The 144,179-nt window shown below is 43.6% G+C and overlaps 1 protein-coding gene, 1 non-coding gene and 1 pseudogene across 2 annotated transcripts; all 3 read right to left on the bottom strand.

Annotated features, from left to right (window-relative positions):
• Window positions 1–6,726: 6,726 nt before the first annotated feature.
• Window positions 6,727–6,893, bottom strand: LOC132237872 (U2 spliceosomal RNA; annotated as a pseudogene).
• Window positions 6,894–24,662: 17,769 nt separating this feature from the next.
• Window positions 24,663–106,071, bottom strand: ELOVL5 (ELOVL fatty acid elongase 5). Its single transcript, XM_059701404.1, has 8 exons — window positions 105,916–106,071; window positions 53,263–53,328; window positions 49,678–49,865; window positions 33,336–33,413; window positions 32,117–32,288; window positions 30,265–30,389; window positions 27,388–27,522; window positions 24,663–26,529 (listed from the first exon to the last, which is right to left on the bottom strand). Exons 2-8 carry the CDS (start codon window positions 53,318–53,320, stop codon window positions 26,386–26,388), a joined length of 900 nt encoding a protein of 299 aa, XP_059557387.1. The 5' UTR covers window positions 53,321–53,328; window positions 105,916–106,071; the 3' UTR covers window positions 24,663–26,385.
• Window positions 106,072–141,843: 35,772 nt separating this feature from the next.
• On the bottom strand, window positions 141,844–141,974 carry LOC132237797 (small nucleolar RNA SNORA5). Its single transcript, XR_009453628.1, has one exon. It is a non-coding gene; the product is annotated as a small nucleolar RNA SNORA5 (small nucleolar RNA).
• Window positions 141,975–144,179: the final 2,205 nt, after the last annotated feature.

Genomic DNA, 144,179 nt, shown 5'->3' with positions numbered 1-144,179 from the left:
CTCCTCAGAACTTTCCAGACGATCTCTTTGCTCAAATCAGGATTGGTCCCTCCCCGGTGCATTTCCACCCTGCTGTCCATGGCACCATCATGGCATTACACCGAATTAAAACCCTCTGTCTTTTTCTATTTACTATTTCTTTTATCATAGCTCATAACATGGTCCACAAAAGTGTCCAATGTACATTTGATTAATAAATCATTTAATCAGGATTTGTTTCTAATCTTGTTTCAGCCCACATTAACTTGTTCACTGTGTGCCTACTGGGTCAGGACAAACAAATCTTAGTTTGCTTAACTAAGAATGTTTTCCCAAGAGTGGTTTGGCAGCTTGAAAATTAGTGAAGGATGGAACAATGGTTACTGAACAGGCTGCCTTAGATTATGTTCTGTGAATCATTTATGTAACCTAGGAATGCTTTCAATTACTTTTGGGGGGGGGGAATAACAATAATGGCTAAAAATAATAAAGAACACATTTATTATGGATAGCTGTTAAAACACTTCTTTTTTGTTCCAACTGCTATAATTGTAACTCCAAAATTCATCTTCATCCACCCTGTCCCCCCAACTCTCTCTCCCTCTACCCCCCTCTTTCTCCTAGAGCCACCTTAGCAGGTTTTATCTTTACTCCATTCCCTTAAGACCAATGTCACCCCATTTCCAAAGTCATAACGGGTCTTGTAAAGGAAAGCTATGGCCAGTGATGCTAAGGAGACTCACTCAGCTGCTATGTGAGTCTCCCCTTTGACTTCGTTCAAACTAAGAAACCAAGTGCAAAAGTCATCTAAGAAGCAACATTTGGAATGTTCTCCCAACACCATTAAGCCCATCGTGCCCAGAGTGATAGGCATCTGTGTCAAGCACAAAGGCAGTTCTGCAAGTCGGCTGGCCGAGAGAAGAGTTCTATTAGAAAGATCATCGCAGGGAGCTCGTTCATACTCTCTCTGAAATAATGAGTCCAGTGAACTCCCGAACAGGAGACTTCAAGTGCCTAATTTTTGCTGTCACTTGGAAAAGAATTACTCTTGATAATTTTCCATGTAATTTATTGAACAGCAACAAAATGATTTGCTGTACTTTTGGCCTGTTTGGGTAAACACCAGATAAACTGTCTTAAGGGTAGAGCCTGAAAGTCTAATTAGTCACATTAAAAACGCGTGTCTCGATATCAAGCGTAGTTTGCACTTTCAAATGGTCATGGAACCCAGCAATTTTGTTAGGACATTTCCCCAGCAATTTTGTGTTTCAAAAATAAGGTTATAGATCTGGCGTGAAATCTTCTTCCACAGGCGTCATGGAAAAGAGCATTGAAGCAAGAGACAAGATTCAGTTTCAGTTTCAATTTTGCCTCTGTGACCCCGGCCAAGTCACTTCAACATGAACTTGGCATCCCATAGCTACCAAATAAAGGAGTTGAACTTTTTGTTGTTGTTATTAAACCTCACCCGAGGATATTTTTCCATTGACTTTGAGAGAGAGTGGAAGGGAGGGGGAGATTCAGAGAGAGAGAGAAACATCAACGTGAGAGAAACACATCGATTGGTTGCCTCCAACACATGCCCTGACCAGGACCAGGGACCTAGCCTGCAACTGAGGTATGTGCCCTTGACTGGAATGAAACCCAGGACCCTTCAGTCTGCAGGCTGGCGCTCTATCCACTGAGCCAAACTGGCCAGGGCAGGAGTTAAACTTTCGGTCCCCTCACATCTCTGATTATCTGGGTTGGATTATTCCATACCCAGATAAAGGAGGCCAAATGTTCTTGGTGACACCAATTACCATTTAAGCAAATCGCCCTTTCTTGTCTTAATGGCGGAGGAGGTTATACACACGTCCTGCTTCCTTCCATCCCAGAGAATACAGATGAATTCCAATCAGCTGTCACCAGCCAACCCACATGTCCACAGTCTGCTCTAGGCCCACAGGCCAAGAGGCTTTTGGAGGCAGTTGGGTTATGCCACCCCGACCCAAACTGGCAAAGTGGGAGAACGGTCAGATGTGCCAATACTTACGTATCCTATCCTGGGGCAGGAGAGTGCCGGAAGGGCACAAGGGTTCTAGGGGAAGCTTCTCTCAGGTGGGCCTGGACCCCCCTGCCCCTGCCTCTTTCTTCTGCTTTTCCCCACCCGCCTCGGGGTCTTGTGTTCCCTTCTCACTAGTGCAGCTGGCTTCTTGCTGGCTCCTGTAGAGGTTAATGTACCTAAGTTATTCAGAGCCACCCCAACCCTTCTCCTGCACAGTCCTTGTTGCCAGGACCTTGATTTTGTTGAAGAGCGCCCCCAACCTCAAGGGGAAACCCTGCCTGGTGTGAGCCAGTCACCGGCTCTCATTCTCCCACCGCTCTCTCCAGTGATTGGTTTAGAAATGGGCATGTGCTGCAGTTCTGGCTAATGGCAGGAAGTCAACGGAAAGACTTCTGGGAACACACACATTGTCATGTGTGCGTGCGGTGCCTCAAATGCCACAGCTGTCTGATAAACCTGGAATTGAAGTCTCTAGCTCTTGGAATCTTACGACGCGAGATAACACATTTTTTCCTACCGTTTGAGTCAGAAGTCCAAAGCACCTGAATACGACGCCCGCGGGCATGCGGGAGAGGCGATGGAAACCCCTGGACCTTAGGGTTCCAGGGACCTGGTTTAAATCGCAGGCCTCCACCCGTGAGTTGGTGCTGAGGAACAACTTTACTTACTAGTAAGCACAGCAAACACGACCATGTCGCATCTCTCAGTTTCCGCGGCTGCAAATGTGGGACGGCTCGGACGGGCGGTGGGGCTTTGATTCTCTCCCCGCGCGAGACGGTGCACAGGTGTGGGCGGGGCTGCGGTCACGGGAAGGCTTAGCGGCGCGGGTGGGTCGGCCTCGCGGATGGCTCCTTCCCGCTCCTCTCCACCTGGGCCTCTCCCCAGGCTGCTGCGCGTCCCCTGTTCTAAATAAAGGTTTTGTTATTATTTAGGTAAGACAAGGCCAGCGAATCAGGAGAGGACCGCCAATGAAGACAGTTGGTTATACTCCCAGATCCCAAGGGCACGCTCCGCCCTGGAGGCCACACGGGGAAGCATGGAGGTGGTCAGGGGCAGAGGGAGTGGGGGACAAGGCGGGTAAGAGCCTCTACTGTTTCTTCCTCAAGAAGGGGCAGGGGGGAGGGGGCAGGGTGAGCAGGCGTAGGGCTGGGTAGTTTGAATAATGTCCGTGGGCTCTGCAGCCCAGGGCCTGGCCCTGGTTGCCTGGTTCCTGGCCATGGGCTGCTCCGGGCAAGGTGGCTAGTGGGGTTCTGAAAGGGAGAGTGGACGGCAGCCAGCTCTGTCTCAGCATTCACGTGCTGGACTGGGAGGATCCCAGGCGGAGTGTTCAGGTGCTAAACCAACCAGGCCACAGGTGCAGGGCCCAGTAAGGACATGGGAAGACCATCGCAATAGCATTTCTGTTGCCTGCTGATGGGTGTCGCACACAAAGGGCGAGCTCTGGGCAAGGACTCATGCCCTTCTGCAGGGCTTCTGAGGAGGTTATCATGCGTAGGTGCGCAATGACGTTCCCGGGCAGGGGCAGTCATGCTGCCTACCAAGCTTATTTCACTGCGGAGCTTTCAAAAACTTTCCTGGAGTATCTCCCCAGACTCAGTTCCATGGGACTTCTTTCCTCCCCACAAATGAACAATGATGTTTTATTTTGAATCATCAATGTCATTTTATTTATTCCAATTTTTTTATTTTTCAATTAGTTTACATTCAATATTATTCTGTACTAGAGGCCCAGTGCACGAAATTCATGCACTCAGGGGGAGGGTGAGCCCTCAGCCCGGCCTGTGCCCTCTCACAGTCCAGGACCCCTTGGGGGGATGTCTGAGAGGAGGCAGAGAGGCTCCCACCACCACCGCTGTGCTTGCTAGCCCTTAGCCCAGCTTCTGGCTAACCAGAGCTCCCCCTATTGGAGTGCACTGACTACCAGGGGCAGCTCATGCATTGAGCATCTGCCCCCTTGTGGTCATTGCGTGTCATAGCAACCAGTCATTCCACCATTTGACCCATTGCATATTAGCCTTTTATTATATAGGACTAGAGGCCTGGTGCACAATAATTTGTGCACTCGGGGGGGAGGGAGGGTCCCTCAGCCCGGCCTGTGCCCTCTCGCAGTCTGGGACCCCTCGGGAGATAACAACCTGCTGGCTTAGGCCTGCTCCCGGGTGGCAGAGGGCAGGCCCAATCCCTAGGTGCAGCCCCTGGTCGGGCTCAGAGCAGGGCCGATTGGGGAGTTGGGGCGCTGCCCCCGTCATGCACAGAGCAGGGCGGATCGGGAGGTTGCGATGCCACCCTCAGTCACGCTCAGGGTAGGGCTGATTGGGGGGTTGGGGCACCGCCCCCTGTCACACTCAAGGCAGGGTCGATGGGCAGGTTGTGGCGCCACCCCCTGTCATGCACAGAGCAGGGCCAATCAGGGGGTTGGAGCGCTGCCCCCTGTCACTCACAGAGTAGGGCCCATCAGGGGGGTTGGGGCTCCGTACCCTGTCGCGCACAGAGCAGCGTCGATCAGGGGGTTGGGGAGCTCCCCCCTGTCACGCACAGAGCAGGGCCGATCAGGGGGTTGGGGAGCTCCCCCCTGTCACTCACAGAGTAGGGCCAATAGGGGAGTTGGGGCACCGCCCCCTGTCACACACAGAGCTGGCAGATCAGGGGGTTGGGGTGCCGCACCCAGTCACACTCAGGGCAGGGCCAATGGGGAGGTTATGGCTCTACCCCGTCACACACAGAGCAGGGCCTGTGGCGGGGGGTGTTGGGGCACCGCAGCCTGTCACACACAGAACCGCAGGGCCATCAGGGGGTTTGGGCGCTGCCCCCTGTCACACTGATCCCGATGCCGGGAGGCCTCTCGGCTCCGCTGATCCCGGTGCTGGGAGGCATATTACCCTTTTACTATATAGGATGGAGGCCTGGGGCACAGGTGGGGGCTGGCTGGTTTGCCCTGAAGGGTGTCCTGGATCAGGATGGGGGTCCCCACTGGGGTGCCTGGCCAGCCTGGGTGAGGGGATGATGGCTGTTTGCAGCTGGTCACACACCCTTCAGGGTGGGGGTCCCCACTGGGGTGCCTGGCTAGTCTGGGTGAGGGGCTGAGGGCTGTTTTCAGGCCGACCGAAGCTCCCAAGTGCTTCTTTTTTTTTCTTTTTTTTCTTTTTTTAAATATATTTTATTGATTTTTTACAGAGAGGAAGGGAGAGAGATAGAGAGTTAGAAACATCGATGAGAGAGAAACATCGATCAGCCGCCTCCTGCACACCTCCTACTGGGGATGTGCCAGCAACCCAGGTACATGCCCTTGGTCGGAATCGAACCCGGGACCCCCCAGTCCGCAGGCCGACGCTCTATCCACTGAGCCAAACCGGTTTCGGCCCAAGTGCTTCTTTTTTTCTTTTTTATTCTGGGCCAGCTTTAGCTCTGAGGCTCGGCTCCAGCTCTGAGGCCTCTGCTGCTGAAAGCAGGTATCTGGTTTGTTTGGGTTCTATAATCGAAACACTGTATCAACTCCAGCTCTGAGATCCCTGCGGGCCGAAAGCAGGTTTCTGGGGTTTTGTTTAGCTTCTATATTTGTAACAATGTTTCAAACTGCAGGCTCAGAGGCTGGCAAGGCAGGCGGGGAACGTTGGTTTCCTCCATCACTGAAGCAAGCAAGCCTCATGTTAGCCTCAAGCCACCTGGCTGCCGGCCACCATCTTGGCTGGCAGTTAATTTGCATATCTCGCTGATTAGCCAATGGGAAGGGTAGCGGATGTACGCTAACTACCATGTTTCTCTTTTATTAGATAGGAGGATTAGTAGCTCCCTGGGACTTTTGCCAGGAAACCATGGTCTGTACAGTATCAACGATCAGTATGTTTTCTGAGCCCCATACGTGGAAAATGCAAGCACACTCTTTGCGAGTCAATGGGCTGGTCCTGTTATTTTTTAAGAGGAAGGAAGTGAGTATAGGAGCAGCTGGTGAGTCAGGACATGGGGTGTGGTGCCGGCCTGCTGTTGGGTAACAGCGTGAACTTGACAAGCCCTTGCCCTCTCTGGAGTTTCCCATTCTTGTTTGCAAAATGAGACCTGTAGATCACCAGGCTGCATCCCAACAGACTGAAAGTCTGCAACTTCTCAGCTCCTAGAAACATCAAGAAGGGATGTCTGGATAAATCTTTGCTAATGGAAAACAAAACAAAGGAAATAAAGAAGGATGTTTAAGATTTTTTTTAAAAAAAGAGCTTTAGAAGTCAAGAATAGTCTTAAGGGGAAAGATATCTTAATGAGTATGGAGGATGGGAAATATGGGATTGTATTAGTTTCTTCTGGCTGCCTTAACAAAATACCACAAACATGGTGGCTTAAAAAAAAAAAAAAAAGCTGGAGGTCAGAGGTCCAACATGGGTCTCATCGGGCTCAACCAAGGCATAGGCAGCCGAATTCACTCTGAGGCTCCAGGGCAGAATTCACTTTCTTGCCTTTTCCAATTTCTTTTCTTCAAAAAGAATTTTTATTGTTTGATTTTAGCAAGAAAGGGAAAGAGTGAGTGTGTGAGAGAGGAAATTCAGTTTGTTGTTCTACTTATTCATGCATTCATTGGCTGCTTCTTGTATGTGCCCTGACCAGGGATTGAACCCAGAACCTTAGTGTATCAGGACAAAGCTCTAACCAACTGAGCTACCCAACCAAGAATGCCTTTTCCAATTTCTAATGGCTCCACACATTCCTTGGCTCACGGTTCCCTTCCTCCACTTTAAAAACCAGTAACATTGCATCTCACTGACCTTTCTTCCCCGTCATGTCTACCTCTCTGACCACAGCTGGGAAAGGTCCTCCCCGCCTTTTAAACTGATAAGAACAGATACTACACTTGATCTTAGCCAAAAGGCCGAGAAGCAATCTCCCCCTTTTAAAAAAAAATTCTCACCAAGGATATTTTTTCCTTTGATTGTTTTAGAGACAGTGGAAGGGAGGGAAGAACAAAGAGAGAGAGAAACATTGATGTGAGAGAGACACATCAATTGGTTGCCTTCTGCAAGAGGCTGGAATCTGCAACCCAGGTACATGCCCTTGACCCAGGAATTGAACCTATGACCCTTCGGTGTGTAGGCCTATGCTCTAACCATTGAGAAACACTGTTATGGCAGTCCTCCCTTCTCAAAAAAATCCTTATTGTTGAAAGCATTACATATGTCCAATTTTTTCACCCATTGACCCCTTCTAGCCCACCCCTGCCTCCTGCCCCAGGCCTTCAGCATCCTATTGTCTGTCCATTTGTGTGCATATATGCATACAAATTCTTTGGTTGATCTCTTCCTACCCACCTACCCTTCCTTGCCTTCCCTCTGAGGTTCCACAGTCTGTTCCATGCTTCTGTCTCTGGATCTATTTTGTTTATCAGTTTATTTTGTTCATTAGATTCTACATATGAGTGAGATCATGTGATACTTGTCTTTCTCTGACTGGCTAATTTCGCTTAGCATAATGCTCTCCAGGTCCATCCATGCTGTTGCAAATGGTGAGAGTTCTTTCTTTTTTACAGCAGCATAGTATTCCATTGTGGAAAGGTACCACAGCTTTTTTATCCACTCACCTGCTGATGGGCACCTGGTCTGTTTCCAAATCTTAGCTATTGTAAATTGCGCTGCTAGGTCCTCCCTTTTAAGGGAAGCATGTGATTAGGTTGGGGCCACCCGAATAATCCAGGATTACTCCCCCCTCTCAAAGGCCTTCATTTAACCACATCTGCAGGGTCCCCCTTTGCCATGTAAAGTAGCATATTTACAAATATGGGGATAACAATGGGAGTGGGGCATCATCCTACCACCATATGATGAGCTCTGTTGTTAAAAGAAGTGCAGGTGTGGAGAAACTAAAGGATGTGATGAAAAATTGAAATTAGCTGTAATGATTCATGAGGTACAAGGAGGTAGAGAGGGTGGATCTGAAAAAAAAATCTAAGAAAGGAGATAAGTTACAACAAAAATAGCACACCACCAGCTAATAGTGCGAGAAGCACATGGATCCTTTGCAAAGAGCAGAGCTTACTAGGGTGTTGTTTTTTTTGGTTGTTTTTCTGTTATATATCAGACCATCTCAAACACGAAACTAAAAATTTAACACACGCCATTTAAAAAGCAAGATTGTGTTGGCATTGACTAAGTTGGTCCTGTAGGGCCTCGCTTGACGTTCCGGGGTGGAAGGTGGTGGTGGGAGCCGGATTCCTTGCAGAGCCCCAGAAAATGTTTGCAGGATTTGGCAGGAACCTGGTGAAGGGCGGGCAGCCTCGCCTTTGTTTGGTGGCTCCTGGTTGAAGAACAAAAGGAACGGGGCATTTGCGTCCTTGCTGAGAGTGGGCTTGGGGCCAGGGGAGGCCGGAGCATCAGTCCCAGGGCCAGTAACACGGGAGAACCTGACCCAGGTACAGGGATCCAAGCGAAGGTACACACGGAGCTGTCGCAGCCTCGGCACGCTCTTGGCATTTTGGACCAGATCATGCTTTGCTGCGGGGAGCTGTCCCACGCATTGTAGACAGGTTAGCAGCATCCCTGCCTCTTCCCTCCTGGTGCCAGTAGCACCCCTTCCCCCTGCTGTGACAAACAGAATGTCCCGAGGCATTGTCAAATGTCCCCTGAGGGGAAAATCGTCCCAGTTGAAAACCGCTGGTATAGACGGAGAACAGGTGAGGGGAAGCCGTGAGCCAGCAGGTGGCGCCCAGGAGCCTGGAGAGAGACTCAGCTGCAAGGGCAGGGCAGGAGGGACCCTTTTATGGGCCTTTTGCTGGAGCTCTGGGCTGGCAGGGAGCCAGCAGGATGGGCAGGCCCCTTTGCATGTTGGTCTCTAACTTGGCTGTGGCAGCCTCCAGGTCAGCAGAGCTCAGGTACAGTTTGTTCAGGGGTTGCACCCTGTCTATTGTCCGTTTGTTATGCAAGGCTTCAGAAGGCAGCTCACCTGGGTAGGTGATATGCTTGTTTGCAGGATAAACAACTTGGGTCCTATATCTTGTTCCACTTCATCTAGGTTAACTGCCAGTGCTGAACACTGCTTTGTAGAGGGGGAAGGAAAAGACTGTGGAGGCAAGCCTCCAAAGGCCGATACAGGCCGGTGTATACAAATTAGACAAAGTGCACTCCTGGCGGATGAATTAGAAAAGGTGTCCCTGCAAGTGGGGTTCGGGGGGTGTGGTCGGGTGCGGGGCTAGGAGAGCAGAGGGCACTCACCTGGAGCCCTGGCCCCGCTCAGCTGGGCGCTCTGAGCAGCTGTCGAGCTCCCTGGGGCGGTCACACTGCATCTTGCACATCTCGGGAGACAGAGGTTTGCACATGCAAACCTTGGGGTCAGAGGTGCCACTGGAGAGCCCTAGCTAGGAGAGGCCCTCAACTTTCTCACCAGCAAAGTTTCCATGTCAATACAACACGTGGGCAGAAACAAAGGCAACAGGTTCTGTAGGAATGAGTAAAAGATGGTTTAGCATAGTCTAAGGGAGGAAGAGGCAAAATGGTGCTGTTTCCAGCACTGATGGCCCCGCTGGGCCTCCAGTTTAGGACAGGCTGCTCCCCGAGGCAAGTCCTGATTTGCTGCGTGCATTCCCGTGGACTCCCTTCGGTGACCCGGGAACACCAGCAATGCTGACCCTCTTCCTAGGTGGCCTGGATGTCATCCTGCCAAGGGACAGAGAATGAGATTCCAAATCAAGAAAACTCATGAGGCTCTGGCCCCAGCTCAGTTGGTTAGAGTGTTGTCCTGATGTGCAAAGGTTTACGGTTCGATCTCCGGTCAGGGCACATACAAGAATCAACCAATGAATGCATAAATAAGTGGAACAACAAGTCAATCTCTCACTCACTCTCTCTCTTTCTCTCGAAAATCAATAAGACAAACAAACACACACTCTCATTAAGTGCAGGTGTTCCCTGTTAAAGATGAGACCTTGAAGCAGCGGGCCCGCCCCTGGCATTTGCAGGCCTGGGCAAGAGTATGAATGGAGGCCCACATATCTGATGTCCAATATCTAAATACAATTTCTTCATCCTTGTACTTGGGTAAATATATCTTCATAGCAAAAAGCTGGGGGGAAAAGTGAAACCTATGGCTTTATATAACTGAAAAGTTGGCAAAAAAATTTAAATAGCTGGATTTCACTATTATTGTGCATTTGTGGGTGTTCTGTTAACTGGCTGACATGTTTAAATGAGCAATGAAATAAATACATATGCAATTCATGTATAATTGTTTACTTATCCATAAAATTAATGTTCCTTGTTTTAATTTCAGCAAAATCACTGCTTATGTTGTTATATTTTCACATAAATTGGGTCCTATTGATGTTAAGGCCAAACAAGATTACCTTTCTCAAGTCTTAGTTTTATTTTTTTAAATTTCAATTTGTAGAAATATTACTCTATAGAGGCAGCCGTAGTTGAAATTATCAATAAAATTCTTAAAGTAAAACGTTAATTTGGGGAAATGAATTTTATATATCAAACATTGTAATTGGATCTCATAGGCTATATTGCCATCACAGACACTGTTACAAATATCTTAATTTTATCCTAACTCACTATCATGTATATCATGATCTTCAAAATCCCTTCAAACTATATATTTTTTAAAAATCTAGATCCACATAGTATTGTAATGAGATGATGTAATGCTTCACGCATATTATGTGTGCACCTACACATACAAACATTTAAGAGAACCATGAGCCCTGGCCAGTGCAGCTCAGTTGGTTGGACATCATCCTGTGCACCGAAAGGTTGCTGGTTCGATTCCTAGTCAGAGCACATCTCTGGGTTTTGGGCTTGATCCCTGGTGGGGTGGGGTCGGGGAGCCTGCAGGAGGCAGCCAATCCATGTTTTGCTCTTACATTGATGTTTCTCTCTCTCTCCCCCTCTCCCTCCCTCTCTCTCAAAAATTCAATTTAAAAATCTGACAAAAGAAAAAAAAGAGTAACATGAACTGTTGTGAATACTGTGTGAATTCATGAGTAATTCCAAGCCATACATTGGAAGTTGGAGAAACCAGAATCTATTGCCTGCAGGCCGTGGGAGAGGAGGTTTTGGAGCGCTAATGCTCTCTCCTCCCTCCCAGGAGCTTCAGCTGCCACAGCCTCCTCCCTCTCCAAGGAGGTGTCTGTACCTCACGTCAGCTCTAGCACACCCTACACACCTTGGTTCACACCTTGTTAGCTTTTGTTGGGAGAACACAGGGCAAAAGGCAGAGGAGTCCTGGGGACCTGAATGATGTTAGTTACTGCGGATGGACAGATACTCGGGGCTGCAAGCTGCATGTGCCCCAGGGCCTTCTACAGTGGGCCCAGGACCCCTGTCCCGTCTGCGGCCAGTTCTGCACTGTTGGTCAAATAAGCATGAAAATAGTACGTAGTTTGTGGGTGAATAGTGCCTCCCAACAGATATGCCCACATCCTAATCCCCAGAACCTGTGAATGTGACCCGGTTTGGGAAAGGGGTCTTTGCAATTGTGTTACATTAGGAATCTTGAGTTAAGGTCATTCTGGATTATTCGGGTGGGCCCAGAATACAATGGCAAGTGTCCTTGTAAGAGATAGAGGAGAGACAAAGCGAGAAGTGGAGAAGGCCGTGGGAACGTGGAGGCAGAGAGTGGAGTTCTGCAGCTGCAAGCAAAGGAATGCCGGCGGCCCCGGAAGCTGGAAGAGGCGAGGAAGGATTCTCCCCTAGAGCAGTGATGGCGAACCTTCTGAGCTCGGCGTGTCAGCGTTTTGAAAAACCCTAACTTAACTCTGGTGCCGTGTCACATATAGAAATTTTTTGATCTTTGCAACCATAGTAAAACAAAGACTTGTATTTTTGATATTTTATATATTTAAATGCCATTTAAAAAACAAAAATCAACCAAAAAAATGAGTTCGCATGTCACCTCTGACACGTGTGTCATAGGTTCGCCATCACTGCCCTAGAGCCTTCAGAGGGAGCATTGCCTGCCAACACCTTGACTTCAGACTTCTGGTCCCCTAACTGTGACAGAATCCATTTCTGTTGCTTTAAGCCACCAAATTTGGGGTAATTTGTTATGGCAGCCTTGGGAAACCAGGACTAATTACAATATTTACTAATAATGTTAAGCACTTTTTGAACTTGACTATGTGCCAGGCACTCTGCTAAGCCCTTTTGATAAGTAGTATCTCATTTAAACCTCACAACAGCCTCATGAGATAGGTGCTGTTCTTATCCCCATTTCACAGATGAGCAAAGTGTGGTTCAAACAAGCCAGGTCGCTTACCCATGGCCATGACTAGGAAGCTGGGATTTGAACCCAGGTCGGCCTGACTCGAAGATCTCCTTTAAGCACCAGAGGCCTCCTGCCCAGTCATACACCCAGCTCCACAGAGACCAACCCCATGTTGGTGGATTCTAGCTGACTGTTACATGTTCTTTGTCCCTTACTTAAAAAGGGGCCCAATTCTTTCAGCAGCCTCTCTCCTGGTCCTTAGAAGTTTCCCACCACCTCTAAAGTGAGATAAGTTACAACCGGCCATTCCTCTGACTGACTCAGTAGGTCCTGGGAACACGTTTCTGTCAGAAGGAACATGTTAGGCACATGCAATCACACATACTTCTTCGCATCTGCTCCACCTCTGGGTCATTCCGTTTTATTTGCAGATGTTGCCAAGATGAGTCAGAAATCTGGAGAAACTGTGTCCTTGGGGAAGGGCAGCAGTCAGGATGGGGTTTTGTTTCTGTGGATTTTGAATTTGTGTGAAGGCTAGCTCACTGTCCTGGGAAAAAGAGTTAGAAGGAAAAGTTTGTTTTCCCAAGACTTGAAATTCGTTTTCTGAGCTCACTATGTTATCAGAACATCAACTGGACGCTGGCGATGGCCTTCTCTCTTGGAGATTAGAAGGGCTTGGTCTATTTATTTATAATCATTTCATTATATATATATTATTGATTTCAGAGAGGAAGGGAGAGGGAGAGATAGAAACATCAATGATAAGAGAGAATCATTGATCAGCTGCCTCTTGCATGCCCCACACTGGGGATTAAGCTTGCAACCCAGACATGTGCCCTGACTGGAACCTCCTGGTTCCAACCACTGAGCCACGCCACCTGGCTTTTTATTTATAACTAGAGGCCCGGTGCATGAAATTCATGCACAGGTAGGGTCCCTAGGCCTGGCTGGTGATCAGGGCCGATCCGGGCCTTCTGGCTGCCAACCGCGGCCTTCCTTCATTCTGGGTCACCCCCTGGTGGTCAGTGCATGTCATAGTGAGTGATTGAACTCCCAGTCTCCTGGTTGGGGACACTTTGCATATTAGCCTTTTACATATAATTTTCCCCCTATAATTTTATATATAGATTCCCCCCTTCCCCCAATTACAGTTGACATTCAATATTATTGTTGCAGGTGTATTGTATAGTGGTTAGACATTATATAACTTAGAAGTGCTCTCCCATAAGTCTAGTGCCCACCTGGCACCAACCATAGTTATTACAATGTTATTGACAATATTCCCCGTGTTGTACTTTACATGCTGTGACTACTCTGTACCTTCTTAATCTAGAAGGGCTTGTTCTTACCTGCTGACAAGCCCAAAAACTCTGTGTGGGGTGGGGGACTAGGTCTGGATGTATTGGCTACTTTTCTTTTTCTAGCCTTTATTTCTTTTCTTTCAAACAAATCTACCCCATTTTACAGGTGGAAACATTGAGCCTTGGTGAATCGGAAGGATTTTCTTTAGGAGAACTCATCGGACAGACTTCATTGCAAGTGCTGTGCCTGCCTCTCAAAGCACCAGTCCATTGAGTGGAAACCAGGGCTGTTACACAATGAGTTTGGAGGCTAATTTTAAAGCAAGTCACATGTCCCTCCTGTTGCTCTGACCCAAATATGACACAGGAATTCGAAGTTGCTCGCAAAGAAGTCCAGAATCGGTCAGGAGGCCCTACAGGGCGATTCGGTTGATGACAGGACTGCACGCCTCGTTTTTCAGCCACCGCGAGGCTGCTTCACTCGGGACTCCTTTGCTGGTCCAGTTGGGGCACTGCCCGCGAGGCCTGGGACTGACCTGGGGGCATTGTTCTCTGTCCCCAGGTTTCCAGAGCAGTAAGGAGATGGGGATCTAACCTTGCTCACAAAGAGGGCTTTGTACTGTGCTGGCCAATGACAGTTAGCAAGGTTTGAAACCAGGACCAAAGCATCCTCTTTTCTCTTCAGGGGCTGATGGTGAAGGTGCAGGACAGCGGGCTGCTGCCAATCCTCAAGGCGGCCCAGGGCTGAGAAGGCTTAGTGCAGGCAGAAGGCGCTGGCCTCGGAAAGTGGAAGTTTGCCCCGATTTCGCTGCTTCCTGTCCAAGGCTCCTGTCCACAGTCCAGGGGCCCTGGGAGCTCCCCCTCTCATTTCTCACCAAAGCCTGCTCCTGGAATCTTTCACTCACTTCAAGGAGAACGGACAAACTTCTCTTCCTGGGAGCCTTCACATCTTGAAGACTTAAAGGAAAAGTAATGGTTCTCTGTGCATGTTCAGATGCCAGCGAAGTTAGGTGAGAGGGGTGGGACCCACTCTGGGGGGCAAGGATGCCAGGGGGTGGGCAGGAAAGTCCAGGGAAAGCAGGCTGGGCATTTCAGAAAGAGGCAGAATCATAGAAAGAGGCCTAGTGGCGGATGAGGGGAGCACTGTGAGTTAAGGAGGCAGCAAGCAGAAAACCCTGAACTGAAAACTCATGTTGGAAGTTATCTGCCTTTTCCCTCAAGTAAAAGATTCAAGAAAAGGAAGTATGTATGCAAAACACATTTATACTTCCAGCCATCCAGCCGCCATCCATCCATCCATTATCCATCCATCCACCCAAATGAAATTTTAATTATCATATTCCTGGTACCAGAGAGAGAGAGAGCCAAGAACAAGACATCTAACGTTTCTCTGTGCATAGAACCATGGAACTTTCTATTTGACTAGTGAGTGAGGCTAACAAAGAAATATATAACGTCATGTGCCTGTTAGTTTTCTGAAAAAAAAAAGAAAGAAAGAAAAAAAAGAAACAGGGTAAGGAGATAAGAGAGTAGAGTGATGAAAGCGAAAGGCCGTTGGGGTGGGGAGAGTGTCTGGATGAGGTCATTAGGAAAGACTTCCCAGGCAGGGCTAACAGATTTAGCAAATAAAAATAGGGGACCCAGGTAAATTTGAGTTTCAGATAAACGGCGAGTACGTTTTCAGTATAAGTGTGTCCCCTGCAATATTTGGGACATACATGTACTAAAAACAATCACCTGACTGAAATGCAAATAGAACTGGGTGTTCTGATCTGATCTTGTGGCTCCTGCGGGGCTCCCCCTCCTCCTGGGAACGAGATGCAGAGTGTTCCAGGAGAGGAAGCAGGAAGTGCAAAGCTTCCCAGGCAGAAACGAGCTTGGCTTGTTCAGGAAGAGCCCCGCGTGGCTGGACGAGAGGGAGGGGGGATGGCATAGATATGGCCCCACAGGGGTGGGTAGTGGCTAGATCACGTGAGGCTCCGGGCCCGGGTTGAGAGTTTGCCTTTTACTCTGCCCTGTGGAACTTTGAGGCACAGCTTCTGCACTACAACCACTCATTTCCATGAAGATTCCAGTTTAGCATGGGTTCCCCAAAGCAGGTACCATTAACATTGCTTTAAGACCAGACTTTGGGATGGACGAGTAGGTGCCCCTGCCCTGGGGGGATGTGACTGTGTTTCCTTTAAAGTCACCTGACCTTCCTTCCCTCCTTCCATCCGATTCACTGTTATCTTCAGTTTTCCTAGCACTAGATAGAACCTTTTTCATTGTACCAAAAGAAATGAGCTTACAATGCTACTGCGAGAGGAGACTGAGGGATTCAAATTCTTACTAGTGTGTAAATGACTACCAGGAAGTATTTTCAAAGTGAGGAAGAAGAGAGCATGTAGGTCAAGGAAAGATGGGACAATAAGAAAGGGAAATTTGGGGTGCTGATGTCAAGTGCTGGCAACTGGAGCAGTTTGCCTAGTTGTGACCCTAAAGCTGAATGTTGGCTAAATAGAAAACCAGTTCTCCCCCTTTTCTGTGTTGAGATGGCCAGGAATCTCTCATGGAAGAGAGATTCAGAACCAGGCTGGCTGCAAACTGATACTGCCAGATGGCAGAGCAGTCAAAATATTTAGCTGCAAAGCCCACGCTGTGTTTGGGAAAAGGCTGAACGTGCATTCCCACCGCAGACCTTAGTGGGCTCCTGTCTGATGATGTTTCCTGGCTCCTCTGCCATTGCCTCAGTGACTCACAGAGTGACTCACAGCTCGTCTCCAGCAGTTTGCTCCTGGCAAGGATGTATCTATCAGAACCAGCCTGCCCCCAGCTTTCTAGTAAAAGATCCCCTACGTTGAAAAGAGTTTTGACTGTATTTCTGAGAGAACGGCCCTACCTTACTTTCCATGCAGTGTGGGGTTCTTTGGACCCAATACTAATCCCGTGAGGTGAACAGAAAAGCAGCTACGCCCTCTGTTATAGGTGGGGGAACTGACTGCGAGGGGGCTGTCTCACCCAGGTTCCGAGGGGCAGAGCATGAACTTGGACCTTTGACTTGTTACTTCATTTCAAAATTATGTGCCCGGCCGGCGTGGCTCAGTGATTGAGTGTCGGCCTATGAGCCAGGAGGTCATGGTTTGATTCCCAGTCAGGGCACATGCCCGCGTTTTGGGCTCGATCTTCAGTGTGGGGCATGCAAGTGGCAGCCAATCAATGATTCTCTCTCATCATTGATGTTTCTATCTCTCTCCCTCTCCCTTTTTTCAGACATATATGAATATATTTTAACAGATTGGGCAAAAATGTGGTATGAATGGATTGATAACTTGCTTTTCCATGTAACGGTGTTTTCATGACCATTTTCTCACATCAGCAAAAGTTTTCACGGCATGTTTGATCCACAGCATACTATCTGTTAACCCCTAGAGTGCCAGGGAGCGCAATTGCACTCCTCCTGCAGTGTCCAGTTCTAAGCCTGCTTTTATTAGTGATGATGATATTGCTAAATATGTCAATTCTTGCTGTGAAGATGATGATTTTGTGGAAGATATTGAATATGTAACTTCATTTACTTGCGATTCATAATTTTTTTCCTAACCTGCTATAAAATCAGCAAAAATGCCTTGGCAATTTTAGCCTAGTTCCTAGGATATTGGTTGGCATTCAAAGGGTTAACCTAACTGTAAGAGGCCAAAGGGAAAGGCCACACACATTTGAGACATTTCAGGAAGCTCTGACGCAAGCAGAGGCCCAAGTCATGTTCCATGAGGAGACGAGGCCAGGGTGCTGATGGGAAAGGGAAGGGGAATAATCACATCAGTAGAAGGCAGGCATTTCTATAGCTGCGGATAAGCCAACACAGTGACGCTGATTCTAAAGAATGTTTTACATTTTCCTGTCCAGTAGTCATCAGTCCAATAGTCAAAATATCTGCGTTCATGTTATCCCCGCAAACCCTGTCCGAAGGTTATTTTGCTGTTTTGAACATTCCAACATTTTCAGGCCTAAGACGTGCAAGGCGGTTCCTCGGGCCGGCGGCTCTGGCTCCGTTACCAAGTGGCTCCGTGTATATTATTGTTCACAGACCCTGAGAATGATGTGCCCAATGCACTTCACCCACTGGGACTTTCTAGTTGTTACCAGTGTTTAAATGGTAAATATCACCACACCGGGCGGGCTTTGTGATGCTTCTGCTAAGTGAGTTGTCTGGGCCTCGGTTTGAGGAAAATTAAAAGTTGGGGAAGAAACAGAGAAAGTGCATGGGCACGAGTCTGACTATTGTCTGTGGAAGGGAGAGAAGGGAGGCTGCGATTTCGAGTGTCTCCTCGGTGAAGGTCGCTTGCTCCCACGGTGCTCTCATTCCGTTCCTCTCCCTGGGCTTCCATACTATTCCTCATCGCCTCGCATCCCCTCCGCAGCTCCAGCTCCTCTCCACCGGGGCTCGCTTTCCCCTGCAACCCTCCCATTCCTGTCCCCGCCTGGGGACCCACCTTTCAGCATGTTTCTGTGTCTCGACTCAGTGTCTGAAAAGTTATTCCTAAGAGCAGCGAACGAAGAATCCTTGTCACCGCTCAGCCTGTGGGTACACTGCACACGCAGCTCTAACTGCCCCGGGAAGTGGAAGTTCAAAGTCATTAATGGTGGTATGACCACTGGGTTTCTTTGGTTTCTTTGCTGGACTAAGCTACTATCCCCCCATTCCCTCCTCATCAGGCATCATCAGTCTCAGTTCTAATAACAACTTAGAAAAAGTTGGGATGATCATTATCCCCAGGCTATAATTCCAGAAACAAATATGAGAGGTCATAAAATCAACTGAGCGCCTTAAAGAAAAACGTCTGATTTGTTGCAGGATTCCAAGAATGGTTCCCGATGCGGTTCTTCACTTTCACAATGATTTCCGTCTTCCGTTCTAAATCCGAATGGCACAGAGCAGCAGAATTTATACATTGTTCATCAGAGAACAGACAGCTCAGCTCGTTAATCCTTAACATGGGTGGGATTTCACTGCTCACCATCATACCCTCCATTCTGAAATATATCTGGGTCCGCTTTTCTGAGATGACTAAGACGTCTTATTGATACACTCAGGGCTATTGAAAAACTGCCCTTCTTGTGTGTGACCACGTTACAGCTTCCCCCTCCAAGAGAGGGTTCGGGGAACATCTACACCCATCTCATGCTCATTCACTCGCAAATTCATGTTCAAAATATTTGAGACTTGCCTATGTGCCAGGCAAGAGAAAAAGCCCTTGTCTTCCAGGAGGGAGACAAATAAATATTTAACAATTCAAATGTTACAAAGAAAAATAAAGTGAAGTAAAATGGAGTGTGTGTGTGTGTGTGTGTGTGTTGGGGCGGGGGAGCGATTTGGGGGTGTTTTCGATCTGGTAGTTAGGTGGGGTGTAAGTGCGGAACACCATCTGGGGAGGAGCAGCAGGACAGAGGCCTCTAGACGGGAAGGGCCCCAGGAGACGTCCAGCAGAGGCGAGGGCGGCTGAATACACTGAGCGAGCGAGGGACAGGGAGGCAGACCTGAGGGTCCCTGGGGCCAGCCGCGGGAGGGCGATGGGTCATGGAAAGATGCAGGACATTATTTGCAGTGAAGCAATTATCTAGAGGTGACTCCAAGGCAGAGGGAAGCTAGTGGCCCCAAGGGGTCCATGCCCTTTCCCACGTACCCCTCATGACAAGCTGGAAGTATTTAGGGCTTCTGGGGCGAGTCTCTGGGTCCTGCAAAATGGTCACACAGCTGCAGGCCCCCCCTGGGCAGTTTTACAATTCGGATGAGCTGTTCTGGCTTCCTAGGTTTACTAGGAGGAGACTTTTAATGGAAGCTGACTTTATTCCTGCTATACACAACCTCACATCACCATCAACTGTGATGTGGGGATCATAATAATTCCTTTTGCGTTCCCCCTGTAGACCATGAGATCTGTATGTATTTTCTCCAATCCCAGAGAACCAGGCTGAGTTTTAGGTGAGGAAACTTGACAAGGTCATATTGTGCTGTAGTCAGATTGGGCTGCAATAATGAGGTACCATAGACTAGTGGCTTATAAAGCATGGACATTTATTTCTCACAATTCTGGCTGAATCTGAGATCAGGTGTCAGCATGCCCGGGTCCTGGTGGGGGTCTCTTCCAGGTTGCAGGCGGCTGATTCCTCATTGAATCCTCACGTGGCACACAGCAGCGATCGCAAGCTCCTGTGACTCTTATAAGGACTCTATTCCCATTCATCAAGAGCTCCACCCTCATGACCTCCTTTAACCCTAATTACCTCCCCCAAGCCCATCTTTTAATATCATCACTCTGGGGGGCAGGGTTTCAACATATAAATTTGAAGGGGACGTGAACATTCAGTACAGGACACATGGTTATTAAGTGATGGTGGGATTTAAATTCAGATCTAACTGGCTGGAAAGCCTGTTTTTCTTACTCTGCACCACATTGCATAATCCTTCCTGAGTACTTCCGTTCATTCATCAAAACATTTATGGATCAGCCGCTGTGTGTTTCACACTGTGCCGGGCACACATTAGGGATGCGACACAAATAAGAGACAGTTCCTGCCCTCAAGTGTCTTAGAACCGAGTGGGCTGCCTGGGGTCCTACTACATCTCCCAGAAGGGAGTGAGGTCATAGTGCAGACACACCCTCCCAACACACACACCGCTTTAGACTTTCTGAAGTGGAGATTTGCCTTATTCTCATGGAAGAACCTTGCCAGCTGCCAGGCAGGGTGTGCCATCGCCCGCATGAACAGCATCCATTGACCTACTTGTCCTCGGGTGACATTGGTGCTACCGTTCACAGTCGAATTTCACTTACATTTGGATCCTTGATTGTCACTTTAAAAAATCATCAGACATAACCCTATGATGACAAGTTAACATGACAAGTTATTAATGCACAAGCCTGCCCGTCATGCGTGGGCAATGCAATCGAGCGCAGCAGCAATGGCCAAGTCCCTGAGTGACCACACAGTCGCCAGAGCCAAGTGCAGGACCCACTCATGCCATGGCGAGGGGCTGTCCCTTGGGTGGAAAACAGTCTCTACATAGCTTCCCGGTGACTTTCTGGAGAAGATGTGACACTTCTAATATCTTACTCAGTTCAAAAAGATGAACTAGCAACTTAAACACATACGTAAAAATTCCACTGTCTTTCCTTATGCCTCAGAATAATCACTACGATTATTTTCAGTGTCAGTATCCTGGTTGTTTCCTTCAGAATAGTTCCTAGAATTTATAATTATTTTGTTTGTCTTTCAGAATGAGGTTATCTTTTCATCATTGTTTCCCCAGCAACAGTTTACCAGGACTCCTAGGGCAGAGGGCCGGAGCGCTATGTGAACGGTACAGTGAGCAGCCAGGAGGGTCAACCCTTGGCCACGTGGCCTTCCACATGACTGGCAACCTTAGCATTTCATGAGGGAGTACGGTTGATGGAATCGGGTCTTGATGGTTTGCTACAAATAGGCACTTGTCGGATCGGAAACATTGTCAAGGGGAAAGCATACAATTTGTCTTGATTAAAACACTGTCAAATTCATCGATCAGGGAAATCCACATCTATGCCCATTTTTTAGGGTGTTTTATGTTTTCCCTTCTTTGTTAAATTTATTGGGGTGACATTGGTTAATATGGTCATACAGGATTCAGGAGTGGGCTTCTATGTTACAAGATCTGTATATTGCACTGTGTGCCCACCACCCAAAGTCAAATCATCTCCTGTCACCATATATTAGGACCTCTTTCACCCCTCTGGCAACCACCACACTGCTGTTTGTGTTCACGAGTTTCATATGAATGAAATCATATGGTTTTTAGCTTTTTCTGACTAACATTTCACTTAGCATAATGCTCTCAAGGTCCATCCATGTTGTTGCAAATGGCAGTATTTCGCCCTTATGGCTGAGTAGTATTCCACTGTGTAGATGCCCATTATGTGAACAAGAATGCCAGTGGTGATATATGTTAACAACAGGGCTCCAAGTTTTCAGACTTCAAATGCCATGTCTGGTGAGGACGGATTTTCAGAAGGGCCGAGACCCCCTTTGCATCTGCCCGTCAGACAGAGGATTCCCATCGATTCATAACTCAGACGTGAGCCCCACGTCTTGGCACAGTCACCTTCCTGCTCCTCCTTAGCAGAGGGCATTTGGGCAGGAGGCGTTGCTAAGGATGAGTCTGTGAGGCATAATTACTACTTCCCCCGAGGACTCTGAGCAACATTCTCCTCGTTTCATCAATGAGAACACCCGAATTTCACCCTCTTCCTCTTCACCTCATTTTAAAAATAAGCAGTTTCCCCATACACTCAATAGTTCAGGGACACGTGCTCGCACTGACTCAGCCTTCAGCACATTGACTCATGCCTGCAATGCTGTTTCCCAAGCAACCTTCTGTCACCAACTACTGAACCCAGACTGGCTTTGCAGGCTCAGATTAAGTCCACGCCTTCACAGAGCTCTTCTCCGTACTTTGCTAGAAGAGTTCTCTCTCCTGGACCCTTATAGTTGGTTTCTGTCCATCGCATGGCACTCGCCACAAACCATCCGGTGCTGAAGGTGCCTGTGGGCATGTTTGATCCCAATGTAGCAAAGGCTCTTGCGGGACTGAAGGCATTTCTCACAGACCCCGGTTTGCTCCCTACACCTGGCTCAGTCCTTGGTGCCAAGAGCTCTCCCAGGGGAGCAGGCACATTCTTCAAAGGTCTGGTCAACTCAAGAACATATATGGGCAACAGAGGGGACAGTAAGCCCCGTTCAAGAGAGTCTGGACGACCTGGGAAAGGGGATAACTGTGTGACTAGACCTCTGCCACCAGAACATCATCAGTGACTGGGTTCCACTCTGCTTGTTCCTGCAGCTTCCAGTTGGGAGCCCAACATGTCTCCCAGGACCTTGGACCACAAGCCCGGTACAGGCATCCCACACAAACTATGGCAAAAATCAGCCCAGGAACCTTCTCCCCTTGGGTGAGTGCCATAAGTAGGTTGGAAGAGAGAGGAGAAGAGCTCTTAAGAATGTCAAGGATGACAAAAATGCATTTTAAATGTTCGGAATGAGAACTAGTGGCTGGTGAGAACAAACAAAGGCAAACACGATCATCGCCCCCATCAGACCCTCTTCTCCAAATAAAGAGTGTAGAGAACAGCCAGGTTAGCATCTGAAGTCTCAGGCTGATGAGGGGACAGTAGGAGACATCTGTTTGAAATGAGTTCAGAGGAAACACATCCAGACATGGAAACAACCTGTGGGTGGCGGCTGTATCACTGTCGGAACTCGGGGAGAAATAACGAAGACAAGACCAGGGACTGAAGACACCACCCTGTTTTCCTAAGGGGAAATGAAGTAGATTCCGGGCACTCCACAATGGTGAGTTAATGGTAAACTCTGGCCAAATCTGGAATATAGATGGCGAGCATTGGGACGCCTAACGATTGCTGGTTTCTTTCCAACTCCTGATTCAACAAAGAAAGTGTCACACCAAGCTAACTTCCTTCCCTTTCTGATAGGATTGCTGGAGCAACCAGCCAAGGAAATACCAGTAAAATGCTAGCTGAGAGTGTAGAGACCAGTGGGGTGGATCGAGCAGAACACAATCGTGAAGGTAACAGATTACACTTCAATCGTTTACTCTGTGCTAGAAGAGGTTCCAAGGGTTTTTGTATCCTTTATCTATTTAATCCTCTATGATGTAGATGCTAACATTATTCTCATTTGGTTGACGAGAACACAGCGGCAAAGTAAAAGCAACGGGTCTCAAGGTCATGCAGGTAGGATTCCCAAACCAGGCAATGTGACCCCCAAGCCCTGCCTCTCACATCAGGCGATCCTGCCTTTCCACATGAATGGCAAGGCTGAGAAGGAGGGGAAATGGGAACACCCCTTTTCCGTACAGGTGAGCGAACGTGCCCTCTCACTTCCACACAGGAGAGGGGAGAGTGTGGGCACACATCTTGCCTTGCTCTGCCCTCTTACCCACTCACTTCTCTGAGGGGAGGAGGGCGACGTTCTGATTGCCAAGACTGGGCGAGGCCACTGAGCACACTCTCTCGGCACAGTAAGGTCATCAGGGCAGAATTTGACTACAAGGGGAGCTTGTAGGTTAAGTGCGTAAATTCCAGGGCTGATAGTCCAAGTATTTTCATTACCAGTTCATCACCAGACCAGCAATGAGAAGAGAGGCAGGCCATGAACCACCGGTGTGGCTGGCCCAGCCCTGGTAAGCTTATGTAAACAGGGCTATGAGCCAGGGTAGTTAGCCCTATTGTGATCTCAGCTTCATCAATCCAGTCGTCTCAGTAAGAGATGAGCTATTTTGATTTCCACTAGTTTGACTTCTATGTCCTGTTTTTTCCATTTGTTCTGGACTTAGGGGAAAGACAGGATATGATTAATCATCACCAGCAAACCTCCAACTGTCCTTCGTACTTTTCAGATAATATCCCAAATACCAAATGCAGTTTCTGACGACATTTTAACCAGTTAACTGCCACGCGTCCAAAACAGAAACCATCCTGCTGGCGTCTATAGACACTTATGGCGTACAAAGGGTTAAAGGTGATATTGACAACTAAGAGGCACTCAGAAGTCTGGGTCAAGCCTACACAGGAGGCTGTGTGGTATGAAGCGGATGGAAGGAAGAGGGGCCCCCCATGTCATCACTCCCATGGTGGACATGGATGGACCCGGAAGTCCACAGTGGGGTGGGCTGGGAGGGGTCAGGATCTGGGACAAGAAATGGTCTTTGGCAAAGAAAGTGATACAGCTTTGGGAGCAGGGGCCTCAGTACTTTAGAGTAGGGGTCAGCAAACCAGGTATACTGTTTGGCTCTCTACACTAAAGACATGCTCTGGTCTCGACTTAGGAAAGTAACTTTAACAGCCTGGAGAGTAGAGAGGGAGTGGGAAGAGAAGGAAGAAAGGAAAAAGGAGTATTCTTAGAGCCAGGACCTTTGTGGGAAAAGGCAGAAGAAGGAATTAGGGAGGAACCACCACCATGCCTTTCTGTGTGGAGATCCCTCCTCCTGTGAGCTGGGCAACGTAACTTTTCACACCAAATTACTGACATCTGTATGCGTGAGTTCTGCGAAGGTGAAGAGAGTGGATTTCCCCCCAGTCTTTCATAATTGGCAGCACAGAAACAATGTAGAACACAAGCACAGGTAATCAAAAATGTTTTAATGATTAATGTTCGGACCTTTTGCAACAGTGTGGGAATATCCAGATGAGCTAAGCACACTTTGACAGCACACTACCGAATGTTATAGTTTCTGTTTGAAATATGTAAAGACTTTCGCAAACTAGTACCTAGGAAGACACACATTTACAAATATACACGTTCTAGATTTGATCAGGTAAATGTAAACAGATGCTGTGACTCCTTCCAAACAGAAAACCCACAAGACTAATAAGAGAACCACCTGGCTCCCTAAAATACGAATGTGCAAAATTAAAGCATGATATTTACATAAATACCAAACCAACAATTCGTTTATACATTGTCAATGACTTTCTAAGATGGTCACGAGTGGTTCAAGGAATATTTTTTCCTCCAATGGAAAAGGTATTCAAAGACTGACTTCCAACACTTTAAAATGACACACACAATAGTCCGTATCTGTTTGACCACTGCCTCCTCACAGGTGTGAGACATGACTTTACAAGGTACTCTATTCTTTTTAAACAAGCAGTTCTGAACAAACCTTTAGATTCTAAGCAGAAAACACGACAGGTGCTGCTAGATTTACATTAAACAAATGATCTCTGTCCAATTTCCCAGCTCTCTTATGCTACAGCTATCTGTTTAATTTTACCTTACATTTTTCTTTTTTTATGGAAGGTCCTCCCCCCCACCCTTTATTAATTTTGGTAAGCGAGGCACATTTTAAAAGGAAGTTTGTGTCAAAACAGATAGCAGTACAGAAATCAATCTTTGTCTGGACCCTGGCAACCATGGCTCATCTGTGGGAGTCTGTCACATGTTACACAATCAGTCCTCCCACTTGAAAAGTTGATCTCCTCTCTCTCACGAGTGGAAAAAGCAAAATGGGCTCTGTTTCCCGTATAAAAACACTTAGCAATTCATAAATGACACATGGCCTACTCATCCTACACACTTCCTAAAATCTTGAAGATAAAGAATATATATTTGTTTCATCAAGACTGCTTTAGAGCTCCCCCCTTTTTACATTATTAATAGTGGCACTCAAAATAAAAAAATAAGATCTGTTAAAAAGTTAAACTGACTGTTCCACTAGATTTGAGTCTGCCTGATTTAAAGCCAGTATTACAAAACCGAAGGTGTCGTTTCTGATTTCATACATACAAGTCACCTGAAAATGTGTCACATGCTAATTTCATAAACCACGGTCTTTGATTTTTCTAATCAGAGCTATTAAAAATGAATCAAAACTTGAAACGTATGCTAATTCAAACTAGTAAGCTTTGGGCCCTGCTTTTTAAATTTTAAGGCATGTGTGTTTCTCTACTGTAACATTGTACAAATTTACAATCACATGCATGATCTACAGTAAAAATAAAAACACAACAGTTTGGATTACAGTGTTTTCAAATTGTGAATCACAATTCAGCACCTATCATGTTATAACTAATAAGGCAACAGCAGTGTCATCTACTACAATAACACTCCCTCCGCAGCATGGCGGGGGTCAGTGAGAGCCCAGAAATGTTAAAAATCTTATGCCTACTTGTCTAAATCTGAATACATTTCCTAGGGGTTTTGAAGTGATGAAAGAGGTCCTACATGAATCACACTATTGTAGGCCGGACTAGTTACAGCAGCTGTTAACGAGCATCGGGCACAACTCATACTGTGCTTACAATCAGACGACCTGGTTGGGAGGTTTGCGACTCTTCGACCTCAATCCTTCCGTTGCTTCCTTGGCTTTACATTGTTTTCCAGGGATGAAAAGTTGTTGGTGTGTCCGTTGGCAGCGGCCAGGGACCCATTCTGGTGGTCCTTCAGGTGCTCTTTCCGCCGGGAGGATCCCTGCTTGTTGTAAGTCTAAAAGACACAGGGCAAATAGCAGCACGCGGCCGTGCTATGCGAGGGTGGCGCCCTAACACTAACCCAGTTTCCCTGCAGGTATGTGTGAATCAAGGTACAGGGGAGCACAGGGAAGAGGAATCGTGGCTGAGCTGCCAGGTGGCTGCGAGACACGACCACGTGCTACCGCCCGAGCATCTGTGGCCTCGGTCCTGGCTTCTGACAGCCTGTGCCTGCCCTGGAACAGATACTGCCTACGGGAGCCTGAACACACGTCATCCAGGGGTGATGGAGGCAGGGGAACCAGCAGTGGCTGCAAAGTGGTCAGACTCCACCGGAGATAATCTGCCCTAAGTGGACCCCTCTGTGAGCAAGAACCTGCATTACATCATGCCCTTGGAAATGAGCTGGGCTCCAAACGAGAAGTGGATGTGCAAGAAAACTGGGACAAAGGGCAGATTTCTATCTATAGCTGATGGACTATAATGGAAATTTCTTTGGACATTTAATTTAGCTGTGAGGTTCAGAGCAGCGGGGCTGTGAGACTTCTGGCTGAAAATCACCTAACACGTGTCTGCCGCAGGTCTTAAGGGAAGCGACACAGGAACTTGCTGAACAGTTTTGCTTTTCCATATAAATCCCAAACCTCCCTTGCCCAAAACCTAGAACTCGGGAGGTCCGGAACAGATTTAGCATCTTTTACATTAGCAGGGACCCTCCTCTCCCAAAGGCGGGGGCTGCCCTGCCACTGTGACTAAGTTAGTGCCCACTGCCCGGCACACAGCAGGGCATCTACCCGCCCCCCTGAGATGGACAGACGATGGCCTCTGTTGATAAAGCCCCACAGCCCAACTGCCACCGAGGAGGGAGACGTACCTGAATGTAGAAGTTTGTGAAGAGAGTAATCAGGGAAATCATGTATCCGATTTGGAAATATAACCAACCAAGAGGGAACGAACATGGCCAGATGACCCCGCAGGTGGTCTGTATGATTGTCAGCACAAACTGAATCTGGGGGAAAGAGAGGACACAGTGAGCCTCGGGCACAGCCGTGGACAAGGAGCCATGCCAGACTGGCTCCCTACCCTGCACCCCCCACTTGTGAATTACACTCATCTACCTTTCTGTAGGGACCACCAACACGAAGCAGACACTAAACTCATCCCAAACTATTTATCTTTCTGTCTTATGTGCACTCTTCCTCCCCTCCAAGCTACTTAAACCACCTTTCCTGAAATTCAGGGAATAGTTAACAATACTGTCTTGTGCATTTGAAAGTTGCTCAGAGTACTTCTTAAAGTTCTCATCACAAGAAAAAACCCCTGTAACTACACGAGGTGAAGGATGTTAACTGAACATACTATGCTGATCATTTCATAAAACACACATATTATCAACTCATTATGCTGTACACCAAGCATGTCAAACTCGTGGCCCGTGGACCACATGTCTCGTTTATTTGGCCTGTGTTAGCCTTTGAGTTTCACATGCTTGCTGTACACCTTTAACTTATACAATATTTTATATCTCAATGAAGCTGGAGACAAAAAGAAAACAATAACCACCACCAAAATACACACTGAAACTTCAGGGCCATAGTAGAGAGAGATGCAAGTTGTTTTTTTTTAGGGAGGAAGGGAGTGGGGCGCATGCGTAAAGGGAACCAGTGATGTCACTGCAGAATGTCCGATCCCGCTGGACACGTTCCCTATTCCTTGTCTCTGTTCCCTTTAAGTTTGGTGAAGGCTGACAAGTAGTGTCCCAGCCCGCGGGACAACAATGGGGGAACGAAGAGACACCCTAGGAGAATGAGACAAACAAGGGACACGAGAGAATGGAGGCAAGACAAGAATCTGATCAAGCCTCAAAATTTTTATTTTACAGCGGCAGAATATATATTGTTCCAGGCACGGGGGTGGGTAGCAAAGCTTATAATAATAGCCTATCAGCAAGTGGCAGCTATTTGCTTGTGGTGTGTGACAAGTGGTGTGTGACGGATTCTTAATTGTTAGCTACAGGACACGCGTGGCTTCCAGCAACTGGGAACTGGAACTTTTAGTTTCTAGCAACTGGGAACTAGAGACTTCTAACGTTTAGTTTCTAGCAACTGGGAACTAGAGACTTCTAGTTTCTAAGATGGAGTTGCTTGTGCCATGGCTCCCAACAAAGTAGATTTAAACTCTTATCAGGATATAATGCGAAGTCCATAGAATGTTTTTGATGAGTAAGTCTTGAAAAGCATGTGGAAGTGCTTGGGAAACCGAGGCAAGGGTGTTAAAATAAAGTGTGGCTGCTGGAGGAAGCATCTTCAGGAAGAATAATACAGAGGGCGGGGCTCTGCCCGCTGGATTTGGGGCCCAGCTACCAGTGTTCCTAAATAAAAAACTGGTTTCTTCTTTTTCTTCTTCTCCTTTTTAAGGTAAGGACTCTAGGTTGAGTCATAACTAGGAGAAGTGCTCAAAATAAACCTGGGCAAACTGGGTGCGACCTTCTGCCCCAAAGGGCAGAGCCTCCTCGGAGGCCAACTTCCTCGGTCGGTTCTTTTAAATTCTGCTTCTGCGGACCTGCAGCTGTGTGGTGCACGCCAATCTCCTCCTCGCTGCTCTTCCAGTGTAACGAGAAAGTGAAGGAACAATTATCCTTCCTGGGGGTGGGTTTGGGGGTGGGGGTGGGGGTGAGGAAAAGCTCACAAGGACTGTAGAGCTGCCAGCAGGAAGTGATAATGAAATGCCACACACATCAGTAGCTCAGCTCTCTGATTTGTTTTCCCAGATTGTTATTTTTAAATTTTGAAAAATCTCTATCAACTTGGAGGGATCTGAACCCGCTTGGTTTCTTTAGAAAACTGTGTTAACAGGCAGGGCCAGGTCCAGGTCCAGGGTTTAACGTCCCCCGTCTCCCCGCCCCCCATTGGCTAGTTTGGGCCTATTGCTTCAGGCCCCTTTCCTGCAAAATGGGGATAACATGAGATCAGGCTACCGGAACAGTTCATGTCAAACTGCGTGCTTATACTTAGCACGAGTGCCCGACATCGTCGATTCCACAAATGTCAGTATCATTAGTAGCGATCGTATTAATCACGCGTTTGTGGAAGAATTCACGAGGGGAGAGGAATAGGGGTCTATAAGATACTGACAACTAGGGAAGCTTAAGGAAAGGATGGTGAGAAATCAGCAGCAGGTGTGGACAGCTGCTGGTGTCCCGGGCACGGCGAACCCTGGGAGGGCTTCAGAGCACAGCGGGTGTCATTCTCACCCCCAGGCGCTCCATCACCCAGGAGCTGAGAGGTCACCGCATCTGCCTTAGCAAATATCCTCGCTGCCTACCAAGCTACAAGCACCCTACACTCATGCCACTCCACGGCTCCTTCTCAGACTCCTGGGAACACAGGCAGATAGCTTTCCCTTTGGACTCTGGATTATAGTTAGAAGACCTAGACAGACACACATATGCACACATGCTTTGTGCACAAACTAAGAACAATGACTGAACTTGAAGTCAGAAAATTAGCTTCTAGTCCTGGTTCTGCAACTCGACGAGCTGTACACCCAAGGGCACCATGGCACCATCGATCAAAATGAAGAAAATTCCCCGCTCTGCCCACTTTTAATTGGAACTAATGAGAAAGGGTGGGAAAGGCATAGTGTGGGTGCTATTAAACAACAATCACGCCAGGAAGGCGGCAAGAGCACCCCCAGGAAGAGCTCTGTGAGCCCCGCAGCGACTGCTGGGGACAGAGGCCGAGTCACTCACCAGCTGCCCCTGAGTGATGTACTTCTTCCACCAGAGGTACGGACGCATGGAAGGGACAGAAGACAGACCGTAGTATGAGTACATGAGGACGTGGATGAAGCTGTTAAGTGTGGCACCAAAATAAGCTGCAGGGACAGAGAGGGTTTGGAGAGGAGGGTGCATCAGTGTTTTATACATAACAAGTAATAAAATAAAACCCAAGATTCTTTTTAAATCTGAAAATCAGAGGATTCTGAACAGGGGCCAGCAAACACTGCAGCAGCACTACTCAGATGTGTGATCGGAATTCAATTTCCACGTGGCCGGGCAGTCATCAGGTGCTCCATGCCCAGGCTCAGCTGTAGCTTCCAGGTGGGCATCTAACACAGCACCTGCCCTGCTCCGACACCTAAAGGCTGTGCCGCCGGAGCCTCACCCATGACTGAGGCAGCTGCTTCTCTCTGCAAGCCCAGGCCCCAGGCTGCTGTGCGGAAGGCTTGGGAAGACAGCGATGGGCGCTGTGTTCAGAGCTGGCTGTCCCTGCACATGTCTGAGCGTTGGAGAGGCCTTTGAAGTCCTTCCTAATTAGTCTCCAGGACTGCAGTACTGAGGCCATATATTTTTATTGCTAATACAGATAAGAGTCCAGTCCTTAGAGATGAAAGGCCCGCCTTTATCACATGATTTTTAATTTCTAGTAGGGTTTACAAGTTTTTTTTTGTTTCGTTTTGTTTTTAAGACTCTCTGTCCTCCGCCTCCTCCACAGCAGGCAACCAAAGCTGTCTGGCTTTTCCCGTGCAGTCGGAGGTGAACAAAGCTGGGTTCGGGGAATGAGTCTGTATCCCTGGCTATGACAGCACCTGGCTGTGTGACACGGGACAAGTCACATCCATTCTCTGTTTCTCATGGGCCAGCTTAAAATCTGTCATCCTATAAGTTCTTGGAAAATGTAAAACACTGTTCAAAGGTAATGAGGTGCTGTTTCTGTGAGAAAGTTAAGTCAGTTAATCCTCAGCCATAAAGTATCAATGGTGAGAAAAGAAACAAGACTAGTGAGGGTCCTGCACCAACCCTCCTACCGGCTCGGTTTTCTCTTCAGCTGAAAGGAGCTGTACGTGGGAAGTCCTGTCTAGTTCTAAAATTCTATGTCTGTGTGAATCTTGGTGGGCTGACTGAATTAAAGGCAGTGCTATCCCAGGAGAAAAAAAAAAAATGAGAATGGGCTTAAAGGTTCCAGTCAAATCTGTCAGTGATGAATGACAGGAATTTTGACCGGGACATTTGTGAGAACTCCCACGCTGAGCCCGAAGGTGACACCATACTCTCTGACGGTAACAGCGGAGTTCCGATCACAAGCTTTCCAAAGCCACCCACATCCTGCTCAAGGTGTTTCATGGAACGTGAGGGTCATGACATTAGAATATGTGCGGATTCCCTGATGCAACGCACAGCAAAAGCTCTATTTCATAATTAGCCTTTTCTCTGGCGCTCCCTTCAGGGTGTGACTGCATCTTCCGGGCCTGCCCGCCAGTCCAACATCTTCCACGTGGCAGAGAAGTATTAGAAATAGCCTGGAACTGCCGCGCTCATGGCAGAGAACACTGTCCCTGTTTCTTAACATGCCCCGGGCTGGGGATTTACTATTTCACTCCTCCTTCCCAAATCAGCACAGACCCTTCACTCAACTAGGAAAAGGTCATGGCTGCATACTGAGCGCACGGGCCACACAGACTCTCATTAGGAGCATCCCGGACACAACACGCCAGTGCTTGACCTACAAATCTACGGAAACGGCTCCTTGCCTACGAGCCCTCATTTCAGTTCGGAGTGTTTGCTCACACCTGTCTCCAAGCCCCCTCCATGTGAGACTCACAGTGGCCACAGGGGACCCAGTTCATCACGAACCACCAGATGTTCAGCATGGAGGCGTGGTGGTAGACGTGCAGGACCGTGATCTGGTGGTTGTTCTTGCGCAGGATGAAGAAGAAGGTGTCCATGAACTCGATGAGTTTGGAGAAGTAGTACCACCAGAGGACACGGATGATCTAGGACAGCGGTCGGCAAACTCATTAGTCAACAGAGCCAAATATCAACAGTACGACGATTGAAATTTCTTTTGAGAGCCAAATGTTTTAAACCTAAACTATATAGGTAGGTACAATGTTATTAACTTAATGAGGGTTCTCCTAAGGCTTAGGAAGAGCCACACTCAAGGGGCCAAAGAGCCGCGTGTGGCTCGGATCCAGGACGAAGGGCGTCCATGTTTCTCTGGGACATCTCCTCTGACACCTTTCCCGACACCCCAGAGCCCCATGCTGCCTCGAAGAAGCCCAAGCCCCCTGCTGGCCCCTGCAGACCGTTGGTTAAAGCCACTTGCTGGTGGCTCAGAAGTGGCTTTATAACCAAAGAGCGTGGTGTGGGGAGGTTTGAAATAACAGCAGGGAAGGTTTTAAAAGGCCCACTGACACCCTTCAAGACTAAAAAACAGGGGGCTTCATAGTTCAAAACACTGGAGTCGGCCTGTTTTCTTCAGAGCCTGTGGAGCCATCGGGACAGAAAAGCCACCTGAAAGGGACTCCTGATTTCAGGGGCTGGCGTGGGGCGGTGACAGGACATGAGGCCAAGAAAAAGGAACTGGAACTTCAGTGTCAGGTCCCCGCCCACCTGAATGTGTCGCGAGGTGCTCTAAGGAGATGGCTGCCCCTGCAGAGCTCGCTTCAGCCTTTTATGTCAGAACAAACGCAGGGAGGGAGTCAGAATCTGACGGCCGCCACGCAGAGGACGCTCAGAGGAACAAACATTACTCTGTGATCCCATTTACATAAATAATGCATAACTATGGGTAAATGCATGCATTTTCCCCCTGGAATCTGTTAATAGGACTTACTTTTGCAGAGAAGGAAACTTTAGTTTTCATTTTATACCTTTACATGTTGTTCAAATTTCATTATTATGTGTACATACTGCTTTTTAAGGTTCTCTTAAAAATGTCAACAGGGATGACCTGGACAGTGAGGTTATAAGCCGTTTTGTCTTTTGTGCAATTTTTTAAATTTAAAAAAACGATTTAAAATAAAAAAGAGGGACAGTACCTTCATATCTGCTTCGCCCGCGCTGCGTGTACCCTGACAGAAGAAGTTGTAATTGCCTTCCCATACTCCTGTCACCAACTACAAAAAAAAAAAAAGAAGAAGAAAAACCAATTACCAACACTATCAGAACATTAGAGCCCTGATCAATGGAAGTTCATTAGTTTCAGAATCACTGAAAATTGACCTTGGGCTGGCTGAGGCAAGTTTGCTCTGAGCAAAACACATAATGACAGGGGAGTGTGAATAAAGCTTAAGTTGAAATGACTTGAGCCTCAGTTTCACAAGGGATGGACCGGGTGATAGAAGGAGGAGTGCACCCGGGAGCACTCCTGGCTGCAGTTTTCCAAGCCGCTTCTTTCCAAGCTGACTTCCTCCAGATTCCTTGATTCCTGAGGCCATCACAGCACCCTGCCAATTCCAAGGCCTCCACAAACCCAACCGCAGGCTCCCAGTCCTGCCCCCAGTGCCTCAGGGTACATCACTACACAGCCTTTTCCTCAGCCACTGCTTCTTAAACCTATGTCCAACCAGCGTCACCTCAAGGGCATATTACCACACAGATCGCTGGCAGGGTTTCTGATCCAGCAGCAGGACACCTGGGGTGGGCTCTAAGAATTCTTATTTCTAACAAATGCTCACACTTCGGGGAACCACTGCTATAAGTCTGGGGTCATTTAGTCCAGCCTCATCATTGTTGAGGCCGTGTCATCTTCTGGATCCATGCATTAGACCTCTACAGACTGAGGAAGCTGTGCCCATTCCTCAGAATTCACCTGCCGCAGTGGGAAAGAACCCCAGAATTGGGGTGCAAGCTCTAGGTTGCAGCTCACTTTGGGGGCCTGTGTCCTCATGTGCCCATAGTAAGGACACCTGGCCTAGAAGAGACCCACAGACGGACTCCAACGTTCCAGAGGAAATGTCTGATTTGACCACCCTGTGCATGTCCACTGTCTACTACAACAAACACTCTCGAGATGCTATTCTTTGTCCAGGTAAACTGTAGGTCCCTGCTTCCCCCTAAAGCCTAGGGCAACCTCGGATGTTCCTGGTGATGGTGTTGCAGGTGGCCAGTTGGCACCAGATGGGGAGAAATTTGAGGTGGCCTGCCTTGTGCCTGATCTCATCCCAGCGTCCAACCCAAGGAATGGCCCTGGTGCTCTAGGTGCGTTCCCCAGTCCGGGTGCTTATACCGCATGGGAACGTCTAAGACACGCAAATTCTTGAGCCCACTCCAGACCTTCAGAACGAAAAGTCTGGGGATGGACCATCAAGGCAGGGCCTCCAAGTCCTGGATCACAGAACCTTTCAGAGTCTAATATTGTGGTTTACAAAGTGTGGTCCCAAAGCAGCAGCAGCAGCAGCAGCAGCAGCAGCAGCGTCACCCAGGAATTTGTTAGAAATCGCAAGCCCCACACCACACTTCTCACTGAGTCAGAAATTTCTGGGTGTGAAGCCCAGTGGTGCGACAACAGGTTGGTTGCTTTCCGAGTGATCAGATGCAGTTAGAGGGTAAGAACCACTAGCCGGAAGCTGTAGTTCCCATTCTAGCTGCATAACTGGATCACCTGGGGAGCTTGTAACAAGTGCTAACTTCTAGCCTCCTCCAGACCATTAAACCAGAGTCTTGAGGAGCCTTTTACAAAGCTCTCAAGGTAATTCTGATGTGTAACTAGGAGTGGTTACCACTGATTTGGAGCTCCTTAACTTCAAATAAGAAATGATTCAGAGGAGAACCAAGATGGCGGCATAGGTTGATGCCGGAGTTTGCTGCTTTGAACAACTACTTCAAAAGTGAAACCAAAAAACGGAAGGGACATCACCCAGAACTACAGGAACGCTGGCTGAGTGGAAGTCCTACAACTAGGAGGAAAGAGAAACGCACACGGACACTCAGAGGAGGCACAGTGCTGAAGTCAAATTCTGAGGTGTGGAGTGCGCAGAGCGGGCTGGCGGCCGAGGGCGCGGTTGTTGTTTTCAATCGGGAGGGAGTCGCAGACTCTGAGTTCCAGATCCGGGCAAGTCTTTAGGGACCCAGACTCAAACGGGAGAAGCGGGACTGTCTGGCTTCGGTCAGAGTGAGTGCAGCTTTCTCTCCGAGCTTTGCAGCGGGTGCTGGGACTCAGAGAGGCAGAGCCCCTGGGGACAGGACTGAGAGCCGCCATAACTGCTCTCTCCGGCCCACCCTGTTGATCCTGTGCGACCCACCCCGCCCAAGCCCTGCACAGAGGCATTTGCCGGATAGCCTCAGGCAAAGGCTAGATTAGCACCTCCCTAGAGGACAGAAGTTCTCTCACTGCTGACACAGCTGATTCTCATAGCCACTTGGCCTGGAGGTCAAACCCTCCCTGGGATTAGCTACAACAATCAAGATTTAACTATAAGACTGCAAACAAAGACCACTAGGGGGTGCACCAAGGAAGCATAACAAAATGCGGAGACAAAGAAACAGGACAAAATTGTCAAAGGAAGATATAGAGTTCAGAACCACACTTTTAAGGTCTCTCAAGAACTGTTTAGAAGCTGCCGATAAACTTAATGAGATCTACACGAAAACTAATAAGACCCTCGATCTTATATTGGGGAACCAACTAGAAATTAAGCATACACGGACTGAAATAACGAATATTATACAGACGCCCGACAGCAGACCAGAGGAGCGCAAGAATCAAGTCAATGATTTGAAATGCGAGGAAGCAAAAAACATCCAACCGGAAAAGCAAAATGAAAAAAGAATCCAAAAATGCGAGGATAGTGTAAGGAGCCTCTGGGACAGCTTCAAGCGTACCAACATCAGAATTATAGGGGTGCCAGAAGATGAGAGAGAGCAAGATATTGAAAACCTATTTGAAGAAATAATGACAGAAAACTTCCCCCACCTGGTGAAAGAAATGGACTTACAGGTCCAAGAAGCGCGGAGAACCCCAAACAAAAGGAATCCAAAGAGGACCACACCAAGACACATCATAATTAAAATGCCAAGAGCAAAAGACAAAGAGAGAATCTTAAAAACAGCAAGAGAAAGAAACTCAGTTACCTACAAGGGAATACCCATACGACTGTCAGCTGATTTCTCAACAGAATCTTTGCAGGCCAGAAGGGAGTGGCAAGAAATATTCAAAGTGATGAATACCAAGAACCTACAACCACGATTACTTTATCCAGCAAAGCTATCATTCAGAATTGAAGGTCAGATAAAGAGCTTCACAGATAAGGAAAAGCTAAAGGAGTTCATCACCACCAAACCAGGATTATATGAAATGCTGAAAGGTATCCTTTAAGAAGAGGAAGAGGAAGAAAAAGGTAAAGATACAAATTATGAACAACAAATATGCATCTATCAACAAGTGAATCTAAGAATCAAGTGAATAAATAATCTGATGAACAGAATGAACTGTTGATTATAATAGAATCAGGGACATAGAAAGGGAATGGACTGACTATTCTTGTGGGGGAAAGGGGTGTGGGAGATGTGGGAAGAGACTGGACAAAAATCGTGCACCTATGGATGAGGACAGTGGGTGGGGAGTGAGGGCGGAGGGTGGGGCGGGAACTGGGAGGAGGGGAGAAAAAAAAGAGGAACAAATGTAATAATCTGAACAATAAAGATTTAATTAAAAAAAAAAAAAAGAAATGATTCACATCCCAGTGCCTTGAGAAAGATAGAACTGAGAACACAGGACTCCAGAGCCTCCCCCATGCCCCTATCTTTGAGCAGAGTTTAACTGGGGGAGCAGCTCCCTCAGGGAACAAAGGATTGCAAGGGTCTAAAGACACATTGCTAAACCTTCCCCAGTCAGAGCTCAGAAGTAATTCTGGCTGTGGGTGTAGCCACTGAACCCCCTGCTTAGAACCTGACTGTTCCATTCACTTCCTTTTCGTTGCTTCCTTCTACTTTGTCATCTTCTACACATAAAAAGCATTAAGAGTTAACACAGTTTTCCATGGACAAAGGTCAACCAGACTTAGAGTGCAGGAGGGGAGGCATCATTCTATGATGGAGGCACGGGGATCATAAGGCAGAAGAACAGTGCCAGGGCCAGGTGGGCAACCTTCTCCATCCAGGAGGCCCAGGACCAGCTAGTCCAGCCGTGGGCAAACTATGGCCCACGGGATCCGTTTGAAATGAATAAAACTAAAAGACCGTACCCTTTTATGTAATGATGTTTACTTTGAATTTATATTAGTTCACACAAACACTCCATCCATGCTTTTGTTCCGGCCCTCCGGTCCAGTTTAAGAACCCATTGTGGGCCTCGAGTCAAAAAGTTTGCCCACCCCTGAGCTAGTCCTTGGTTGTTTTTACTGTAAAAAGACAAGGTTGGACTAAATATCTCTAAAGGTTCCGTTCTCATTTTCTACAATCTCTATGTTAAGATTTCTTCATCTGATCTTTGAAAGACCAGCACCCACAAGGTAATTTATTAGAAGGTATATTATCTTTTTGGTCTTATACAACTCTCAAAAGTTATGGCCAGATAAGCATACTACATGCAGACCTATCAGAAGTCCCAGGAATTAAGATAAAAAGCCGGAGTCCAAAGTGCAGTTGGGAGAAGTCTTACAACTAAGGATAGAAAGGAGAAGCCACATCAAGACTGACAGGAGGGGCAGAGGCATCGAACGGTTGGTCTCACACCCACGTGTGGTGGATAAAAATCAGGAGGGATATCTTGGCTGCAGAGGCCCCCCCAGAGGAGCAAGGGGTCCCAGTCCCACAACAGCTTCCCCCGTGCCCCATCCCAAGGTTGGGGCTGGAAAGAGAAGTCCCCATAACTTTGGGATGTAAAAACCAGGGATTGAGGCTGAGTGAGATGGAAGGCTTCTGGAGTCCCAGGCGGTTCCTCTTAAAGGGCCTGCTCACCGACTTACTCAGACTCACTCCCTCTGAGCTCCAGCTCTGGGGAGCAGCTTGAAAGGAACTGGAGACAGACAGGGAGGAAGTGAATTGTCTGGCTTCAGGGTGAGAAGCAGAGGGGCAGCTTTCTCCCAGACAGAAGTGCAGACAGAGGCCATTGTTCCTTTGCTGAGCTCTTTCCCCATAGAGCTGACAGGCAGGCACCATTTCTGAGTCTCCCACCTGGCTCACACTGTTTGCCCACCCTGGTGATTCCCTGAAACCCCACCCACCCAAGCTGTTTCCAGTGGCTTTTCCATACAAATGGCATATCTTGGCTCATGCTTCAGATTTTCCTAAAATCTCTCAAACAAGCATCTGGCCTTGGCGTGTCCAGTACCACTCGCTAAGTGGCCACAGTCCCAGCACTAGCAGCAGCCAGCCTTGATTTGCAGCTAGGCCTCTCCTGGACACCACCTCCAAGTCCAGCACAAGTAGCAGCCATCTGCAGGACCCATGGCATGCTCTTGCTTGAGCACGCCCATGCCTTGTATCTCTGTTCTTTTTCTCCTAGACTCTAAGGTACCCCACAAAATTTGCAATCGGGAGAGCAGTGGGCAGCAGCACCTCATCCAAGCTTACTCCCTGAACCTATCTCCAAAGCCCCCTTTGCTCTCTCTCTCTCTCCTATTGCTTCTTCTATCTTAACAACTTCTTCCCCATAATCACATTGACACCCCGAACTCAAGCGTGGGCACAAGTCGAGGGGTCTGTTAACTTGAGCAGAAGGCACTCTCTGTCACGTGCCTCCTTTCTCTTAAAATGTCCTTCACAAGGAATCCAGGTGGGATTGCCTCGACTCTAAGCTAATTAACCTAAAATCCCATTTGCTCCCCTCATAAATGACAACAAAATAAATCTGCCTAAAACACCTGTTAGAGGCTAAAAAACTCAAACTTAGGTCTTGGGTGGTGAACTTCCCAATACTGAGAAGCATAACACAAGTACACAAACCAGAAGCTGCTCACCGCCGAGCCCACCACACATCTACCTCAGAGGCTCCTGCAGGCACTCTGCCAGACTTCACTGCAACACTCCCTGGACCGATCACTGCTGCCACTCAACCCAGAGAATTCCGTGTTTAAAATCCTCTGGTGACTCGTCACTGACTTCAGAATGAAACCCTAAATCCTAGGCACAGTATTCAGAAATACACATTCTTCCACAGTGATCCTCCATGCTAATCCTTCTCCCTGGCCAACAGCAGGCCCCACCCACCTCCCTCCTCCAAGCCCACCACCTCTCCTTAGCCATTGCACACGACCAAGGGGAAGAGCACAGAGGGGGGCACTAGCCAGAACAAGGCTAACTCCTCGATGATCAACTACATTTAGCTGGGTGATCTGGGGAAGGTATTTTAATCTCTTTGGGCCTCAGTTTCCTCACTGTTCAAATAGCATAAAAATAATACTCCCACCTCTTAAGGCTGGGAAATAAAGGAGATGGAGTGAGCAATGCTTCTCTTATCCCACCTGGAATGCAGGGTAAGCACAATCAATGTAAGCAACAACCATTCCTTTCTTCCTTTCAGCTGGGATGCTCTTGCAACCACGTACCCCATCTCCAGCTCTAAAAATCCCGTCTACCCTTCAAAGTTCGGTTAAAACTATTTTCTTCATGGCTGCTCCCTTCAGCGCTCCAGCCTGCTGTCCATTCTTCCTCCAAGCTCACTCTGCATGACTTGCACCTACTTGCTCACATGCTCCCTTTTAGGCCCTAGTTCATGGGTCTGTTTGAAGCAGCTTGCAAGAGCTCAGCAGTGCTGTGGCTCCCGCCTCCATGGAATCCAACGCGGGCACTTGTACAGAGGTGCCCAACAAGTCATTAGCGGGACTACTGACAGCAGCTCAAGGTACTGCTCTTGTCCTCCAGATCCAGGTCTGATGTTTTATTTGTAGGGGGGAAAAAAGGCTTTGTTTTTGCTTTTCAAATGGAGGAACTGGAATACAAGAAAGTATCTCAATGAGGTTTGAACGTGACATTTATCTGAATTCTGTTCACAAGATGAAAAGCAGTCTTCAAGAAATATATTGGTGGCATGGAAAGTTCAATTCTTAAATATCCGGGGCTTCCGAAGGGTTAGAATAGCAACACACGAGGACCAGCACCTGAATTAAATTTTACTAATCTAAGAGTCTCGGAGCATCCTCCATAAAGCGGCCAGTATCAGCATGCTCTCCCCCCATTCCCGTCAGAAGGAAACCACACAGTTCTGTGCTTTAAGACCCTGTGGTGACTCATGACTGTGAGTAACAGACCCCAGAGGCTTTCCAAGCAAAGTCCTGGCCTTCCCTCCAGCCCTGCAAGGAGACAATGCTCTAGTCAACATCTCATCTTTCCCTCCAGGGCTCAGGCCGGGCTTCTTTCCAAAGAGCTGCCTTGGTCAGTCCCTGGAAATTCACCGCAGGGGGGGAGGGCCAGGAGGCTGCACAAAGGTGAGGCTTCTGGGAATCAGGTGGGAAGAGGGCAGGACTGTACTCCCATGAAGGAGGCCACAAGGAGCAGCTCCCACTACCTGCCCAGGTCCCTGGACACTGCTGAGCACTCCAGGGGAGCTCCGCACTCTACCTGGCTCCTCCCAGGTAACTGAGATACAGCAGCATCGCACAAACCACACCTGCTCCCTCCTTCCTCGGAGTAAAGCCAGCGTGAATCAGGCCATAAGCATGCGAAGAGTTATGATTAACGCACAGCGAGAAGCTCTCTTCTCTCTCTGTGAGACAAACTCGATAACCAAAGATGGTTTCCTGCACCTTCTCAATTCAAGAAAAAGTTAGGCGGGTGCCACAGCTGGGTCTGGGATGACACAGTTCATGAAGCGAGTCATTTCTACTGCTGCGATTTGACTTTTCTCAACTGACACCACATTTAACCACAAAGGAGGTATAACCTTTAGCATGATATCCATTTCTATGGTACCTTCCGGAATGCTGCTAAAGCAGCTCCAGGAACAAGGTCATTTGAAACACTTAAAAAATAAGCAGAAAAATGTCATCCTGGGTGGCCCTTCTCAGTCATTCACCCCAAGATGTCAGAGCAGCAAGATAACTCCTTTGGTGAGAATGGCTTGATGAGCTGTGTGGTGATTATCCCCTGCGCAGAAACGCAATGAGAGGTAACGGGACAGACACAATCCACGCTGGCATGCGAATGTATCGAGGGACACTTCTAAGCAATACCACCAAGTGTGTGGGGTTGATAATTTCACAACTTGGCTTCCAGGTGAACTTCCAAGTGTGTATTTTTAGACCCAGTAGAAGCGCATGTTTTTCATAAGGAAACAGGCGAGAGAAGGGTGGCCTGAAGTTATACAGCTTCGTGGAAGCACTGCTGGGACCAGCACCCAGGAATCCTGATTTTCAGCACAGATGTTCCTAGCTCCCTTGCCCTTCCTGAGTGTGAACCCTTAGTGGGCACAGTGGGGCTACTCCACCCGTGAACAATTCTGTGGAAAAGTAGCCCTTTAGCTGCATCTTTATCTTCAGCAGATGCTTGGTTTAAAATTAACCATCAGCTCCTCCAAAATTAAATGTGCCCGTTCCCTCCCGTGTTTAGCTGGTCAATCTCAGCAGTGCCGTTACGGAAGAGGGTTGGGTCAAAGCATGTGGTTTTGAATTTCAAACCGTTCAGGTCCAGAGCATAAGGGTGCGCATTAAGATAACTTGACACCCGTGACCTCCAAAAGTGTTTCACTCCCCTTATGACGGGGAGCACCACTGGGTTAAAGCTGAATGGAATACTCTTGGTTAAGTCATAAGGAGAGGCTCTGTACACTAGAGAATTCTTTAGAACAAAGCACAAAGAAACAGCTTGTCCTCAAGCCCAACCTGGAACAGGTATGTCTGGCATCTCTCCCTGAACTCCAGGCCTGGTTCTCTTTGCTGGCAGTTCTTTTCTCTCTGCTCGGGCCTCCTGAGAGGTGGTTTCAGGCAGGTTGCTTCCACATACCCGGCAAGAAGCACTTATTTTATATTTCATGGGGGTGGTAGTGGCTGGGGAGAGAAAAACCTCAAGCAAGATTTAGCTTTTTGAGGCAGTGCTGCCCAATGGTTTGGATGCCAGGTCCACCCGGGCGCTTTCTCTCTGCAGAAAGGGGGTGATAATAGTGCGATGAACATTAAATGAGTTAGCCCAGCACCTGGCATGAGGCAGGCTCTGCTATGAGTCTAACCAAATGATAGCAAAATAGCTTCCAACACTCAACAAACAGCCCATGACTAGGTCTGAAGTGGGGCTGCTCCTACTGTGTCCAGAAGCCCCAGCCAGAGCATCCTTTGCACAGAGAGAGACCTCCAGCCCAATGACTGGCTTTCAGCCTTGTTTTGCTTCAGCTGAGGGTTTGCAGATGATGTGCTCCTGTTATACCAGCTGCACAGCCGTGTTAACACAGGTTTGCAGGGTCAGTTTAGAGGAGTCCGGCCGGGCTTTGGACCAACCCCAGCTGCCTCTCTACTGGAAGGCATTCCTGTCTCTTCCCCTGGGTGTGAGGGGTGAGGAGAAGGCCGTGTGGGCCGAATCCTTCTCTCCATTTTCCCCGCTGAATGGCACTCCCTCAGGGCAGGGCCAGGTACACGAAGGGGCAAGCAACCGTGGAGTCTGCCACTCCCTGAGAGGGTTCTTTCTGAGCAAGGAATTTCAGCTGTTAAGGGAACTGAAGAGTGGGAAGCATTTGAGGCCATGCTCAGGCCTGGTAAGTATTCATCTCACCAGATGTTTCAACTTTTCTGTACCTCTCTTAAATGGGAAAAAGCAGAATAATAAATATCTTTTCAAAGGATTTTGGCAAACAAAATACAACTTTTTTTATAAAACTCAATAATCAATTGCAAGGTCTCTTAAGTGTTTTTCCAAATGTCATTTTCCCACAATAAGGTATCTATTTTAGGAAAGCCTGAAGGGAAAGAAAAACAAGACTGTTTAGAATATAATGTTTCCAAAGCAACTGCTCTGTGGTTCTATGGAGGATGCTCAAAGCCAGAGCCCTGGGGGGAACTCCTGTCAGGTGCCTGGGGAGCTACCCCCACAGCATCCACCCCCCAGTTAGAGAGGCTAGAGAGCACAGGCACAACACTCATCCCCTCAAATGCTCAGCTTCTTTCATCTTCCCAATAATGCAGCATCAGAGATCTTCAAAAGAATCTTAGAAAACACTGACGTCTGGTCCTAGCAAGGCAGCAAAAGGAACAAAAGCAAAACCAACTCCCCCACTATTAACACAAACACAGAAATGCTACATGAATCACCAAAAAAAACGCCAACGGCATTGACGCCTAATTACAAGGTGATGTTCCCCCCCCCCCCAAAAAAAATTATTCTGTAAAGAGGAAGTTAGTCCTTTTAAAATCTTTCTTTTATTTGGGAAGACACATTTACCTGATATGACCCCAGCAATTGCTAGCCTGAGTTGCTTAACAGGATGCCCAACAAACCATTCTACTTTTTTTTTAAATGGTAAAGAAATTTAATGTAGATTTAATATTAATTCCCAGAGGCATGGCATCATAGATATAGCTGAAAGAAACCTTTTTAAAGGATATTTTTAAAAGCAATATAGCAAATGGTTCAGTTTGGAGATCACTGCCTTACATCTCTATCATGGAGAAAAACAACAACGTTTCATGTTATAGTATGAAAAAAGAATGAGCAATGAACTTTTAGAAAGAAAATATAGTCATTGAAACTAAAAATTAATGAAATAACAGATTAGACAATTGAAAGTATGAGTGAATTAGAAGAATGCAGAAGAGAGATAGAAAGCTACAAAAAACAAAACAAAAGAGAGGGCATGTGGAGGCTGAGACTGTCCCACACGTGTCTAATGGAGCCCGAGGAGGCACTGGAGATGGAGGGAGAAAGGCGGTCAAGGAGAAGATGCCGAGTACTTCCTCAAATTAATGAAACAAATTCTCAGATTTCAGGCGCACAGTCCCGAATGAGGTAAATAAAAATGGATGACTAAGCGCACTATTTTATTTTTAAATGCAATTTTAAAATACCTGGAAAGAAAAGGATGACCTACAAATGTACAAAAATGGAATACATCTTCAGAGTGCTCAGGAAAAACAGACTTAGAATTCTACACCCTGCTAAAATACTGCTCAAGCATAAATACAAATAAAATGATGTCAAACAGAAACTCATAGAATGTATCCTTTACAGAAAAGAACTATTTCAAAAGGCAATTAAACCTCAAAGAATGGATTTCACAGATCAATAGTGAGAGAGAAAAAAATCAGTAAGCATTGATTGTGATAATGATGATTGATTAGGACCTTAGGAAAAGGTGGAACTAAACACTTGCTAACAATAAAATGGAGGATGGGGAATCAGAGAATAACTTTTCTAAGCTCCATGTATTATTTAGGAAAATAGAAATGATCACTTTAGACTCTATTAATTTAAGAATGCATGTTAAGGCCTGACCAGTAGCTTAATGGTTAGAGCACTGGCCCGCATACCACAGGGTCGCAGGTTCCATTCCTGGTCAGGGGCACGTACCTGGGTTGTAGGTTTGATGCCTAGCACCAGTTGGGGTGCATGCCGGAGGCAACTGATCAATGTCTCTCTATTTCTCTCTCTTTCCTCTCTGTCTCTCTCTCCCCCCTCCCTTTCACTCTCTCTCTCTCTCTAAAAAAAAAAAAAAAGAATCAATGGAAAAATATCCTTGGTGAGGATTAACAAAAAATAAAAAATATGGGTAACTAATAGAATTAGAGTGAATAACTTATAAATTGGTAAAATGAAAAAATATATGAAATTCAAAAAAATGCAAACAAAAAAAGGACAAAGAAAATATGTACACACACACACAAAAAGATACAAATTATTCCAAATAACTAACATGCTACATGAAAATGGATTAAATTTCCCCACTAAAAGACAGAGACTGTCAGATTGGGTCATTAAACTCTTATATGAGTATCTGGTAAAAACAGAACAAAACACAATCACATGTGCACAAGGAGACATATCCAAGGATATTCAACATAATTATTAATTGGAAACCTTATGTCCATAAAAAAAATCACACAGATAAAATGGTAAATGGAATTCTAACACTGAAATAACACAGAGAAATTAAACCACATATATTAACCTTAAAATTCAACATGGATTCATCTCAAAATATGTCAGCTGAAAAAAGTTATTTGAAAAAGAGTATAAACAGTATACCATTTATATAAATTAAAAAAAGTCTCAGAATATACTATATATTATCATGTATACATACATATATAGTAAGAGCATAAAAATATATCCAGAGAAGAAACATATGAACTTTAGAAGAAAGTTAAATGTATTTTGTAATGTTTTCTTTTACAGACAAAAAATTCAAAACAGTAAGAAAATGTTAATATTTGTTAGGTGCATAGATATCATTTATGTGATTTTATTTTCCATATTTTAAAGTAGTTCCAAAATTACAAGTGAATGTGAAAATTGCAAAAGGAAAGTAAGAATAAGGTTTGGATCTGTGCCAATCTAACTACCTAGCTGTCAATCACTGTTTTAAAATTACACTTTAAATGTCTGAATGTGTGTGTGTCAGAGAATTCTCTCCCACTACTCACAACATACACTTCTAACTGCAAGGGAATAAACACATATAAATACTAAAAAAATAATCTTATTTGTAATCTGTGATTTGTCTGTGAGAGAAAGTAAAACTGTGGTTCTGGCATTTGCTTTCCTCCATCCTAATGCGTAGGACACACTGGGTGGACCAGACCAACAAGGGAAGAAAAGATGAGGATAAACATTGTCAGGACAGTCATCCGGTAAGCCCGTGGTCTGTGTGAGAGGAGGCACATCCACCAGAACCCTTTAATGGGAAAAAAAAGTGTCGCGTTCCTTGGGAATGGGGAAGCAAACTACACTGAAAAACCATGCCTGTAGCTAAGTCCCCTCATAGCTTCACAGGGGAACCGATCCTTGAATCGAGTCCTCAAAAATGAGACAGAGGCTGTCAAACCGAGGTGGGCCTAGGTCAGAAAGGAGGAGAGCATTTTTAAGGGGTAGGGACCAAAGAATGAAAGAGCCTGGTGCTGGAGGGGGCAGGGGCAGTCGAGTAGAGCTGGGCCTAACGGACAGGTTATGAAAGCTCAGTGGTTCCTCCTAAGGAGAGGTTAGCAGGCAGTTCTCTCCGTCCAAAGTCATGTGGGCTGTGCAATACTAACCCCAGCAGCTACTGAAGAGTCGCAAGATCAGTGCAGGGAGCAGGCTGAACAGGGACTATAACAAATCAAGCACTTAGATCCCCTCTGCTTAGTGGTGATGCTGAGGCAAAGAGAAGACAGCAGACACACCAAAATGGTTCCACATCAGGACAGAGCAGCTGCCTAAGTGGGAACCTCATGGTTGATATGTGCACACAAAGGAGTCAGAAGCCGCTCAGACAGCTTGCTGGGTGGGCCAAGGGAAATGCAAGTCCCGCCCCGTAATTTGGAAGAGCCACAGTTTCGCATTGGGTAGGTGGGGATTCCCAATCTGGGGTTTGGGACAAGGGGAAAGACAAGCAGATAGTTAAAAAAAACCAAACTAACAAAAACAGTGGGGCATTTATTCAGATGAAATATGCCCTGACTCTGGAAAGGAACACAAGATTTTTATGTTTGCTACAGGGGGACTTTTACAAAGCTGAGTTAATGCAAACTAAGTTGTTTCTTATAACTTCAAATTTTATTTCTGAATAAGAAATAAGATCACCGTTGATTGTATCTTAGACAACTCATAATTTAACAAGTAAAAGCTAAAAGGCTTGCATAAAGTCCTATACTTTCAATCTAAAACGTCTCACTGTTCAAATATACTTCTAATCAGGGATCTATGACCTCTTTCCTGGAAATAAACACCAAATTCATGAGATAAGTAAAAGTAATGCCACGACTCTCTTCTTAATTTTCTTCCTAACAAATGCATAAACTATGAACAAGTCTACTTTCTTTCTACATTTGAAACTGTTACTCGATGTTAAAACTGTCATGTATTTACTTTCTTCTAGCAATTTTACAGTTTCTGCGATTACCAACCATTTCCTTCTTATCTCTTTTCTGTCAAGATTTCTCCTGGTCTGCTTCAGTTGAGACAACTTTTTTTTTGTCTTAACCTAGAACTTGCAAAGGCAGCTGTGAATTCACGCCACAGGATTAAATAAACAAAAATATCAATGACTAAACATTTATTTTTCAAATTCTTTGCAGACCCAAATATGTAGATAAGCATGAGGGTGAAGATTAACAGTCATGACCATGTCAATTGTGTGACCACAGGCAAACAACTCTAACTCTTGGGATATTTCTCTGAAACCAGGGCCCGCTGGGCTCCACGACCGCCTCAGCTTGTTCTGTTCTGCAGCTCCCTGGCTGCCCTCCTGCTTTAGTCCCTAGAATATAAGTGTTAAGTACAAAAAGAAAAACCGGTAGCAAAAATGAAACTAAAAAACTTGACAAACGATTTGTTATCATGCTATTTCTGATGAGATTATGTCAGTGCAGAGGGGGGAAAAAGCCAAGTGTAACTATTGTTTAAATTGGAGTACCAGGGCTTATTTCAAACTCAGGCATATCTGACCTGGGTACAGTTTATAGTCTTAATTTGATTTAAGGAATTATTGCCCCCCCTTATCTATGACTTCTCTATGTATTTTAAATTGAGAGTTCAATTGTTATTTCCCGTCTCTGTATATTTCTTAAATCTCTATAGTCAATGCTCAGGCACTGCTCAATGCCTTCTATTGTGCTCATGAAGCTGTCAGAAGAAAATCTATACTTATTAAATGCTTTCACTCATTTATACAAAGCAGCAATTTATGCAGCACTTCCCCCCTCTCTTCACCAGGAAATGATCTGTTTAAGAGAGGTTACATGATGAAGCTGCTGCTGTATCTTAGGGTCAGAGAAACATTCAAGGCATCAGGTGCTTAAGTTCTATAAGACTTAATAATCTTACATATTTTTTTTCTCTAGACCACTGCTATATGTAATAAGAAACTCTATAAGAGCTTTCTTAATGAAATAGCTCTAGCATCTATCAATTATGAGAAAGTAAATGATTCATTCTAAAAAACCTGCCAGCTGGCTGCGGTTTTGTCCCTTGGACACACAGAGATGGGCACAGTGCTGGGCCCAGGAGTCCCTCCTGTGCACTGGCCCTGCCTCCAGTCCTGCCATCTCCCTCTTGCAGGCTAATTATACTGCCTTTGTTCTAGAATAGGACAGAAACAAAGCAAAAGAGGAGTTGTAAGCATTTGACAGAGAGTCAAGCATAAAAGTAATGATACGTAGCATCTAGTGTTGTAGTTACAAAATCGTTACCATGGCTTATGAAATACGTGTGGGAGAACAAGACACAGACCTCCCACAGCTACAATACCTCTGATGATCAAATGCAATGTTTCCCAATAGCTTATACACCCATATCCATCCTCATACACAGCCAGCCACACGCAGACAGGGAGCCATCATAGCTTGAGGCTGACGCAAATTTATTCTTTCTTTAAACACTAATCTTAAGATTTGCATTCAGCACTCCCCTTCCTTCTCCCCTTTATCTTATTCACTACTCCGTGGAGAATTAAAGCCACAATAAAAGGTCAAAAATCTGAACAGGACTGCTTAAAAGTGGCTGTTTGGGTTATGGCTTAATTCTCCATCTCACAGATATAGCCATAATTCTGTGTTGTAAGACACTTGTGTTGTAAGCCTGAAAGGTGTAGTCCTTCCCCTAAAATTGTGCTTACTACTGGAGGGCAGTCCGCCCGCCCTCCTCAGCTTTTAAAGGCTGTATTACTATACTTTGCAAAATAGGAAGGACATAGTATTGATTCTGGTTTGTCTTTCATTTTTATTTAAGCTACATTTGACTTTGAGATCATCAATGTGGTCTCCAACATTCCAGTTATATAGAAGAAATAACTGGGTCTGAACATATGCAAACCATTCAAACCTTAACACAGATCTCCTATCCACTCTTCTTAGCTTTTAAAAAATAATTTGTCAAATCTCAAACCTATTTACAGTTATCAGATCAGGATAGGGGCTGACTTACCACAAACACAACCAAACACTGCTAACACCCACTTCCTTCCTCCCCACCTCCAAACAAGAACCATCTATTAAATACTTATAATAAAGTGCTCACAGATCTGTTTTTCACGTTTTGTTCATTTTCCACTCTTTATTCTGCTCGCATAAGAGTATTTCTAAAATATTTATTTTACTTCTAAATATAATACAAAACATGAGAATCAATAGCAAAGGCTTCTATTTTACATATTCCAGAGGGCAAACAACGCTGGCATTTTGAAATATCAATTTTCAAACACACTCAAAGTATATTAATGTACTTGCTCTCCGAGTTCCCCTACCACCTTCTTCATTTAGGAACACGACTCAGGATAGCAACATGAGCAGAGTTAAGAGAGAGAAAGCCCGTGAACCTCGGACCTACCTCACAGAACATATAGAGCGACAGCAAGGTGAGCCCAAGGTTATACACCACTAAAATCCTTCGGCAAGCGAGCGGCTGCCTGTTCTTCATGTATTTGGGCCCCAGCCATACAATTAGTAAGTATATGGTGGAGCAGATGAAAGTAGGTATATAATTGTCCAGAAGAAACCATCCTTTTACTCTGGTATCTGGAAAATAATAAAGGAACAGTAGTTAGTGATCACCACAACCTTTTTCAAATATCAAAAAAAAATCTCTAACCACAACTTTATAATAGTTTCCTAATACTAATGTTCCTATTACCAACAGAGCAACAAGAGGAAGCGTTGAGTTTTCGGTCTATGTCATCCAAGATGAAGCTCCCTGGTACACGTTCTGAACAACAATGTGTATATTACTCATGATTTTTGCTAAGTAAAATAATAATTTAAAAAATCCTTTCGCCAAAACCGGTTTGGCTCAGTGGATAGAGCGTCGGCCTGCGGACTGAAAGGTCCCAGGTTCGATTGCGGTCAAGGGCATGTACCTGGGTTGCGAGCACATCCCCGGTGGGGGATGTGCAGGAGGCGGCTGATCGATGTTTCTCTCTCGTCGATGTTTCTGACTCTCTATCTCTCTCCCTTCCTCTCTGAAAAAAATTAATAAAAATATATTAAAAAAAAAAATCCTTTCCAAAAAACCTTTAAAAAAGAGAGAAAGCTAAATTTTCCATTAACTGGATTTATCAACCAGGTCTGTTAAATTATGCATGGGGTAATGAAACCCTAGACACGGCAGTCTTTGAACTCCCAAGTCCTCCATCTCAGCCAAGAGTCAGCAAGCCCTCCCAGCATGCAGACTCAGAGGCAATGTGCCACTTAGCCAGCTTAATGACAGTCACTGATTCGACAGGCAGCATCTGCTGGGAGCGCAGCGGTCACCAGCACAGGGCACAGTGATTTTTTTAAAGTGAGGGTGAAGCAGCAATGACCAGTAAGTGACTATTTAAGGTAATAAGGAACCACGTGAGGAGTAGAGGCTTGAGAAGACCTACATGGTTTCCAGGGAGCTACTTAGTCTAGGAAAGAACTCCCTTGCTCCCACCCCATTTCCTAGGCAGGAATGAGGAGGAAAAGAAAATTAGTTCTAAGTAGCTGCTGGCAGCAATGTGATAACCTTCTCCTGGGATGGGAGTCAACTCCCTGGCAGCCAGATCCCCTAGGTGTTATCCGTCTACTGCAGTGGTTCTCAACCTTCCTAACGCCACAACCCTTTAATACAGTGCCACATGTTGTGGTGACCCCCAATTTCATTGTTACAAATTGAACATAATTAAAGCATAGTGATTAATCACAAAAACAATATGTAATTATATATGTGTTTTCCGATGGTCTTAGGCGACCCCTGCGAAAAGGTCGTTCGACCCCCAGGTTGAGAACCGCTGGTCTACTGCAAGATTCAATTTCTTCTTCTGGCCGACACCCAGGAAGCCACCTCTGCAGCCTGTTCCCCTCCGTATCCTGCCCCGATGAGCCCCCAAATCCTGTGGCTTCTCCAAGGCCCCCTCCTCGGGAGCTCAGAAGCACACGAAGGTTTCACATCCTGAATCTTCTGAGTCACAGCAGCTAAAAGAGACAGCCTCTGTCCCTTCTCTGACCTCCTGGCTGGACACCTTGCCTTTTCTCTAATGCTTTTTCCCTTGACCTCATAGGACAAGCCTATGTGTATTGGGAGGACCTGTCAGCCTGCTTTCTTGCAGATGCCTTAAGTTTTCCCCCAGGTTTCCTGGCTTTCCTCCTTGGCGTCAGAGGGAGATAGCCTCTCCCCTCCCCCACTAGTTGGGCTAGTGCGGTAGAAGGTGTTACCACCAGTTCTGTAGAATTGGTGGTTCTCAGAAGTCCGTCCGGGAAGTGGCCGGCCCCAGTGAGCTCAGCAAGGGGATTCTTAACACCTTTGTTTTCAGCTGTCAATTCTGAGAAAACAAGTTCCCACTTAGCAACTAACAGATGTTTGCATGTGAGTTATGTTTCAAAACACAAAAAGGATACACACAGAAATCTCCCATTTCCTTTTACTTGAAGTTCTGTCTACACCTTGCTCTTTAAGTTTTATAACAGATCTTCATCTTTCCATATTAGCCAAGTATCCAACCTCCTTCCATAGAGCCTAGTACTTCCCGGGCAGCTGGGACCTAGCTAATCATGGTCATCCTCACCCACTCTCTGGTGACAGGTGCAGACATGGGCATGTGAAGCAGAGATGGCCACTGAGCTTTGAGAAGATGACAGCTGGTGAGGGGCTCTGGGAAGGGTTTCCTTGTTCGTAAACCCTTGCAGATGAGATTTCTTCCTCCTCTGCAGCCATCCCACCACAGGGGGTGGGGGACCTGTTCTGAGGACAGAGCTGCTGCTGAAATGAGGATGCAAAGTAGAAAATGACAAGAACAGGAATTGCTTCACAGCATTCAGCCCCTGAAATAACTCAGGAGTTGACCTTGTAATGCAAGCTAGTCAGTTTTATTATTGTTTCAGCGGGTGAAAATGGAATGTTGGGGTCCCGTAAAGCTGAGGTGGGGCATTGTCCCAACACAAGCATACAGGTGGATCCAACTTTCTTTTCCATGGGCTGCACACAAATGTATTTTTATTAACCTGTCCCCCATGAATGGGCATCTAGGTCATTTCAGTTTTGACAAGCAATGCCTTCAGGAGCAGCCTGACGTTCATCTTGGCATAATTGATCACGATTGGCTGCAGGATAGATTCTTAGGAGTCAAAGGGCATGTGCGTTGTAGTTCCAACAGAAGACACAGCTACCCTCCAGAGAGGTTACACCAACTTAGGCTCGCTCTCCACATCCTCACTGTCACAAATGGCACCACACACGATTTCATCTCTGCCTTACGAATAAACTGCTGCTTTCTCCTGAGTTTTAAAAATCATGAGTGAAACCCAGAATCTTTTAAAAGATCTGTTTTAAAATTGCAGTTTCCCTGTAAATTATTTCTGTGAACCTAAAAAGTTCCTTCTTTATAGGTCAGACCCTGAGAAACATTTTTGATGACATTAAAGGAAGGTAATCAAGGAGCTGATTTACTTCCTAAGAGATATTAAAAGATGAAGAGATGGTAAAATGTGAGTGCATGTGTATATATTTACTTGTTGACGTGACACAATGTGGAAGGACATTAAAAAGCCCTGACAATGGTCAAAGGGAAAGAGTTTTAAACTCCTAGTGCAATAGTGCATTTTGGAAGCCAGTTTCAGCTGGAGACTCCTAAGAATTGAGGAAAACATACAGGTGATAACGGTGAAATCTTGGCATTTTCAGGCTACAAGCCTGATAGCATAATTTGATTTCCTGCTAAAACAAGCAGAGGGTCACAGGAGCTGTGTCTCTGCTCCAGCAGCTGGAACGCGGCACCATTTCAGTAACCACCAGAGGACTTCTCCAAGCCCCTTGTTACCCAGGACAAGGCGTTAGTCTTATCATAGAAAATGCTAATGTTTTCTAGAATATCATCACACAATATTTGCAAGTGGCTATATCCAGGAAGGGGGTGGGGGGTAGGGAGAGGAAAGGAAGCAAAACCAAAAACCACCTTACCTCGGGGGCCTAGCAATGCCTTGAAATAGGTACTAAGTGATGCATCAAAATGTTCCATTTTAAAACCTATTAAGAAAAAAAAGACATTGATTAAGCTCTACTCAAAATGCTTTTTACATACTATATTTCCTAAAAGAACAAATTTTCCAAGAATATGCTATAGACAAGGTTAAATTCCTTATGCAAAAATATTTTTTTAAACTCACAGAAGTAACTTATCTGCTAGTTCTAATTTGAAAATGAAAACGAAAGACACAGTCCCGTGAATTCACTTTAGAAGAGCCAGTCTAAACTTCTCTCAGTCCCATAAAAACACCGCGTGAAGCTGAAATCTCAGTGGGGAGGAGTGAAATGGGAGGGAATGGTGGCAGACAGGAGGGGATCCCACGAGGCAAGAACAAGACGGAGCCAAGAGGACAAAGACAGGAAGTGCTGTATCAAAGGAAGGAATGCCACAGTGAAAAGGTGGTTTTATCAAAGGAAGGAATGCCACAGTGAAAAGGTGGTTTTCTCTGCTTGTTACTTTTATTTTTTTTAATGCTTCATTCATGCCCACAGTAAAAAATTCAAATACTGAAAATGAAAAGAGGTCCTACCTGGTTTGGCTCAGTGGATAGAGCCTCGGCCTGAGGACTAAAGGGTCCCAGGTTCAATTCTGGTCAAAGGTACATGCCTGGGTTTCGGGCTAGATCCCCAGTGGCGGGTGTGCAGGAGGCAGCTGATCAAGGATGCCCTCTCATCATTGACGTTTCTGACTCTCTCTCTCCCTCTCCCTTCCTCTCTGAAATCAATAAAAATATATTTTTTAAAAAAGTACAAGTGAAAGATAAATACCACATGATCTCACTCATTTGTGGAATATAAAGAACATTATAAACTGTTGAATAAAAATAGAGGCAAAGAAGCATTGAACAGACTGTCAGACTATAGCGGGAAGGTAGGGGAGGGTTGGGGGGGTAAGAATCAACTGAAGGACTTGTGTGCATGCATATAAGCACAACCATCAGACGCAAGACACTGGGGGGGGGGGGGGCGGGGGGTGCGCGCACGGTTGGGGGGGCAGGGGAAGGTCAATGGGGAAAAAAGAGGAGACATATATACTACTATTTGTAAGATCTTAAACAATAAAATAAAATTTAAAAAAGGTACAAACAAGAGAATGAATAAATGGAACAAAAAAATGTATGTGGATAGGCTATCTTTAAAAAAATAAAAATGAAAATGAAAAGAGGTGGTAAAAAAAATCTTATCACTTCCCTCCAACCACAATCCCTGAAGCCCTAATACCAGGAGAAACCTAATGGTGAGATTTTTGGGTATACTTCCCAAGATTTTTCTCTTTTGCACACAAAAGAGGCCATACTAAATGGGTGTTTTTACAACTGTGGATTGTAGATATAGATCATATATTAGTAGATGATCAAGTTAACTTAATATTAAAAATAATAATGAAAGTGAGAATGAATACTGTTTCATAAATCTTTAATGTTATTGTATCATATTTATAAGTATGATGTACTCAGCTGTGATGTGAAATATATTCTTAATGGGGGTGGGGTGTCACAGAAAAAAAGAAGCTTAGAAAAATACTGTTATACCACGAAGTATATACAGTAAATCCTCACTTAACATCCTCAATATGAACTATGGCAAAATGAAACCAATTTTACCATAGGCTAATTGATAAAAACAAGAGTTAAGTTCTCATGGCATCTCATCAACATTATAACGAAATTATGTTATTTGAGGACCTGCTTGTATATATTACTTGCTTGTTTTCACTTAATAAAACATCTTGAGGATAGTATCAAATCAATAGTTAAGTCTCTAACTCCATCCTCCAAGATCTCATAAATCCCTTATTTCCCCCTTATTCATTTCCCACTTATTCAAGATTGACATTTATAGGGCAGCTAGGCAACTTTTTATACACAAATGGTCTAGATTTCCTATATTAACTATAGGAGACATACATTTTCAACTTCCCTGGCCATTACTCTTACAGAAATAACCACAAACATTTTATCTTCCAAGAGCAAAGGCAAACATCAGTTTTATTCACCCAGCTGTTAATCATTTAATGCTACCTCTCTTCCTTGGCTTGCCACGCTGGAGCATATGTGTTCTTTGGCTAATGTGAGTTTACCTAATGGGCTCTCTCCAGCCCGGCTGTGAGATAAGAGATAGGCGAAGCCATCAATGACACTGCAAGAAGTAGCTACCAGGGTGCTGGTCCGGACGTCTGTCCAGCCCGAGAGGGGACTCAGGGAGGTGACTCACTGTCTCTGTCCATGGCTAGAAACGAAGAAGCCACCACAGAGCCAGCAGTTAGGTATACCACCTTTGACACCCCGGGTCACTAGGTCACTTCCGACATTTAAAAACATTTTAAAAATAAACAGCTCTTTAACATACTGTATTCCTAAGACCATTCTTTTTTTTTTTTTTTTATTGCTTAAAGTATTACAAAGGGTATTACATATGTGTCCATTTTTTCCTCCTCGCCCTAGACAGTCCCCTAGCCTCCCCTATCCCCCGGTGTCCCTAAGACCATTCTTATCCTGAGCCACGTTCCTCCCTCAGACTGAACCTCTTCAGAGGACAAAAATTCTAGAGCATCTTAACAAGAATCTGTTAAACTTCACATTTCCTCAGCAGAATTTTTCGTAAAAATGTTTCCATGCTTAAATAAGAAATGTTTTATCTATTAAAGGCTGCTTAACCTCATCTATGTTTTCATAATCTATTGAAAATCATCTAGAAAATACAAATTTTGGAAGACAACCATCATGTTTTTGTGCAATTGAACTCACTCTGACACAATTTAACTTCGTCTGAGATGGAATAGGCCCTGCACCTCAATCGAAAGCAAATAGAGGGACTGCCCAAGGAGGAACAAGGCCATACACGCCATGACTATTGGAAGAACTAACTGCTGATGGACAAGCTGATGGGCAGACTCACCCCCTTCTAAGACATTTCAAAGCTGGACCCTGCTATGACCGGATGGGTACACCGCTTACTGGTGGGCCTAACACCCGGGTACTCGGCGTGAAGGGGCTGAGAGCAGGCATACCAGGCTGCCGATGATGAAGTGGTTCCGAGCTGGCCTCTCCTCAGACAATCTGGGTTTGAAACTTATTTTCCCACTTACTAGCAATGTGACTGTGGACACGTCATTTAACCTCCTATCATAAAACGGGAGAATCAGTAGCTGCCTCTTAAGGCTAAGAAGGTCAAACAGTGCCCTTAGGCAGTGCCTGGCGTGCAGGAAGCCACGGTAAAGGCTTCTTCCTGTGTGTTTGCCACAGGCGCAACTCCATGATGAATACTGCCCACTACCTGTGGGCACCGGGTTCCTCTGCAGGGGCACCGCTGGCACCCTGTCCCTGGCCCGTCCATGAAATGCCACCAGCAAGCCCCAGTTGTTGTGATAACCACCATGTCCACTTCAAGTCCTATCACCCCAGGAGCACAGCAACACAGGTGGAGGCGTGCTAACACCTTGGGAGACATTCTCTAAACAGGAAAGACGGGGCTAAAATTAGCATGCTAATTAGATACACACATACCAAACACCTACGGCGGACAAGATTGCCAAACCGGAAGAAACACAAAGGAGCATGCCTGGAGACCTCGAACAAACAAGCCGTTCAGGACGCTGTGAGCCAAACACAAAATCCAGTTTGCTAAAGAGTACCTGTTAGAATGATGCGTACTGAAACAAGCTGCATACACACCTTTGATACCAAGCTGTAAAAATAAGGTTCACATAACAGTATCCTGGGAGCTAGCACCCGGAAGATCCCTGACAAGGGCAGTCAGGGGCTCATGACGATTTTTAACCAAGAGGCCTTTCAGAGAGCTCTTAGTGGCCAGTTTTGGTTTCCATGCAAGGAAGAAACAGAAAAGCTGGAAACAGGAGCACAGGAATATTTTCAAATGATAGGAAACAGACCTGTAGCGTGGCGTTGGGGAGGAGGGGAAAACATGAGTAGACTTAAAAATAAAAAAAAAGGCCCCTAAGAAAGTGGTACCAATGACCTGTCATTACCAGGACAATGCCCAGGACAAAGTTGAACTTGAGAAACTAGGCTAACATCACGGCAACAGAAAAACAGCTTGATGAAACATACGGCGAAATTTCAGTCCCGGTGTACTGAACCCAGCAGCAGGCTGCCACAGTGTGGAACTCGGTACTTGGAGGCACTGAAGAATTCTGCTACAACCATCTGCCCTGAATAATCCAGATCCAAACCGGTCTCGAGCAGAGGCCCGTGGAAGTGGGAGGTGCAGGAGACTCCTGTCTTGCTCAGACGGAACATCTCCCCACAAAAGCACACTCGAGGGGTGGGCGTCAGCAGCAGCACATCTGTCTCACACTGCATTTCTCGCCGCTGGAGAAGGCTTCTCTCAGGCTTGCAGAACTTTTCACAAACTTGGGAGCACATAAAATAGCTAGTGATCCTGGCCAGTGTGGCTCGGTGGTTGAGTGTTGACCCATGAACCAAGAGGTTCGATTCCTGGTCAGGGCACAGGCCAGGGGTTGCGGGCTGGACCCCCAGTAGGGGGCATGCAGGAGGCAGCCGATTAATGTTTCTCTCTCATCCTTGATGTTTTTATCTCTCTCTCTCCATCATCCTTCCTCTCTCTAAAAATCAATAAAAAATATATTTTTTTAAAAATCTAGTGAAACAGTCTCTGAAAAGACATGAGTGGGAAATACAGTTTTCAGAGAGAGTCGCTGAAAGTCTGCGTTGAAAGGAAGGAGGAAGCCCAGAGCTGGGCTTATTGACCAGCAGCGTCCTGATCCATGGCTCACAGGCCTGCTTCTGTGCCGGGCTCCGCCGTGTTAAAGGTTTTCCCCAAACTGTGCTCCTACCACGCCCACAACCAACATGCGCCATAACCTCCTTAGACAGGTTTGTTTTTACACAAGTCACCAAGAGACATCGGCACCAAATTTTTTCTTCCATCTTTTACTCCACATAATGTCATTTTTGTCTAGCCAGCTACACGTTTCCCACCCCTCGCTCCCGTGTGCACGTTTCTTCATTCACATCACACACTTCCTGGGTGCCTCCTATGTGCCAGGTGCCTTACTAAGGCCCCGAGGGAAGAAAAGTCCAGGCTGGGGTGGAAACACACGCATACAAAAGGTTATGTAATGTAACTGATGGCAAGAAGAAATAAAGCAGGCTGAGGGGTTGGGCTCACAGAGTGGGAATTGCAGTTAGAGAAGGTGACCACAGAGCAGGGACCTGATGCAGAGCGTGAGCACCTATCAAGAGAGAGACAGGTGGGTGGCATGGTCCCAAGGTCAGGGTTGCTTGGCATGTTCAAGGACCCCAGGCCAGGCCAGGGGTAGAGGGCAGGCAGCAACTCGGAGAGGCCTGTCCTCCACACCCTGCCCGGTGCCCCGACCTCGCTCAGAGGTGGTTCACAGATAGCAATCACGCTGCGTGACTTGCAGAGAGCATGTGGCCACAGGCTGGGAACAGAAGACTGCCAACCCTTAACTGCTCACTGCCACCATCCCCTCTTGCTCTGGCTGCAGGCTGCCCGACAGCACTGTGCCCTTTTCCTTCTCGTCTCCCTCGCTGAGCCTATCTGCTGTGCCACAGGCACAGCACAAAAGGTGTCAGCAAATGAATTCTTCACTGCCGGGCTGGCCCGGCCCGCCCTGCTGGGTAAACGGGGCACTTGCTGAGCTGCCTGTGGGCCGAGCAGCCTGAGGGCCGAGCCACACTGTTTTGTACTTTTCTAAAGGAATGGGGGAGGCACAGGGCCCTGCAAAACCCTTGATACTTTGCCTGTTGATTTGGAATCATGGGAACAGCATGACCCACTTTGCACAAAATGTCAACCACACTCTCAGGCCTGCAGCCTGCCTGCCTGCTACAGTGCCCATCTCCCAAGCTGCACGGGGACCAGTGACATCACTTCTCAATAACCTGCGTCACTCTCCAGGCAGCTCGGCGACCTGGGTCAAGTGGGAACACAGCTGCTCTGTGCAACAGTACTAGCAAGGACCAAGCCCAGGAGTTGGGACCATGGAAGAGGAGCTGTGGTCTGAAATGCAGCAAAAGAATAAGCCATTCTCTGATCTGGCTGGTTCCCCACATGCAGACAGGAGCAGGGGTGGTCAGCCCCTCCCAGGAACCAGATCATGCTGACACCAAGCCACGCATGGCGTCCCCACCTCTTTAGCCGGGAGTCTCTGACACCCACTCAACCTATGGGGCTTCCCGGCACTGCAGGCGGTGACAGGGAGTAATAGGATCCATTTAAAAAAGTCCTAATCACAACAGTATCCAAAAGCTATTAACTCACTAGTTCAAGGGCGACACACAGAAAATGATGACTATGAAAACAGGATAAGGGTAGAAAACAGAGACAGGTAAGTAAATTAGAATTGATTTTAAAGGATTCCTCTTTTATGTACATTTTTCAAAAGCCACTTCACACTATCAAATTCAGGAGTGTTTTGGTAACCATGCAACTGCGTTATAATTGTGCCTCACTGAAAGTCTCTCACTAAGAAAAGCCACTCATTGGGGCTGGTCATTCCCTATATTAAAAGAGAATATGGGCGAGAGTTCAACATGCAGTCACCTAAAGCACGTGTTAGTAAAGGTGCTGGGAACTTGCCCCGGACACAGAATTAAGTGTTTTAGGGCTGAGGTGAGCATCAGGCCTCCAGTCAAAAGAAACACTGGAACTACCATAGCAAAGATACAGAGACCTGGAAATACTGACGCAAGCAGAACACAAAAGGGCAAAAACCGAATCCCCGAAGAGAGCAGTGCTCATGCGGAAAATCCATCTGTCTATTAGTTAGCTCTCTGCGGGAGTGGCTTGCCCAGGTGAATCATCCGCATGAGGTTAAGCAAGCATTAATGTTCACTTTGATCCAATATCAAACGGAGTCTGCTGGAGGCTTGTGGGGGAAAGACACTATAATAAGCTTTACAGCATCCCCCCTCCCCCTTTCTTTCCATTTGGCTCCCAAAAGGGACAACAAAATGTGAGAGGATTGGGGGCAGGCACCAAAGGAAGAAGGTTGCTGGGCTTAATGAGAGATGGCGTAGTCAGTTGCTTCCATCACAATTCTCTAGATGAAGTTGAGAATTATTATTATTTAAAATCTTTATTGCTGAAAGTATTACATATGTCCCCTTCTCCCCCCTTCCGCCCCCTTCTAGCCCACCTCTGCCCTCTTCCCCAGGCCTTCACCACCCTATTGTCTGTGTCCATGGGTTATGCATATATGCATTCAAGTTCTTTGGTTGATCTCATCCCACCTACTCACCCATCCCTGCCTTCCCTCTGAGATTCCACAGTCTATTCCAGTGATGGCAAACCTATGACACACGTGTCAGAGGTGACACGCGAACTCATTTTTTTGGTTGATTTTTCTTTGTTAAATGGCATTTAAATATATAAAATAAATATCAAAAATATAAGTCTTTGTTTTACTATGATTGCAAAGATCAAAAAATTTCTATACGTGACACGGCACCAGAGTTAAGTTAGGGTTTTTCAAAATGCTGACACGCTGAGCTCAAAAGGTTCACCATCACTGGTCTATTCCATGCCTCTATGGCTCTGGATCTATTTTGTTCAGTTTGTTTTGTTCATTAGATTCCACATATGAGTGAGAGCATGTGATACTTGTCTTTTTCTGGCTGGTTTATTTTGCTTAGCATAATACTCTCCAGGTCCCTCCATGCCATCTCAAAGGGTAAGAGATTCTTCTTCTTTTTTTTTTTTTTTTACTGCTGCATAGTATTCCATGGTGTAAATGTACCACAGCTTTTCTATCCACTCATCTACTGATGGGCACTTGAAGTTGAGAATTATGATGGGAGCAATATATGAAGTTATCTGCCTTGATAAAAATGCAATAGACTTACAAGTCCAGGAAGCACAAACAGTATCAAACAAGAGGGCCCAAAGAGGCCCATACCAAGACACATCATAATTAAAATGCCAAGAGTTAAAGACAAAGAAAGAATCTTGAAAGCAAGAGGAAAGTAGTTCCCTATAAGGGAGTGCTCATACATGTCAGCTGATTTCTCAACAGAAACTATGCAGGCCAGAAGGGAGTGGCAAGAAAAATTCAAAGTGATGAATAGCAAGGACCTACAACCAAGATTACTCTACCCAGCAAAGCTATCATTCAGAATTGAAGGTCAGATAAAGAGCTTCACAGACAAGAAAAAGCTAAAGAAGTTCATCATCACCAAGCCAGCATTACATGAAATATTGAAGGGTATTCTTTAAGAAGAGGAAGAAGAAAAAAAAAAAAAAAGATAAAAAACATGAACAACAAAATGGGAATAAATACACACCTATCAACAATTGAATCTACAAATCAAAATAAATGAACAAGAAATCTAATGTACAAAATAAACTGATGACTAAAATAGAATCAGAGGCGTGGAAACATGGAACAGACTGACAAATCTCAGAGGGAAGGGGGTTGGGGGGGTGGGGAGAGATTAACTAAAAGTCTTACATGCATGTATGCATAACCTATGGACACAGACAATAGGGTGGTGAAGGCCTGAGGAAGGGTGGGAACTAGGTGGAGGAGGTCAATGGGGGCGGGGAAATGGGGGACATCTATAATATGCTCAACAATAAAGATTTGAAATAAAAAAATAAATAAAAAATACAAAAATTGCTAATGCTAATCATTCTGGCCATTTATACCTGGAGCAGGAGAAAGCTACTTGGCAAATGAAAAGGACTGGGATCTTGAGGCAAATCTGCTTTAAAGAATATCAAGATTAAAAAATAATTATGATAGTAAAGAAAATTAATTTCCTAAACCCACAACTAGGCTATTTGCTGACTCCAAAGCTGAGGGTTAGAGACCTTTAGGTTCTTCTTGCTGCTAAGGCGGTGGTAGTAGGGAGCAGTCAGTTTGCTTTGAGAGCCTCCTTCCTGTGCAATCAGTCAAGTCACGTTGCTTTTGGTTTAAAAATGTGTTTATTGCAGACGTGTACCTACTGTTTAGCATAACTTCCTCATCACATCCTCTTTTATGTGTGTATGTTTTGAATTGTCACAGTTCATCTAAAGATAAGTCAGCTGAGCTGGCCTTGCAAGTCACAAGAGGTCAGGATGAAAGTTCCCTCCTTTTCTGTTTTCTCCGACCATCCATCCTTTTCAACAGTCAGCTTGTGTTAAGCAGGCATGGGAACATTCTCCAGACTGGCTGCCAATAACACAAAAAATTAAATGGCACTTTAACTTGGCAGTCACAACACTGCTCGAATTTAAAAAGGTTTTACTGGGTTGGAGAAAATCAGCTCAAGGAATGAGAGGAAATGTTAAAATATAAAACACTGTCCTAAAGACCATAAGGGAAACATCTAGGGCTGGCACACGTTTAGCTATGAAAGTACATTGACAACAGAACCCCTTTAGAATGTCGGCATTTAACCCAAGGGCTCCAGATTAAATCTTGGGTGGAGCGAAGTACCTGCCACGTCGACAGTGGTATGGTCATTCTGACACTCCGGAAATCTAGCCTTATTTTTTCCCCTCATAGAATTGTCATACTTGCTAGCCTCCATTCTAAGGCCATAACAAACTCTTGTTAATAACGATTCCCTGATAAGAGTCATTTTTTCCTGCAGAGATCATATATGTAGAGAAAGAACACAGCCCTATTTGGGGCCTTAGATAAGTAACTGCAAAATTTGGGCACCGATAAGCACTGTAACGCACTGCTACACGATAGCTCCAAGGTCAAAGGAGGCCGACCAACCTCATTCTGGTATAATGAATATTGGGGGGAAATTTTTTAAAATGTTGCAGCAAAAATAAGATTAGACAAGGTTAGAAGATAAGCCCCCACCTCCCACTCCTTGGTTGCACCAGTTAATTAAAAAGTCCTCCACGCTAGCAATCTGGAACTCTAACAATGATATTCTACTCCTGCCTGTGACATAATCCGTAAAGGCATTTTACAAGGTGAAAGAAACACCAAAAGAATAACACACACACACCCTTTAAACATTCAGAAGAATGCTTTATGCTTTCCCTACTCAGAGAGAGGAAGATATATTTTTCTACTTTGGAAGGTAATACATAAATATATGTGGTCTAAGAAACTCAGACGTAGATAATTTTTCAGCAGCGCGAAGAGGCAGAGTAACATGATCTTAGGACTGTATTCTTGGCGAATTCTCACAGCTAAAGAACAGAATGTACCATCGAATTCAAAATTCTTCCTCCAGTTCTGAGCAGGGAGAGATAAGGACCCCGCACCCCCATTCACTTAACCAACAAGCATTTGGAGAGGGGCTCACTGTAGAAAACTACTCTCGTAGAATTTCATTGCCTTAAAGATGACGACCTAATTTTCATCTGAAACAAGAACAAGAAGCAGTAATGACTTTGCTCGGTTGAAGCACACTGTATTTGGAGAAAAAACAATGTTAATCCACATACAGAATGCTCTTTGCAGGTGGATGAAGGCCAGTTCGCCGCAGATGGACTTAGATCTCAGCTCTCACAAACAGCCTGCTGACAGTAACTAATTAATCCCTCAAGGCTGCAGTGAGACAAGGCAAAAGGTCCACCGAGTGCTGGGATCATGTCATTCCCTTGACTTGTTTTATTTCTATGCTCCCAAACATCCTCAGAGTCACTGCCCTTCACTCTACCAGTCATGTGAAAGGCAGCGAGCGACTCACCAAATTAACAAAGACCTTATGAGTGCCTACTATGTGCCAGGCTATATACTGCTCATTAGGAAAGCAACAATGACAGGGACAGACATCTCTGCTCCACCTAAAGCAGTAAAAGCAGTGTGCAAAGACACCTGTGGGTCATTCTCTTTTGGGTAGCAGTGGTTAGGAGCACAAGCTCTAGAGCCTGACAGGTTCAAATCCCTGGTCCACAACTTACTTCATGTGTAACAACCTCAGGAAGTTACTTCGCCTTTTCCTGCCCTAATTTACTCATCTGCAAAATAAGTACCTGTAATGAAGTACCTTCCTCGTGTGATTAAATGAGTTGATGTATGTAAAATACTTAGAATAGTGCATGGCACATAATAATTGCTGCAAACATATTTATTTCTATAACTATCATCATTGCAAAGGTCTTTGGCATTGACCGGCTTCACATCCAGTGATTATGAAAGTTTTTTGCTAAGCATTAATCTGAGTTCACTGCAAAATCCACGGGCAATGAAACTTGCCCACACCCACCTCACAGCTGTTATTCTCCACTTTGGATGGAATCACATAGTGATACTTGTGAATCAGGGATTTTTAAGAGTCACTAGATACATTGCTCTACAACAGTGATTTTCCTATATATATTTAAAATATAAAAAAATATATTTCCTATCAAACAACATGTTACTACGTATAACCAGCTATTTTGTGTTGGCTGTTGTCATTTTTAATTTCACAATCCAGGGAAAAGAGGTCAGTGCCCCTGGCTAAATAGTTGGGTATTACATGTTTTAAAATTCTTGCGGCACATCGGTTGAAAATCAGTACTCTAGAACGTGAAGGGGATGCTGGTCATTGACTTCTTTGTGAGTAGAAGAGAAGATCAGTATTCATACCAGGACAGTTACCTGATACGCCTTTTTTATACTCCCGGCACCTAACATATAGTACAGTGATGGCGAACCTATGTCAGAGGTGACACGCGAACTCATTTTTTTGGTTGATTTTTCTTTGTTAAATGGCATTTAAATATATAAAATAAATATCAAAAATATAAATCTTTGTTTTACTATGGTTGCAAATATTAAAAAATTTCTATATGTGACACGGCACCAAAGTTAGGGTTTTTCAAAATGCTGACACGCCAAGCTCAAAAGGTTCACCATCACTGATATAGCAGATGCCTAATGAGTTTATTCACTTACTGCAGTCAGAGAGGTGGCCAAGTTGACAAAGGTCACAGAGCATGGGTAGACAAAGTTTGAGCCCAGGTCTCCTACCCTATGACCTACCATTCTTAAAATACCCCATTTGTGGCTTTCCAAGAAAGAAAGCATCTTCACACAGTTATTATTAGGAGGATGGTGACAATATGTATTAGTAGTGTTTGAGTTCATATAGCTTATTTTGGGGGGGGGGGGGGGGCGGGGAGGCGCCCTTGCCTGGAATCGAACCCAGGACCCTTTGGTCTGCAGGCCGCCACTCTATCCATTGAGCCAAACTGGCTAAGCCGAGTTCATACAGCTTTAACCATGAGAATAAGATACAGAAGTAACTTAATTTTAAATGACACTATCAAGGTAAAAAAGAGCAAAGCTCAATTGCATTCACCTATGATGCTTGGTAACAGAGGCCTTAGAAATTAAGACCTACATGGGAAGACGGCGGAAAAGGGTGGCAATCCTCCTTGGCCTCATTTTCTCATGCCCATCATCACTTCCATTATCTCCATCACTGATAAAATTATAGGCTTATTTTTTAAGTGTCATAATTATCAGTTATGCTGTAATTATCTGCTCATTTGTTCACAATCCCCATTAAGCTCTAAGCAATTCTTCTAGGGCAAAACCTCTGATGTTCCCATTTGTATCTCCACAGAGTCAGGATCCAGGCCTGGCAGAGTGCCAATTACTGGTTGGAACCACGAATGAGTGAGTGTAAGAATGCATGCCTTCGTGCCTTTTAGTTCCGTATCTGTCAGCAACTCAAATCACCGAGGCACTTCAAACAACAGATTTCTAGAAATTCTGATTCAACAGCCTGAAGCCTGAGACGTTTGTCTTTTTGCAAAGTTCCTTGGGTAAAGGAGATAAGCCGCCTTCTTTGGGAACCACTGCTGTAGATGTAAATTTCACTTTGGGACTCAAATAAATTCTCCTGCAGCTCTTGAAGTTATGTCACTTGGACAGTAATCATATACTGATAGCACTACACTCCCAGAGCCTAGACTGGGATGGTGGTCAAGGATAAAACATTTCATTCCTACAAATTCGGTTATAATTCCGTTTGTGTTAACGCCACTATCATTTCCTGTCACACCATCTCTCAAGCTGAAATGCAGCCCCATTAAGTTAGAGACCAGTTCTCCTATCTATCAGGCAACATGTTACACCATACATACCATGTATAACCAGTATGCATTAAGCACTGCAAGCTCTTTCTCCACTCTGGAATGTTGTTGGAAAGAATACCTCGTCACAGCAGGAGAGATCCCTAACCTGCCACTTCCAAAACCAGGTGTCAGTGGCCACGTTTGCAACAGCTGAGTGAGGGCGGGGAACATATCTGTCTTGTTCCCTGTAATCCCCAGCAGCTGTTCTTAGTCACAGAAGGAATTTAGTTAAATCATATGAATTGTGTGGTGTGGGGTGCCAGCGAGAGGCTGTCACTTCCAGAAATCGTGGCACACACTTGGCCACAGCCAACTGCACTCCTTGGAAGGAGATAAGGCGCGCAATGGGCAGAAATCTGGACACTGGCTGAGATGTGGATTCTGGCTCAAGCCCTGTTATCATCAGTTCCAAATGAGCCACTCTCTATTAGCTTCACTACCTGGATTAGAGGATCAAGGTTTCGGCTGAATTTGGTGTCTGTGGAAGCCAGCCTCTAAGCTGGTCCCCACTGATCCTCTCCTAAACTGAACCAGGGTTGCGTGAGCAACCAACAGAACACAGCAAAGGATGGAATCTCACTTCTGGGATCAGGTTATATAAGACATTGTGACTTGCATCTTGGTCAGCAGTATGTTTCTCTGTTCTTAGATCATGGGCTCTGGGGGAAGCCAGCTGCCCTGTTGTGATCGGCCCTAGGGGAAGGCCCTGTGCCAATGACCACCTGAGCGAGCCTGGAAGCAGGTCCTTTGGTGCAGCCTGCTTCAGGTGACCTCGGCCACAACAGTAACCTCAACAAAGACCCCGAGCCAGAACCACCCGGCAAAACCTCTCTGGACTTTCTGACCTCTAGAGCTTGTGTAAGATAATAAATGTTTACTGTTTTAAGCTGCTAAAATTTTGCAGTAATCTGTTACTCAGCCATGGATGACAGACTTAGAAACTAATGAGGTCAGTGAGGGTGGGGAGAGAGGTTCTTAAAACTCAAGTTTCCTTTCCCTTGCTAGCTTTCCTTTTTGTTACTTACACATAATCAAGACACCAACTAGAAGCATGGCGCTAAAAAAATAAATGTCCCCCTTTTGATTTCATTGAAACTGAGAAAGAAATAAAAAGGCCTGTTACCTAAAGTATAGAATTTGGTTATAAAACCAATACAACACATTACTAGCCTGAAGCTTAACAAACAAGGGAGCTAACATTTATTATCTATTGTATACCTAGCTTTTCAAAGGCTCAATAAGGAATTACCCTCATTTTATAGATGAGGAAACTGAAGTTGAGATTTTAAGTAACTTGGTCAAACAACAAACAAACGGATCCATTTAGTTACCTGCAGATTTATATGACATATAAACCAACCGTCCTGGTTTATTAGAATTTGGGAGTTTCCCAGGCTGTAAAAAATCAAGGAAAATAAAAAATCAGGACAGTCCCGGGGACACTGGTTACACTACAGTGATGGCGAACCTATGACACGCGTGTCAGAGGTGACACGCGAACTCATTTTTTTGGTTGATTTTTCTTTGTTAAATGGCATTTAAATATATAAAATAAATATCAAAAATGTCTTTATTTTACTATGGTTGCAAATATAAAAAAAATTTCTATATGTGACACAGCACCAGAGTTAAGTTAGGGTTTTTCAAAATGCTGACACGCCGAGCTCAAAAGGTTCGCCATCACTGCCCTACTATGTCCAAATATTGTACTCTTTAAAAGTCACCACATAGTTGATTTTTTTTTTTTTTTACCACACAGTTGATTTTTTTTAAAGCACATTTTAAAGCTATCATTTTGGCAGTTTATAATTTGCAATCAATTTTGAAATGTCACCTATGAAAATGAAAACCACAAGCTTTTCTAGTCTTTATCTCATAAATATCCAAGAAAAACTTTTTTGGTTTTTCTGTGAAAGAGCAAAACAATTGCTGTTGTTATGACACAAACTAGCATGGAAATTTTTCAGTGTAAAAATTTCTGCAAACTTCTGTTTCAAAAGAACGATCAGTGACAAAGCACAGACAGGTACGCCCCCTGGGCCTCCACTGCTGGCCCGCCCAGCACAGCTGGCTCCAGGGCTGAGGCCGGTCGCGTGGGTTCCCCGCAGAACTGCACACCAGGTCAGGGGCTCCGGCAGGAGGGGCAGACAGGTGCACAATCTTCTCTTCTACAGAAGCCCTGAGACGGCCAGCTAAAGCCACTGGGATCTCCAACATTAGCGGGCGGGCACAAGTGGCCTTCATACCTGCTAGGTTAGGAGGACCAACTATCAGCAAGTTGGCACAGCCCAGATAGCTCTGGCCCTTTGTCTTTTAAAAAGATGCATACAATACCCATCAAGATGGTGATAATCATGAGGACAGACAATAACAACTGTTGGCAAGGATATAGAGCAGCGGCTCTCAACCTGTGGGTCGCGACCCCTTTGGGGGCCGAACGACCCTTTCACAGGGGTCGCCTAAGACCATCAGAAAACACATATATAATTACATATTGTTTTTGTGATTAATCACTATGCTTTAATTATGTTCAATTTGTAACAATGAAAATACATCCTGCATATCAGATATTTACATTATGATTCATAACAGTAGCAAAATTACAGTTATGAAGTAGCAACGAAAATAATTTTACGGTTGGGGGTCATGACAACACGAGGAACTGTATTAAAGGGTCGCGGCATTAGGAAGGTTGAGAACCACTGATATAGAGGGATTGGAATGCTCATACATTGCTGGTGAGATTGCCAAATGGTACACGTACCATGGAAAACAGTTTGGTGGGTCCTCAAAAGGTGAAAACAAAGCTGGAGGGTGGCAGTGGAAAAGGGTATAGGAGGGATAAATAGTGATGGGGAAAAATAAGCTTTGCAAAAAGAACAGAGCTACCATATGACCCATCAATTCTACTCCTAGGTATACTAGAATACCCAAGAGAAATGAAAACATATGTCCACATAAAACCGCACACAAATATTCATAGTGGCATCATTTATAATAGCCAAAAAAATGGAAACGACCCAACTACCCATCACCTGATGGATGAATAAACAAAATGTAGTACATCCATGCAATAGAATGTTATTCAGCCACAAAAAGGAATGAAGTATGGGTACATGCTACAACATGCACGAACCTTGAAAAAATTATGCTAAGTAAAAGAAGCCAGTCACAAAGAGCACATATTGTATGATTCCATTTATATGAAATGTCCATAACAGGCTGATCCACACAGACAGCAAGTACATTAGTGGTTGCCAAGGGTTGGGGGGAGGGGCGATGGAAGTAACTACTGACGTGTATGGAATTTTTGAGGCAATGAAAGTGTTCTGAAATTAGATCCACTTAAAAAATTTAAAAATAAACTTTAAAAATGGAAAGCCTTTAAAATATTGCATGCTCCAGCCCACTTCTAGAAATCCTTATACTAAGAAGATAAAAAGCAGATGTGCATTAAATTGACCTATAAAATTATCATTGGGGGTACAACAGCTGAAAAATGGTGAGGGGCGAAAGGCACCTTTAAATAGCTATCTAAGAGTCATCTGCTAAAATACATTATGGTACAGGCATATACTTAAATATTATACTATCATTAAAGTTTTGGGGCATTTACTCCAGAGAAATGTTCACACAAACACGTGTACATGAATGTTCATAGCAGCTTTATTTGTAATAGTCCCAAACTGGAAACAACCAAAAATGTTCACCAACAGTGATGACTTAACTGTGGTACACGCATACCACGGAACATTGCTCAGCAATGAAAAGGAACACACTTAACAACATGGATGAATCTCCTGAGAATTATGCTGAGTGAAAGCCAATCCATTTATTATAACACTAGAGGCCCAGTGCATGGATTCGTGCACATTGAAAGGAAATTAATTAGAAGAAATATTTTAGAGGCCAAGGAGGGACCGTGGGAGGTTGGCTCTTGGGCATGTCCGACCTGACTCACCCAGTCCTGATCAGCTGGACGCTAGCACCAAGCTAACCTACTGGTGGAAGTGTCTGCCCCCTTCATGGTCAGCGGCATTATAGCGACTGGTTGAACAGTGTATAACAGTCGGACACTTAGCATATTAGGCTTTTATTACATAGGATGACATTTTTGAAAAGATAAAATTATAGAGATGGAGAAGAGATTAGTGTTTGCCTGGGTTAACGATGGTATGAAGGCAGGAGGAAAGTGGATGTGGCTATATAAGGGCACATGGGATGATAGACCACTCTGTATCTTGTATCTCGGCTATAACAATGTCCACGTTCTAGTTGCGATATCAAACTGCGGTCTGCAGAATGTTACCATCAGGAGAATCTGGGCAAGGGTGCTAGGGATCTCTGTATTATTTCTCACTACTGCTTATGAATCTAGAATTATCTCAAAATGAAAAGTTACATTAAAAAAAAAACTACAGCCCTGACCGGTTTGGCTCAGTGGATAGAGCGTCGGCCTGTGGATTGAGGGGTCCCGGATTCGATTCCGGTCAAGGGCTTGTACCTTGGTTGCAGGCACGTCACCAGTGGGGGGGGGGGGGGGGGGTGTGCAGGAGGCAGCTGATCGATGTTTCTCTCTCATCAATGTTTCTAACTCTCTATCCCTCTCCCTTCCTCTCTGTAAAAAATCAATAAAATTTATAAAAAAACAAACAAACTACAAAATTGAGAAACTCAAATCAATGAACACGAATAAGCCTTTGATTTTTAAAAAATTCAACTAACAGCCCCTCCTCCCCCCGACCCAATGATACATGGCTGTGATTTGGGGGCATCTGTAAATACCTGTAAAGGAAGCAGGTTGGGGCTGGGAAGGAACAATCTGAGCTATGACTCCATTCATGAAACATTAACCTTTCATTCACCTGCATGTTGGTGTTTTCACTGCTTACATTTTCATAGCTATCTAATTAGCTTCCCAGTAAACAGTTATTCAGGCTAGTCAGCCAATGGGGAATACTGTTTTGATCCATGTAATGTTCTGATTCACTTCATGGGATCATATTATCTTACCCAGGCCAGTCTTCATAGAGCAAGAAAATCATTAAATATACCAAATAACATCTTCCTGAATAAAATTTGATCTTTGATGATTTGGAGACATTTCAGGATCTTGAAGGGTTTCAGCATCAGAATTATAAACGCCAACTCCTGTTTTACAAAACTGTGGATTAAGTAGGCATAGATACTTAAGATAAATCTGTAAATCTGTGTTTCTATGCTCTAAATCTTAAGTTCCTGCAATCAGTTATTCCCTTGCCACTTTCCATTCTCATAAATGACATGTAGAAAACTTTAGGTAAATAGTATTGGGTTGTGAGGTTTGAGATTTTTTTTTATTGAATTTATTGGGGTTGACATTGGTTAATAAAATTATGTAGGCTTCCTGTGTACAATTCTATAATACATCATCTGTATATTGCATTGTATTTACCATACAAGATGTTTTTGATAATAAAAATATTAATAAAAGCTATCTGCACTATGAAATATAAAAACGGTGCTTTCTTCTATCCTTTGGATCATTTTCTTGTCAATCCGCTGGGACAAACACACACAGCGGTTGAAGCAGCACTTTTATGATATGGAGGAGCCCTGTCGTTATGCGACCCACAGTTTACTGGGGTGAGCAGTGTGTCTGAGCCACGGTGCTCTGCAGTGGCCTTTGCTGCCTGTCAGCACAAAGGAGCCCCTCCACTCCCACAGCTCTCCGGGCGACAGTGGACACTTTCCAGAAAAGGCTGAGATGACGACTTCTGTAACCCTCGCTGGAAATGGCCCAGCAAGATTAGATCTCTTCCTAGCAATGCTTTTCTTCTTTTCATCAAGTGCTACTTTCCACAAATGTACCCACTGTGTTGAACTCCCCTGACACTACTAAAAGTGAAATACAGTGAATTAGGCCCTAAGGTGATTACATTTTAGTGGAACTGCAAGTATTTTAGCAAGTCATATTAATGTAACTGAATATTCTGACTGGCAAATAACAAGATTTTCCCTTCATTTCAATTCTCCCCAAGTACCAATAGTCAATTCCAAGCTGTCAGCTCCATTTGCTGCAACAAAGTAAAGAAAGGGAAGCTAGTGATCAAATTAACATGAAGCCAATTAGCTGCCTACCTACAGCCAGAACACCAAGGGAGAGACAGGTCCCAAAAAGAAAATGCAGGACACAGTTCAGGAGACAAAAAGAAAATTAGCTATTTGTGTTCAGACTTTATAAACGTTCTTTCTTGGAGAAGTCAATCAGGGGAAAATCTTAGGGAAAAGAGTTAGGTTGTAAATGGCACATATCATTGTTTAACAACATGCTTTTACTGAGCAAAAAGTGTGTTTAAGGCATTTGGTAGGTCATCACCCAGATGGAATCCTTTTTTTTTTTAATAATTTTTTTAATGTTACTTATTGATTTGGGAGAGAGGAAGAGAAAGAAACATCAATTTTTGTTGTTCCACTCATTCCTTGGTTGATTCTTGTTTGTACGGGGATTGAGCCCACAACCCTGGCATATCAGGATGACACTCTAACCCACTGAGCCATCCAGCCAGGGTCAGAATCCATATTTTCAGCTCATTTCAAAACATAGAATGCAGCACAAATCCATAACAGCTCAACACACATCCCACCTCTGAAAGGTAAGAATATTTTATTGGTGGGGGAGGGAGACAGATACAAAATGACACACTTTGATTTGGAAAAGCTTCCTATGCAGAAGCAAAATGGAAACAACTACCTGAAGAAAATTAATGTGACTATATGTTTAAACTGTATTATGTTTTTTCCAGAGATTCTTTTTCATCTACATGGACCATTAATATATATGCCACCAGGTGGGAGAAGGGAGGGGAGAGTGTCTTAAGTCAGCTCAGGCTGCTATACCAAAATACCATGGACTGGGTGGTTTCAACAGAAATTTATTTCTCACAGTTTTGGAGGCTGGGAAGTCCAAGATAAGGTGCCAACAGATTCAGTTCCTGGTGAGGGCTCTCTTCCTGACTTGCAGACAGCCACCTTCTAGCTGTATCCTCAACCTCATGAGGTGAAGAGAGAGAGCTCTGGTCTCTTCCTCCTCCTAGAAGGACACTAATCCTATCACGGGAGCCCCATTTTCATGACCTTATCTAAGCCTAATTGCCTCTCAAAGGCCTCACCTCCAAATACCATCACACTGGGGTCAGGGCTTCAACATATGAATGTGGGGATGTACAAACATTCGGTCCATAACAGAGAGGTAGTTCTCCATTTAAGAGATAAAGGGAATGACTCACTGTGTATAGTCTAGAGCAGTGGTCGGCAAACTCATTAGTCAGCAGAGCCAAATATCAACAGTACAACGACTGAAATTTCTTTTGAGAGCCAAATTTTTTAAACTTAAACCATATAGGTATGTACAGTGTTATTAACTTAATTAGGGTACTCCTAAGGCTTAAGAAGAGCCACACTCAAGGGGTCAAAGAGCCGAATGTGGCTCGCGAGCCGCAGTTTGCCGACCACAGGTCTTGAGAAAAGTGCTACTTTTTAAAAACCTTGTCTGTTAAGTAAATCATTTTCATTCATTCATTCAAATTATCAAAACACATAATCTCTACTTTACAAAGGGGTTGTGTTTCCAGATGTTACTGTGTAAAGTAGTCATCTGGCTTTTGGAAAATTCTATTTTCTACTCTGTTTTCTATAGAAATTGTTATATTAGTTCTTAACCTCTTGGGGATTCTACACTAATTGTAAAAATCGATTAAAGCAAAAGAGACCTCTCTATCCCGAAATGACAAAGAGGCCGGATTAAAACTGACATTTAGAGTCCCTAAATCCTAGAGCCCCTCAGTCCTCAAATTAAGAACTATATCTACATGTGGTTGATAGATATCCAGGTGAGCCCTAAACTACTTAATTCATAATGAAGTGGTACCTATAAGATTACAGATTCTCATTCTTTATACAAGAAAACAGAATCTACTCTATGTATAATTTGGGCTACACTCCCCTGGGCTCTGACAGAACTCTGTAACATGATCTTTGGTATGCTGCTCAACCTGTATAGACCTCAGTTTCCTGATCTGTAATCATGTGCATAATAATGCCTACACCATATGGGGTTGTGGTGAAGATTAAATGAGCGCTATGACACACCTAGCACAATGCATAAGCACCTCAATTCATGGCAGCTCTTTTTCAAATTATCATCAGCAAATATCGGCAACTGCTTGTGGTTTAACCCACTGTGGTAGGCGCTGGGGCACTGAAATCCACAAGACAGAGTTTAGCAAGAGAGAGAGAAGTGATAAATGACTACAACAAAGTGAGGTGCCTTGACAAAGTATGTACAGGGAAAATGGGGGATAAAAAAAATAAGTCTTTTTTTACATAGACATAGTAATGTTTGAGTTAAGGCTGGCCGGGGGTGGGGGACGGGATGGACAGGAGAGAAAAATGATGCTGGAGAAGTGAGTAAGGGCTCTAGTGTTTGATTTTAAACAGGGGAGGGGGCTGAGAGTGGGGTGTGGGGCTGGAGAGAAGGTGTGAACCAGATCAAGTCAGAGAACTACTGCAACAGCCCACATGCAGGATGGAGAACATCTTTAAGGCCATGGCAGGGGAGGGGTGGGCCAGGTGAGGGACAGAAGGAGGTCCAGGCTCCTGGCTTCTCACTCTGCACCCTGGATGGGGGGCTATTTGATGAATCAGGGAGCACAGGGGCAAGCGGGCTGGAATAAGGGAACAAGGAAAGTCCCGACTGTCTAGAAACGAACTGTTCTGCTATTAATCTTATCAATCATAGATCAGTTACACAGTTTCACATATGCCTGTTGAGTTAGGAGGTAGGCCATATATTTTGAACTAGAGGCCCGGTGCCTGGGCCTGGCCTGCGGGATTGGGCCAAAACAGCTCTCCGACATCCCCCAAGGGGTCCCGGATTACAAGAGGGTGCAGGCCAGGCCGAGGGACCCCATCAGTGCATGATCAGGGCCAGGGAGGGACGTGGGAGGTTGGCCAGCCGGGGAACGACCGCGGGAAGGCTCCAGGGTGTGTCCAGCCCATTTTGCTCAGTCCCAATTGGCAGAGCCCCAGCAGCAAGCTCACCTACTGGTCAGAGCATCTGCCCCCTGGTGGTCAGTACATGTCATAGCGAGCAGTTGAGCAGCCTTAGCATATTAGCATATTATGCTTTGATTGGTTGAATGGACGAACAGATGACCAGACATTTAGCATATTAGGCTTTTATTATATAGGATTATTGGAGTGCAAATTAGTGAAAATTCACTGTATTGATATGCTCACTTATAGGGGGACATTTGTTAAATATAAGAAGTTCAAGCCTAAGCTGGGGCATAAGCCACATATTTATTTAGGATTTACTAGTATATACTCTTGTTGTCCTAAGAAAACACGAAGCCAGCTATGCTCTACCATGAATTACAAACTTGGAGAGGTTGAATTATTAACAAATTCCTATTTCCCTTCAATAAATGGGCTGCTAATGACTGAGTGCTACAGGGAAGCTTTCCAAAGTCATTCTATCAGATTAATATCTCTCTAAGAGACTATAATAACCATTTAGAACCTCATCTAACCCATTTTAAATGAGGTTTTTAAAATTTCAAAACCTTTTCTTTGAAGATCATAATGGTTATAATAACTAGCACCCAGTCCTTACTATGTGCCAGTAGTCTTTCTGCTATAAATTTATACGGATAACTTGCTTAATCCTCATGCCAGTCCTGCTACACATCCCGTTTTCACACAGAAGTACACTGAGGCAGAGAGCAACTAAATCACTTATCCAAAGTCACACCAATGGCATGCAGAGTGACCCAGAGCCTGCTCTTTAAACCACTACACCTACTTGCCTCCCCACGTTACCATAAAATTTTTAAAAAGATGTCTTTTACAAAAAAATCTAGAATGTAGATAAAAGTTTCATTTAAAAAAAAATTTTTTTTTAATTTCAGAGGGAAAGGGAGAGGGAAAAAAAGATAGAAACATCAATGATGAGAGGGAATCATTGGTGAGCTGCCTCCTGCACGCCCCCTACTGGGGATTGAGCCTGCAACCCAGGCATGTGCCCTAACCAGGAATCAAACCATGACTTCCTGGTTCATAGGTTGATACTCAACCACTGAACCACACAGGCTGGGCTGTGAGTTTCATTTTAAAGTAAAAACAAAAAGCAACCGGGAATGTGGCAGAATCCACGTTCCCCTTCTACCGTGTACAAGCAGAGTGATCTTGGGCAAGTTAAGCTGTGAAAGCCTCAGTCTCCCCCTCACCTGGAATATTGCTCACCTTGAAATGGGAATGACAATAATTTGAGTTCTGGAGCAATAGTTATAGAAATGCTTTAATTATTCTCCCATTACTAGTCATTTAATCTCATTTTACTATCCTATATAATAAAAGAGTAATATGCAAATTGACCCTAACAGTGGAACGACCAGAACAACTGCTTGACCAGTCACTATGAGGCACACTGACCACCTCTTGGTCACATTCCCAGCTAGCAGGCTCCCATTGCCCGATGGCAAACGGGGAACTGGGGATGGGTGGTGTGGGATGCAGGTGGTGCCAGGCCAAGGCCCCCTGCCCTGCTTGTCGCCCCACACACAGATGATGACCTGCGGCAGGGCGGGGCTGGCGAGCAGGTGGGAACGGCCGACCTCTTGGTCCCTCCCCCTGGCTGGCAGGCTCCGATCACCCGATGGTGAACAGGGAAACCGGTTGGGGGGGGGGGGGGGCAAGGGCGGCTGCAGGCAGCTGGAGAAGATGGCCCTAATCTCAGGCCAGGCCTAGGGACTGTACCCGCGCATGAATTTCGTGCACTGGGCCTCTAGATCTTAAACAATACTGCAATGAACATCTTTGCATACAAAACTTTAGCTGTGTATTAAGTTATTTCTTTGGGTGAGATTCCCAGAAACTGGGCAATTAGGTCAAAGGGTCTTAATATATACTGCAATATTTCCTTCCACAACATTTTTACCTACTAATGTTCCCAACAGCAGGGTCTACACCAGCAACAAATATAACTGCACCCTGCCCAGGATTATGTAATCTCATGAAGGAAAAAAATGTCTTCCACTAATTTAGTTTAATATAAAATGCTCTATGAGTAAATTAAAAATATAAATCATACAGGAATTCCAATTGCTGAATAAATAAACATTGAATATATAGGCTGAAAATTTGTATAAATAAGGGGTTAATTTTCAAAATTTATAAAGAACTCATACAATTCAACACCAAAAAAATAAAACAATCCAATTAAAAAATGGGCAGAAGACCTGAATAGACATTTCTCCTAAGAGGACATACAAATATGGCCAATGGAAAAGATGCTCAATGTCACCAATCATTAGGGAGATGCAAAGTAAAACCACAGTGAGGTATCACCTCACACTTGTCAGAATGGTCATCATCAATAAATCAACAAGAGCTGGCAAGGATGTAAATTACACAAAAAAATTAAAAGTAGAACTGCCTTATGACCCAGCAATTCTACTTCTGGGTACATATCCCAAGAAACCCAAAACACTAATTTGAAAAGATATATGTATCCCTATGTTCATTTTAGCATTATTTATAACAGCCAATATGTGGAAGTAACCCACGTGCCTATCAATAGACTATTGGATAAGGAAGTTGTGGTACATATATACAATGGAATATAACTCGTCCATAAAAAAAGGAACGGAATCTTACCATTTTCCACAACAGCAATGGCCCTAGAGCAGTGACGGCGAACCTTTTGAGCTCGGCGTATCAGCATTTTGAAAAACCCTAACTTAACTCTGATGCCGTGTCACATATAGAAATTTTTTGATATTTGCAACCATAGTAAAACACTTATATTTTTGATATTTATTTTATATATTTAAATGCCATTTAACAAAGAAAAATCAACCAAAAAAATGAGTTCGCGTGTCACCTCTGACACGCGTGTCATAGGTTCGCCATCACTGACCTAGAGGGTATTATGCTAAGTGAAATAAGTCAGAGAAAGACAAATACCATATGGTTTCACTTGAATGTAGAAGTTGGGGGGTTAGGGGAGTAGGTGAAAAAGGTGAAGGGATTGAGAAGTACAGACTGGTAGTTACAAAACAGTCACAGGGGTGTAAAGTTCAGCACTGGGAATATAGTCAATAATACGATAACTATGTGTGGTGTCAGGTGCATACTTGAATTTTGGGGGTGGATCACTTTGTAAATTATGTAACTGTCTAACCACTATGCTACACACCTGAAACTAATATAAAATAATTTTCAATGTAAAAAAAAATAATAATAATAATTTTCAATGTCAACTGTAATTGAAAAATAAAATTATGAAGAAAATAAAATTTATATAAACAAAAACCATTTGTGGCTAATGCATGGAACAGAAAAATGAGTAATAAATTCTGTGTATCTTCCTCTTTCTAAAGGATTAATTTATGAATATAGGCTGGTCTTTGTTAACTTATCGCTTATATTAAGAGTATTTCTTTCACTCGGTTATTAATACAGGTATTCCCCACTTTTAAAAAGTTTGCGTTCTGCCATTCGGCTTTAAAGTAGATCTGTTTCACTAGCCGGGAGAAATCTGAAGAGGAGTTACATTTTATGAAGAAAAGTGAGGTGAAAACAGTGTTCAGGTTTGTTTTGCAGCGAAAGGAACCACACTCAGCATCCCAGCATCAAGGCGCAGCAGCTTTGCTCTGCCTGTGAGCATCTGTGTGTGTCTCAATTCCCTTTGTGCATCTGTTAGCAAGATGTGTCCTGAGGCATCAGGGAAGCCTAAGAGAGCTCGTAAGGGTGTGATGTTCAGCATAAAACAGGACATAATTAAGTGTTTCCATGATGGTGAATGAAATAAAGACATTGTGTGTGCACTGAATTTTGGGTCTGGGAACCAATTTTTTTCCCTCATATAAATCAGTGATTGCTTCTTTGCTCCACATCATCTCAGCCTACCAAAGGTTTCATAGGAATGCTCCACTTTCGGATATCAAGGGAAACCTACAAATGGAATGGCCTGCATTCCACAAAAATCCCCCCTAACCAAAGAACTAAGTTTAGATACCAATTTTTAAATACTTAACAGAAGCATTACGTTTTACATAAATAATAATGGTCCTTGAGAGCAAGTATGGATTTTCAAATGCACAGTTCAAGCATTTGCTGAGTACCTATTTTGTCTAGGGTCATGGGCTGTTTTTAAAACACTGAATCTACAAACCCAACCACAAACAAGCCCTGTAAAAGTAAATTCAATTCTATTAAAAGAGGCTCAGAAAACCAACCTTAAAAATACACAAATGTTTTATGAATTTTAGAACTTGAAGAAGACTCAGTTGGTTTTTTTTAACTGTGTACATAGTATTTTGCAGAAGATAGGTCAGTTTTGCCAGTCAGTAGCTGAGTCAGCCAAATTTGTATAAATTGTCATTAGTATAATTGTCGGTAAAGCATCATAAAGCAGCTTGATTTTTTCCAATTCCACATGGAGGCACTGAGTGAGCCACTAGAAAAATATCTGACTTGTTCACAGAGAAATTTTATATGTATTTCACAGGTCACACAAATGAGAAATCCCAGAGTCCCCTTGCCTGCACTTTCCAGCACAGTGACGCAGGACTCAGCAGCTTCACTTTAGAATCAACCAACTCCCACTTGGGTCATAAAACTCTTCGTGATGACAAGTGGCCCCCTGTCCGTGAATTAAGTCACACAGAAAGGAACCAGTAGCACCAGGTTGGGCCGCACTGGGATAAGCTGCCCAAGGCCTAACAGGATAAAATGGCATTAACTCTGGCCTAACTGTTCCAGCGTCAAACAAATCTCGCACCGTTACACATCAGAATGCCCCACTAATGAGTTAAGAGGCTTTCATTGTGAAACCACGGTGTTCATCCTTTACAGAGTCCCCAGCTTCAAGATAACCTCGTTCAAAATAGAAAACACAACAATGACAATAATCCTAACAACAACTAACATTGAACACTGAGCATGTGCTAAGCATCATATTATGTACTCACATACACTACTTATTCTTCTTGGAAACCCTGTAAAGGGTTATTTTTTCCACTTCATGGAGGAAATAAAGGCTCACATACTAGAAGTTACTGCAGGCAATCACTCAGCCTGTACTCGGGGATTCAAACCCTGGCTGTCTGGCCCCAAAGCCTGGGCTCTTAGTTGCCTCTTGTAGTGAAATTACACTAAGTTTAACTTTGCTAGGAAGATAAAAAAAAAAAAAAAAAAGTGAATCAAACTAGCAACCTACAAATACCTGTAATACACTTCTGGGTCCTAAGTAATAATCTCAGGTTTTCTGAGGAACAAGTTATGCCCCCGGCAACCTAACACCAAGACAATGCGCGTACAACACAGTCATAGAGTGTCAGTGAGTCAATGGTTACCAGTGGTTACAGTGCCTATGTGACACACACGTGATTTGGTTTTTCTTCCCCTTTCAAATGAATCATTACACAGACTTTGGTGTCCTGTAGACAACATAAATGAGGCCATATTAATTCTCAGGTAGCAGGCCTGCTAAGAAAGTGACATAAAAGCAAATAACAGTGATAACGTGATTTCAGTGAGGCTGTGACTGAAAAAAACCTCAGTGCGAAACTTCCAGTTTGCGTGTACTGAGGATAACATGATATGGGATGAGAACTATGTCTACTGTGTCCAGCACCGGTCAGTTTCCAGAGCCAGGACAGAGTAATGAGTTTGCCCATACCCCCTGAAACCATGGATATGCAGCATATAATAAAATCAGTTACAGGTCTGTCTGTCTTTCTCAATATTAACTATATAATTTTATATAATTAAAAATACACAATTCAAAAAAACATGGATAGGTAGAGTTAATATATAATGGGCCTCTGGTAATGAGCTGGGATAACTATCTAGTCTAGATCAAAACAAAAAGATGAGGAATGAGCTATCATAAAAAATAAGAATTTCTCCATCTCCAAAGAGGATCACAATGGAGAATACATTCGCTTGAGGTGGAACCTAAGGCAGAACTTTCAGAAATATGCAAAGGCTAGAAAAGGCCTGTGGCTCGCTGCCTAAATAAGTCCCACTCCTGTTCAATAACTGGAAGATCAGACTAACCTGAGGCCAAGGACCTTTTTGGACACTGATAACCCTATTCCACGTAGACTGAAAAAGGTAGAGAAGCACTGTGTTAAAGGTCAGCGAGTCTCCTGACTTTGCCCCACCCTCCAGGCCTACTTTCTAATGCAGTGGTTCTCAACCTTCCTAATGCCGCGACCCTTTAATACAGTTCCTCATGTTGTGGTGACCCCCAACCATAAAATTATTTTCGTTGCTACTTCATAACTGTAATGTTGCTATTGTTATGAATCGTAATGTAAATATCTGATATGCAGGATGTATTTTCATTGTTACAAATTGAACATAATTAAAGCATAGTAATTAATCACAAAAACAATATGTAATTTTATATGTGTTTTCCGATGGTCTTAGGCAACCCCTGTGAAAGGGTCGTTCGACCCCCAAAGGGGTCACAACCCACAGGTTGAGAACCGCTGCTCTAATGTGAAAATCCTACCCTATGGTTAGGTTCTTTCAGGTAGGTCAACCCACAACTTATCTTCCAAAATGCCATTTGTTCCACACTCTGTTCCAACTCCTCATGTTTAGATGTCCTATCCAAGGGCAATTTATGGATAGATATGGCATAGTGAACCATTTGGATATTATTCTTCAATCTAAAACACAAATTGTAGGTTATGATACCCATTCCTATATCACAAGTCAAATTATGAGACATATCCAAATGCTGTTTATGTTGTCAATATCTTATCTATCATTTATGAGAAATTATGAAGATTATGAGGCATCTGTAGATATTTTGGCATGCCAACCACTTACAAGCACTCTTCGGATGGAGTGAACCGGACCTGAGAGAGTCTGTAATTGTCTAATGTAATTGGAATCACATATACATAGTGTGGACAAAAAAGGAGTTCTATGGAAGGGAACCTCACAAGGTGACCTAATACATTTCTAACTGGGCGGGCCATGGTGAGTAGTCATGCCCCAGGCATGACTTCCTTAGTAACAGGTTTCTTTGCCTTAAGCAAACCTTGTCCATTGTTCCTGTGCATCTAGATGGTTGATGCGACTTTGAAATAACCACCCTCAAGAGCAAATAAAACTCTCATAAAAATTCTTTACAGGTTTGGACATTATTTCTGTTGACAACAGAGTTACCAATACCATAATAGCACCCAGTAAAAGTGAGGGAGAGCCAAAAGGGCGAGGGCTGTGGAGGGAGGGAGAGATGTGGAGCTGGGACATCCAGAGGCTACTCCAGAGAAGCGGGGCTTGAACTGACACTAAAAGTCAAGTGGAAAGGGGGAGGCCAAGGAATGCAGGAAGGTACCCCAATTCCTCGGAGTGGAGATGGGAGTGGGCTGCCGTGCTCTGTGAAGAACTGAGATCCTGGGCGGGTGGGCCTGTGAAATGTTTCAAATTCTCGCTTAACTTTATCAAGAAACCATATAATTGATTGGCGCATGATTACCACTCCGTTTTCACTAGAAAACCAAGTCAGCAATGATTTGAAGCACAATAAAATACGCGAAAGCTCTGCAAATATTTGCTAAATGAATTGCTTCTGAGCAGTGACCAGGGAAGACTTTGCAAGAGTGACATGTGGCCAGGTGATTAAGGATTTTGCAAGGCGGAATGTTGATGAGTATTTCAAGCTGAAGGCACAGCATGAAAAAAGGCTTGAAGGCATGAAAGGATACAGCAGGGAACCAGAGCAACGCAGTCATCTCTTAGTCTGCTGATGCTATCTCCCGAGCACCTTATAAATATCCACTTCTTCCTACCACCATCCCAGCCCAGGGCACCATTTTCTTTCACATGGACTCCCAGCTGGCTTTCCAGCAGCCACTCTTGTCCCCTCCTAGGTATCTCTACACTGCACCAGAGTGATCGTTCTATGCCGGCCGTTCTCAACCTGGCGTCCTGACCCCTTTGGCGGTTGAACGACCCTTTCACAGGGGTCGCCTAAGACCATCCTGCATATCAGATATTTACATTACGATTCATAACAGTAGCAACATTACAGTTATGAAGTAGCAATGAAAATAATTTTATGGTTGGGTCACAACATGAGGAACTGTATTTAAAGGGCCAGAAGGTTGAGAACCACTGTTCTATACTCACCAGAGTGATCGAGCCACTTCTGCCTGAAGTCTTTCAACTGTGTCCCCTTACTCTTTGGATACAACCTAAAATCCCTTACTTGGCCTAGAGCCCCTTTCGTACACTGACTCGCACTTGCTTCCAGCCCAACTTCTGCACTCCGCTCCTGCTCACTGTCCCCCAACCACACCTGCTTCCCCCCACTTTCTCCACTGCACCCAATACTGGGGCAGATCCAAGCAGGGAAAGCTCCTTTACTCACCTGCCCCACTTCCCACTTAACCTCATATTTATGTTGTAAACCTCTGCTGAAAGGTTACTTACTCCAGAGAAATTTTCCCTGACTTCTCCCCCAAAGCCCCAGGCTAGCTTAGGTCTGTTTACACTCTAATCACACCCCAAATACACAATACCATGTGGTGAGTGTCTAAGCTCTTGAGGATGAAGGGCTGTGAGTGCCCGGTTTGTCATGCAGCACCCACTCAGCCCTTGGCACACAACGGGTACCCATTACACATCTGAGGAATGAATGGAGAATGGAGCGGGCACAAAATGGGGAAGACCTTGAAAGCCAGTCGAGTCCTTTGACCTTTACTCTGTAGGCAGTCGGGAGAAGACAGCTCCAGCATTGGCCTTGCTGTGGACACTGCTGGCCTCCATCACTGCTCTTGGCACCAACCAGAATGGCTAACTCAGCTTTCATCAAAGGAGACCAAAGGGAACGCAAGGTCTGCTTCCCACCACCCCACTTCCAACTGAGTAAGAAGCCCTCCGAGTAGCAGCACAGCATCATCCACACAGCAGCGTGAGATTACAGTCTCCCAACTCACTTGCTTCCTTGGAAGCCTGGTCTGTCCATCTGCAGTGGGCAGCTATGGGTGACCCTGATCTACAAACAGAACAGATGGGCTCATGTGGGCTTCCGGTGGGCTCATGTTTCCACATGCAAACTCTAACGTGAGAACCCCAATTTACCCCACGTTGAAATAGGACATTCCTCCACCTCTCAATACAAGTTCCTCCCCTCCCACTCACTCCTCCTCCCCAAGTCCCTCCTGGCAGTCAATTTGCTCTTGGAGATACCAGCACCAGATCCAGACCTTTACTGCCCTACTCTCCCAGCTCTGGCTCCTGGGGATGTTTCCCTGCTCGGACTAGACCTCCTGGTCAACCATGTCACAAATACTCCACCTCTGTGGAGTCTTAGTCTAAGGTAAATCCAGCTGGATGAAGTTTTGCTGAGATTCAGGCTGCCAATATGAATGCCTTAAAACCCCCTCTCCTTAAAATGTCACGCCACTTTCTATATGCTACAACTCAGTGAACCTTGAAAACATTGCACTAAGTGGAAGAAACCAAATACAAAAGTTACATACTGTATACTTCTACTGACAGGAAACATGCAGAATAGGCAAATACACAGACAGAAAGATTAGTGGTTGCCTGGAGGCTGCAGGGGAGAGGAGAACAGAGAGTAACTGGGAATGGGCACAGTGTGACGAAAATGTTTTGGAATTAGAAGCAATAGAAGCAATCCACAACATTGTGGATGAACTAAGTGTCACTGAATTGACCACTTTGAAATACATTTTATATCATGTGACTTTCACTTCAAAACAATTCAAACACTTTTTAAAAAGTCAACCCTTCCCTCCCAGTTCAGAGAGTAGCTTTCCATCCTCCCACTCTGAAACGTTTCCCCATTTATCTCCAATCCCCTCTCTAGCTCCCCTACTGTGTAAGGCCAACGAAATCATTTGGTCTGGGCCTGCCAAGGCATTAGAGGTGAGTAAATTAGATGTTTGACTAAATATAGCAGGCTAACTTTTAAGTTGATAATTTTGTATGGCCTGTGAATGATGTTATAAATATCCAAATGGCCCTTGGAAGAAAAAACGTTCCCCACCCCTGCTAGGATGTTTTTTTTCTGCTGAAAAATCTGTTCAAATCTCCCCAGCCTAAAATATCTTCCCTTAATCCTGTTTTCCCCTCGAATCTCATCTAGAACTGTCTCAAGAGCTATGTCATAAAAAGCAGTCAATATCAACAGCCTCCACATTTCCAGCTCCAATATTCCTTTCTAGTTCCATTTCTGGCGATAAGCTGAAATCTAGAGATGGTGAAACCTACCTGCTACACTTCTAAAATTGACTCTTGTAAAAATGAATGGATGAACCTGCATGAAATTCAGGCCAAGAAGGAGACGGGCATGAGTCTTTTAGACGCTGCCAGAAACCCTTAGGGCTGCAGTATCCAATAACTGGGACAGGAGCCACATGAGGCTAATTGAAATGTAAATTAATTAAAATTAAAGCTCAGTTCCTCAGTTGCACAAACCACATTTCAAGTGCTCAGTAACTACCTATGGCCAGTGACTATTATATTTGACAGGGCAAAATATGTCCTAAAGAAAAATCTCAGTATCTAGAAACACAGTAGCTCAGTGCGTATTAGAACCTGAGATCCTAAACATCTTGACAGAATTCCCTATAGTGAACCAAAGGGGCGTATTTACTAATCCCTAAAGCACAGCTCTATATGATCAGACATTATACAAAAAAAGGCCAGAGGAATCTTTTTGTAACATATCTATATATATATAAAAGCCTAAGCAACTGACCGATGAATGACCGGTTGACCGGTCACTATGACGCACACTGACCACCAGAGGGCAGACGCTCAACACAGGAGCTGCCCCCTGCTGGTTAGTGCTCCCACAGTCAACCTCCCACGGCCGACTGGCCCCATGGCCCTGATCAGGGCAGCCGGCCAACTTCCCACAGCCCCAATCCTTGATCGCCGGCCAGGCCAAGGGACTCCACCCATGCACGAATTCGTGCACTGGGCCTCTAGTGAAATGATAAAGGTTAAATAGTTAAATAGAACAAGGCAGAGAGTGGGACAGGATGCAGCAAATTTTTATTACAGCAAAGCACTGCCCAAAATCAACAATAAAAAAAAGGTCAAGGAGTATTTACCAAACAGGCATGAACAAAAAAGGAAGCAGCTATTTTTAAAACTATTCTTAAAAACAGCCAATCTGAAGGCCCAAATAATAAAATAGATAGCCAGCAAAGAGAATGGGATAAATAAAAAAAAATAAAATGAACATCTAAAATGCTGTTTATGCTACTCCAAGACCTCAGTCTGGTACTCACTCCTTTCTGGTTTGCATTTTTATTTTATAAAACAGACCACTACCGTCCTCCAATAGAACATCCACGCAAGCAACCAGTGTTGTTAGAAGTCATGAGTTTACTCTTAAATGTCATCCTACCTATGTAGGGTACCCTGCAGATACACTTACTTGATAAAATGGCAAAACCAGCCACCTGATGAAGTTCAAGTATGAAGGTGGCATTTAGAGATTCTGTGGCATAAATCAAAAATTTAGTCAGGTAGAAGGCAACAGAAGGCAATAGCTGCTAAAGAAGAATAAGAAAGATCTTTTCACAGCTAAGCAGAATGGTGATCCTTATTTAAAAATACAATAAATAGGATCTGGTTAGAACAGAGGTTCTCAAAGTGTAGCCTTGACAACCGAGGGTCCTTGGGCTGTTTTCAGAGGTTCCATAAGATCAATACTATTTTTGTAATACTACTAAGAGATTCCTTTTTCAGTATCATCTCTCTCACCAGAGGCTACATGGTGTGTGCTCAAAAGACTGAATGCAGAAGCGGATAGGAGGATCCAACAGTCTTTCGTTAAGCCAGATATATAATAGATTGTCCAAAATGTCGTCTGTTTTCACGAATTCTTTTTTGTTTTAGAAAATATATTTTTCATAAACATATAGGTTGTATTACCATATAATGGGCTAGTTATTATTTTTACATGTATTATTAAATTTTTTTATTTTAAAATAATGTAAACGTAATTTTTAATGGAGTAAAAATACCAATCCACATAAACAAAAGCTGAGGTTCTCAAGTTTTGGTAAAAAGTTTGAGAGCTGCTGCATTAAAAAAAGATTATGTACAGAATTCTTCCCCTCCATAGGGTTTTACTTCTAAAAATACATTATAAATTTAGCTTCCCAACTTAAAGGCAAATATCCCAAACATATTAGTACTTCAAAAAGAGAGTGTCTTGATACTTAACTTTAGGAGTTAAATTTAACTTGGAATATAGAGTCTAAAAAATGAACACTTAAATCCTTGAAATATGTTGAAATACAGTCATTTTGAAAGCAAGATAACAATAACAAATAAAACTTACAAGAAGTATTTTACTCTATGAAATACTTAAGTTCTTCCAGGTTCCCCCACAAACTCAACTTATATGTAGTATGTTATTACGAGAAACTCAACACCGATGAAACAGGTTGAGCTGTGTTCACATGACTATATGAACATAAAAACTCCGAAAGCTCCTTTAGCCAAAGCATGATATTCCCCTCTTCCCAAATGAGGCTACTCCTCGTGGAAACAGTTAATCACCAAAAATGAAAATTTTAAGTCATAAATAATGAGACACACAAGTTTCCTGTGGCTAACTCACACTAGGTAGAACTTCAGAGAAAATGTATTCCCTCATCAAACCTACACAAAAGCTGAAGTGCTTGCTTACTTATACACAGAGAAAGAGAATGCTAGCTCAGAATCAAGTCAAAAATTCATATTCCTGATTTCAACTTGCCACAACAAAGCACCTCTTAGAAACCACACTTTCCATTTGCCGTCGATCACCTCAGCTGTCCAATTTTCATCAGGTCCCAGTTTCTTTGACTCATTTTGCTCATTAGCAATGTGTAGAAAGTCTCTTAAAAATTCCTAAGGTAGCCTCCCCCGATGCAAAGCCAGCTTCCCCTGCAGGCTGCAGCCCCAGCCACTATCTACACCCAGCATCAGTGGCTGGGGCCTGTGGGTACACCTCCTTCCTTCCTCTAAATGGGGTGTCTGCTGCTGTGTGGCCCTGACACTGCACAGGAATACCATCACCAGAAGGAAAGCAGAGGAAGAAAAGCAGGTCAGCAAAAGTGACAGCGAAAGAGACAGACAGAAGGAATATGAATACAAGAGAAAGAAAATTACATGACACTCCCTCCTCCTCCCAAATAACTAAGTGACATTTCACCTCTCCGAGCATGACTGCCATCGTTTTGAAGCTAATTCCTTTGAAAGAGAGCAGTGTCAGTGAGAACACATCCTGTGTGAAGCTTAACATGTACTCACTATAAAGCTACGTTACACAGGCCCGTCTGTCAGGGAGCCTCTCGATGCTTTCAAACCAGAGCTCAGAGCACTCACCTTGTGGTCACAGACAGAGAGGTATCTGCAGGGTTCTCTCTACAAACAGTAGAGTTGAAATATAATAATGGGCACTAACATACAGGGCTAACACCTCCTCCCTCTCCTTCTAACATGGCTTAATCGTGTGGCACTCAGTTTATGCGTTCTGGATGTTTGGGGGGGCTTTGTCTTACAGCAGTGGTTCTCAACCTTCTGGACCTTTAAATACAGTTCCTCATGTTGTGACCCAACCATAAAATTATTTTCATTACTACTTCATAACTGTAATGTTCTACTGTTATGAATCATAATGCAAATATCTGATATGCAGGATGGTCTTAAGCGACCCCTGTGAAAGGGTCGTTCGACCGCCAAAGGGGTCGCGACCCACAGGTTGAGAACCGCTGTCTTACAGGGATACTGATTGATGTAAATGACAACCCAGAATTCTGCGCACATGAATCTTATTTTAATCAAATCAAAGGGAAGGGAGAACAGAAAGTTAGCTGGTCAAGTTAGAATGAATGGGATCTCTTGTTTCAGTCTTATTTCCTTGCCTGGAGAAGGAAATACAAGCAACTCATTGAAACTGAAAGTGAATTTCACGTGCAGTTTATGGAAATCATGACTTTATTAGTATTAATCATACCTCATATCTCTACTGGCTTTAAAATTATTTAAAGTATATTCCGTATAGTCTTCATTAAAAAATCTTTTCAAACCCAGCCGAGTGACTCAGTTGATTGAGCATCGTTCTGTACACCGAAAGGTTGCTGGTTCAATTCTGGTTCAGGGGCAGGGGTTCGATCTCCACTTGGGGCACGAACAGAAGGCACAATGTTTCTCTCTCACAGCTCATTAGCTCTCTTTTTCTCTCTCTCTACCTTTCCTTCTCTCCCTCCTTTTAAGCATGTCCTCAAGGTGAGAATTAAAATAGAAAAAAAAAATCTTTTCACTTATAAGTTTCAACAATGCCATCCAGTAAAAGGGCAGTGACTAAAGAAAGATAAACATCACAGACCAGCAATGTGGTGCCACAGGGAAAAAGAATCTCCCAAGTCATTACATTCAACACAGTTGCTCTGAAATGGTTTCTCTCCCATTTCTCAAGAATTAAGGCTAGAATTTCCATCATTACAACCAAGTTTATTATGAAGAACAAAGGAATTCAGAAACCAAGAACTTCCAGGATGTAACCATGTCTAAAACAAGTCTATATATAGTTTGATGGCAAGTTGGTATGTTAAAAACAGATGTGGAAGTGTTATAGCAAACAGCATCCATTTCCCTTTTCCCAGCACAAGCCAAGTTTTGCTTAAGGCTCCATCCTCTGACTCACTGGGTGAGACCTGACAGTGTCAGGACTGAGAGGGAGGGGCATACGACCCTGAGTGGCCGGCTGGGTGACAGAGAACATCACAGAGAACATCAGAGGCAGACAGGCTTCTGGGAATAGGACCTGCAACACAAGATAAAATATGCAAAGGAGGGACGGGGTTACAGAATTATGTTATTTAGTTTATTTAAATATGCTAGTTATTTATTTAGTATTATTCATTAAAATAATTTTTAAGGGTATACAGAATTTGCCCTGGTCAGATAGTGCATTTGATTAGAGTGTTGTCTCAATACACCAAGGTTTCGGGTTTGATCTCTGGTCAAGGCACATACAAAAAACAATCAATGGATGCATAAATAAGTGGAATAACAAAATCAATGCTTCTCAAAAATCAATCAATAAATGAATTTCTTTTTTTTTAAAGGGTATACAGAATTCAAATGGCAGCAAAGGTAATTTAGGTAAAACACTAGGAAAAACTTCTTAATATTAAGGACTGTGACATCTTGTATTCCTAATAAGGGTTGCTGAGGCTTTTTGCTGGAGAAATTTGAAGAGTATAGCTACTTCATGAGCAATGACACCTGATCCCGTATCTCCAATCCCAATCTGAAAGGCCCATTTCCACCTGATCTCTCTCCACCTACATACATGTGGTCCTCCTGAACTCAAACTCAACAAGTCAAAAACTGAATTCTGCACACTCCCTTCACAACCTTCTCTTCCTTCTGACTCCCTTATTTCTGTGACTAACCCCACAGCCTTCCCAGGAATCCAGTCCTGAAAGCATGCATGCTCCATCTCTCGCTCTGTACTGGACACGGGGCCACCGAGGTTTCAGGTCCTGTTGATGGTGCTCCAGTGTCAGTGGCCCCCATTTCTACCTCCACCCAACCCTCTCCAGTCTCATTCTCATCACCTCTTTCCCAGAATTGTCTTCTAGTGATTTCTTGGTCTCCAGAACTTCCTCCTGTCCAATCTAACTGATAAATGATCTGTCATATTGATGTCTCAAAGCACAGCTCTCATTCACTCTGCAAACAAATACTGACCACTGCATGAGTTCTCTAAGGCTGCTCTAACAAATTACCACAAACCAGTGGCTGAAAACAACACCTTTACCTTATTTTCAGATCAGAATTCCCAAATGAGTGTCGCTGGACTAAAATTGAGATGCCAGCAGGGCTGCGCTATTTGCAGGCTCTACAGGAAAATCCTCTTCCTTGCCTTTTCTGGAGGTTGCCTGCTTTTCTTGGTTTATGGCCCCTCTGTCCAACTTCAAAGTCAGCAACACTGGGCCACGTCTCTTCATGCTGCCTTCTTTCTAGTCTCTTCTGCCTCCCTCTTCCACATTTCAGGACCCTGGTGATCACACTGAGCCTACCTGGATAATCCAAGATGCTCTCCCTTCAGTAGCATTATCTTCCTTGACACACCCTAGTGCTTAGGGTACTCCAACTGCAGAACTCAGGAGCACCAAACCACCTGGGCTTCTCCTCCACATCCATTCTCACATAACCTGCTCTATCTAGCAGGCCCCTCCACTCTCCTGTCCAAATTATACATACTTATCCTTTAAGGCCCAGAGCCAACGCCACTCACCCTCAGTATCTTCTGCCTTCTCTGAATGCCCACAATGCCCTGTTCCCCCAAACTGGCACATTTAACAGTAACGAGGAAAGAATTTAGGCAGAAAAATGGTTTCTGGTGCTGCTCTATAGCCATCTGTGTGAGCCTGGGCAAGCCACTTCACATCTCAGCCTTGGTCTCATCATCTGTTGAGTGAAAAGGCTCACCAACTGCTAAAATCTTCCCCCAGGTCTTAAACTCTCTGAAATTGAGATGACTTTTAATCACTTCCTTTGATCCCCGAAAGCAACCACTGCAGCCAAGGCCACTTTTACGTCAACTAATAAATGCTCTCCCTTCCTAATGGATCTTCCCTGCCTCCAGTCTTGTCTTGCTCCCCACCCCCTAAGAAGCATCTTTCTAGGTTACTCCCCTCCTCAAAACCAGTTAAAGGCTCTTAGGAAAATGTCCAAAGTCCTCAATGTGACCCCTAGAACCCACAGGATCAGGGTCCGTTTCCTCCTTTGGTTTTCCTCAGTGACTTTCTTCCGGTTCCTCACATACTCCTTCCACCCCCCAGCTACCTGCCCCCTTCACCTCAGAGCTTTTCCTCGAACTCTCCTCTTTCCACCAGATTCCTGCTTATTCTCCAGGTAACCTTTCCTGACCTCCCAATCTGATTTAGGCGTGCTTCCTTGGCAACTGGACTTTTGCAGCTCTGTCCTCCAACGTCCACGTGGGTGGTGGGTGGTGGGTGGTGGGTGGTGGGTGGTGGGTGGTGGGTGGGACTGTTAGCAACAACTGGTGGCTGATGCCCAAATTCTGTAACAGGACTTTTCAGTTGCCCACAACCACCCAGAATCAAGATGAGATTTCCCAGCCTTTTTTTGCAGCTCCACGTTTAAGCCCCGGCCACGGAGACATAAAGAATTGTATGGGGCAGTTTCTGGGAACTTCCCCTAAAGAAAACATGAGTCAGTTCTCTGCCCTTTGTACTTTCTTTGCCTCTTCCTCTCACCTGCCGCCTGGAGGATGGCACTGCACTCTAAACCTGTCATACATTGAGCTAGAAGGAGCCTAAGGTTGGTCATACCAGCTCTGGACCTTCCACCATCCCCACCCCAGCCTTTTATAGGAGATAGAAACTTCAACCTTGTTTTAAGATCCCATTATTGGAGCCACTATTACTTTGAGATCTCCATCACTTGCAGCCAAACCTAAGTACAACACACATGATCATATCCACAGTACCAATAATTACCTGTTGGCTCAAGTACATATCTCACCTCTTCAACTGGATTACAATCTCTTTGCCAATAGTTGTAATGTCCCTGCAAGATCCATGCTCCTTAGCAGAGAGCGCACACAGAAACCCTTAACAGTGAGTGAATGTGAATGATCAATGAATTAGTGACCACGTGTCTAATGAAGCGGGTAGGTAGACTCTGTCCAACCTATATGGTCTGTTTCCAACTGGGCTTAATGTTGTGGCTAACCAAAATATCATGGAAAAGTTCGCGCTTTTCCTTGCTTGGGCACAGTGCTACCAGTGTGGTGAACTACTGGCATATTCTACCTGAATGCTCTACAAGGAAATATGCAAATAAGAGCCTTTAAAATAAAAGCATGAGTCATCTCTGCTCCTGGGCATGTGGGATGTCTAGCAATGTGTACAGCCTGGAGGCTGTTGCTGCTCTACTCTGGAGGGGAGAACGGCAACACGGGGCAGGGAAGCTGGCCCTCAGAGTCCCGGGCTCAGGTGGACTCCCCATTCATGAAATATTATATAGTCTCAGGCTATCAAGGTACACTCGCCTTCACAGAGCCATTAGCACAGATTACTGAATGGATTACACTTGAATGGTACATATTTAGAGAGAGATACATGCAAATAATTGCTAGGTATCTACTATATGCCAAATGGTATATAGGAACCGACAATACAGAGATTAATGTGGCAGACACTGAGCAAAGAGAAAAGTACTAGTCATTCTCACTTTAAGAAGGATGAAACTGAGGCACAAGGTTAGGTATTGAACCAGGCTACATAAGTAGGAAGGGGAAGGACATCTAATTCGGTCAGAAGGATCAAAGGTCCTAGGGTGTGAGTGTTCGACCTATGAAGAACAGGACTTTTCCCATTAAGTTTGCTTTGCTTTTGTGTTTTTGTTTTTGGTGGGAGCAACTGGTGAGGAAGCATCCAAATATGTGTGGAATAGAGATGGGAGCAGACAAGGTACATTTGGGGAAATAAAGTCTGTGGTGTGCTCAGAGTTAAAAGTGCAGGCGGGAAAGTGGCAGGAAATGAAGCTGGATCAAGGATGGCCCCAAAGAGAGAGTAAATGAAGTTTACAGGGTGGAGTGAAATGATCCTATTAACATGTCAGAAGACCACTGTGACAACAGATTAGGGACCAGAACACAGGGAAACAGAAGGGTGCCAGGGAGAAACTGCTATCTTCAAAGGACTGATTTGCCTCTAGGGGCAGACAGAGGAAGGGGAAGGGGGTGACAGAGAGGGACGGAGAAGCCTGAATGGACAAAAATGGTGAGTACAGGTGGAGGGAGTGGGAGAAGGATGTGGTTGATGGGAGAGAGAAGGACCCGAGTACTGCTGCTGGCTTGATGGCTTGGGAAAACTGGTGGATGGTGGTGCTCCTGACCATGTTGGCCAACAGGAGAAAGAGATTTGCAGGGCATCCAGGTGAACCTCACTGATGAAAGTTATGAGACTGGAGTTTAAAGGAAAGAAGTGTTAGAAATAAATCTCTGATATGGATAATGGGTGGGTGGATACCTGAATTCAACTATGTCACCCACTGAAATCGGTCTTCCACATAAACAAATGGAAGAATATACCATGTTCATGGATTGGAAGAATCAACATCATTAAAATGTCCATACTACCCAAAGCAATCTATAGGTTCAATGCAATCCCCATTAAAATACCAATGGCATACTTCAAAGACCTAGAACAAACTCTCCAAAAATTCATCTGGAATCAAAAAAGATCCCGAATAGCTGCAGCAATCCTGAGAAAGAACAAAGTTGGAGGGATCACAATACCAGACATCAAGCTATACTACAAAGCCACTGTTCTCAAAACTACCTGGTACTGGCACAAAAACAGACATATAAACCAATGGAACAGGACAGAGAACCCAGAGATCGACCCACGCCATTATGCTCAATTAATAGTAATATTTGACAAAGGAGGCAAGAGCATACAATGGAGTCAATACAGTCTCTTCAATAAATGGCGATGGGAAAATTGGACGGATACATGCAAAACAATGAAACTAGACCACCAACTTACACCATACACAAAAATAAACTCAAAATGGATAAAGGACTTAACGTAAGACGGGAAACCATAAAAATCCTAGAAGAAGCCATAGGCAGCAAAATATCAGACATATGTCGTAGCAATTTCTTTACTGATACATCTCCTAGGGCCGTTGTCGGCAAACGGCGGCTCGCAAGCCACATGCGGCTCTTTGGCCCCTTGAGTGTGGCTCTTCCTAAACCTTAGGAGTACCCTAATTAAGTTAATAACAATGTACCTACCTATATAGTTTAAGTTTAAAAAATTTGGCTCTCAAAAGAAATTTCAATCGTTGTACTGTTGATATTTGGCTCTGTTGACTAATGAGTTTGCCGACCACTGTCCTAGGGCAATAGAAACTAAGGAGAAAATAAACAAACGGGACTACACCAAAATATAAAAGCTTCTGCACAGTGAAAGAAACCATCATCAAAACAAGAAAACCCACTGCATAGGAGAACAAATTTGCCAATATCATCTCCGATAAGGGTTTAATCTCCAACATTTATAGGGAACTCATACAACTTAACAAAAAGAAGATAAACAATCTAATCAAAAAATGGGCAAAGGACCTAAGTAGACACTTTTCAAAAGAAGACATACAGAAGGCCATGAGACATATGAAAACATGCTTAAAGTCACTAATCATCCAAGAGATGCAAATCAAAACAACGAGGTGCCATCTCACACCTGTCAGAATGGCTATCATCAACAAATCAACAGATGACAAGTGGTGGAGAAAATGCAGAGAAAAAGGAACCCTCTTGCTCTGCTGGTGGGAATGCAGACTGGTGCAGCCACTGTGGAAAACAGTATGGTGTTTCCTCAAAAAATTAAAAATAGCCCTAGCTGGTTTGACTCAGTAGATAGTGTGTCAGCCTGCAGACTGAAGGGTCCCAGGTTCGATTCCAGTCCAGGGCACATAATCGGGTTGCGGGCTCAATCTCCAGTAGGGGGCATGCAGGAGGTAGCCAATCAATGATTCTCTCTCATCATCGATGTTTTCTCTCTCTCTCTCTCTCTCTCTCTCTCTCTCTCTCTCCCCCTTCCTCTCTGAAATCAATAAAAATATATTTTAAAAAATTAAAAATAGAACTTCCATTTGACCCAGTAATCCCACTTCTAGGAATATATCCCAAAAAAACAGAAACACCAATCAGAAAGGATATATGCACTCCTATGTTCATAGCAGCACAATTACAATAGCTAAGATTTGGAAACAGCCTAAGTGCCCATCAGCTGATGAGTGGATTAGAAAACTGTGGTACATCTACACAATGGAATACTATGCTGCTGTAAAAAAAAAAAAAAAAGAATTATTACCATTTGCAACAGCATGGATGGAACTGGAGAGCATTATGCTAAGTGAAATAAGCCAGTCAGAGAAAGATAAATATCACATGATCTCACTCATTTGTGGAATATAATGAACAACATAAACTGATGAACAAAAATAGAACCAGAGTCTTAGAAGCATTGAACAGACTGTCCAACCTATGAGGGAAGGTGGGGGTTGAGGGGGTAAGAGATCAACCAACGGACTTGTATGCATGCATATGAACATAACCAATGGACACAGACAGGTGGGGTTGGAGGGTGAGAGTATGTGCTGCGGGGGGGGGGGGGGGGGGGGCGGCCGGGTAGTGGTCAATGGGGGAAAAAGAAGACCTATGTAATGCTTTAAACAATAAAGAATTTAAACTTTTTAAAAAAGGAAAGAAATTGGTCATCCAACAGTACCTTGAATACTATTCAACTAAATCTTAAATTCTGGAAAGCCCTTTAAAATATACCAGTCCAATCCACCTCCCCCCAACCCCCCACCCCCCCGAAAAAGAGAAAAAAAATTAAAATTAATTTAAAAAGATAGAAAATAAATTAAAAGAGAAAAAAATAAAATATTCCAGTCCTATTTCTTAAAAAGATGAGAAACTCAAGCATGCAGCTCTGTGCCAGGGCTCAGTGAAAAGCACGTTCCTCACTGTGCAATGCACTCATCTTCCTTTGGGGTCACTGAGCCTATTCCAAACCCACATTTCCTTGCCAAGTAAACAAAAAAGAGCTGCTCTGAAAATGAAGCACAGTATTTATAGCATCCTCTTGGGGACAGGGAAGTCCTGAGATACTATCTTGCAGGGGCCCTGTTCTTTGGAGAAACCCTGACCTGTTTCACAGGGCAGCCACCTTCTTGGTTGAAGCAAACTTGTAGAGAAGACAGTCAATGTGAAAGCAGTGGCCACAGGCTTCAAGATCCCAAGCATGCCTCTACCGGGTCCCTTCAAGACCTGAAAGAGGCTGAGCTCCACTTCAATCATATTCCTGGCATTAAATTAGACTGGAATTACAAATAGCTGGGAGAGAAACATTTCAGAGGCATTTAAGCAACTTCTTCTGCTATATGCAGTTAGTAATTCTTATCTGATTGCCATCTCTTAGCTGATGTGATTACCTGAATATTCAAAATAAATTATCATGTTCTCCAGGCTCACTCATACAAAATATACAAAGGCAGTGTTGTTGCCTTGGTAGAAATTAAAAGAGGGTGGAGAAACATAAATTCAAACCTGTGGAATATAAATAAGGTATGTGACATAAAAACACATTTATTTTTTAAAACTGAATCTAAATACCTACATTTTATAAATGTTGTTTGAGTGTGGGGGTGAGTGAGGAGAGGGAGAGGCAGAGTTAAATGTATTCAAAAAAAAAAAAAAAAGCCTGCTACACCGTGGCATTTTTTAAAAATATTTTTTTATTTATTTCAGAAAGTAAGGGAGAGGGAGAGAGAGATAGAAACATCAATGATGAGAGAGAATCACTGATCGGCTGCTTCCTGCACGCCCCACACTGGGGATCTAGCTGGCAACCTGGGCATGTGCCTGACGGGGAATCGAACCACAACCTCCAGGTTCATAGATCAACTCTCAACCACTGAGCCAAGCCAGCAAGGCTACACTGTGGCATTTTTAAAAGCAAGCACAATCTAATAATCATTTACTCATCTATTCCCTAGAGTGTGTCTATAGAAGTTGTTTTATCACCTGTCATATCCCATGTTAATATATAAGCCATTCTGTGCATTTTGTGATTCTCTTATTTCAGGAATTATGGTATTCACAGCCAACATAATGCTGTCAGACCTAGTGACCACACCCAGAAATATAATAAAGACGTGCTTAACAGAGTCTAATAACCCAAGAGAACTGGAGGTGGTGGAAAACATGTCTATCTTCAGTCTGAACAAGTGGCCCTTAGTGGGACCTGTGTCAGATGACCTAGTAGATGTTTTCAAAATATACATGACTTACACCTCCACCCAAGGGAGATCAGACGGTCTGGAGACAGAGGCTCCCTAGCGGATTTGGGTGCCCGTCCCTCCCAGGCCACACCTTTGAGATCTTACCACTCTGTAAATCAAACCCAGGCGAGGCCAGGTAAAGAAACCCATGCCAGATGTCCTTGGCCAGTCATGCTAGTCCAGCCAAGTGGCAACTGGGCTTTGAACACTGATTTCTTACACCAATAATTATAGAGCTCTTCTGCGTTTGCACTTCTGATTATATCAAAAGGGCAAAATCTCTAAAAATGGAGTCAGGAAAAAACCAAAAAGGTCACCTTTTCAAGGACTGATCATAAAGGTTATTCCCCTATTAGCTTTCTTTTCCCTGATGGTTAGTTACTGTCAAAAGTTCTATATTGAATATATTGTCAACATCCAGAATGTAATGATAAGTAAGAAGCTCAGCTTTGTTTCCTCCAGTTGTGTATCAAGAGCTGCAAATGCAAAGATTACTATTTAGGTCCAACCGCGTGCAGCATACCAAGGTGGTAACGAGCAGACTGCAGGCAGCCTGCCTGAGTTTGAATCCTGACACTGCTACCTGCTGGCTGTGGACCTTAAACAAGTCACTTAACTTTCTGTGCCTTATAGTTTCCTCATCTGCAAAACTGGGGTACCTACCTCAGGGGGTTTGTGAGGCCAAAATAAATATACATAGAGGGCCTTAGAAAAGTGCCCAGTATGTGGTATTGAGCAGCTGTATTATTCAGTACCCACAGATCAGCCTCATTCTTCTCATAAATTGCAAAGTATTCCATTGCCCAGCTATAGTGTAATTTACTCTTCTGGAGGACATTTACTCTACTCTTTTGATCTTTTGCTGTTATGGACAATGCTTCAGTGAATATCTTATACAATAATAGAGGGATCTCTTTACCATGATCATCAAATTAAGTCAGTTCCCTAGATAACTTTCATGTGTAATACTGATGGTTTGAATACCCTCCATAGTAGGCACAGGTAAAATCACTTCCAAGTTCTACAGAGAAGTCTCAAACAGGTGGAATAACTCCTTGCCAGAGCCAACAGAGCCAGAGGTGGCAGATTAGGAACCCTATCCAGATGTGTAGCTACTAACCCGAAAGGTACTTTCTTCAACCTGCTTCCTACAGCTTTGCTCAAATAAATAAATAAATAAATAAATAAATAAATAAATAAATAAATAAATAAAAAGCACAGTAGATGCTCTTATCAATGAACCTCAGATCCGCAGAAGAGATAAATATTCAGAATTTTCATAAAAAGTAAACTCAAATTTTTACAGAGGCATGTATCAGCTCACAAATTGGGCAGACGGAGATGTCAAATTTAAGTATTTAAGTAATTTAAATATTAAAGTAATTTCTTTCTTCTGCCAAAGACTGAAGCAGAGGTACCCTGAACACTACCCCTAGGGACAAACACCACACTGCCAACCCCCCAGGGAAACAAATTAATAATTATTGAATTTGGTATCATGAGAACTATTCTTTGGGGAAAGAAAAATTCTTAACAATTACTTCATAGTACTGTTTGCTGGGCCAAGAAAAAAGGGGAATAGGTAATCTGGGGGTCAGAATAACTCATAAAATAAAGGCCAGTTCTCCAACATGACTTTATGAGGTTTGTTTAGTATGGGCTTATGAAAGATTCTTTCTGACAGGGGGAAGTAGTTGACAACGGGGAAAGGAAAGGGCAAAGGTAGAACTTCATAGAGATGGAACCTCTAACTGGCATGTGCTAACAGTAGGGTGCTGACCCAGTATAAGAATTATCGTTAGAAATTGCAGTTATGTTTCAAGAAATGTTTATTCCCCTAACGGTAAAAGGTGACAGTACCAGCACTAAAAATCCAAAAAGAAAACAACTATTCCCTAAATCCCAGTTAGCAAGACTAAACACATTACACACAGCTGTACTTCAAACAATAATGGTGGGGGAGGAGGACGAGGAAGGGTGGGAATTGTGTTTTTTGAACACTCACCATGCAGGAATATTTTAAACGCAGGCACACAAGTCTAAAAGTGAATGCCTACAAGTCAAATAAAAATTTTCCCATGGACAAAACATGCCAGTGGGAGGCCAATAGGAACCAAATAGTTTAGTAATAATAAAATGTATGGATTGAAATTGGGGTTGGGGGCATGGACGGATGGATGGGAGTTCCTATTACAGTAACTCAAAATGAGGCCAGATTATCTTCCTAAACAAGTCACTTTGCTAGACCAAAACATCTCCCGAGGTTATGTTTAACCAACCACTTAAAGAGAAACTGTAGTGATTCTGACATCTACCTTTCTAAGACCTGAGTGATCTCAACGTTCAGTCCCTATCCTTGGTCAAACTGAAACAAAGGATTTGCTCTTGGCAAAAGGGAAAAGAAAAAATTTACTTCTGAAAGGGCCTTGGAAGTCACGTTGGTTTAAATCTTGTATTTTTAAAGAAAAAGAGGCCAATGCCCAGAGTTGATTTTCTTATGGTTGGTGGCAAGTTGGAACAAGAAACCATGGCAGCTAGGTTCTGTACAAGGGAGAGGCATCCTACCTTAAACAACCAGGCCTTCCAAAATTCTCACATTACCTGAGTTGCAATCAAAAAAGAAATGTGCATGTGCTTTATTACAATCCTGTAGCATGAGGCAACGTTTATTTTAACACCTATTATGTGAGTTGAGGTAACCTAGCTGATGGAAGGAGCCCAGAAGACTTGGTTCTTACTCGTGGATCCACCAGCAACTGGCTGAGTGAGCTTTAGCAATACTGGGATCTGCCTTTTCTCACTAGTGATACTTCATTAGAAAGTGGGAAGCATCCTAGTTACAGTAATATTAAAATGTGGAAAACGCTTGTAGTGATTTGAAGATGCACTGATTATAAGTGCATCTCTACCCAGATATGCTAAAACATGAAAAACTGTCTGAAAATGAGTGAAATGTGGTGGAAACATGTACTTGCAGAAGGGCAACAACAAAGAAGGTAGCCAACAGAGGCTGCAAAGAGGAGGAATTGAGACTCAAGAGGAAGAAATGATTTGTGTGGACATGTATCTGGACTGTTAGGATATTTCCACCTGATTACAAAGCTTCCTCATCCTCCCTTTATGATACCATGTGTCTTCTACCACCCAATCTTAAGAGTGCCCTTCCTCTTGTTGGCCCTGAAATCCAACTGGTCTCCAAGTCACATAGACCTTATCCAAGCAACAAGCTAGTTCAATTAGCTCTCTCCAGTCTGTGTTCATGGCCATGGCTCAAAGTGGGGCTTCATCAGAGCCTCCCAGCGGACTAGGAGATATGACAACCTGGCTGGAATGCTTTGTGACCTTGGGCAAGTGTCTCTGAGCCTCCATTTCCTCACCTGTAAAGTGGAAATGCTCATAGTAACAATCATTAGTCATTGAGACAAATCCATGTAAACAGTGCTCAGTGCTGGGTTTGACACATAATAATAGCTCAATAAAAGTTAACCATTATTATTATCACCAACAACTTGCCTTTCTAATTTTTTCTTCCATTTCTGCCCTCTCTATCAGTTTCTGCCAACTGGACTACCTGCCTTTTGCTCAATAATTCTACACTTGTTTACTCTCCAAACTCCCTCTCTCAAAGAATGCCTGTTTTCTACCTCTAGACGTAAGATTCCTCTATGAAATGTAAGCCTAAATTCAAATGTTGGTTCAATTCTATTTAGTTTAATCCAATTGTTTCTTTACTACTAACATTCTTTGAGGCCTTTACTGCCACCGCTGTGGCTCACTTCTCCCATGTCCACACAGGCCCTTCCTTAAGATGTAATAGCAGCCAGGTAGATGAGGTGATATGTTTTTTTTATTATTGATTTCAAAGAGGAAGGGAGAGAAAAACATCAATGATGAGAGAGAATCATTGATTGGCTGCCTCCTGCATGCTCCCCACTGGAGGGGATCAAGCCCGCAACCCAGGCATGTGCCCTTGGCCAGAATCGAACCTGGGACTCTTTAGTCTGCAGGCCAACACTATCCACTGAGCCAAAACGCCTAGGGCGAGGTGATCCTTAAATCCACTTCCTCAGTTCTGGGATGGAGCCCAGGTTATCATATTTATCTTGCTCTAGTTATTAACTTCTTCAGGTAAACATGGCGTAAGTCAATCACCTATAGGCCAAGGACCTTCTTTGAAAGTGGAAGGTAGTTCCCACATGAGAACATGGTAACAGGATGGTCTAAACTGTTGTTGGAAGTCATCTTGCAAAATCAGACTATGAATATAACAACACTGGAGAACACTTCAGAGTAACAAGAACAAGTTCTGCCTTAGGACTTTTTGGGTCAGGTGCTCATTTAAGCCCATCTGAGTTGGGTTGTCTGTCTCCTGCACAAAAAGCACCCTAACCAATTCTAGAGTACAAGGCACTGATGTTTCTAATGTGGATAGCTCTGTCATAGAGCTTTATCAGGTATAATCAGACAAGTCCTCCCGTAATCTGCTACGACCTCCTTTCAGCCCAAGGTGCAGATTAGGTATGGGTATAAAAGGATTAAAGTGTAAACTAATTCAGAAAGCCCTTTGAAGTCTTTCAACTTTGTATACCTCTCCCGGAATCAATCTCTCTCTCTCTCTCTCTCTCTCTCTCTCTCTCTCTCTCTCTCTCTCACACACACACACACACACACACACACCATATTCAGTAACTGACAAGTTAATGAATAAAAAGAATGAATAAAATATGGGCTAAAAGGAAGGGAATAGATTTTAGGCAGATCTGAATGATGACAAATTGTTAATCTTGGATGGCTTGAAGATGGTCCTTTAAATATGGGGTTAGATTTGTAAGTTACAGAGTAACAGAGTTACATAAATGGCACATAGTTCACTGAACAAATTCTAGGAGTACAAGGATAGACAAAGGAGCAGGTAGGTATAATGAGAGAGAGAGAGAGAGAGAGAGAGAGAGAGAGAGAGAGAGAGAGATGAATTTGGAAAAATCACTTGGCACTTCTAGGCCTTAGTTCTCATTCTTTAAGGTAAGGATAACACTTTTAACAGGATGGCATAAGAATTATGTATGGAAAACAACTATTTAAAGGACGGTACTCACATCAAAATTATCTAAAACTGAATGTATGTAAAGACTTAGTTATGGGTAAGTAATGGAAAGATGCTCCCATCAGGAACAGAAGAGTTGGTAGGCAACAGAGGAGGAACCCAAATTCAAAATAATTACAAAATTTCTCAGGGGAGAGGAAGAATGTGGTGGAGTAAGAAAGAAGTAAAACCATTGCTCGCACTCTTTACCATCTACTTAGGCATCAGAGTTACCCTAAAGGAAGGTTACCAGGTTTACCTTGATTTGTATCATTCAAGTGGGAAATAAGACACCCAAGGACTGATATGCTCACCTACAGCAGCAAGAGGGCAACCAGTAATTATGCTGAGAGCGAATCAGGTGGTGATGAAAAAAACGATCCCTGGAAAGTCCTTGCAAATGTCAAACATCCAAAAATCAAGGTCTCTAATAAAAAACAAAAACTCTACTCATCCCAGGGAATGAGATAACTTACCTCATTTTCAAAAGTGACTTCATAGGGATACTGAAATTTGTGTTCGTGAAAACCTAGTTTTGAATATTCTCCCAGTTATTTGGGATTCTCGGGTGTCATTGTTGGCCACATCCCCTAAACCTCACTTCCCCTTCCCCAAGAAGAAGAAAAAAAAAACGGAGAAGGAAACACTTGGCAGACCCATGTTAGGCTCTTTCACTTGTATCAGCTCTTGAGATCAACAATTCTGTAACATGACACCCCAATTAGAGACAGACAAGGAAACTGAATTGGGGATGAGGACAGTCTGAAGTTATGAGGTATTTTTCTTAAAAACCTGACAATCAAACTTCTCCGCAAAGTTCTACTCTATATCCTGTAAAATTGGTCATCTGTAACCATCAACAACAACATTCTCCCTCTTGCCTTCCGTTAGAAATGGAAAAGAAAAGGAAACGCAAGAGAAAACACTACAGAAAAATTCCTGGCAACGACAAGCTATGACCTGGGGTAGGAATCTCAAAGGGACACGAGTGAGGTTTCTCTTTCAAGTGTGGAGCTTTCCTGGAGAATCCGAGGCAGCGGTAAGCTGACCAACAGAGTGATCCACCTCCCCCGCTACCACAGATGGAAAGTAAAAGTGATCCTCATGGCGTGCTGAGCCGACCGCGTGCGTATCTGTAGATTCTGCACCAAATGCTGTTGGCTGGGACGTTCAAGAAAAACAAGTGCAAACAAACAGGTTATCTACCAAGCGATTAGGGGAACAGTTACAACGCCTAACAAGCAACACCAGCTCTTCCGTACAACCGTATACAGCACTTCCTGCCACGGATCCCGCTATTAAAGAATTAAGGCTGCTTGCTCCACACCATTCTCCCGCCGGCTCCCCAGCCCAGATCACACGTCGTGCACTGTATTCATCCATACGCACCCCCAAGCCAAAGTTGGCCAACTGCATTCTTTAAATTTGCAATCAAGAAGCTGGAAGATAAGCTGAACAACGACCGTGAGGAGGGGAAACCACCACCCTTAAAGTGCAATAAATAGCACAGAACGGATGTAGGATACAATCTGAAAGAACAACTCTTGCTCCAGGCATGACTCCCTCCACCCCAAGGCGGGTGGGTGGACTCGGGGAGTCCCGGGGAGCAAGAGGGTGAGTCTTACTCACAAGGAAACTGTAAAAGAGCACTTTTCCTTACAGTTCGCAATAGTCGTTACGCAAGGGCTTCCCCCAGCCCAGAGCCACTCCCGGGCCGCGCGCCACCCTCTCCGCCGCCCGCTCCCGCCTCTCCAGCGCCCCAACTCCTCAAAGGGCCGCTGGGTCCCTCTCGAGTCCCCGCCCGCTCGCATTCGCACTGGCCTCACCCCTCCCCGAATTATCTGGTTTTAATAAACACCAAAGTGGTCCGGGGCTAACAGGCTCCCCCCCCCCACCCCCCGGGGAGGTGGGGGCAGAGGCAAGACAGGAGAGTCCCCTGCACTGGCACTGCCCGCTCAGCGCGGGGCGAAGGCGGGCACGCCCTGGGTCTCGGTGCCGATCAGACTAGCGATCCCCGATCCTTGAAGACTCTCCGAACTCACCCAGGTTTTGTTCTTCCCAAAGAAAGCTCTCTCTTTCAGAAGGCGCCTCCCTGGACCTCCCTCCCGCGAGTTCATCCCGACCCGGCGGGCGGATCGGAGCGCACCAGCCCATCCATCCCGCCTCCGGGCTGGGCACCGTGTGTGCTCCCGCGGCGCCTCTAAGTGTACAAAACTAGCCGCCTGCTGCTTCCACACGCGGAGCGGGTGAGCCAGAAGCACGGTGGAACCCCCCGAGGCGCCCGCACAGCTCTCCCCGCGCCCGCCGTCCGTCCTGGGGGGCCGGCCTGGGGTCCCCGGAGCCGGCCGGGCTGGCGGGCGCGGGCCACCCGGGCGCCTAAGCCCCCCCGGCGGAGCGCGGGCCGCGCCGGCAGCTGTCGCTCCGCACCAGGTTCAGGACCTAACGGCGGTTCGCAGCCTTCTTGTCCCGGCCACAAGCTCGCGCGAGTGTCATGGCCGAGAGGCGGCCCCAGGCGAAGTTTCCTGGCGCTGTCGGCTTACCTCTCCGCTCCAGGCGCCACAGCAGCTCGGAGAAGCGGCGAGGAGGCGGCGGGAGCGCCCGTGGCCAGCCGGAGCCGAGGACGACGTGAGACAGAGACACAGCTCGCCCGGCACAGCCGCGATGGGAAGAGGAAGGCGCCGGGTATCTACAATCAGCACTGGGCTGACCGTGACGTCACAATGGCGCGGCCAGCCAATCGGAGCCCGGAGGCTGAATCAAGCGCTATGATGTCATGCGGCCCCGGAGCCAATCGCGAGACAATAGAACTTTCGTGATTGTAAATTCCAGACTCGCCCCCAGTGGGGAGCCCAGGCCCCGGTCGGTCCCCTTTGGTTCACGTGTCTCTAGGCAATTTTATCCCTTTTCTTCCTAATAAGTCTGCGTGGGACGCAGAGCCTGCGCAATAGCGGCTGTGAGGTTCCCGATGCCCTGAACTCTGATTCACTCCATGCCAGGCGTGGCATGGTCGTGTGGTTGCGTTTGGGCGACAGAAACCCCCTCTCGTAGCCGTCCCTGGTAAGGTTCTGAAAGGGATCTAGTTCTCCTTGGTTTTAGCTAAAAGGGTTAAATGCCTGCGGAGACCTCCGCAAGTAAGGTCTGCAGTTGAACAAGATAAGACAATAACAAAAACCACTCAGAACTGGTGTTTATAGCTTCACTCCCTTGTGGATAGATTTACCCTGGTTTTTCTCAGGGATTCTGATGCCGTTTCTACGCCAGAAATTATTCCAAAGATTTGTAAAAGGAAGAACCGTGGTGGACTAAGTGACATCTTTTCAGCTATAGAAAGTTATGCACTTAAGACAAAATGCTTTGTGCTCAGGGCACAAATAGAAGATCCTTGCTGTTTTTCATTGATATTTGGATAATTTGAGGTTTTTATCATCCTTGTATCCCACACTTTCGCCATATTAAGTCCCAGAAATAAGAGCCTTTCTCCTTGTGCCCTCTTGCTACATTTCTACTACTCGATGTAGTTGGATCCAACTTAGTTAAGAATTTAATGTAGAAAAAATATATATATATTTTTTACATTTACAAGGTAATGTTTATCATGTGCCAGCTGTGTTTCAGGCCCTGGGCCTTTGCAGTAGGAAGCAGTTGTACAGACTATATACAAATCAGATCATTTAAACATACACAAATGAGATTTTTAGCAGACAATTGCCATTTGACTCCGCAAACATTGAGTGACTTCAGTTTGTTAGGTACTATGCTAGGTGTTAGAAATAAAAAAATCTCAAGGACCCCCTCTGCCTGTAAAATGACACTGTCAGGAAACAATTACTGTGCAGAGTGGTAAATGCTACAGTGGAAGCCAAGATACACAGATTAAGAATTTTTTGCCAACAGCCCAAGGCCAGAGCTGGTTCAGCTCTGTGTTGCCTTTCTAAGTTCTGTGGACGAAAGGGGCCACACGCTGACCTGACAAGCTCAGGGAAGGCCTGCGTGGCAGCCTAGCAGACTCAGAGACCTAAAATAACCACAAAGGATGGTCTGAAATTAAACTTTGACTAAAAGCAGTTATGGTGGGCAGTTATGTCCTAGGCCGGTATCTTCCCTGACAAGATCAACTTTGATCCTTACTGAGCCCATTTGCCTTTTTGCCTCTAAGATAACATTCCTTTGAAGTGTCTGGGTAACTTGTAACTTCCCTTTTTCTGGAACCCCTGGGGCATAACCAAATGTTCTGGGCACCAGGGCAGGTACTACAAATTCCTTCATTATCATGTTGATTGATCCTGCACCCACCTAAGTATGTGTCCATCATTTTACTTTTTATCCTATCACAGAGGTTTCCCTGCTTCACTTAATCCCACCTCCTTAAATCTGTCACCAATGAATTTCATGTATAAATACGGATGTAACCCTGCCATTCTCCGGAGCACTATCTCAATTCATTGAGGTTCTGCTTCCCGGCATATGTCGACAGTTTGGCTCAAATAAACTCACAAAAATTCTTTACAGGTTTCAATGGTTTTTTTACGTTAACAGTTCTATCCGTCCAGGTTTTAAAAATTTCAAATTTAAGTTGACATTCCAAAAATCTCAAATTTTATGTCACACTCAATTGTTTTTATTGTGCTCAACCATCCAAAAGTTTAAGCCCCTACTACCAAAATATCTATATTTCAAATTATGGATTTATGTCAGTGATTTTCAGCCAATGTGTTGCAATAATTTTTTTAAACATACAATACCTGACTACTTAGTTAGGGGCACTGACCTCGTTTCCCTTAGACTGTCAAATAAAATAATGATAATAGGCCACACAACAACAGCCGGGGTGTGAATGTCATGTCTTGAACCAGAAATATATAGGTCATATAATAGAGTTGCATCTTATTAGTCACATTGCATAATAAGGGTGTGTCTGACTAGTTAATTATTGGAACCAGAAATCTTTATATACAAAAATAGGCACCTGATATTTTTTAAAAGTTACAGTGGAGACAAAAAACCATTAAAATCTTAGAGGAATCCACAGGCAGCAAAATAGCAGATATATGCTGAAGCAATATCTTCACCAATACAGCTAGCTCCCAGGGCAATGGAAACTAAAGAGAAAATACACAAATGGGACTACATCAAAATAAAAAGCTTCTGCACAGTGAAAGAAGCCATCAACAAGAAAACCCACTGCATGGGAGAACATATTTGCCAATGTTATCTCCGATAAGGGTTTAATCTCCAATATTTACAGGGAACTCATACAACTTAACAAAAGGAAGATAAATAACCCAATCAAAAAATGGGCAATGGACCTAAATAGATACTTTTCGAAAGAGGACATACAGAAGGCCAAGAGACATATGAAAACATGCTTAAAGTCACTAATCATCCAAGAGCTGTAAATCAAAATGACAGTGAGGTACCATCTCACACCTGTCAGAATGGCTATTATCAACAAATCAACAAACGACAAGTGCTGGAGAGGATGTGGAGAAAAAGGAACCCTCATGCACTGCTGGTGGAATGCAGACTGGTGCAGCCACTGTGGAGAACAGTATGGAGTTTCCTCAAAAAACTAAAAATGGAACTCCCATTTGATCCAGTGATCCCACTTCTAGAAATATATCCCAAGAAACTAGAAACACCAACCAGAAAGGATATATGCACCCCTATGTTCATAGCAGCACATTTTACAATAGCTAAGATTTGGAATTAGCCTAAGTGCCCATCAGCAGATGAGTGGATTAGAAAACTGTGGTACATCTACACAATGGAATATTACATTGCTATAAAAAGGAAGGAACTCCTACCATTTGCAACAGCATGGATGGACCTGGAGAGCATTATGCAAAGCAAAATCAGTAAGTCAGAGAAAGATAAATATCACATGATCTTACTCATTTGTAGATTATAATGAACAATATAAACTGATGAACAAAAACAAATCCAGAGACAGAGAAGCATTGATCAGATGCTCAAACCTCAGAGGGAAGGTAGGAGAGGGTGAGGGTAAGGGGGAGAGATCCACCAAAGGACTTGTATGCATGCATATAAGCATAACCAATGGACACAGACACCAGGGGGATGAGGGCATGAGTGGGGGAGGGGAGCAATGGGGGAATAAGGAAAAATATGAATACCTTAATAAATAAATAAATAAATAAATAAATAAAATTTAAAAAAAATAAAAATCAATGGAAAAACATCCTGGCTGAGGGTTAAGATAAATAAATAAAAGTGGAACAGTTGAAGACTCTAAAAAAAAGTTACTGTGCAGCAAAAAGGGTAGGTAATTACTATTAATTTTTCTTGGTCAATCAAAATTATACCTATTTTTGTCAGATCTGCAAAAAATATATTTTTTGTTGTGCCACAGAATTTTAGTAATTAGTTTATGTGTGCCATGAGATGAAGAAGGTTGAAAAATCACTGACTTATATAACTGTCAAGTCATACATTAAATTTTAAATATTTTTCTTATTTTAAAATAAAAGTAAATATAAAGTTCTAATATTTTATTCCTGTCCCCCAAAGGATGCATTTTCACATGTCCCTTGATAGATAGCTCTCAGTTGATCTGTGTATCTTGGTTTCCCTTATAGCATTTTCCACTCAGCACTGTAGTTGTTTCCTGACTGTACCTCTTGTTCAGTCAATGGAGTGCTTGTACCCCAACTTTAAAGACCACTGCTTTATATTGTAAAGCATTGGAGGGGGATATGTTATATTTTGCTGGTTATTTATCTGTAGATCTTACTACAGTCCCTGGTATATAATAACAGCTTAATATGTTTTTGAACTAGAGGCCCGGTGCACAAAATTCGTGCACTGAGGGGGGGAGGTTGGTGTACCTCAGCCCAGCCTGCACCCTCTCCAATCTGGGACCTCCTGGGGGATGTCCAACTGCCAGTTATCCCTCTCACAATCTGGGACTGCTGGCTCCCAACTGCTTGCCTGCCTGCCTGCCTGCCTGCCTGATCACCCCCTAACCACTTCCCTGCCAGCCTGATTGATGCCTAACTACTCTCCTGCTTGCCCAATCACTCCCAACTTCCCTCCCCTGCCGGCCTGGTCACCACCAACTGCCACCCCCTGCTGGCCATCTTATGGCAGCCATCTTGTGATGACATGGGTATGGCCATCTTGTGACCACATGGGGGCGGCTATCTTGTGCGAGGGCGTGACGGTCAACTTGTGTATTATCTCTTTATTATATAGGATAAGTGAACCTTATTTCCCCTCCCCATTACCATCATCATTTGGTGCTTCCATTTTCTGCTCCAGAATTCCAACCCTCTCATGATAATCATGTCCCAGAACTCCTCTCAAACCTAAGTTAGTAAGATCATGTTCTCATTCTCCCCCAACAAAAGACATAGGCTTTGGATTCTATCTATATTCTGCTGATTCCCAAATGTATTTCTCCAACTCAGACCTTTCTCCTGAATTCCAGATTTGTACTTTACTGCCTATTAATGACTTCTCTTCTTCGATGTCCAAAAGGCATCTCAAGATGAGAATAATAAAACACGAACTCTTGATTTTCCCCCCACACCTGTTCCTTTCATGGTCTTCCCAGCTCTGTAAATGACAACTCCATTCATCCAGTTTCCCAAACCAAACACCTTAGAGTTATGTTTAGCTCCCCTCTTTCTCTCATGACCTACATCCATGCATCAGCCAAATCCAGCCTGCTCAATCTTCAAAACATATCCAGAATCCATTAACTTTTCATGGTTCTTACCAAATCATGAGTTTGAGTCACTATTAGTTGTCCAGAATTTTGTAATAGCCTTCTTCCTCAACCTTTACTTCTGCTTTTGCCTCCAACCCAGCAGCCTGAATGATCCTCTTAAAAGCAAAGCCAGATCATGTCACTTGTTGGCTTAAAGCCATCCATCAACCTCTCATCTCAGTAAGAGTACAAATCAAAACCCTTACAGTGGCCTACAAGGTCCTTCATGACTTAGCACCTTACCATTTCTCTGACCTTCTAAAGCTGTTCTGCCTTCCACCCACAATGGCCTCCTTTTTAGTCCTTGAGTCCACCAAGCACTACACTTGTTTCAGGGTCTTTGCACTTAATCTTCCCCAATGCATAGATTAATCCATCCAGAAAGCGCCAAGGCTTATACTCGTGGTTGATTTTGACCTCCATAAATGTCATCCTCTTAGGGAGTTCTCCTTGATCATTCTCTAAATTTGCAATATCTCCTTTCTTGCCTCCCACATTCTGGAAACCTTTTACTCTGCTTTATGTTACTCCTTAGCATGTATCATTGCCTGACATCCTATAGGCTTGTTTACTGTTGTTTATCACCTCCCCAACTTAAGCTCATTGAGGGCACAGACTTTGCAACACTGGCACCCGCTTCCCGCCGCCCCCCCCCCCCCCCCCCCCCGCCTGCCCCAGTACTTGCCTGGCACCTGGAAGAGCTCAATAAATATTTATCCAATGGCTAATAAAATGAACACATGAATGGAAAAATTGAAATGCAAATCAGTAAGATGTGCTTTTACTAGGAACCACTTAGCCACAAATTCAGTCTAAGAGAAAGAAAATACCAATTACAGTAATTTAAAAATTAGTATTTATGGGTATTATTTTTCTGTACCCCATTAAAGTCAAGATAATATGTTTTTTCTGCCACTTTTCTGAAATGTTAACATCTGAAAAATTAACGTGGTCCAAGGAATAGTTAACATTTTTTTTTAATAGTTAACATTTTAAAAGTGCTTTACTTCCTGCAAGACTATAAGTACAGTCATCATGAAGGAGAAATAGTTGTCTTAAATTGGTATGAATGTGGGATATCTTACTCTTCTATAAATGTAGCAGTTATCTCGAATATTAAGCACTTTCTCTTGCAATAGAAACTGTCATATTTATTTCAAGATGAATCAAATTTAGTACTATTTTTTTCTCTTTTTATTACTCAGAAATTTCTAAGGCCTTTCCCAATACATTCTCATTTTATGCTTTCAGCAACATAATGAGATGGCAAGAGTTAAGTGGCATGCCCAAAGTTGCAGAGCCAGTTAGAGCAGAATTAAGACTGAATTCAAGTCTCAGTCCTCAACTTCTTCAGTGCTTAGCTATGTTAAATATAAGATATTAAACCAGGACAGATTCTCAATGTGTCTTAATCTTGCTGATTATCAAAAGATAAATTTCATAATTGATTTGCATCCTATAACATATTAAAGAGTTAAAGCCCAGCCAGAATGGTTCAATGAATCAACGAAAGCTTGTTGGTTCAATTCCTGGTCAGGGCACATGCCTGGGTTTTAGGTTTGATTCTCAGTTGGGGCATGTACAAAAGGCAAGTGATAGATGTTTCTCTCTCACCTTGATGTTTCTTTCTCTCTCTCTCCCTACCTCTCCCTAAGCATGGCCTGGGGTGAGGAATAAGAAGAAAAAAAAAGGGCTAAAGATTTCTAGGAAGTAGAAACCAAACTTCTAACCAAAAAGGATGTGCAAGGCAGAGTAATATTGTAGTTTTTGTTGTTGAGAAGTATGTTCTATATGATTTTGGAGAAGATGATATAATACAGGTATACTTTGGCTAATTCTATTATTTATGAAACAAGCTCTCCAAATATTAGCTGTAGTGATTTAGTCATTCTAGGTCATGTGATGTTTTAGTTATATGCATACTGTGTCATAAAGTGCCTTGCTTCTACATAGTCTTAATCTATATCTAATTTTTCATTTTTTTCCATCTCCCCCTACACTTTTTACTTCTCTAAATATGACCTAGAACAGAACATTTCTTTCCTAGTCTCTCCATAACCAGAGCACTCTGTTTTATCATTTATAATATTAATATTATAACTATTTGCTTATACTTTTCCCCAACTCAAGGCCGGAAAGTGCTATGGGAATTCAGATGTAAATGATGAGAAAAGGGGATTGGAGTAGTAGGGCCTTTACCAAGGATATAGTGAAATATGGTAGCGATCATCTCAGGTAGAAACTATAGTTTAACTTTAACCCTGCTGTTTGGCTTCTGTACTTATTTGCTTTGTTTAACAATAGAAAAGTTATTTTGATTTTCTGAATTATATAAATCATCCCATTCGATTAAATACCCTATTGATTGTAATGTAAAATCCCATTTGTAGTGGTCATACTGGTCTTAGAAAGCACATTTTCCTTTACCTGGGAAGGACAGCACAGTTATCCCAAGGTCAGAGGGCTCCAGTTAACATGTCCCTGTTGACTCAGTGTTCCGGAGACCCAAAACTGTAATTTAGATAACATACTGCTTCTGCTTCTGTAAACTGCTTTTTTGCAAACCAAGTTCCTCATTCCAAACCTTGAGATGTAATCAATACCTTTGTGATCTTTGCCTATGTAAGTCTGGTTTTGCCACCATCTTATCACTATGAGATTTGGGAAAGCAAAATGGCCCCTCATAGTCCCAGATTGCAATAAATGTGACTCTTTAATTCGACTTCTTGAGGCGTCCTTCTGTGATTCGCGGGGTACATTACAACAATAGCTCTACAGAAAACTGCTCGTCTCTCCCTTTTTGAGCCTCAACTTAAAAGTCACCTTTTCACATCAGTCTTTCCTATCATGCTCGCTTAAAGCAATTTCTCCTCTACTTCCTCTTCCTCAGCCACTAGTCTGTACTTATTTTACAGCACTTCTCACAATCTGTAATTGTTTTACTTATTGGTATTCCTACTTCCCCAATCATTTAGACTTCAGGATTGCACAAACAAGTCTGCCCTTGTTCACTGGGTGTGCAGGCATAAAGTCTACGCGCAATAGATATTTCTTGAATGACCGAATATAAAATGTTAAGTCATAAAAGAGTCCTTGGCGTAGGGATGAAAAAAAGCTGCGTGTCCAAACGTGAATGTCAAGACGAGGATTCCAATACTAGCTCTTCCAATGAACGGGGCCATCTTTGCACTCCGAGCACCCAGTAGGGATCTCAGAGATGCGCGAGGCTGGCTTTGGCCTCCCGGCCGCTCCCACCCTCCGTCTGGACAGACGCCCCTCCCGCGCCCGCAGCACTTCTCGGCCTCCACACCCGCGCGGGGCTGTCCAGCGACCCCCTCCGGCACTAGCGGGTCCAGGGGACCATTTGCCGCCTGTGCCGCAGGGCAGAGCCGCCTCCCCCGCCCCTCGGGCGTTCTCCCCCGGCCCGCACTCTCCGCGTCCTCCCCTCCTCCCGCGCCGCGGTCACCCCATTCATCCCGCGGCCGCACCCGCCAATCACCGAGCACGAGCGACGCGGCATCTGGCGATGGGGCGGGGCCTCGCGGGCGCGCTCGCCCCTTCCCCGCCCCGAGCTCGCCCCGGGGGCAGGGTTATTCCCGGGCAATGACCGGAGCTCGTCCTCGCGCTGACCCCGCCGGGGACTAGAGATGGGGATGGGGGAGGCGCTCAGCCAGGGGGAGGAGAGCTGTGCGATCCTGATGGCGGAGTCCCGGGATCGGCGGGTGGCCGCGGCCTTGGGGGGAGATTGGAAGTGGCCTTGGCTCGCGGTGGTCCCACGCCCCTCGGATGCAGAGCGCAGAGCATCCAGATCCTCGCGTAGGACCTTGTCAGTCCCGGGCCGCAAGGCTGGAGATGAGGCAGCAAGAAATGATGTCTCCCTGGGCAGCCCAGCCCAGGTCTGCTGCTAGGGAAGGGCCTCTGGAGAGAAGTCTTAAATCGTTACTCAGCTTTCATAGTTGTTCAGAATTCGTGAATCAGCCCTGCACTGTATATTTTGTTAATGCTCGTCCAGGCTGCTGAGAGAGAGGGTAAAATAAAAGGCTGCTCCTGTTGATGTTAAAATCATATTAACTTTTTGTATCATAAATCGTGTGATATTGAAAATATTTACCTTAGTATGTTTCATAAATGGACTCCCCCCCCCCCCCTTCCGAGATAGTTTTCATAATGTCTTATTCACTAGGAGGAATAAGAGGAAACCTAGTAGCTTTTCTATTGGCGGCAAAGGTCACTTGCTACTTCCTCCCACCACCCACACCCCCCAAAAGTCCTAAAGGCACAGAAAGCAGTTTGACCATAACTCAGGCTAGATATTTTCCCTTCTCATTTAATCCTCCCAACCCATCTGCAGATGGAGGCATTATCACCCAGAATGTCAAAACAGGCTCAGAGATAAATCTGGCCAAGGTCACAATTTGTAAGTGACAAAGTTTGGGCCCTCTCTCACCCCACCTCCCCCCCCCCCCCATCATGAAATTTCAATCCACAGTAAATGGAAGGTGGAGAGGAATCCAATGCTTTTGCAGTCCTTAGCTAAGGATGGTGAGTAGCCAAGTGCAAGCACCTCTTGGAGATGGGTTTGAATTTCTTGAGAACTCTGTTAAGGGCATAGTTTTCATGCCAGGACTTTGAAGGGTAGGAGGAGAGTTCCTTGAAGCCCAGAAATGCTGGGTCACTTATGGGCTGATGCCTTTCATAACCCTAGCCTGACCTGAAACAAAACCCCTTTTCGTAATTCAGTATTACCAGCCCACGTGCTGGAGGGCTGCCCAAGGCTTATTCAAGGACTCCAGTCTTTGTGGCGAGCGGAGTACAGAAAAGTTGGATCAAAGACAGAGTTAATTAGGTCACGGAATGCTTTTGCGGGAGAGAAAGTAGCAAGCTATAAGCAGACTTAACTCAATCCGATTGAACAGATTGGCCCAGTGTATCTGCTCCAAGGATAGGTGAGAAATCTTTCCTGCACGCTGGAAAAGATTGCAGTTGGGGTGAAGTGCATTAGATAGTCAAGTGTATGAAGAACAGTAAAGGAAGGCAGACTCTGAAATGACAATAAATAGAAAGCAAGAGTGATGGTGGACGTGGTGAACTTTGACGCAGCAGTGAGGGTCTAGATCAGTGGTTCCCAACGTGGGGCACACACCCCACAGGGGGGCAATTTGATTTTTAAGGGGGGCAATTCAAGAATGAGTTATTAACAGTGAATGTTTTGCATTTCTTATGGTTCTAGGGGCCTCATATACAGTATATAAATATATATTGTGACATATTTATACATGTCAGTTCTCTATTATGTTTTGAAACTTTATTTGCTATTTTTTCATATCACTTCATATTATTATTATTTTTTAAACAATTTCTTAGTGATTTCTTCCTCAGTACTTCCACTGTCCTTTCGTTCTTTTATTTTTCTCTTTCATGGATAGCATGTTCTTTGGAAGCTTGTTTAGACCAAGTTAATGGCCTTTCCTCCACAAGAATAGTTCACTTTTTGAATAATGAGAATTATATGTCACGGCGGGTGGTGAGGGGTGGGAGGGGGTATCAACATTTTAGAGATGCTTAGGTGGGGTATGGCCAAAACAGTGGTTGGGAACCACTGGTCCAGATGCAGAGGCGGGAAAGGAGGTCCCTTAAGACTCCAAGCTGAGGAGTCAGGGCTTTTCTCTGCCAAGCAGCCAGAGTGGTCTTTAAAAAGAAATGCCAACCCAACACCTTAAACATCTTTTAATAGCCTTCCCATGGCACTTGCTACAAAATCCCAAATCCGTAATAAGTTGTGAAGAGCTACAAGAGCTGGTCCTGCTGACCTGCTTACCTCCCCTGGGGCACCGCCGTCTACACTGGCATTTACTGCTCACCTCTTTGCTTCTCAGAGATAAAAGCTTTCTCACCCGAGACTTTTTACACATGCTGTCCCTTCTGCCTCCTTGTCATTTCACCACCATGTCTGCCCCCTTCTGTCCCCCTTCCCCCAGTTCATCTGTCCTTCCACCTCAGCTTCAGTTGCTCCCTCTGAGAAGCCTCCCTTCTAGATAAAGGCCACTACCAGAGCTCTCGTCGGACCCTTTTCTCCCCCCCACACACTTTTCATATCTGTGAGACACTGTTTGTGTGGTCATCTTTTTCATACCCGCCTGTCCTGCTATTGCACCCTTTCCCCCCATCGGGCTTTTAACAGTCTACAGTATATTTCACTTGTGCAATGACTTGTTTTTAATCTGCTGGCCCCACCGTTTTGGAGCTCCACGCAAACATAATTTTGCTCGCCGTTACATCCATGGGTAGCACAATGCTTGGCACATGGCCAGCGCTCCATACAGATGTGTTGAATGGATGTTCAGGATCAGTTGATGTAGAGTACATGTTGGGGAATAGTGGGAGGCAGGCTGAGTGCGGGAGGATGGAGCCTGACTGTGGGGGGCCAGAGAGAGGCATTTCTACCCAGTCGGTTAGCCCTGCCCTGGGCAATACGGAAGCCTCTAACCCAGTGGTTCTCAACCTTCTGGCCCTTTAAATACAGTTCCTCATGTTGTGACCCAACCATAAAATTATTTTCGTTGCTACTTCATAACTGTAATGTTGCTACTGTTATGAATCGTCATGTAAATATCTGATATGCAGGATGGGCTTAGGCGACCCCTGTGAAAGGGTCGTTCGACCGCCAAAGGGGTCACGACCCACAGGTTGAGAATCACTGCTCACCACATGTGGGCATTGAGCACTTGAAATGTAACTAAGGAACTGAATCTTCAATTTGATTTAATTTTAATTAATTTACACATTCTAAAGTATAGTTGGAACATGATATGTAAATCTGCTTTTCCAACTATAAATTTTATGAAATCTAAATACAGATCAAGAATTTTGGTGAAGCCGAAACTGGTTTGGCTCAGTGGATAGAGCGTCGGCTTGCGGACTGAAAGGTCCCAGGTTCGATTCCAGTCAAGGGCATGTACCTGGGTTGCGGGCACATCCCCAGTGGGGAGTGTGCAGGAGGCAGCTGATCGATGTTTCTCTCTCATCGATGTTTCTAACTCTCTATCTCTCTCCCTTCCTCTCTTTAAAAAATCAATAAAATATATTTAAAAAAAAAAAAAAAAAAAAAAAGAATTTTGGTGAATATCATTTGAATTGAGAAGTACTGTATGTACAATGGATTTTAAAGTTTGTAACATATCTCTTTTTTTTCTATTGATTACATGTTGAAATGATAATATTTTGGATATATTGGGTTAAGTAAAATATATTTTTAGAAATAATTTGACTAATTCTAGGTTTATACCCAAAGAATTGAAAGCAGGGACTAAAATAGGTGCTCATACACCAATGTTCACAGCAGCATTATTCACAATAGCCAAAAGATGGTAACACCCAAATATCCATCAACAGATAAATCAATCAACAAAATGCCGTGTGTGTGTAAAATGAAACATTATTTAGCCTTAAAAAGGAATGAAATTCTGACATGCTATGACATAGATGAACCTTGAAAACATTATGCTAAGTGAAATATAAGCCAGTCACAGAAGGACAAATAATTGTATAATTTCACTTATATCAAATATCTAGTATAGGCAAATTCATAGAGATAGAAAATAGAATAGAGGTTACCAGGAGCCGGTGGGAGTGGAGGGGAATGGGGAGTTACTGTTTATGGGCACAGAGTTTCTGTGTGGGATGATGAAAAGCTCTGGAAATAGATAATGGTGATGCTTGCACAGCATTATGAATGTACTTAATGCCACTGAACTGTACACTTAAAAATTGTTAAAATGTGAATTTTATGTACATTTTACCACAATATGTTTGTTTTTCACTAGAGAATATTTTTTTCATTGATTTTTAGAGAGAGTGGAAGGGAGGGAGGGATGGGGGGGGAGAGAGAGAGAGAGAGAGAGAGAGAGAGAGAGAGAAATATTGATGTGAAAGAGACACGTCAATTGATTGCCCCCTTCACACACCCCGATCAGGCCAGAGTATCATGCCCTTGACTGGGAATTGAACCCGAGACCCTTTGGTATGCAGGCCAACAGTCCAACCATTGAGCCTCACTGGCCAGGGCCAGAATATGTCTTTTTAAGAAATTAATTCCACTTACTATCTTTTATTTTTTTTCATTGTGTCTACTGAAAAATTTAAAATTATACATGTGGCTTTTTCATTCTATTCCCATTGGACAGCACTGGTTTGGGCAACTGGGAACCCTGAGAGAGGGTGAGGAATTGTCTGTGATGAAGGTTTCCCTAATGTCTGTGGCACTGGGAGGGCAAGAGGTTAGCAGATGGTGGGAAACCCAAGAATTTAGGATTCGGTGGAATAAATTTTGGAGAAAAAGGCATGTGAGGAAAAGCCTGGGTAGGCGGGGCGAAGGCACGGTAACATTCAATCTGGGAAGGGCTTTATTTTCAGCTGAAGTGAGAATGTTCTAGAGATAGTGTGTTCTCTACTGTAATGGGATACCTTGGCAGTAAGCCCAGCACCGTGTTCCTTAATGGTTGTGGGATCAAATGAGCTCCATGTGTGAAAGAGCCTGCTAATCTGAGATGAGCGGCACAGGTGTGGTGAGAGGCACAGGTGAGGCAGGTGAGGCACAGGTAACCTCGAGCACAAGTACGGGATTTTCCACTGTGTTCGTGGCGATACTTTCCATCAGAAGCTCTAGCTTTGGGACGTTTCTACCAGTGCCACACATTTTATCTTTTATACAGAACTCTGAAAAGGCTCATCTGTTATGACTCCCCGATCCAACTATAGAAACCCACTTCTCCAAAATTGCACTGTTATCGCTTTAAGAATGTTGCGCTTGGAGAACGATTGTCTTCACGTGTTCAGCATCGGCTTGCTATTTGTGAGGTTTCCCACCAGCCAGCCAGAAGCCAAGCAGGTACTGACTCAGCCTCAGGGATGTGCGCTGGGCCCAAGGACAAAGGTATGTGAGAAGGTGCGGGGACAATGGCGAGAGACAAATTCAACTTTGTCGCTCAGGGAAGCCAGTGTGAGATATGTGATGCAGGGCTGATCTTGTGGGTTCTCGGGGATTTGAGCCCCCCTGGGCACCTGCCCCTGCCCCAGCACATCCTTACTGCCCTCCAAACAGTCTAGGTAACAGACATGTCTTTGGCCTTGCCCCAGATTAAGAATGGTCAAGGCTGGAACCAGAAAACCAGGTCCACCCTGCTCAGAATGATTATGCTTCTCCATAATTAAAACTTCACCTAAGTTCACCAGAGAAAAACCTATATATATACACACCCAGAATATGTTTAATATTCTACAAAAAAGTGCAGGGACATTCTCTGCCCGAATGAAATCAGAAGCACAATAGAACTCCTAAAAAGTTTGCACCGAATAAGTTTTTAGTCTATTTCTGTTTATTGCTATTTTAGATTAGTGTAGCTTGGTGTCATTTTATTTTTTTTAAGAAAAAGATCCCCATAAAGCCTGAGCTCTGACCCTTCCAATAGTTATCAGAAGTCAGTTCCTGGACCAGCTGTCTACAGCGTTGTTGCTGGTGTGGGATGGAGGAGTATGGGATTTAAATACCATCTAAATTCCTTCATCCTAGACTTGGTGTAAACAGCATCTTCGGTGGGGCTTTACCCTTAGCTCCTCCTGTGATGGCCACATCTTGGCTAGGACTGCATAACGTTTCAGAAATCACAAGTAATTGAGTTAGTAAACTGTTTGTTTTTGTCAGTTCTGAGAAGAAAGCGATTTCTGGGTTCCACGGTCTCTAAGGCTTCCATGGCTATGTTTGCTATCGACAAAGTAAGGATTAGAAATAGTTTTCTGAGAGTAAAGAAGATCCACTTAGGCCTGAATCTCTTAAGTAACAATTGACTTAACTTGACTTGATAATGATTCCAGTCTCCACAACGTCCCTCTTCACTGGGAAATTCGAGCACTGCAGATTCCCAGGAAAGGGAGAGGCATGGGGAAAAAGTCCTCATCTAAGAAGTGCTTTAATTGCCCAAGATGAACTAACTATTAAGGTGTGGCTCCAAAGAGGAGACTTTTAAAAACTACTATTTTATAAATTAGCAAGCTCCTTGATTCATTACTTTTTGCCTGTAATGCCAGGGAATGCATTTCAGCTACAGGTGCTAAGGGATTAAGACAGTGGTTCTCAACCTTGGCTGCCCATTAGAATCACCTGGGAATCTTTTTAAAATCCTGATTTCTGGGCCTCTGTGCGGCCAAGGTTGAGAACCACTGGATTAAGAGATACCTAAATATTGTCATCCAGCAACACCTGTGTCACATAAATATCCAAGTTCTTTATTCTTCTGGATGGCTCTGGGAGAACCACATGGTGTTATACGTAATGTGATTATGATGTCTGCCCACTAAATTGTCGTGGTGTGAACATTTCTGGGTTCTAAATTTGTGGTAGCAATTACTGTAGGTTTTTTTTTTTTTATGAGAGAGTTTAATGGTTATGGTTCTGTATTATGTCTTGTCCCCTTGTCCTCTGACAAATCTAAGCTATTTTCCAAAAGCCACACAGGTGTTGACTCACTAACATTAATTAGAAGTCTTTGTGGGAAGGGCAGAAACCACTCCCTTGAGCTTTTACTGTTTTCTGAAGTGCTCATGGACTCCCAAGTCCACATCTTGCTTTGTCGGAATGAGAGCAGATTTTAACCAGTTAACTACCACGTGTCCAAAATGGAAACCATCCCCACACGCCACAATATTTTGAATTTAATTTAAAAAATCAATTTGCAATGAATATTATAAAAATAAACATATTACGCACAATTCGGGTGTTCTTGAATATTTCAGCTGAAAATTCTCACGAAAAATGATTTTAAAGTTGACCAGGGCTGCCACTTAGGGAAAACATTTTTTTTTTTTTTTTTAATAGACGCACGTGGCGTGTGGGGAAGGCCTGCCGCTTGCATCTACAGACGCTTATGGTGTACAATGGGTTAAAATCATCTAAGCAACATTACAGCCCTCCAAATAAAAGGGAGACAATAATTCACTCTCGATATTCTGGATGAACAAATCAGACTACTCCTTCACACTGATTTTGCAGCTTTCTGGTCCACTTGAATATACATCTTTTACACAGTTGTGCAGTTTGGGTTCTGCTATTTTTAATAACTTAATAGTTAATTATAATGTTTCTCCATGTTGCTACATTATGTTTTTGCTTCCTTTTTATTGAATTTATTGGGGTGACACTGGTTAACAAAATTATACAGGTTTCAGGCGCACAATTGCACAACACATCATCAGTATACTGTATTGCGTGTTCACCACCCTAAGTCAAGTCATCACAATTGATCCTCCCTATACCCTCCTTCAACCCCCAATCAGCTACAAAATCTTTTTTTAAATGCCTATTAAATGATTGCACCACAGCCATTGTCTAAGGCAGTGGTCGGCAAACTCGTTAGTCAACAGAGCCAAATATCAACAGTACAACGATTGAAATTTCTTTTGAGAGCCAAATTTTTTAAATTTAAACTATATAGGTAGGTACAGTGTTATGAACTTAATTAGGGTACTCCTAAGGCTTAGGAAGAGCCACACTCAAGGGGCCAAAGAGCCACATGTGGCTCCCGAGCCGCAGTTTGCCGACCACAGGCCTAAGGTATTGGCGCTTAACACAAATTTCAAGGCCTTCAATCTAAAGCTCAGTAATTTCTATTGACTAAGTTCTGCTTCACCACAAGCATTCTCCCTGAGGTCCCAGGACATTGCATAACTTTGGAGCTCCTCCACTTCTAGATAGGAATGTCGTGATTTCCCACGGTAAATAGTGTTGCAATAAATATCTTCATGAACACAAATATATTTTTTCACCCTCTTTGAATAGTTTCTTTTATTATTACTAGAGGCCTGATGCATGAAATTTGTGCAAGAGTAGGCCTTCGCAGCTGTGGCGGCTGCCTTAATCCCACAGCTGCAGCCCCGGCTTCATCCAGAAAGTCGTCTGGAAGGACATACGGACAGCTGTTTGGTCAATTTGCATATTATGCTTTTATTATTATAGATTATTATTATTTGTTATGTCATAATCCTAAGTGAAATGAACCAAACATGCCTAATTGTAATCTACTTTCCTGACTTTCTTATATTCTTTTCCCGTATTAACCAACAAGTAGTTCCAACAATAGTAAACCCGATTTTAGCTACATTTTAAATTCTAGATGTGAGACAGCTAATAGTTTAAATCTAGGGAAGTTAACAGATAAAATATAAACTTCTCCCGTACTCTACCTGGCTGACTGACTAGGCCAGGAAAGAAGGCGGTAGGGGTGTGAGGAGGATCTGTAGCCACACTTGGGGAGCTGACCAGTGGAGTAGTCTTGACTAATGTTAGTGAACGTTCTTCATACTTAGAGACAACTTCACATTCATTATCTGATTATGTCCTCGCAACCTGTGAGTAGGTTTGATTATTCTCCCTGTATTCATGAAGAAACCAAGACTCAAGGTGGCTAAGCAATTTGCCCAAAGCAGCTGGTCACTGAGTATGGAAGATTTTCTGCCTCTTCTGTTTTGTGCTGCCTCGCATCCTACCCTGGGATCTATTCATTGGAGCACTTTTCTTAATATAACGCTCAGAGAGTTTTCCTTCTCTGTCTAATTTTGTTTCTGTCTTTAAAAGTTAGACAATTGCAGCCCAACCAGGTCAATTTAAAAAACAGCAATAAGCAACACTTAGTTGTAAGGTATTACTGCATCAGGTACTGTGGGGAATACAGCTATGTGAGGGCATAGGGCCTCTAGGAACTTTCAAGTTTAAGAGGCCAGGGGTTGTAGAGGGTTTAGTCTACTTTCTTCCATGATGGTTGGGGAAACTGAGGCCTAGCATCGAGGATTCCCCACTCAAGTTATTTCAAATAATCCCTCTGTGCTGGACTATGAGCTCCGCAAGAGCAGGGCACAGCTTTCTATGCCTATCGATGTCCCCAGGTTTCATGTACATGGGTAGAAGTGAGAAGAGGAAAGAGAAACTTCAGGTACAGAGTGGGCACACATTAAGTGAATCTTAACAGGTATTTATTTAGTTTCTACTATGTGGCAGGCACTGTTCTAGGCACTTGAGAGACCAGGGAACAAAATAGGCAAAAAATTCCTGCCCTTCCAGAGTTAAAAGTGTATAATCACATTTTCACATTCCAGGAGTTTGATAACTATATGGTATAGGTCTATATTAGGGTAATGTTGAGTGTGTCTGCTTCTGGCTTTAGTTCTTCTGTACTCTTTTTTTTTTTTTTAATTTTTTTTAAAATATATTTTATTGATTTTTTACAGAGAGAAAGGGAGAGAGACAGAGAGCTAGAAACATCGATGAGAGAGAAACATCGGTCAGCTGCCTCCTGCACATCTCCCACTGGGGATGTGCCCACAACCCAGGTACATGCCCTTGACCGGAATCGAACCTGGGACCCTTCAGTCCGCAGGCCGACGCTCTATCCACTGAGCCAAACCGGCTTCGGCAGTTCTTCTGTACTCTTACTGCTAAAGAAATGCATGATTGCTGATAGGTAAAGAACTTTCAGATGCCTTTCTTTTACCTTTTTCTGTTACACTAGAGTCCAGTGATGGTGAACCTATGACACGCGTGTCAGAGGTGACACATGAACTCATTTTTTTGGTTGATTTTTCTTTGTTAAATGGCATTTAAATATGTAAAATAAATATCAAAAATATGTCTTTGTTTTACTATAGTTGCAAATATCAAAAAATTTCTATATGTGACACGGCACCAGAGTTAAGTTAGGGTTTTTCAAAATGCTGACACGCCGAGCTCAAAAGGTTCGCCATCACTGCACTAGACTCTGCATGAATCTGAGCTTCATAATAAAATTTTTGAAATTTTAGGGAACTGTCGAGGCAAAGACATAGTGATGAAAGTGTGTACAATGTTGGGAGCTGGTGAATGGCCCATGCGGTCAGAATGTGGGGCTTGTGGACCTGGTTAACTAGAAATTAGGCAGAGAGTTGGCTCGAGATTAGGGTAGAGGGCCTTGGGAGAAGCCCGTTAGTTTTGGGGTAACAGAATGCTTTGAGGTTTTTGAGGAAGAAAACAATTAACATCTTACCTGTATTAGGAAGGTTCCCCTGGTAGTGGTGAGGATGCACCAGATGGGGGAAAGACAAGTTAGGAGAATCTTATATAGAGCCTGTTATGAAATGCTAAACCTATAGTAAGATAGAAAAAACAAGAAGAGAAAAGTGAAACTCCAGGAGTAGAAACAACAGATCTACATTGGCCAATGAAGGAGAGAATTCATGAAGGTAATAGACTATTGGTGAAGGTATCTGGGAGACTGTTGGTGAAGTTAAAATGCAGGGCAATGAGCAGGCTTTTGAGTGATGGATGTGCATGTTATAATTAATGCAATTTTTGATATTTTGCATCACTTATCTAGGACAGCATATTGTTTATGCCAAGTAATTATATTCAATTCAACTCAATACATATTTCCAGAATTTCTACCACTTCCCAGCTGTTAGAGATCAAACAAAGATGGGTAAGATAAATCCTGCCTTAAATAGCTTTCGGCCTCATGAAGGAAATAAATATAAACGCCAACAATAATAAAAGGCAAAATACAGTATTCTGTAAGAGGGGTACAAAAGCCATCAAGACACAAAGAATGAAAAGAATATAGTCCTTTAGGAGATAATTAGAATGGTTAGAATACGATTGGAAAGCTATTTTTTAAATTACAAATATTTGTGAATGCCAAAAATATCCATTAAAATAATTAAATTCTGAAACATCTAATATAGACTCAATGGGCTCTCAAGTGTAGTGAATGTACTATGAAAATCATAGTGCATTTCTTCTAAGTGGATGGCACAAAATTCGTGAGTGAAAATCCAAGCTTGTAATTGGCTAAGAAAAAGAGATTGGTAAAGACGGTTTGGGATATTTCAACTTAATGTAGTATGTATCTATAGACGGGAGCTATGCACACTTTGGCGATTTTTTGCTACTGCTACCAGACAATTTGATTGAAGTATGAGTGTCTAGGGCTAGGCTTTCTTTCGGCTGGTCTGTTCCCAGGCGACTTCCTGAGGCACAGTAGTGGACTTTGTAAACACTTGGGTGAACCACTTTTGAAGCTCATAGATTTTTCAGTACTGTTTTCCTGAGTTTATTTGATAAAAAACAAATATATGTTTTCTTCCAAAACTGTCAATAATAAATCCTTCAGTAAGGGGCATGCGAAAACCAGGTTGTGCCACAAACTGGTTGATAACTGTCTCCTTCCCCATGCGTGGGTGTCTCTGGAAGTTCATGCCTGGTTGAGTCCAGTGCAGTTGCAAATAGTGTCCTTTTAAATTTTCCTTAAACTATTCAACCATGGCCCTAGCCAGTTTGGCTCAGAGTGTCAGCCATAGGACTGAGGGTCCTGGATTCGATTCTGGTCAAGGCACGTACCTTGGTTGCAGGTTTGATCCAGGCCCTGGTCAGGGTGCGTGTGGGAGGCAACCCATCGATGTGTCTCTCTCACATCGATGTTTCTAGCTCTCTGTCTCCCCCACTCCCTTCCACTCTCTCTAAAAATCAATGCAAAAATATCCTCCGATGAGGATTAACAACAACAAATATTCAACCATTGCCTCAGAGGAGGCAAACCCTTCAGTGCGTATCAAGTACTACATCAGCTCCTGCTCTTTCTGAGCAAGAACGTGTTTCAAAGTATGTGCTTTCTTCTCCTCATCCCTTTGTAGACTTTCCCCTTTTCTTTGCATAGTAACACGTTGCTTCTGACCTTCCAGCTGGGCAATATTTTTTCACGTTTCTAGTATCAGAAGAGTGAGGAGTATTGTGCATGATTCCATTGGCGCTTTTTCTTTGTTGTAGATAATGAACCTGTTTTATTTTCAGAGTCTTTGTTTTATTTAATCACTGTGCTGGCTTCAGATGGTACTGATCCTTAAATGCAGACTGAGACAGATCCGGAGGGGTGATTCTGTGTTCTCTTACTAGAGAGAACAAGTCATTGTTTCCAGTTGGAGTGTAATCTGACCACCAAACAGGAACACCTGTACTTTCTTGCCTTTTGTCTCGGGCCTGGGAGAGTTATTGGAACCACCCGCAGACAGCCAGCATCTCTCAGCCAAAGGCTTTGCTCGTCTCAGGTAGGGTGCTAGAGGCAGCCTCAGCTGAGCATCACACTCAGGTCTCTACAGTAGGGATTGCTGATTATGTCAGCTTTAAAAAAAATAATCTTTATTGTTAAAGTATTATATATACCCCCTCTTTTTTCCCCCATTGATCCCCTCCACCCTGCACCTGCCTTCCCCCCAGGCCGTCACCACACTACTACCTGTGTCCATAGGTTATCCATCTATGCATATACATTCTTAAGTGCCCCCCCCCCTTACCTCAGAAATTCCTCAGTCTATTCCATGCTTCTATGTCTCTGGATCTATTTTGTTCATCAGTTTATTTTGTTCATTAGATTCCATGTATCATGTGCTATTGTCTTTCTGGGACTGGCTTACGTCACTTAGCATTCTACTCTCTAGGTTAAGTCTGCTTTTCAATGTGCGATGGTTCCAGCTTTTGTGTAGAGAGCCTGTTTAGTTAAAAAAAAAGTTCCACTGTCTTTTTGTATGTGTTTTTGCTTATAAAGATAATATAGAATTATTGTAGAAAACTTGAATTGTAGAATGCTAAAGTTTGAAGACAATAATTCAAACTACCCATTATACCGCAACTCACTATCAATGTTTTATTTTATTGCCTTCCTGTCTTTTAGTTTATAAGAACACAATTTATACATATATACATTAGTTAGGAATATATATGTATATATACACACATACATACACATATACACATCTATATATATGTATGTGTATATATATATGTATGTATGTATATATTATTGTTTCTCACTTTAATTTTGATTAACAACTTTGGTGGTTTTTGTGTTTGGACAACAAATCCTTTGCACCCATGTCACTGCCTTTGGAGTTGGCTTTGTTTCCCTGTTACACATTTACTGGACAGAAACAAATCCTTGTTTCTGGTCATCATGGGACCTTTGGCCACATTTCATTCATAACAGCAAATGCCCGGGATGGGGAATTATACCACTTTCCCAGTACTGATTAGAGTATCTCAGTGCATATGCTTTTATTTTAACAGCCTAGTGCCATGGTCGGCAAACTGCGGCTTGCGAGCCACATGCGGCTCTTTGTTCCCTTGACCGTGGCTCTTCCTAAGCCTTACTGACCACTGGCCTAGTGTATATAATTTGGTTACTCTTATGCAAAGCAGGATAGGAAGGAGCAGTCCTAGGTTGTGCCAGGAGCTGTGTAAATATCACCAGACTTAAACCTGCCTGTGGCCATTTTCTTAAACATATCCATACAATCATCTGTGCAGGCCTTAAAAATGATTTTCAGAGAATTTATCTTCCTTTGGTCATAAGCTCAGCATTTCTAATTGCTGCAGCCATATGTATATAAACCTAGTGGTCTCTAGGGTCCTGATTAGCTGCAGCTATGGGTGGAGACAAGTGCATTTAGGAATCATAAATTAAGAGAGGGAATCACCTACCATCTCCTCTACATTTTTTCTTTTTTAAAACTACATGGCCACTTCAATGGAGCCCAGACTTGAAACTTCAGCTGTGTTTCTGGAAACCATCTGTAAGCAGCCACTACAATAAGTTTTTGCCAGGTTCAGCTGGGAGGAGAGAAACGTTTCTGAGCTTTGCTGACTTTCTGTGGAATTCACTAAGCAAGGTGGGTCAGTCATTACAGACCCACCTTGTATCTGAAGTATCTGAAAATTCAGAAAAGACTCCATTTTTTTTGTGTGTGTGTGTCTTAGTCCTTAAGAATAGACTAACTGGCTGAAACTGTCAACTACCACCATTGCCAGATCCATATCCCATGTCAACTCAATTGCCAATTGTAGATATAATGTACTTTCACAGTTAATTTAGGCAGTTAAGCCTATGTATGTGTTTTAAATTTCTTGTTTTAATCACTTTTGTTTTTCTGTGTAGTGTTGGCTCAAAGTGCTTCAGTTTCTGAAAAAGAAAGCTGATATAACCAAGAATAGCAAATATCCATGTTTTCTAAATTTGCAAATTTTCTGAGTTAGAATGCCTCACTAGAGTTTGAAGCTGTGACTTGCGACCTGCAGTATGGTTAACCAAGGGGGCTTAGACTATGCAGGTGTAAGCGTTTCAGTTTAAGAGAACCTACAGCATATGGATTCCAGAGCTCTTTAACTGTAGAAGGTTCTGAAGAAGAGTAGCGATAACAAACTATTAACCAATAGTATTAGCCAAATTAATTGAACATGTCAACACACTGGGTTCTGTGTTAACCACTGGAATGTGTTATCGTGTTTCACCTTCATCAGAGCCCTATAAGGTGGTTAGAGAGATGGTCTCCATTCTGTAGACCACAGAGAGGTTAATGGCTTTCTCAAGGCCATGGAGCCAGTAATGACTGTGTCAAGACTGAAAATCAGGTCAGCTTGACTATAAACACATGCTGTTCAGCTGTAAGCTTTGTGCATTACTTCTTGGTGATTAGCCCTTACATCTTGGCAAATCAAAGGCTAAACTCATTGAAAGTTTCGTAGAGCAACATTAAGTCAAGATTTCAAGTAGAGGGTTTAAGCCTCCTCCTGCTATTATTCTGTCTGCTTCTCAATTTGGGATTCTGTTGGCACAAAAATACGAAAATTGATGTCCTTTAGTTTTAGGGAGTGCATACTTTTCTTATCATTTAAATAATATAAAAACAATATAGGTAAATCTCATGTATGCTAAAATCCTGAATGAAATATTAGTACATAGAATAAAAGACTACATGAACATCTCAATGGGCCCTGAACAGGGAGCTGAGTTGGTTAGAGAGTTGTCCTGATATGCCAAGGTTGGGGGTTCAATCCCTGGGCAGGGTGCATACAAGAAATCAATCTCTCTCTCTCTCTCTCTCTCTCTCTCTCACCCGCTCCCCCCTCCCTTCCTTTTTCTCTAAAATCAATTACAAATTGCAATGGGATTTAAAATATTGGTAAATAAAATCTAGCAACACAATTCAACAGAGAAGAAATGCAGAAATAATTGTAAAGTGGGATTAGTATTATATAATCAGCCATACCAATAGATTAAGGAACATATTATAATCGTCCTATTAAATGCTAAAAAGGCATTTAAAAAAAATCAACATCCATTTTTGATAATTAATAAGGTATAGATTAATATATCCTTCACTTGACAAAGATTTGTATATTCCAAAGAAAACACCATATAACATTTAATAATGAAACATAAGAACATTAATTTTTCTGTGAAAATTAAAAAAGACAAGGATGTGTATTATTACACTCTACTGGGAACACAGTGCTGGAACTTTCATTCATAGCCCAGCTCCTTGTCTGGCAAACAGTAGAAACTCAATTTATTTGTTGAATGAAAGAATTAATGGCAGATGAAGTAAGTGGCTCTGTTTTGGAATAAGGAGTCAAAAGTATCACTGTTTGTAGATAATGTAGTATTATTCCAAGAGAATCAACTGAAAGGTTACTAGAAGCAATAGGAACATTCAGAATGGTAGTTGCTTTCAGAATGAATACATAAAAATATAAACCACTTAGAAAGTGTAATGGAAGGAATGACCCCTTGCAGTCTAACAGAACTAACTAAAATATACCTGTCCCATGTGAAGGAACACTTACAATTCTGCTGAAAATGTTAAAAATGTGTGCATTCTATTCTTAGATAGTAATAGTCATAGATAGCTCCAGTTACAAATTAATCTACACAGTAATAGAATCCTATAAAAATGCCAACAGGATTTTCAAAACCACCCAGTTGATTAAAAAGTTTGACAGTACTCAAAATCAGCAATGGATTTGGGGACGTAGTACCCACTAATGTACTAGGTTAATTATGTGAAAACTTGAAAGAGCAATTTGTGAATACCTATCACAATACAAAATGCATATATCCCTTGATCCAATTTCACTTTAGAAATTGACTCTCCAGGGGATTCCCAAAGTGCACAAAGTTCAATATGTATATAACTATACATATGTATGCATGAGAAGGGTATGTATTTATGTATGTATGTTTGTACAAGGATTGTTTTTTGTATCATTGATTCTTTTATTGCTTAAACAATGACGGCCAACATTGGTTACATTTCATGAATGTCTCACATGCATATGAACACACACAGGATTTTATCTGTACCTGGGAATTCTTCCCCAAAAAACACCTTCTAGGGTAGCTGTTTTATTTTTTGAAAAAAGGAGGGCTTATTTTTCCTTTTCATGTATAACTTAGCTCAGCTCCTCTAGAAAGCAGAGCCCGAGGCAGAGATCAAGAGCTGATATTTTACTTGGAATGTGCAAGTTTCAGGACTTGAGGGTGAGTGAGAGAGGGAAGCAGGGCAAGGAGAACTGTGAAGCAATGCGGTGGTTCCTCCTGGGCTGCTATTTCACAACAAACTGTGAAGAGACTCCCCAGGGGGCTGGGTGGGCATGCTCAGCGCTGGACTTACCTCGAGGAGTTTCCAGGAAGTACTGGCTAGTCCACAGGAGACATGGTGGGGGGAATTGTCTTAGCAGTGCTACTCATCTCAATTCTTATTAAGGTTTTCTCCACTAGTCGTTATTGACGAAGGACTCCCTTCACTGCTGGGTTGGCTCCCCAGTGGCTATCCCAAAAGCCAAATCTCATACCCCAAAGTCTGGTGCTTTGAGTCTGAAAGTGGAGGCCAACCTGTTGGGTGGTTTCAGCCTAGAGAAAGAATAAAAGGAGGCCATTAAGAGACTCAGAGAAGACATGCAGGGTCTGCACCCAGTGCAAACGCAGCCACAGGCATGTTTGTGTTGCTCCTGACTTCAGTGGGTGCTCTGGCCAATCTCAGAAATGACTTCATAGCTGAAGGGCCCTGAGAAATAATATTTTGACCTAGAAATCAGTGGAGAAGCCAGGCCTGTGAAGACACGGTCCGTCCCAGTGGTGCTCAACTTTCCTAATGCCGCGACCCTTTAATACAGTGCCTTATGTTGTGGTGACCCCCAACCATAAAATTATTTTTGCTGCTACTTCATAACTGTAATTTTGCTACTGTTATGAATCGTAATGTAAATATCTGATATGCTATTGTTAACGTAAAAAAACATTGAAACCTGTAAAGAATTTTTGGTGAGTTTATTTGAGCCAAACCGTCGACATATGCCAGGAAGCAGAACCTCAACGAATTGAGATAATGCTCCGGAGAATGGCGGGGTTACATCCGTGTTTATACATTGCAATCAGAGGAGGAACATAGGTGGGTTACATGAAATTCATTGGTGACAGATTAAGGAGGGAGAAGCAAAGCAGGGAAACGCCTGGGATTAGATAAAAAGTAAAATGATGGACACATACTTAGGTGGGTGGAGGAACAATTAACATGATGATGAAGGAATCTGTGGTATCTGTCCTGGTGCCCAGCACATTTGGCTGTGCCCCAGGGGCTCCAGATAAAGGGAAGTCACAAGTTACCCAGACATTTCAAGGGTATGTTATTATAGATGCAAAAGGACAGACAGGCTCAGTTAAGGTAAAGGTTGACCTTGTCAGTGAAGACACTGGCCTAGGACATAACTGCCCACCATAACTGCTTTTAGTTAAAGTTTAATTTCAGACCATCCTTTGTGGTTACTTTAGGTCTCCGAGTTTGCAAGACTGTCTCCTGAGCTTGTCAGGTCAGCATGTGGCTCCTTTCGTCCACACTATACTGTGTTTTCCAATGGTTGCGAGCCACAGGTTGAGAACTCTAGGAGTATTGAGCCTCAGCAAAGTCAGGTCAGCATGCACCTACTGAGCAGCATGGTCTCTCCTCAGATACTCCGAACATCAGTAACTCTGCTGACACCCAGAACTGCAGGCAGTTGCTGTTTTCAGCCCTGGTTGCAATAGCAAAAAGCTGGGAGCCATCTGTTTAGATAAATTAGAGAACGCCAAACAAGAGAATTCCACACAAGGGTTGAAAAAAGAATGAGGCATCTCTTGATGCTCTGACACAGCAATGTATTTGTCTTTTAAAGGAAATTTAAAAAGAAGGATACATATGTTATGAGAGTCCATTTGGAAGGGAGATGATACTATGTATGCTTGTACCTGCATTAAAATTTCTCTAAGGGTATAGAAATACTGGTTGAAAAATATTGTTAACATGAAATCTCTGAGGAGAGGAACCAGGAGGAGAGCTTTACTTTTTATAGTATGCATATCTATACGATTTGAATTGTTTTTAATATGCATATTTTTAAAGAAAAAGTAAAATAAAACATTGTATTTATAGTTAACAATACTGTACTATATACTTAATTTTTTTATAGGGTAGATCTCATGGGTTCTTACCACAATAAAAAATATTTTTAAGTAAAAAAAAAAAAAAAAAAGAATAAGTGAGACATGGTTGAGGTAGAAGCTATTAAAAATACAAAAAGTCGCCAAAACCGGTTTGGCTCAGTGGATAGAGCGTCGGCCTGCGGACTGAAAGGTCCCAGGTTCGATTCCGGTCAAGGGCATGTACCTGGGTTGCGGGCACATCCCCAGTAGATGTGCAGGAGGCAGCTGATTGATGTTTCTCTCCCATCGATGTTTCTAACTCTCTATCTCTCTCCCTTCCTGTCTGTAAAAAATCAATAAAATATATTAAAAAAAAATACAAAAAGTGTAAGGAGGGTGCTACTTCTCCAAATCCGATGGCACAATTAATATTTTGTGTGGTTCCTTCTAGTATACTTTCTGTGCACATACATACATAATTATAATTTAGATGAGATTATATATATGTATAGTTTGCCACTCCATATTTTGTTGAGTCAGCATTTTTCCAGGTATAAAAAAACTATAAGACAGCATTTATGATGACTATGTAATATTCTATTTTGTGGCTATTCCATCATTTATTTACTCGTTCATTTCTTCACGGACCTTCAGAGCTCTTTGTGGCTCTCACCAAACTGCAGTGTTTTCCTCCTAAGATGGGGAGGATGGCCTTGGCCTTGGGGACTGTTAGGTTAGGTGGCTCAGGAGGCGGCGCAAGAAATAGAGTCCAGTGAATCAGAAAAGAAAGGAAAGGAAAAGGTTTATTTATTTATTTTTTAAATATATTTTATTGATTTTTTTACAGAGAGAAAGGGAGAGAGATAGAGAGTTAGAAACATCGATGAGAGAGAAACATCGATCAGCTGCCTCCTGCACATCTCCCACTGGGGATATGCCCGCAACCCAGGTACAGGCCCTTGACCGGAATCGAACCCGGGACCTTTCAGTCCGCAGGCCGACGCTCTATCCACTGAGCCAAACCGGTTTCGGCAGGAAAGGAAAAGGTTTATTCTGCGTCCCCGGGAGACCCACGTACCCCCAGGACAGGGCACGTGGATTCATGCCAACAGGGAGGGGGGCGCTTTTTTTATACTGCAGTTGGGTGAGGGGCGGGGACATGAGCTGAGGAATTCTCTGCCGCAGGGGATGGGCGGGGGTATTCAGAAGAAGTCCCTATCTGTGTGGGGGTATGTGGATTCAGGGAGAAGAAGCTGGTGTCTGTGTCTGGCACGTTGATCTGTGAGAAATCCCAGGGGAAGTCCATTGTCTCATCACATGTCTGCATGTATCTGATCCTGGGCTCTCTCCGACCTAACAGGGACCACCCGACGGTGCTTTCTATACATGCGAGCATCCTCTTAGCCCTCCCTGATTGCCACTGTAAAATAGCGTTGCCTTTCATCACTCTCCAGCGCCTCACAGAGCTTTATATTAACTTTGTGATTGCAGTCAATAGTGAAAGTGTAGTATTTTTGGTTCCTAGCATTGTTGTCCCCTGACCAGGCCGTAGGTCTTTGTTTATTGTCTGTCTCCCGATCTGGACTGCAAGACCCACAGGTGGCAGGGCCTCTGTGGGGTTTTGTCTGCTGCGTCCACTGCGCCTAGGTCAGCGTTGGCACAAGGCAAGTTGGCAGTAAAAGGGAGCATGCAAGAGGGGCATCGCCACGGCTCCTGGTTCTCTTTCCTATTCCGTTCCTAAGTATAAATAGTCCTAAGCAGCCCTGTAGAATCAGTATGATTCCCACTGTTTGCTCTTAGAATGACCAAATGTTAGACCTAGATAGGGACCCTGTGATCGAATCCATCCTTTTATAGATAAAAGAATAATTTAGGTTCACACAACAGTATGGTGTGAAAAATGAAGGTGCCAAGGAATGAAAGCACTTAACTCAAAAAATTTACAATCTAGATGGAAAGCGAAGATTAAGACACAAAGAAATGGTAAACAGTTTGAGGCGATATATCATTATTTGGCAAATTGTGTGTGTCATTCCATGTCTACCTTTAAGGATTTTATAATCACATAAAAGACTAAACGAGTGATGTATTTACAGTGTTGAATAAAGACGAAAGCAATGAGGATTGCAACAGGGCAATGAACTTTGGGAGCAGACTGGAAGGACGGACTTGTTTTGTTTGGAAAAGTCGAGATGGTTTTTCGGAGGAAGGAATGCTTAAGCTGGTATGGGAGGGTATGCAAAGCGTGCTGGTCAGAGGTGGGGGTTGGGGGGTGGGGGTCTAGGGATGAAGGCATTAGAGGCAGAGGGAACTATGCAAGTAAAGGTATGGAGAAATGGAAGTGCTTGGCTGATTTAAAATGGTAATTCTCCCACGCTTAGAAGACACAAGGAGAGGGATACAGGTGATGAGGGCTGGCCAGAGAGGGGAGGAGTGATGTGTGGTGAGGCAGAGAGGGTCTTGGGCCAGATGTGCCTCTGTGCTGAGGGTTTGGACATTATTATTGAAGTAAAGGGGAGACACTGAGGGTTGTCAGCAGGGATATGATAAGATAGGATCTGTGTCTTAGAGGATTGAGGAGGTGAAGAGGAGAAATAAAAACAATGACGCAAGAAACTTTTGCAGTTGATGGTTACAGCATGACTTCATGGAGATCTGAGATAGGGACTCCTTGGAAATGATGTAGAGATGGTTTTAGAGATGTCAGAGGTAAATCCAGTGGAAGGACTTGGAAACTTACAAGAATCCTGGGAGGATTTATAGGTGAGATAAATGCAAACTGTGCTATAAGATTAGGAGAGTCTCTAGGTCAAGCATGTCAAACTCAAAGGCTAACATGGGCCAAATAAGGTTTAAGTTTATGTGGGCCACAAAAAAACAAAAGCTTCAATTTTCATAGAAACGTCGGTTTATTTCGATAGAGACATGCTGAATACAAAGGGCTGAAATAAATGAGTAATCATTAACATAAAATAATAGGACATTTTAATAAAAATTAATATTTTTTTCTTGAACATTAACTTACCAGGCACTGAATAACTGCACAAATTAATAAGCATAACGCAAATAAACCTATTTTTCTTGTTCTCTGAAAGCAAAATATTTCCTGTTGCGCACACCAAACAAGTCAGTACAAAACTAATGACGTGGTAATTGGCTGCTAGAATATTCGCTGCTAGTATTAGTGGAGAGAAATGGTGCGCCTGCGTGTAAGGTGCGTAAGGGAAATGAATGCAACACAATTATAGTAATCAGTCATTTGTGAACGTTGTAGTTCATATTAACAATATGTATAACAGGATATTGTAAAAATTAAGTTACAAAATTTTTATTAAAATGTTTCTTACATACCGTTATATTGGCTGGGCCGCAAAAATATTCCTTGTGGGCCGCATGTGGTCTGTGGGCCAAGAGTTTGACAGGCTTGCTCTAGGTGTTCAGATTGTGGCCTTAGCCAAGCAAACTAGGGAAGGAACAAACAAACAAACAAAAATAATAGAAAGTAAACAAGTAAATCCCTTACCTTCACCTCAACACCAAGTAGCTCAAGACATTTGTGTTCTGAGTCCCAACACAAAAGCTGCCCATTGAAATGAACAGATAGGCCAGGTCAGCTTCTCTGAGCGGGGCGCCTCCCGCCCTTTTCCTTCTCAGAAAGGGCTCAGAGGAGTCTCTGCCTGAGGCAGGAAAGCCTTTCCCATTTGTGCACAATCAGCCTGTTGCAAAGGGCAGGGCCTTTCCTTGAGGAGGCTGGAAAAGTGGCTGTCGCAGCTCCACCATTATGGGGTGCTCCGTGACCCTCACCCCTCCGCTCTCACGCTCCTGTCTGTCATTCAGAAACATCCATGCACCTCACTGGTTTCCATCCTCAACAGGACTAGAGTGGGCTGGATGGGATATTTGCTCTTTTCTAAACCATACAGGTTGTCCCTCAAAATGTACACACACTTTAACAGCTGATAGTTCAATTTTGAAAATGAAATGTATTTTAATAAACACTGCCTATATAATTATTCAAAGTGTGTGTATACATTTCTTGGGGACACCTTATATATACATATCCTCTCATTGCTTTCTCAAGATTTCTCCTTTCCAAAAAATGTTCTTGATCAAATTCTGTCATTACTACTAAATCTTTGACCTCCTTCTTTGTCAGTGCCCTGTAGTAGCTGTGTTTACGTTTACTGTAAGTGTGTCCTGTCTCTATAATTTGATTCTAAGCCCCTTATAAGCTCTTCTCTGCTCAACCTCTTTTTTGGTGGCAAAACTAGTGTCAAAAGCAGACAAAACTGGACACTAGTTAAAGTGCAAAGGGCAGATTTTAATCAGTACAGTACTATTGCAATAGAAGAAAGAGTACAGCATGAACTGAGTTCAATTTTGATTTGAACAGAGGAGAAAGGGTGTTTTAAAGAGAGAATGAGGAACTGCAAAGGAGAGTGAGTGGGGGCCCCATAGAATCAGGGAAGTGAAAACTTACAGAAAGTGGTGAGAAAAGGGATTGGTCCATGTGAAACCCATCTGTGTTTGCTAACTGGCACTTAAAATTTTTTTTTAAAGTTTTCAATTACAGTTGACATACAATATTATATTAGTTTTGGGCATACAACCCAGTGATTAGACATTATATAACTTATTAAATGATTATCCCAATAAATCTTGTACTCATGTGACTCATACATAGTTATTAGAATATTATTGCCTATATTCCAGAATGCTGTACTTTACATCCCATGACTATTTTGTAACTGCCAATCTGTACTTCTTCTTCTTCTTCTTTTTTTTACCTTCGCCGCCATCTTGGTTTCTCCAAAAGAAGGACTTCCCTTCTTATTTTATGCCTCTTTCTATTTGAAATTGGTGATTCAGCTTACTTTATTTGATATTCTGGTCCACCATGGTGTATGACTAGTGACATAGTGACCCCTATTTTCTCACACAATGTTCATGATAACTCCTTCCAGCATGGTCCAAAAGGCTGAAAGATGAGGTGGGTGTGTGTGGGAGTAACTTTAAACTTAATGTACTCTTTACTGAAAGTGTAAGGATTAAAGGGCTAGAGAATGCACAATGTGGTTATTTGCAGAAAATGAGTTGTTTTTCAATTTAGATATAATTTACAGACAGTGAAACACACAAATCTTAAGTATTCGGTTGAATTGGTTTTGAGAAATGCATGTATCCATATAAAATAATCAAGATGGAGATGTATTCCCATTAACCAGAAAATTCCTTCAGACCCTTTCCCAAACTGCACTACTTCTAGAAATAATTACTGCTGTGATTGCATCATAAAATGGTTTTCTGCTATAGAACTTCACATACCTGGAATTATATGATATGTACTCTTTTGTGTCCGGCTTCTCTCACTCGGTAGAAAGTTTTTGAGATTCATTCATATTGTTGCAGGTACCAGTAGCTCATCACTCTATTTGTAAATAATATGCCATTGTATGAATATGCCAGTTTGTTTATTCTACCGATGGACAGCTGGGCTGTTTTCAGTTTTGGGTTATAAATCAAGCTGCTATGAACATTCTTGTACAAGGCTTTTTGTGGACATATATTTTCATTTCTTTTGGATAAACACTAGGATTGGCACTACTGGGTCATAAGATTAGATGTGTGTTTAATTCTTTAAGAAACTTCAAAGCAATTTCTCAAAGTGGTCATATGGTTATACCATTTTATATTTCCACCAGCAATGCCAAAAGTTCTACTTGCACAACATGCTTGCTAACATTTGGTTTTCAATCTTTTAAATTTTAACCATCTAGTTAGTTTGCAATGACATCTCATGGTAGTTTTGATTTGTATTTCTCTAACAACTTTATGAACTTGAGCACCTTCTTGCGTGTTTATTGGATACTCACCTGTGTTCTTTGGAAAATGTTTGTTCACATCTTTTGCTCATTTTAAAAAAAATTGGGTTGTTTGTTATTTTATTATTGTATAATAGGAGTTCTTTATTCTGACTAAAAGTCCTTTGCCAGGTTTATATGTTATGAATACTTTCTCCCTGTCTTTGAGTTGTCTATTCATTTCTAAATGATATCTTTTGATGAGCAGATGCTTTTAATTTTGATAAAGTCCCAATTTTATCAGTTCTTTTTATGGTTAATGCTTTGTGTCCTCTCTGTAAAAAAAAAAAATTGCCTATCAAAGATTGTGGAGATATTATTCTATATTTTATTCTAGAAGCTTTATAGGTTTAGCTCTTACATTTGTGGTTATAATATATCCTGAAATAACTTTTATATATCATGTGAGGCAGAGTTTAAGGGTTCCCCTCTACTTTGGATACCTATTTATTCCAGCACCACACATTGAAAACATTTTCATTTCTCCATTGAATTGCTTTAGTGTCCTTAGTCAAAGCCATTTGACTATAGTATATGTGTAGCTCTATATCTGGATTTGATTCTGTTCTATTGAACTAATTACCATCCCTTTGGCTAATACGGCACTATCTTGATTACTGTATCTTTATGACAAGTCTTAAAGTCAGGTGGTATGATTCCTTTAAATGTGTCTCTTCTTCCAAGGTTGTGCCAGCCATTCTAGGTCCTTTGCATTTCTGTATAACTTTTAGACTCAGAGTATCAATATCTAAAAAAAGCATGAGGTTTTGAGAGTTCTAAAAATTAAAATTCACCCTCCTTAGAGATATTTAAAGACTGCTATGTTAAGTTGTTCTTGATTTTAATTCCTAAGACTAAAGAACTGTGGCTATATGACTAAACTCTAGTTTTTGCTCAAATGTGAAATTTAATCCTGTCAGTGACTTCAGGGAAAAAGTAGAAGGAAGATAGTGGAGAGGTGGGGAAACATATGGGGAAAAGATGGTAGAAGTGCGGAATGAAGCAGCTGATGGGGGCTGAACTTTTGGGGGAAATGGGAATGTTTTGGGGGTTCTCCCTTCAAGTTCCTTGCTTTTTCAATGGAATATGTTAAATGGCCTGTTGGTAATTTTAATGAGTAGTCATTGGTCTCATTACATCAGCACACCAATATTACACAGAAAATATGAAGTTAATGAAGACATTTTAATGTTTCAACACCCCTCTCTGACCAGGTCCAAAATTTAGTGTAGACAGAAGTTCACTTAAAAACCATGGAAAAGGGATCACTGTTGAGTAAAATACAGAAACACTTATTACCAGCCAATCACTTGCTCTCTCTTTAAACATGCAGTACCTCCAGAATGTTTATGTTTCACACCAGCACCAATATTGATTTTCAAAGGGAAACAAAAGTCTTGCAGACCAATTGGGATAAGTATTTCCCCAACCACAATCGTTCTCTTTAACAATGGTCTTTGATATTTGTAGATAATCACATTTTTATTTCCTAAAATTAAAGCACAGTTTAGACATTTATATCTTCTACTGTGTGAAGCAATCACTTCACTTCCTCTTAGCATAGCAAAATATTTCATGCTAAGACAATTAACATCCAATCAAATAATTATCATTTGCCTTCTGTTGCCAACAGCATATCTTTGTTCTCATACCATGCTGGCTTATCATTTTATATACCTGTGCGATTAAGAACGTGTCTTAATTTGATCAATCCTTGTATTTAAAAAAATGGCTGAGAGACTAGATTCAAGTTGAGTGGTCCTGGCCAACATGGTGGCTCTGTTTCACATAGTCACTCAGGGATTCGGGTCTTTCTATCTTGTCCTGCCTTTCTGTAGGGCACTGTCCTCCTCATTTGCATGGTTGAAGTTGTGTCATGGACAGCTCCATGCTTCAGCTTAAGAAGAGGTCCGGGGGAGGGGGTCCTGATTATCCTGGGCCAGTTCCAGAAGCGGGACACATCACTTCTAGGCCATGTTAGTTGCAAGTGAGCCTGGGAAATGTAGTCTAGCTGGGGGCAGCTGTGTGCCCCATTACAATGTATTACGGTGGAAGAAGAGGAGAATGGAGGTGAACAAACTATTATTAGACTCTAAGCTCCTTGAAGGTTTAACAGAAATTTTAAAGAGCAATTTAGAATATGTTTAAGCTTTTAACTGGCAATAATCCTGATCATGTATAATGCATTGTGGTATGTAGTATGGATCTTTCTCATGTACTCATATGTAGCTCATATCAAATGCAGGCAGTTGTGTTCTGAGCAAGAATAGATTTAAAAAATGTAAACTATGAACTTCAGAACAAGAATGTCTTTGAATCATAGATTAATAAAAAATAACAAAAGGAAGAAAAAAAGAGGAAAAAAGATTTTTAGATAGTATATACATAATACTGTACCAGTCGTCAACAACACAGATATCCTATAAGATCACCATAGTGAACCTATCAGAGTCCAGAGACCATGTTTGACACTTTAAACCTGTGCTTTTGTGTTGTTAAATACAGCCATGCCTTTCTTGTTTCCATTCATATCTGAAAACAACTCATCATCCTCCTTCCTGACTTTTTTTTTTCCCTTGATGTCTGTAGCCAAACTTATCCCTGAGGCCCAGCAGAGGGGATCAGGGCCCATGCACCACAGTGTTTCTGTGGCAGCCTTCTGGGTGAGTGCCTGACTTTTATTGTCACTGATATTGTTTTTTTCAACTATCCACTCTTTTTGCTTAGTACCCCATTTTTATCACCTAATTTTTATCCTACAAACAGTATTGATTTATTCCCCACTAGATTGCAAGCTCTGTGAGGGAAATGACTGTGTGTGCTTTATTTATGACCATATTCCCAGGCTCTAGTGAGTGTCTGCCAAGTGATAGATTCTTAATAAATCTTTGCTGAATAAAGAAATGAGAGAAAAAAAATGTAAAATATACAGTTGAACTTAAAATTTTAAATTACTCCCCCTAATTTTTTATTTTATATAGGTTAGATTGAGACCAGAAATTATTTTATTTGAACCTAGGCATATTCTAGTGTCTAGCATACCCCTATATAAAAGTGTGTGTGTGTGTGTGTATGTGTGTGTGTGTGTGTGTATATATACACATATATATATATATTCTTATAATACTGATTTAGGAATGATAAATAATTCAATTTTATGCATATAACTAGTTTAAGTAAATGCATTTAAAGGCAAGGCAAAGCAGAAAGATGTATGATTATTTCTTACATCCAGAATTATTTAATAATTGCTATCCAAGATAGTATATGCAAAGGCCCATCTCCCTTTGCAAACATGTTTATTACATCTGATCTCATTCCTGAAGCATTTTGTCTCAGGAGATGTCCCTGTGTCAAACTATCCCTGGGGAATCTGAGCAGGTAGATCACACTGTGGACGCCTTCTCTTTAGGACACATCAATTTTGGCACAAAGAAGTCAGGTTAAAACAAATGACAAGGAGAGCATTAAATGGAGGGGGAGAGAAACTTTAAACCTAAGATCTAAGTTTTCTAGCCTCAGTCTTTATATTTTCCTGGGTGAACTAATTTATGCCATGGTTTCAGTACTTCTCAGTGTTTAATACCCCTCCCATCTTTAGACAAGTTCTCTTTCTGATGCATCAGATTCAGCATTGTCTAAAACAGAGCTCACTGTTTTGCCCCTTTACCTGCAAAAATATCTGTCCTGTGTTTTCCTCTCCTTAGTCACCAAAAGAAGATACTGCTGAGCTCCCTTTAATCCCTTTTCCTGTTCTGCTACTAAAACTCTGAGTTCCTCCCTAAAATCTGTCTTTTCTCCTTTGTCCCCTTACCTGTTTATCTTACCTTCATTCAAGTTTTTATCATCTGGTTACAATACTTCCCTCATTGGCATGCCTGCTTTGCCATAATCCATCTTTATTCATTCATTTGAAACAAAAATATTTGGTCCTTATTGGGTGTCAAGAAGTGGGCCAGGCACTGGAGATATTAACAGCACTAAGACATAGCCCTGGGCCCCAACGGGCTCACAGTCTACTGCACGGGTAGATATACAGACGAATGATTAGAGAATCATTTGGTAATTGTAGTGATAGAGATATATTCAGGGTATTAGACCAGCATGGAGAAGGCACAGACCCAGTTTGGGTGGTGTGTGTGTGTGCTGATTAGTGAAGGCTTCTTGTAAGGAGATGACTTGGCTGGGACTTAAAGAAGGAAGGTGTAGATGAGGTTGTGATGATTGATGAGAGGACAAGAGATTAGAGAAAAGAGACACTTCAGGTTGAGGAGTCTTCCTGGCAAAAACACAGGAACAACAAACAACATTTTAATATTGCTAGTACATCACCTGAAAGATGAGACTGTGTAAGTAGACAAAGGCCAGATCATAGAGGGCCTTGTCTACCCAGTTATGGAGTTTGGACTTAATCTAGAAAATGAAGGAGATCCATTGATGATGGTTCCCATGCCAGGGAGTAACATGGGCATATTATCTTTTTCATAGATTATTCTAGTAACAATGAACAGAAGGATTTGAGGAGATTTCTGCTACTGTAGAAAACCTGAACTAGGACAGAGAAAGGCATGGAGGTGGGAAATACACAGGCAATAAAATCACCAGGACCTGCCCAGTTGGAGGAAGAGGGAGAGCAGGGATAACATGATTCTAGATGGCGTGTGTGGAGGTACTATCATTAGAGCTGGAGAATCTGTGAGGAGGGGCAGACTTGGTAGAAAAAAAATAATGAAGTTACTTTTGAATGAGTCGTAGGTGTTTGTGGGATGTTCAGCAGGCAGCTGGATATATGAACGGGAAAGGGCCTGCCTCCAGGTGTCCTGGGGAGTGGTCATCAATTGCCTACCTCTGGCTGTCGCTCCAAGGTGCCCACTGGCATGCAGGTATAGCCCTCAATGAATAGGTGACAAGTG

Source organism: Myotis daubentonii, chromosome 6 (assembly GCF_963259705.1).
Source record: "Myotis daubentonii chromosome 6, mMyoDau2.1, whole genome shotgun sequence".
Lineage (NCBI taxonomy): Eukaryota > Metazoa > Chordata > Mammalia > Chiroptera > Vespertilionidae > Myotis > Myotis daubentonii.
This window is presented reverse-complemented; position numbering and strand designations above follow the sequence as displayed.

What these genes read in the sequence shown, in the direction of transcription:
- ELOVL5 (XM_059701404.1), bottom strand. Translation starts at nt 53,320, where the DNA reads ATGGAACATTTTGATGCATCACTTAGTACCTATTTCAAGGCATTGCTA. An exon ending in CGCTCTATATGTTCTGTGAG is followed by an intron (nt 33,414 to 49,677) that starts GTAGGTCCGAGG and finishes TTTTTTTTGTAG; the next exon opens with TTGGTGACAGGAGTATGGGA. An exon ending in CGGGCGAAGCAGATATGAAG is followed by an intron (nt 32,289 to 33,335) that starts GTACTGTCCCTC and finishes CCGCTGTCCTAG; the next exon opens with ATCATCCGTGTCCTCTGGTG.